This window comes from Phaethon aethereus (assembly GCF_964289735.1).
Source record: "Phaethon aethereus genome assembly, chromosome: 14".
Taxonomy (NCBI): Eukaryota; Metazoa; Chordata; class Aves; order Phaethontiformes; family Phaethontidae; genus Phaethon; species Phaethon aethereus.
This window is the reverse complement of record NC_138590.1, coordinates 20,530,907-20,674,725: the sequence shown is the minus strand read 5'-3', so window position 1 is coordinate 20,674,725 and position 143,819 is coordinate 20,530,907. Positions and strand designations below refer to the sequence as shown.

Below are 143,819 nucleotides of genomic sequence, written 5' to 3'. Positions count from 1 at the left end.
AGGTCTCCCAGAAGCCACATCCCTGCTCGGCCTCACTGCAGAAATGGCAGCGGCAGGACCGGCTCGTGTTCGGCGTTTTGCGAAAGCGCTGTGTGTGCTGGTTCCTCCTGTTGTAACCCCCTCCGCCGCGTGCGTGCCTGCCTCTCCCCGGCTGCAGCGGATTTACACGTTAGTTGTTTGACTTAAAGTGTGTCTTGCTTGAGCACCCGGTCATATGTTGTGCAGGTCAGAGCCCTGCTTTGAGCTCGGCCTAAGAGGTAAAAAGCTGTAATAAAAAAATTCAGTGTTAGTAGGCTTTTTCACTTCCCGCTGTTGGTACAGACAAGACCTGAATGGTGCCAGCAGGAGCGTTGGGCAGGGGATGAAGGAGAGATAAAATTTATTTTTTTATCCTTTTCTTTCTGTTCTCCTTCAACGAGAACAACCAGTTGTAAATACTTGGGATGTAGGCTTCAGTAACTGAAAGGATAATTTGGCACAGGAAATATCCAAAAACAATGTCTCATGTTAATCAAAAACCTGTGATAAAAGAACAGAACAGTCTGTTACTCATAATGAGTCCTATCTTGAACTACGGAGGCTAACAGTATCCCAAACAGCAATTCTAGCTCCGGAACAGTGAGCCGTCACAACACGCAGCACAGCAGGAGACAGAATTGCTCACTGGCTGCCAGCCCTGTCCCTGCCGCTGCGTCTCCTCCACGCGTGTCGCACCTCTGCTAACGGGCGCCGGCGCCTCCGGTACCGGCCGTCTGTGTCAACCAACCTGCACTGTGCCTTTGCCTGGGGCAGAGGGGGACGCCATCCCAGGCAGGGCTGCAACGGCAACGTCCTTCTCCTCTGGGAATGGCAGGCAGCGGGGACTCCAAGGAAAAGCCGTTAAAGGTATTTCCCTTCTGGATTTGTAACGCTCACCCAGGAATGCAAGCTTCAGTGTTCCTGGTATCAGCTTATTAACAGAAAGAAGAAACCGATGATCAAGGGTCTCACAGTGGAAGAAATGTGACGCACAGAACACAATCTTCAAAAACATCTTTCTCCCTTACACTTGAAAATGACAGTCTCTGCTTTTGAGTTCTTGGATGAAGAAACAAGAAGCAGCATTTGTGTGATGACTGAATGTCCTGGTTTCGTCTGGGATGGAGTTAATTTTCTTTCTAGCAGCTGGTATAGTGCTGTGATTTGGATTTAGTATGATAAGAATATTGATAACTCACTGATGTTTTAGCTGTTGCTAAGTAGTGCTTACACTAGTCAAGGACTTTCCAGCTCCTCACACCTTGCCAGCGAGAAGCTGGGAGGGGGCACAGCCAGGGCAGCTGACCCCAGCTGGCCACAGAGCTGTCCCATGCCACGGGACGTCATGCTCAGGACACAGACTGGGGGGAGCTGGCGGGGGGACCGCAGCCTGGGGAGTGGCTGGGCATCGGTCGGCGGGTGGAGAGCACTTGTGCTGTGCATCACTTGTTTTAATAACCTATATTATTACTATTACTGTTACTGTTATTCCCTTCCTTTTCTGGCCTATCAAGCTGTCTTTACCTCAACCCACAATTCTTCCTTTTTCTTCTGATTTCTCTCCCCATCTCACTGAGGGGGACAGTGAGTGAACGGCTGTGTGTCGTGTTTAGCTGCCTGCTGGGTTAAACCACCACCACACTGAGAGATTTCTCTACAATGTACAAATGCAAATTCATTGCAAACATAATGCAACAACAAAGAATGCAAATGTACAGACACGGGTAAATGGCAAATAAATTCAGCGAAGAGAAACACCGTGTATTTAGTGGAAAATGACACAGTAAGGTGTCTCTGCACACTTCGCATGAGAACCACAGTAATTCATTTCAGAACTGGTTCGCTACGATATTTTGATAACAGTGCTACTTCGTGTGGTAACAGTGGAATTCGTTCTGAAAGCCTGCTCCATCCCCACAGAAAATACGGGCATGCAGGAGAGCAGCGGTGGCCACAGATGACGAGAGAGGGTACCCTGGCTTGGAAATGCTGGGAAAGATGCAGCGCACTGGTCTAGGTTGATGGTTTAAAGTACGACTTGACGTCATGGATCTGGAGATCTGCAACCGGCTCCATCTCGCTGGAGATGTCCTGGAACAGGACATGGAGCCTTCCCCTCTCCCCCGTTGTATTTAGAAGGTGAGTACTGAGCTGCCTCAGATCACGCATGGGAGACCAAAAAGGAGGGGGGGGTGTTAAGGTTTACTGTGTTTATATTGGTGGAGCATTTTAAAACCACCGTAGGTACTCCAAGGTCAGAGTCAGTTCGTTTCAAATCATGCACTGCGAATACACGGTATGGAACATCGCACCAGAGCACGAGTGATGTATCAGTACATGCTCCGTGAACGTCCTGAGCCAGACCACAGTGCGCTGCGCTGGGGCTTTGGGAGGTCCTCTCAACACGTCTCAGTGATGCCAGGGTTGGAAAGGTGTGGTGGGGTTGTTTTTTTCTTTAAATCAGTACAGAAACTGCTGTTGTACCATTGTGATGTCAAAAATTGTCAGTTGGAGGTTTGAGGAGGTTGTTTTTTCTCTGCCCCTTTTAACCTTCTCGGATTTTGCAAATTAAAAGAATTTTTCTTAACAGATTCTATTTTTACTTCAAATAAATAGGTTTATGCTAGGGAAAACTTTTCAAGTGGCTCCGAAAGTGAGCAGTAAGTCAATGGCAGCTTCAGAACAAGTTAGTGATGCTGAGAAACTGAAATGAAGTTATGGAATGGCGGGAAAGTTTTCAGAATGACACACAAGTGGAAACCACACCGTTTCAGTTCAGCTCTCTGCATACTGGTCTTTGAGGAGCTGATCCTTCCTCGACTGGCTCAGAGAATCGACAAACCTCCATGAGAAGGCAGCTATACGTTGTACTTGGAGACTACCCAATTCAGTAGCTATTTAAGCACACTCCAGATTTTCCAGAACCAGATAAAATCCCACTGATGGCATGTCTCCATGCCCAATAGGAAACATTTGCGTACCTGCCTGGTTTTAGCTAGAAGTAAACCCCTCCTTTTGCTTATTCATGAGTAATATAATTACGTAAAAAAAGAGCATGTAGAAACCAGCTTTTAGTGCTCGGAGAGCCAGCTTCCAGCTCCAAGAAAACTAAATATTTGGGGCTGAAGAGGAGATACGCTGTTGGTGATCAGGAGTAAATGAAGCATTAAGAAGGAACCAGCTGTTCGCCGAGCAGGACTGCAGCATCCACGAGGAGCGAAGGTGCACCCGAGGCAGCAGAAGCTTTTCTGTTCCTTCTTTTCTTTTTTTGGTTCTATGTTGCAGCACTCGTAGGCAAATGAGAGGGGAGAAATGACAAAAGGATTTGTGCCTCAGTTCTGATGGCTGTAGTATTACGTGTAGGTTTCCTGGTGGAGAAAGCACTGCAGTGTGTTTTAGGTATTTTTAGGGTAAAAGGACCATTGAGCAAAGATTAATCATTCTGGAGCACTAACACTGCGTGAAAAGGCATCATTATATTTGGCAAGTGCTGCTTTCTGTTAGCAGCAACCTGTTATTTAACTTTAGTTATTTATTTTTGTTAAATGAGGGGTACATTTCCATGCGATACATTTTTAAAGTGTTAACCCGAGGAATGGGATGTATTTGAGGGGACGCAGGGGCATTTACTGTTTTACCTGTTTTGCCTGTCTCTTTAATATGTGCCGCTCATCACTCCTTTTTCATACCAGAGCTTCTTTGGAGTGGCTGACACCCTGTATTTGTAGGTCAGGCAGCAACAGAAGCACGGTTTCCTTTAAGTACCTCACTTAGGAGCAGGATGTGGAAACGATCCAATTAATCATCTATGATTTCTTGCAAGCACATTAGAATGAGATCACAGTCTTCATGCAAAGGAAATCTTTTCCATGGCCATGCTTAATTTTGTTGAATAGTCTCAGTGCTGTCACACCCTGACTCCCCTGCACCTGGTGGTTCATCCTCAGGCCCCTCTTTTCCCTAGTCCCTTCACCCTATAAATCCTCCTTCCTTATGCTAGCCCTGAAATGTCATCTTCCGCACTGGCTCAACGTGTCTCTTTTGTGATTAATCATCTGCCTCGTGCCTGAGCTCTGAGCCCACTTAAAAAGCCTCAGCAGCCTGGGACTTCCTACAGGGCTTTCCATTTCCTTTTCTTATTTACTGTAGAAAATTGCTGATGGAAGAAAAAAAGAAGTTCCTCTTTTGCTCATGGAGAATAAATCAGAAACTGAGTACAGCTTCAAGGAATACCTGAGGTCCACCTAAACAGGCTAAAACAGGAAGGTAGAAACAAAAAGGGGAGGATGAGAGTGAGAACATCTGGATTTTGGTCCCAAGATATCTGTGTAATAGACTGAAGTACTGAAATACCTAACCCACCGTGTTCTTATGCACCCCGGTGCATGTGGGCCCTTGCTGAAAAAGAGGGCTGGAGAAAGGGGAGAGAGGATAAGCAGGCATTATATAGAATATTAATTAATGTCAAGTTATCATTCAGAAACCTGTTTCCTACAGTATATTCTTCCGTCTCTCCCTGACAGCTTATTCTGAAACGCTCACACTGGCACCTCATTATAAAGCTCCAGCATCTTCACGATGAAATAGGGTTCAGCAAGTACAGGTTTCTTCTGGAGTCAAGGGATGCTGGAGCAAGTTTCCATTCTGCTCAGCCTGTCGCTGTGACCTTGGGAAGCCTCTTCGGGTGCCTCTGTTCTTCGCCTGTGAGAGCCCAGTACCACCTCACTTCCTTCTGCTGTGGGTGCAAAAGCGCTCGGGAGGTGCAGGTGCTCATAGGGGATACAGTACGATAAACTGTATGAAAGTTTCCTGCACTGAAATACTTGGAGGTGACTTAAAAAGCAAATACATAGCATTTTTATGGTTGGATGTGCTTATCACTGTATCACAGCAGTATCTCATGACGTCAGTAACAGTTACAAAAGCACTTTGAGCTTATTTGACAGTAAATGTTTTGTGGCTATTCCTTATTTCTTCCCCTCATATTTTAAACTCCCGAGCTGTGTCATCACTATTTATCAGCATCCGTGCTCCAGCGCGGTGCGCAGAGCCGTGCCAGGTAAGAGGGACAAGACAGTGCCCAGGGAGCGCGGCTCCAGGCACGCGGGGCCGGACGCTGCGCTGGGCAGCTCGGGCAGTCCCAGCCGATTTCGCATTCTGGGGCAGAATTCAATTTGGACACCCTGTCTGACGGAAGGTTTCAAGATCGGGTGAAATATAGCAGCTCGCTTTCAAGCATAGTAAATTTTCAGGTGGGCAGAACTGAGTGGGTTGCCCTTTACCCAAAAATGTAATTTCTCTATTACAGAAGAATAGCATTTGTAAAGAGCTTTAACCTGGGTAGCCTCTGCGTGCAGTCCGTGACCGGTGACAAAGCAGGGTCTCATGGGGTATGAAGGCAGCAATAAATTCTATATTGACACTGAACAAAATTTAATACCTGCTGCATTTTCCTCTATATGGGAGGGTACTTACTGCAAGCTAATATACTGAATAATTCAAGTAGCCGATGGCACTTCTAGATACAGGCGTATGTACTTCAGACCTGCATCCCTTCCCGAGATCCCCCTCCTCAGTTCTGGTACCCACCGAACCCTTCTTCTCCTCTTTGTGAGGATGTGCTGCTCACCTGTTAAATTGTGAAGCTTTACCTTCCTCAGCCTGTGATTAGATTACCTTTGCTTTCACCCCAGAGTGCCAATTAGGAAAGAACCCCACGCAATCCTGCAAAAGAGCATGAGAGTAAACATGGGAGACTTGTCATGAACTGCTCCCTTGCTGTGTCGCCGTGCGCACGGGGCATGGCTGCTCCTGCCAGTGGCAAATAATCGAGACAGGTGCTGGGTGAATATTTATAAGCCCTTGCTAAAAACCTTGCTAAAACACCTCACGAGAAACGCTGCACGAGGAGCACTTGCTGTGAGCTGGCTCTCAAGTGCCCTCCGTTCTCCCGTGCTTCTTGCGCACATTCCGCACATTGCAGTGGAGTTTCGTATTATTCAGAACTTGCTTTTTATATCTCAAAATGTCTGAAGAGAGACATCGATGTCCCTTTTCTCCCCAGATCTGGCCAGGAAGCACCGCTCTCTAAAAAGGAGCCTCTGCTCACACAAGCTTAAAAATAATAATCAATACTCAATAATCAATAATGAATTTAGCAGGACTAAAACAACTGGCAGGCAGCTCGGAGGATGCCGTGCCTCCAGCGCAGGCTGGAGTCTGCGGGATTCGGCGCTGCCGGCTCTGCCGGCACCGGGAGGGAGGAAATGGCATTGCCCCCGCGTATTTCTGCCATTCTCGGGGTTTTTGTGAGTGACGTCGGCAGGGAGCATTTCTAACTGAAAACCCTCCACCAGAGTCTCAGCCTTTGCACAGCCAGCAGCTCCCTGCTCCAGCTTGATATTCTGCTGGTGTAGCAGTCTGTAAGTACTCGCCAGTTCTTTTCAGCATGTCATTACTGGGCTATTAGCTGCCTGTGAACTGTGTAATTGAGACAGAGGGGATTATGTGTACACACGAGATGCTGCCTCATGTCCTCGCCTTCCCCCGGAACTGCTGGCACGTGTCCCCTGGTGGTGGCCATGGCCATGGCCGCCTCGTCCCATGGCATCGCTTGTTCGTTGCCGCTGGCATCACGCGGTACTATTTCTGCAGATGGGTTGAATGGGCATAAGGACAGAAGAATAATGAAAGGTGAACATTGTAATGACTTTTCACATGAATTCGTACCAAATTTTGTGAGGAATGATGGATAACTTTATGAATAGGTTGCCATAAACCAGATACTCATTTAGTAGGAAGCAGTAGAGCCAGGTGAGCCTTAATTCCATGACTCTTTTCCACTGAAATGTCAATGATCCAAGTATTTTTATTGCTTTTTTCTGTTGGCAGTCTCAGAAGCCAAAAGGAGCCACTGTGAAGTCTCAACTGACCTCTCGAGAGCACAGGGAAAAAATACTTCCCATCCAAATGGGTGTGTATCGAACGACGTGCTGTGGAACTACGCAGGGAACTATGGGGTCTGATTGGAGGTGACCGGCCATCTTGAAGCACCAGGTGACACTATGGAATGTAAACACATATCGTTTTTTTATTAACAGTTTCAGTGAAAAAAATGGAATAAGCATGTGAAGCCTGGGGACAGATGGACAGGAATTTCAACAAGCATCCACGGCAGAGGCTCAAAGAGTAGCACAGATGTATGACAGTGTCTTTCCTTGGACATATTTTAAGACCTTTTCCAATTTACTATTTTGTGACAGTAGGATTCAAGGTCTAAACACAGGTGTGGCTGCAGTTTACCACATGCAATGATGCCTTCTGGTCAGCCATGTACCAGAAAATAGGGGAAAAATAACAGTGTTTGCAGAGCAGTGGTTTCCAAATGGTTGCTTAGGCATTTAATTTAATTAGGTCATAAAATTACAGAACCATTAAGGTTGGAAAGGACCTCTAAGATCATCGAGTCCAACCATCAACGTGCCCACTAAGCCATGTCCTGATGTCCCACGTCCACGCGTTTTTTGAACACTTCCAGGGATGGCGACTCCACCACCTCCCTGGGCAGCATGTGCCAACACTTGACCACTCTCAGTAAAGAAATTTTTCCTAATACCCAATCTAAACCTCCCCTGGCGCAACTTGAGGCCATTTCCTCTCGTCCTATCGCTGGTTACGTGGGAGAAGAGACCAACCCCCACCTCACCACAACCCTCTTTCAGGTAGTTGTAGAGAGCGATAAGGTCTCCCCTCAGCCTCCTCTTCTCCAGACTAAATTACAGCAGGGAATGGCATGCCAAGATGCCTAGGAAGAACAGCTCAAAACTTTATGAAAACAGGAAAAATCTATTTCAGTAGTAGTATTTTTTTCCTGGATATGTTTAATAATTTTCTTTGAAACATTAGCAATAAAATTAAAATATTCCCATGGAGGAACACAAAGCATTTCACCGGATGATCAGGTGGGCAAAAAACATTTATTTGTTTTTGGTGGCTTACTCAGATTCTGGTCCCCTGTTCCGTTCCTTCCACCACTTACTGGTGACTCCGTAAAAGCCTCCGGGATCCTGCCCGCAGCAGCAGCCTCTTCTTGGCGGGACAAGACCACCCGGCTCCTCCTCTTCTCTGCAGGGCCCCCTCGTTGCGCTGACCGGGGCGGCAGTCCCCGCCGCCCGTGAAGGGCGAGGCTTCCCACGGCAGCCTTCTGCTTAAGGACGTCACTCAGACTCGTAGAAAGGAGAAACTGGTGCTGGTGGTGGGATCTCACTGGTTGTACTTCGCAGGCAAGGCACCATTTGGACAAAGGGGAACATGTTCACGGGTACGCTCAGAGCAGTGCATGTGAGTGAATATAGGCGTGAATTTAGCCAAACTGGGTCTAAACCCTATTTTGAGTCTCCTAAATGAAGGTAAATTGAACCAAGGTCCCTTTGATTCTGAAACCATTTTAGAGATTTAATGATTCAGCTAATTGTTTTGCCTGATGATAATGCATAATTCATTGTGAATTGAAACTCCACAGATTTCAGGTATTTTTTGGTGTCACACTGTGGTTTAGTTCTTTGTATGGAGGGAATTACCACATGGATGTAGGTTGGTAGAGAGCCAGAGGGAAATCAACCTGCTGGAGGATTTGCAACAGACCTGGAGTCAAAAGACGCTTCAGATCTGTATTGATTCAATATCTTTTTATTGCTCTGAACTATGGAGAATACTGAAGGGGATTGACAGCTGGAGGGATCTCACATACGCCGTCAGTCGCGCCTGCTGAGGGTGAGGTGGGTCAGGTCGCTCCCGCACACAGACCATGGGGGTCTCCGCCACTGGGGAGACGAGACCCACGCTGTCGGTGGTGGGGGCCCTGGCACGTCCACGGGGAGCCGGTGGCACGTCCTCCCCACTGCACCGCGCAGCTTGCTCGGCTGTCGGCACGGCTGAACCTGCCGCCGGGAAGGGAGCTGCTGCTGCCCAGCCACCCCTGCTTAGCAACAGGACTAAGGCAAAGGCACGTGCTATTAAATAGCTCACTTTATTATCCTCAAATCCATCATATTTGGAAACACCTGTTCTCTGCCCACTTTTTTTTTTTTTTTTTAAATCCTGGGGAGTTATTTGCGTATCATAGAGCAGCGCTGTGCGTAAGGGAGCATGGACTGAGTCTGCACTTGGTTTGCTCTTCTAGGCTTTTGCCTCGTTCTTCTCCACCTGGTACCGTACGCGGTTACTGGCTCAGATCAGATACGCCAGAACAGTCTTTGGGGTGCAAGTGCACTTTTATTTTCTCCCACGGATGCCTACTGGCAGCTGTAGTAAGAGAGATTTCTCCCCACATAAAACCAAAGTCGAGGTGAGGAGATTTGTTCTCCCAGTGCAGCGATAAACCACGAGAAACCGAGCTCCATCTGCCAGACCCGGCCAGGCAGATCTCTGCAAGCTTTCACGTACGCAGCAGAGAGCAGCAGCACTGCTGCACTATGTGGGCAGGAATGAGCCAGGGAGACATTTTCCAGCATGGGGAGAACAATTCTCCTCCTTTCTCAGGCAGTTTTTTAAGCATTAGCAACCATGGTAACTGGAATAGCAACATAACCAGTGCGCCATGCATTCAGCTTGACACAATTGTCTTTGCAGAGCCGTCATGTTAAAAATAAACATGCATCAGATTCCTCAGCCGCCTCGCTCTGCGCCGTGCGGGAGACCTGCGGATAATTTGCTGCAGTTTGGACAAGTGCGTCGCATGCCGAGGCCTGTGCCATCGGTTGGTGTCGATGACATCTGTGCCCATCGCCATCATTTTTCCTTGAGCTGCACCTGAAGAAGAAGAGGAAGACCTCAGTGGGGCCCCCTTGTCCACTAGTGTGGATGCTGTGCAAAAGAGGGAGAGGGCTCCGGGGCGGACAGGCCCTTCCCCAGTGAGGAGACAGCAGCATCCGCGGGGTGAGGAGGGCAGAGAAGCCTCCGGGTGCCCCGGGGCGGGTGAGGAGCCCTGTGTCTGCGTGGGCGTCTGCCTTCACGACTGTTCTGTGGCAGCACCAGCTTGGCTGAAGTTAACCCCAGTGTAAGGAGGGTTGTGGGCATGGTTTCACCCATTTTAGCGCTGAGATGGAAGAATGTGGGGGAAAATCATTATCAAATTGGTCGTGTTTGAAATCAGTCGTTCATAACTGGCTGGTGTATTTCAAACTGCGTTCACACTCAGTGTTGGGCATGCAATATAAGCCCGATGTGCTTTTCTCGTTTGTAACTTTGTGATGAATTCCTCCTCCAGCTTCAGCAGATGAGTAGGATTGAAAAGAGCCACGTCAAATACTCCTGCAGTTTTGTTTGCAAGTGGATTGCTCAGCACGTTGGACTACTGTGCTTTGTCAGGAATAGGTCACTGATAAATTCACAGTGGCAAGTATTTCAGAACACAAAATAACTGAACTCAAATTGCTATTAAGGTGCTACGGTCTTATTTCCAAACCCATAGAAGTTCCCTGCATTTGCACCGAAGTGCGTGAGGACATCCCGACTAACTGCAGAGGGATAGAAGGAAGAGTACCTTGTGTGCCATATCGCTTCTGATCAGAGTAGCAATTAAATCATCAAACAAAAGCATGTGGAAAGAAGGAAGAAAGTTCAGGTATAGGACGTATAAAAATTATCTTTTTCCCCCTTGTCCTTTTTAGTAAACATTGTGGAAATCAAGGGAAAGGCATAGGCTGCAGGCTCTCAAGCACTAAAGATTTTTGCAAGAGCCATTTCCGCAAATGTCTTGCGTTCCGTATATAGACCTTGAGTCTATGCTTTTAATGGCCTGACAAATGTACAATAACCCCAGATGACTGTTGCTGCATTGCTTGGCTATACAGATAAGAGGAATGCTTTCTTTTGATTGAGATCTTAAATCAATTGTTCCTTTACCCAGTGTCTAGTGGTTATTATCCAAGGAGCAGATAAAGTTCAGATGGTAAATTGTTAATATTTTGAGAAAAATGTCTGTTGTGTCCTGCTTAAAGTTTCCCATCTAGATGAAATACATTCTCCTATAATATTTAAGATTGTGTGTAATCCATCAGAGTACATATTTGATCAGCGGCCGTATTCGCTTGCTCTGTCAGCGCACCGTCAGGTTTAGTTCTGTAAAATCTGCCTGCAGCCTGCACTCAGCAGCGGTCGGGAGCGCAGCCTCGCTCCCCATGGCTCCCCTGGCTGGGCTGGTGCTCCTCCCGGCGAGGGATGAGCGGCTGGAACGCTGGGAAAGACCCTGTCCAGCTGTTTGGGAACGCAGCAAGCCACGCCGCAGCAGATCGCCATGCCCTGCGCCAAAGCGTCAGGGACCGTCGCTGATACATCCCTGCTGTTTCCCATCGGTGGCTGACGGAGGTGGCGGAGAGCGGGAGCGGGGGGTAAGCCTCCAGGCAGGAAGGCTGTGGGATGGAGCAGCGGGGCGTCCTGCCAAGGCCGTGCCTACCCAGGGCTTGTGTCAGGAGAGAGCATCCCGAGCCGTGCCACATCACCAGTAAATGCCGATGTTCGGCAGCATGGCGTACATCAGGCAGACGGACAGACAGTATAATCCCGTGCATTCGGTCATGTGCGTTTCCTACAGCGTCTCCTCCAGCGTTTCGCACTTCGCAGTGTTGTACAGTCTGTGACGGCTGCTGGACCGCTGGACCGTTTGCTCTTGAGCCACCAGCACTTTGACAGTGGAGTCCTTAAAATGCTTTCTGGGATTATGCATTGCCTTTTCAAGTCCCGTGAGTACAGTAAAAAATGAAAACCATTTCAATTTTCTTCCTTTATATCTTTGTATCTATGTTACCAAAGATACCAAATTTCCTCTCAGGCGCTCAGAATACATACTCTCACATCTGCTTCCTAAATGAGCAACAACTGTAATTCTTCATCTATTCATCTCTGACTTAGTTTGGATCATTATATTTCATACCGATTTGCTATTGAATTTTCACTTTGTGTCACTGAGAGAAATAGTTCTGTTATTTTCTAATGGTGACTCATGTTGCACCTTATGAACTTTAACTAGTCTCAGGGTCATTCTCACTGACAAATTGCTGTAGGCTGCTCAAGGAATTATTCGTCCTTGGGAAGATGTATATCCTTTATGGAAGGTATCCTAAGAATAAAACAATCTCACTATTAAAATGTCTGCTCTATCACTAGAAGATTAAATGCTTATCCTTTTGAACAGTTCATGCTAGTCCTTGAGAAGCAGAGATCTAGCAAAAGTACTAAAATCTATTCCATGAAAGGCTAGCTGTTAGAGAAGGTATATAATTAATATGAACGTGTATAACTAATTCTGATACATTTCTATTTTAATTTCATTTTTGTGTTTTAGTTCTGACAGTGATCACCAAGGAAACTAGAAAACGCTGGTGGCCCTCCACATCTCCAGCGAAGTTGAGTGAGACACTAATGGTCTAGGGCAGCATGCTTCACTTGGGTCAAGAACAAGAAGCATCAAGTGGTCCCAGGTAATGGCTCTCCTACTTGTCTCTCTCTTGGGTTTAAAGCCATCTTGTGCCCCCACTGTGATCTCTGACAACTGCTGTTGAAAGGTGGCCTCTCCCACAACTGCCCTGGGGCTGAAGGAGGCAGACTAGAAACCTCAGTGTCTTTTCTTGGCCAAGAGAGAGGCACAGGTACAGACAGTATCAAGCAAACAGGAGTCTGGGCCGGCCGGTATCTTTGGGTGCTGCCACAGCAAATGTGTACAGAAGTTGACAGCTAAACTCTGTTGATTTATTTGTGCTCCTACATGCTAAGTTTGAGCCCGTACAGGTACGGCTGTGTGTCCTCTGTTTTGGTCAACAGCTAGAGCAAAGGGGACACCCTGAATCTGAAAGGTGTCTGCTAAGATAAGAGTTCAATGAACTAAAGCAAACCCTAGTCCTGTCAAAATCAATAGGAAAACTGAAGGAAAGCTCACGAACCAGGATTTGACCTCAAATTTGGTAAGGAAGCAACGAAGGGTGAAGAAACTCTGCCTTAGCAGACCCAGTTACTACAGCCACAGAGCCCAACACCATAGCGAACTCAGACCCATGTCCCCCCACACACTCCTGGTGGTTCGGATTCAAGGACCTGACATAAAAGACAAACCCGGTTTCCACATTGCCCTCTCAAAGCCGTTTTATGTCCTGTCTCCTTAACCCAGAATTTGTGGCAGTGTCAGCTGCTGCTGTTGTGACAGATGCTGGAAGAGGCTGGCAATATTTTTGGTGCTAAAAACAGTACTTCTTTGTTGACAAACTGTTAAAAAAAAGATTTACAGTTACGGGGCTGTTTCCCCTCAGGGTCATCTTCTAGAGGGAATAACTTTGGTTCTGTCAGTGAAGGACGTGCCGGGGCACAGCACCAGGGCACACGCAGACATCAGGGCCCTCGGGCAAGGACAGTGTCCCACACGCTCACACCAGTAATTCAGAGTAGCTGCTTGTCCAGATACGAATATCTGTTCACGCCGGGTTCCTTTTCAGTTTTCCTGCACTAATGAGACTCGGCTCTAAGGCTGGCTCTCGCCGAGAGGCAAGTAGTGGCCACAAGCAGGTCCCGGGAAGGCAGAGCAGGAGGGAGCCCCGACCGGCATGGGGGAGCACGGCCCAGCTCGTCCTCCTCCTCCAAGCCGGTGGGGTGAGGCAGCTAGAAACGCCTTCTCCATCAGCCCCGGTGGGTGCCGGCGCTCTGGAGAGACGTGAACGGGACGGGCCAGCGGCTTGTTTCCGCGGGCTTGGTGCCCGGCGCGCAGGCTGGAGGAGCGGTGCGGCGGACGCCCCGCTGCTCCGGGCGCAGAGGGGACGGGCGCGGGCCGACGCTGCAACTCCCCCTCCTGACAGCCCTGGTCCTCGTAGAACAAGTGCTCTGCTCTGGGCAGGGCTCAAACGCACAGGTAAACGCAAAGGATCTTGAGCGTATCCACGCGCTTACATTTTTTTCTGCACTGGCATGGTCACGAACGGTTTCGTTGCCTTCCCTGCAGCTGAAAGACGACAGCCCAGCCCCACCCCAGGACTCATTTTTCCCGCAGAGCTTTGCGGGTGACTCTGCACCCGTAGCTGTGGGCGCCGGTGCCCCCCAGCCTGTGCACGCCCGGGGTCTCCTCATTTGTCTTCCCCAGAAGCAAAGGACGGCTTTTCCCACCGGTCTGGTTGATGTGCTCGTGATGAACGGCATGTGTTTTATGTGTGGCCAGAGTAAACTAGAGTAAAGTTAGTGCCACTTTATGGACATCATGATGATGTCCTATTCCATGCCCCCCTCCTCCAAGCAGACTCTTTTTTCTTTCCTTTTTCTTTTTTTCTTTTTTTTTTTTAATATATCCCTTGGAGAGCTCGTGCCGCAGAGTTTGTGCTTTTCTTCCTTTGGGAATAAATAGATGACAGTTGTCAATCAAGGACATTTCACCAACGTGGAATGCTATTGCTTTTTTTCTTCAAACACACTTTGGGATTTTGAATGGTCTTTTTGACTGTTAGCAGAAATCATGTAGCTGTGCAGCTCCATTAAAGGCTTTGCAAATAATCAACTACAATAAGTGTCTCCTGCCTCTACCGCATTCCTAATTTTTTTTATTGACAGGAATCAATAGCGGCATATATGAGGAAACATAAATATATATCTAGCTAACAAGAGGTAAATGGCTCTTCAGAGCAAGTTGGCCTCACAAATTTCCACTTGTCTCTGCATTTTCTCATTTTTTGGGTAAATATTCAGCTATGCATGTTATCCCTCTCACCTTGAATGTATCTGAAATCTCCAATCTCTCTTCAACGTGTTTTCAGCATTTTGCAATGTCAGATGTTGCTTCCAGCTGTAAGAGAAATTATCTTTTATACTTCTTTAAAGTAAAAGCAATTTAGAGCATTTACATCTGCAGACACAGTAGCTCCTTGTGGAGTCCAACACCCGAGAGGTGCTTGTTTTTATACACTGTTGGACTATATCAAAGGCAGCATTGCAGAGTAGTTAATGATTGCCTTTTCATGTCAGTTTTTAAATTCTTGTGTAGTGTCTTTATTATTCATACCAATCTGTCTTTTAGATCATCTTCCATAGACACTCCAGATTAAATTTTCTTCATTATCATTATAGAACTAGATGAATAAGTGGCACATCTGTTCATGAAGTGGTTTATTATCTGTTCTGATGAGGTTTTGGATGAATAGAAGAATGACTTAAATATGGAGCAGAGAAATGCATACAGGTTTATTCATAATCTTAAATTCATAGCCAGTAGTGCTAACTTGAGGAATCTGATTTTATACAGAAGAGGTAATTATTAATTAATGATCTGGGCCAATTTATCATGAGGGACAACTTAATGAAGGGACAAGACAGAAAACAAACCTGCATGTGAAATAAATAGCACTAATGAAGACCCACGCATTGTTTAACCAGTTCTCGTTCCATCACTGCAAGGAAAACTCCATAAATATTTCATAAACACACCATTCTAGCCATGTAAATCCAAATTGTGCCAATAAATCTATTTATCCAGAAGTTATTTCCTAATTTCTTACAGCTGCGTCATTTACAAGGAGGGCGCGGATCATTTGTCTATCAAAGAGACAAAAAGGCTGAATTTTCCCCACCCGCATGGTAGTGGTGGTTTCCACGAACACTCTCAAGTTGCAAAGCACACACTATCCCGTTCGCCTTCGGGTCTGGTTGTCCCACAGCGGGGCAGAGCCCTGGCAGCCAAGAGCTGCCAGGACGGACACGGCAGCCGAGGTTTTCCAGCTGCAGATCAGGCTCCCCTTTGGAGTGACAATTTTTCTCTTCCACACCTCAAGCACTGCTTGAAGTCCCAAGGAGGGTGCCCTCGTCCCAGCTGGGTGCCAAGGTGGGAAGGGAGCGGAGGGAATACTGGAGTCTTGCGTGAAGCACTCCTGCTCCACTCGGAGTGCTGAGCACTGTTTGATGCCCAAAATGTTTGATGAGGCACTTTATTGTCCCCCTGCAGATGAGGTAAAATGAAGCGTCAGATTCTGATATGATCTTTATATGTTTATTCTGGGGATGTGAAAGGTAAGTGGGTTGCACGTAAAGCACGAGCCAGCGTCAGACAGAAGAGTTGCATCTTCGGACCCAAGTGACAAATCACTGGAGCTGCAGGAGCTGTCACTGTATGCAAGGCTGCCAGGAGCAATCAATGAAATTATATCCTTGTACTACATGGTTGTTCATCCGCTATTATGGAAATAAGGTACTATCAAAACTGTTGAAAAAACTTGAGGATTACAGTATGCACAATTTGGGGATATGACAGCAACATTTAATCATGTTATTCTGACAAGTTCTGTTTAAAAAAAACCCCACAAGCTTCTGCTGTTGTTGCCTGCATATAGCTGAGAGGGTAACAATTAATGTTATTTGTCATCTGTTAATGCAAGAACAAATCTGGAATACTCTATAGTGTCTCAGCTGAAATCCCCAGAGTAGCACAGGTAATATAAAAAAACCGCAAGGATGCTCATTATTAGTATTGCTTCTACCAAGTGAAAGTGCCCATCAGATGAGTAAATCTCCTGGATTTCGGTGGAAGATGTACGTGAAAGAAAAGCGTGGCAGACAAGGAGTGCAGCACGGCGCGCAGCGCTGGGCTGCAGCCCCGGCGGCACGGCACCGGCTCCGCTCGGGCTCTGGAGTTCTCAACGCAGAAAAAAAATGTTCAGCTAATCCCACACGATTGTCTTTTGCTGTCTAGAGCTAAGTGGAAATATTTAACTTCCCTCTGAAAATACATAAGGAAAGTTAATTTAGTATATCATTTAAAGAACAGATTATTTTACACTCAAAATTCTCTGCAATTAATAAGGCATTAAGAGCTTATTTTGGGTTTGAGCTCAGATCTGGGAGAGAAGCAGCATTCCCAGCCTCCAGACTCCGTCCTAGGAAATCTCTCAATTACAACATATTAGTATTTTTAGTAAATAATATTAATTGAATAAGTACATTTTCAAAAATAAGGCAGAAAAACCATTTTGCCCCAAAACTGTACTCACATCGCACTGTTGCCTACATTTTTTTTCAGACACTCCGCTTTTCTTACTTATTTCCCAGCTTTCACAAGTCAAAGGGTCTTTACTATGGCTTTCATGAAGAGGTATGATTTAAACCTAAATTGCCGTTGTAGGAATTTTACATAGTTTTAAAAGAAGTTTCATACATAGCAGCTTTAGAGCACCGTTTTTGGGATCCGTCATACCGGCAGACACCGTACTGAACATTTTTGTCTACTTCTGAAGATAGTATCAATCACCCCCGTTCTTGACAAGCCCTAAGGAGAAAAACATTTATCAGTATCTATTAGAACAGTCTAAAAAAAATTCTAGAAATGTCATTTTATGGAGAGAGTAAGATCTGGTTGGAAAATAGCAGAAGCTCAATGCTCTCCCTCAAAACGTCTGTGCTGCCTCCTTAGATAGTTGCTGTCATCGCAGCATCCACACGCCTCGTTCTCCTTTTAGGGGATCCTTTTTATGTATCTTCGCGTCGGTCCCCCGGGGGAAGCTTCCGAAACGGGAGAGCAGGAGAGCAGCCGCTGTCCCGCGGGCAGAAAACCTGCGTGAACGGTTGAGCCTACAATCTGCTGTGGGCTCCTGCCCCGAAGGCCCACAGCCAAGCGCCACGCGGGGCCGACGCGGGGATGTGAGGGGCCGCGGCCACGCCGCACCCCGCGGGCACGCCGCACCCCGCGGGCGGGCAGGCGGCTGTTCCTCCGAATCTGCCTTTATTTCCCCGGGGCGCTTCGTGGCCGTGGCCCTCGCCGCCCGTCGCGGGAGCCGCTCCGCGTCCGGGAGTTCTCCTGGCAGCAAAGCGCCCGGGCCCGCGGGCGGCGTGCGGGTCCCACGGGGCGCGCGGCGCGGCCCCACGCAGCTGGACGCGGGGGGTCCTGGTGCGGCGTCGGGGCCCGCGCGCCGGCCGGAGGCCCTGCGTTCCGCCGTGGTGCCGCGGCATGCGGGGCCGCGCCGCGGCTTTTACGCCCCGGCGCAGGACGGCGGAGGCCAGCGACGGGCGATGGTTTCCTGCCGCGGCTCCTCCGCGGCCGGGGCGGCGCGGAGCCCTGCAGCTCCGCGCCCGTCGCGCTGCGTCCCGCTGCCGCAGCACCAGGCGGCAGGCGAGGGGGCTGCTGCCCGGGCGCGGGGGGTCCTTCCCTTTGAAGCGAGCGCAGGTACGGCACTTCTCGCCGGCAGACGCGGCCCAAGAACTGTCCAGAACTTTATATGCTTAAATTTGACACCACATACATTTAGCTATAGTAGTAAAATCAGTGGGACCATTAAAGTAGATTATGCACTAATAATTATGCAAATATTCCTTCAGTGAAACTATAAAAATCTCATGAAGATTTAGCACATGGCCGTTACAAGGAGAGAAATATGTGGAAAATGAAGATCATTCACTTTAAGGAGGTAGGGGAATTTTTTTGCTATCATTTAAAGACACGATTTAGGATGACTTTGCAGGTTTAACCTGGAGGAGCCGATTAGTTGTAACTGCTAAAATACAACTGCAGGATGAAAATTTGGTCTGCCTGGAGAAATGATCGCTGGAAAACAGAGCTCACCTGTTTTGGCCTTTTAGAAAGAACTTAAATACAGTACTAGGGCGTTTACAAAAAGCAGAATAAGATGTGTATTCCTAGCGGGTAGCTCTGAAGGGAATATCCAGTTTCCTGTTTCAGGGCATGGATTAGTGGTTGGGAGGGATTACCAAGGGTTTGACTGCTCTCCCGCCCCCACGCCCCTGATTTCGGCTCTGGCTGGAGGAGCAGGAGACTCGCTGTGGCTCTGGGTGCAGAGCAAAGCAAGTAACTTGCTGCCCCACAAGCTGCAGCAGCTTGATATTTCACTACAGTTGATGATATGAAATAATAGAATATTTGACAAAGAGACCGCCCAAAGGAGCAAATTCAGTTTCATTTACTGAAGCTGGGCTCAGCATCCAGGTCCTGATATAACACTTCATACTTAATTAACTTTAAACATACAGGAACCCCTGGAAGTGCAGGTGCCATAGTGACAGGCCAGTCTTCAAGGATGATGGCTCCATCCCGATGGAAAAAACCCCTTTCTTGGTTTTTTTGTTATGCTTAAGTATCAGCTTGTGTGTGTTGAAGTCAGAAACCTAAAGTGCCTCTTACTATTTGGTCCTGGTGTGGCACCCAGTACCGACCCAGCTTCTGCCTGCCCACCTCAGTGCCCGAGTAGGGAGCCTGCAACGCTTCCAGAAAGGGAGCCCGGCGTGGGACGAGCAAAATCCTTCTCCAGGATGCTTTGGCTGGCCAACATCAGCCAAAGGGGATCAACAGGAGAGGCGAGGATGCTACAGATGTGGCTGAATGCATCACTAAAAGTTTACAGCAGATGAAAAGCTGTCACCCTTCTGCGCGTCAGGTCTCTGTAGTACGGGGGACGCAGCCGCAGTAACGCTTACCTGGTACACCAGGGAGGAGGAAACGTTCTCGCTCGTGTCTCGTTTGCCGGGGAGGCATATTGTAGAACTGCAGTTAAACTGCCAGGTTTTAGTTCTGCGTTGTTAGCTGAATTTATTTCTCATACGTAGCGCGGGAAAAATAAACACGCTTGTGAGTTAGAGCCAAGTACTAACCCTGCGGCGCGGCGCGGCGCGGCACAGGGCGTGCCGACCAGCCAGAGGCAGTAGCAGAGGTAAGGAGTCGAAGAACGTTTTCTGTTTGGTGCGGCTTGCCCTAGACATAAAGGGAGGTATTAGATATGACACGAAGACGTGAGTGATTAAAAGTATATGAAATTATGAGGGAAAATCTTTGGTCTTTTGTGTTGGCTAAAAGCTGCAAAAATGCATGAAGAGGCTGGTGAAGACTGGAGTGATTTCTGTAGATCATTAGGTCAATATGATCTGTGTATGTTAATTAGGTCAATATGATTTGTGGGCAGCTTAAAGAGCTAAATTGTGAGGTGGTGACAAAGGTGGCAGTAGCTCTGTGTGGGATCATTCGGGTGAGAAGAACAGCCCTAAGCAGGTTACAAAGCTGCAGGGAAAAGCGGAGGTCTTGGGGCAGAGGGAAAAGGATGGCTGAAGGTATCTGGACTTCTGCATTTTAGGGGGCTAAATCTTGTTGCCGCTGTAGTCAGGGACAGTTTTTCCCTTAAATAACACTGCCAGGAAAGAAGAGAGGGTTGTTGGTTTGGGGTTTGGGTTGGGCTTTTTATTGTTGGTTTGGATTTTTTTTATTTGTGGTTTTGTTTCCTTCTTACAGCTACGGACACCCGTGACAATTCGAGGATAACCTCGCGGGGTTACGGGACCCGCTGTGTGAGGCTTAACCCCACAGCAGCGGCAGAAGGACACCACGTCTCTCCTGCAAGAGCTGCCAGCGCTCGGGAGACGCAGGCAGGGCTCTGGTTATGCGAGTGGATTTATTTCGGTCCCTGTTCTCGGCGCCGGGGGCTGCTCCCCGGCCCTCCTCTCCGTTGCTGCTTCAGCCCGAGCACCGCGGCGCCGGCGGAGGGGGCACGCGGGCGGCGAAGCCGCTGTGGTCGGCACGTGCTGGCACGGGGCGAGTTCCCCGCACGCTGAAACTTGTGCCAGTGGAGAGACCGCACGCCCAAGTGCAGCGCCGGGAGCAGCGCCGGGAGCCAGCGCCGGCTTCGCGCGGCTGGAGGCGGCTGGTCCTGCGGCATGGGCCGTCGCGGCGGCCTCGGGAGACCCGCAGCCCGCCCTGCCCTCGCCCGCGGCCCAGGTGAGGGCTCACGGCCAGTCGCCCGGGTTAAGAGGATGGGTGGACGCATCCAGGCCAATTGAGGGATTATTAGAGATGAGACGTATCTTTAATGCTTCTGTTACTGCGTGTGTGGGCGTTGTCCTTCACCGCCGCCCGTCGCGGGCGGTACGTCATGGCGTAACCGTGTGAGTTGGCAGCCCGGCAGCCCGAGCGCATCAGCTGTTGGCGCTCGCGCTGTCGTTACTACAAAGCTGCAGCCTTGCTGCATCCTCCGTACTCGTTATGGCTTTGCCTAAAGCCGTGCTGTTTCAGGCCACGCTCTCTTCGGCTCTCACGGGTTTAGACCGGGCTAATTCATTAACGCAAAAGGCCGGGGAGAGCGCTGGTGGCGACAGGCAAAAACACGCGTCTCGCGCACGGCACGGGGTTATCCCCGCCACACGACGCGGGTTGCCTGAGCACTTTTTACACCTCTTTCACCGTCAGGATCACAACATAAGTAAAATTCTGCCCTTGTTCACAGTACTCGCAATAAGACAGAGGCGTCTTCTGGCAAAGGAAAGAAGGAGGTCAGATGTAACGGTCCTAAATGTATAATTATAAATAGATCAAGACCACTTCTTTCAGGCTAATAGTGAAAATAAACGCTCACAGCTGCATGAGTAGCACCATCTATTTTAGCACTGATAATATCACTAACTGCACACTATTCACAATACATTATGTTAAAATTACACATATTAGATGTCTTTATTGGATTTAAAAAATAATTAGAGTAGCTTAATAACAACTTCGAGTAACACAGACAAGATCATAGAGAAAGCAGGAATTAGGTTTTCCGTGTGTGCCTACGAGGGCCTGCACCCTTTCAGATGTCCTGGAAAGGGACTGTGCCATAGCAGGCTGCTAATTTAACTTGGGGTTAACATCTGTGGCTGAATACAAAAGAAGAAAACCGCAGATTTCTCTTCGGAGGAACAGCCAAGGTCAAGGCGCACAGTCCGTTACACACCCGGAGCCCTTTATCCGTCACTGCTCGTCTGTTGTTGGAGCTTGTCTTCATTTTATATCAGCTCATAAAGAGGGAATAAGGGCTGGGGGGGCAACGTTAATGACGATGCTTGGGGCAGAGGAACTGCAGTATCGCCGGTTCTGCAGAGGGGTTACGGTGCACAGCTACCCCCGAGGGGTACCGAGGGGGCCGGCGGGGGAGCACAGCCGGGGGGACGGAGGCTCCCGCCGGAGGAGCCGGCGTTCGCCTCTCGTCGTGACGGTCCTGCTGCCCTGGGCGGGCTCAGACCTGCCGGGTCACGTCTCAGCACAAGGCCGTGGGTAGCCCGTGCTGCGACCTCTTACCGGTGAGGTCCCGGGCGACGGAGCGAATGCAGAAATAGCCCATCGCGGTGTGTTCAGCAGCTCAGCAAATCCGTAAGCTCAAATATGGGAGCACAGGGAAATGTGCTAAATAATTTTTGACAGTCCAGTACTGCCTCAGGCTCGAAGACCTCTGTCAATACTTCCCAGGCGTCCAAGGGGTTAAACCCCAAGCCGAGTTTCTTCCCGCGTCTTTCTGCTGCCCAGCTCTGTTTCACGGGTACGTGGTCGTGCGCAGGAACCACAGGTTTTGGCTTCCCGGTTCCACCAGCACCAAATCTTGAAATCGGGGAATGTTTTTTTCAGTAAAGACTAAATAAAATCTGATAAAGGGTTTTAGATTTGGCAGCCTGGTGCAGCACAGGCACAGCTGACTGGGAATTCCATAAGATGGGATGGTTTTAGGACCTCTTGGCTAGTGTTTGCCATGATCTCTGGGGCAAAATAATCCTAATAGCTGTGCCTCACTTTCCCCTCCCATAAAACGGGCATAATAATACAAACACATCCGGAAAGATGCAAAACTTATGCCACAGAGAGAATGTTTATAGTATTAATGTTTTTGGTGATTTTTAACGAGTCTCTGATTAAACCATTTTTCTCAAGCCTTTCACTGGACGGCAGCTGATATACATGCAGTTAAATTGCTTCAAGTTTTGTTTGTCTTGCTGTGCTTTAAAAATCCTGAGCATTTCGGGATAATGTGTCAGGCAGTAGCGGTATTTTTGTCATCGCAGCCCTGCTTCGTGACTCAGTATTGCACCAGCAGCCCCGCGGCAGAGCAGGGTGCGTTCGCAGCTGGCGAGGAGCGCGCGGCCCCTCTTCCCACTACGCTTAGTGGACGTTTTCTCGTCGATTTAAACGGGTGGAGGAGCAGGTTCTTGCGGTAACGCCACCGACCGCTTAGCAGTTCAGCTGCCTGTGCTGCGCCACGGCGGGGAGCTCGCAGGGCGCGGTTCGTAATTTAATTATTACGTTCCAGATGGAGAAGGAAAACCGACGTTCGTGTTTGCAGACAGCCCCGAGCTGAAGAGCGCCGAGATGGAGTCACCGGGGCTCTCACTGGCACGCCGCACCCTCGCCAGCGATAGGAAAGGGCCAAGGACCTTATTGGTCTTATATAGGACCAAGGACCTTATATAGGCCAAGGACCTATATTCCTTCAGATAAGCAGACCCCTGCTCGGGGTGCCCAGCGCGGCGCACCCGAAGCCAGAGGGGACCCGAGCTCCGGGAGGGCTCCATCGGGGCGGACGCAAACCCCTCGGAGCCGTGTCGCTCCGGGGACGTGCGGCCGCTGCGCTCGGCGGGGTGTTCCCTGAGACGGCTCCGTTTCAGAGGGACGCGCGCGTCGTACTCCTCGGCTGCCCGAGGCAACGCGCGAGAAATAAATACTGGAGATCGTGCCGGCGTCAGTGCTCGTTAACTGTGTGGGTCAGAGGATATGAGGTGCACTGTGTCAGTACTTTCCTTCAGATAAAAAAATCCTTAAAAAAAGAAAACCCCTTACTCTGACTCTGTTGTGCCTTTGCCTTCCAGCCACAACGTGCGGGGGTGCTCAGAGGCTTCCCGATGCCCACCCGCCGGGCTGCGGACAGGGCTGCTTCAGGCTTACCGGTGCCTCCAAACACATCATTTCCCGACAAAGACAGTGCGGGAACGATTGTTTCTACTCTGAGTGTATCTTCTCCCGCTGAGAAGAAAGCGCACGTTGGACACAACGCCGCAAGGGTCTCCTGGAGTCGCCCTCTCGAGAGCGGTTTGCAAAAGCCGGGCATCCAGCCGCCCTCTTGGCCCCTGGCTACGTGAGTTTTGTCCCTCCCTTTGGAGGACCGTGGCTTCGGTGTTTGACGACGTGGAGCAAATTCGGCACGGATTCCAGGGTTAACTCTGTGCCAAGCAATTCATGGGAGCCGGTCACAAGATTAATAGTTTTGGTAAAGGTCTTGCCCCTTGGACGCCGCTCGGACCAAGGGGAAGCCCCTCTCCTCTTACGCTGCTCTCCACGACTCTTCCACAGCCCTGTCGCTGGCTCCTCCAGCTGAAGGGCCACCCTCATCTCCCACTTTTCATCATTTCTGTTCCCTCTTTGCTCCCCGTCTTGTAATCCTCCACCTCGCCTCTCCCTGAGTGAACCTGCCTGTCCTCTGGCGAGCTCTCCCCCTCTGACACAATAAGCCAGGTTGGAAGATGCCTCCAGAGGTCATCTGCTCCAGCCTCCCGCTCGCGGCAGACGAATTTCCCCTCCGGTTTCGCACCCGCCTCCACAAACATCTGCGCTGCCGCTTCGTCCTTCTACTCTCAGCTGTACAGATATTGCTATCGGAGACCGGGCGGCAGCAGGAGGGCTATTTTGTTTAAGACACGCAGTGCTCGCTCTCAGGTTGGGAACGGACTTGACTGAAATTACACTTAGGCCCTTCCTCCCCTAATTTTGAGGGACCAAACTGCAAATTCCAGCTATTTTTTTCCTTTGTTAAAACTCTGCTAAGCGGATGGGGTCTTGCCCTCTCGTATTGTTGTGATTAAACAGGGAATGGGTGGATGAAGTATGTAGCATAATGCTTACTTATGCCCAAAATCTACCAGAGTTTTCTGGTTTTCCATTAACCTTTAATGGCTTATGTGTAAGCATATCTAGGCAAAGTAGAGTGGCCAAGAAGTGAGACTCTTTGAAGACAAGATTTATATTTTAGGGATTGTTCTTACTTTCAGCCCTGAATCGATTCATCCTACCACGTTTCTTTACAAGAGGTGTTCTGCTTTCAATATTTAACATTAATTGCTTGCAGAGTGTGCAAAAGGTGCTGATCAGAAACAAGCAGAGCTCAGGCGTCCACACTTCAACCCATCGGTCTGTCGGCTCTGGGGTCGGGGACCCCCAGCCAGGGGAAGGTGCCCTCAGCCCGGCGCTGGTGCTGCTGCAGGACTGCACCCCTGCCCCCCGCCTTCATCCGCTGCTTTTAAAAAGCGTCTGAGGTGGCTTTGAGATCTAGAGGCTGGTTTGGTTTTTAATCACTATCCTTGAACCCAACCTCTATGCCTCCCCAAATTTAGAAATACTTCTGTTCGGATTTACATTTCTAACCTACACTTTTCATTTTTTTTATTCTTATGTGACAGAAAACTCTAGTTTTTCTTGAAGTTCATTTTCTGCATCATATTTTTGATCCAGGAGTGGCATATAGACCGATCACTGCAGAGATGATGTGCTGTCAGGAATAAAAAGGAAGTATCTCCGTGCCCTCACTGGGCAAAGAGCCTCCTCTGTCCCGCAGCTCCCGGCACCGGTGGTGGAACAGGGACCAGGGAAGAAACACCCGGATGATCACAAGACATCGTCATGGCTTCGGTACAGAATTCCTTATTTGTCCCGCAGGCTTGTGGCTGGCGAGGTCAGAAGTGTGTATTCAGCTGCTTAACAGTGTATGTTCAACAAATACCTTAGAAAAGACTCCCTCCCAAAATTTTGATCTAAAGGTCTGACTGACGGTTGTGCTCACCAGCCCAGCACTGGTTCCAGCACCGTCAGCCGCACCATGAGGATTAACCACCATGAGGTGGGACCAACAGCCGAGGACGGGGTCTCCTGTGGCCCGTCCCCCCCAAGTCCTTGGGGGTGTGAAGCCGGGGCGCAGAGGGCTGTGCAGCTCCTCGTGGGAGGGTAGTGTCCCCTTTCCATGGGCAAGGGCACGCGAGTGGCTTGATCCGGGTCACACATAGAATGCCAAATGCCTTTTTTGTCTTTGGTTGATTTTTATTTATCAATAAAACAATACTACAAAACATGGGAAACATCTGCATCAAATACAGATCTGCTGTTACTTTGCCAGTTTTTAACCTGCTGTATTTACAGAGTTCTCCCCTACAGACTTTTCGACAGCAGGAGCCCGAGGGGTGGTCGCTGCCAGCGGGACGACGGGGCAGGACCAGCTCCTCAGTGCTCCGCAGCAGCAACAGGAGAGCGAAGTCGAGCCAGAAGCGAGTATCTGTTGCTTTCTGCTCCCGCATGAGACAGTCTCGTTGTCTCAGCTCCCTGCAGCAGGTTTCCTCTTTGCCCTGCCCTCGGTACAGCGGGGAGAGGCCGTTGCGGCAGGCTGGAGGGTGCGCGGGTCTGCGTCCCGAACGCCGCAGTCCCACCCGAGCCCTGCCTGACAGCGGGAAGGATCTTCCTTCTCCACCGGGTACCACCGAGCAAGCTGCTGAGCCCCTCATTTGCTCTGGTTTTGGGGCACAGTAATCATTTATTCCCGTTTCTGCCAAGGCCGTGGATGGCTTGCGCGGTCACGCCTCACCCTGCCTGAACGCCGCACCTTGCGGGAACCGCTCAGATGGGCGAGCGGGAAAGGCGACGCAGGTGCTAACCTGCGGCCGTCGCGCCCCAGACCCCCTCCTCAGCACACCGCGTGCCCGGACGGCGTGTCACTTTGGGGGCTGCCCCGGGGAGAGGTGCCCTCCCCTCTGACAAGCGAGAGTTAGCACGTTCTTCCCTCCGCCACGTCCCGGTGCGGCCGACAGCAACAGCCTTTCCAGGCACACAGCGAGCCCAGAGCCCGCCGGCTGCCGCCTACTCCGGCCACGGGCTACGACGGCTGTAACCCAGTCGGTGAGAAAAAGAAATACACGTGTGTATATGTATTTCTATATTTAAGCTCCTTTAATTATATAGTTGTAAGGCAGGTTAAAATTATTTTCTGGTATCACCTGGTATCAAAGGGAATCTCTCCTACTTTCCACGCACATCATACAGTGCTGCGTAGGGGAGGTAATTAAATCCTCAGTAATTATCACGCGGGTATCCTACCCTGAACATCCACTGCTCTTCCACACCCTCCCTGACGTGAAAAGAAGACGAGACCATACTCAGAAGTGCCAGAACAGCAAAACTCAGCGTCCTGCCCTGGAAGACGTGCGGGAAGCTGCAGAGCCGAGCCCTGCTCAGGACGGGGCTGGGACCCGCCGGGTGAGGACCTGCCGCCACACCAGCGACCTCAGCTGCTCCCGTGCAGAAGGGACAATCCTTCCCGTGGGAGCATCGAGGGAGATGGAGCGTGAGAACAAGCCCCAGACGGGGGAGGGTGCTGGGAGCCGGAGTCGGACCAATGCCTCCGAACACTGCCGCTGCCTCCCGACCGCTGGAATTTCTCTTCACCTCAGCAGTCAGTAAAGACGAACAAGCTGTTGCTTCCTGTCTCCACTTGCAAGGGAAGGAGGACTACAGTCCCTCCACAGCAGTTCAGCTTTTCTTAAGATGTGTTCCCAGGGAGCCGGCCGGAGCCTTGCGGACCGGCCCCGGGCCGCGCGGCGCGGTGCGTGCTCGCGCCGAGGACTGTCCACGGCAGCTCGCACCCGAGACCCCGCGGTCATGGCACCTCAGAAACGCGGCATGTTCGTAGCGCCCAGCTTCCCAAGAACTGCCCCCAGCGTTGCCTAAGACATAATAAAGTATTGTCATAATTAAAGAAAGTTGAAAGGAGGGCAAGCACAGGCACAGTGCAGCTGCTCTGCTTGTGGTCTCCTGAGCCACCAAAGGAAAGCAAATCATTTTTACAAAACAAACTTTGATCTCAAATTGATTTTTTTCATTTTGTCTCTACTTGTCTGCCCAGGCGATGGAAATATTCCAGGACACTTAGCTACAGCTCCCAAGCACTCGGGAGGTCTTAAAGGACTATGTTCCTGGGACAAATGGGCACGCTCATCCTCGGGGGTCTCAGACGAGCGCGCTGCCGCCTGCGAGCCGTCGCCGTGTGTGCGCGTCCCCCGGGCCCCACTGGAACCCCAGGGCATGGCGTAAATCGACACATGCCAGCACGTAGAGCTACCTCACCAGAGCGTGCTGTCTGGAAAAAGCCGCAGTCCGTTACAAAGGCATAGAGGTGTTGGAAGGAGCGGCAGCTCGCTCGCAGCGAGCCCACCCGCCTGCCGGCATCGCTGCCGTGGAGCGAAAGTGCGTGGCCAGGATGGGGGAACAGGCTGTCAACAGGACCATGGAAGTGAGATTATTGAGGAATGCACAGCGAGTCTGGGAAACAGGCCTGGATGGAAAAAAAATAAAATGTGGAACGGGGACGTGCTGAAACATGCAAAAATGGCTGGAAGGGCGACGCGAGCCGGGCCGTCCCGCGCCGTGACTACAGCAGTGCCAAGCGCCGGCGACCCCCCACGCAGCCGTGCAGAAGGGAAGGCGTTATGGCAAGACCCAAATTCTGAGGCTGTCACCCCCAGAACAGCGCCAGCGGCCCCCTCCCACCCCCGCAGCCCTTCGCTCGCTCCGTCTGCGCCGCAGCTACCGGGGGAACGTGCAGCCTCCCCGGCCGGGCACCGGTGCCCGGAAAGGCCACAGCCGGCTGCCTCTCCGTGTCCAGGAAGGATACCCTGCCCGTCGCTCCGGCTCCTTCTCCTCCTGCCATGCCCCGCGTTGCCTCGGCCGTCCCTCGGCCGTAAGCAAGCCGCCCCTGGCCAAGGCATCCTCCAAACGACAGAGGATGAAAGTATTTCCAAGTATTCTGGGAAATACTCTGGCAGGTGACCCCTGCTGCCATGACGGCTTTCCCAGAAGTATTGCTGCCGGTGACAGTGCTTTCAAATCACGGCGTCGGGAAACCTCTGTTCGGGACAGAAGGATCTCACCCTGCGGCCACCGGGCTGTTATTATCAGCCCAACCCAGAAATAAATGAGGAAAAAACCCCACCGCCTTCAAGGGCGAATAATCCCCCGCCTGCAGGGAAGCGTTAACGTGAACCGATGCTAAATCACAGCGGGCGAGAAAGCATGTATGTATCCAGCTATATATTTCTGTGTGTGTATGTATATATATGGCAGTTGAAGGATACCAACTTATTTATTCTCGTCTGTGCTCTTACAGTGTGTATGCGCCGATTTACCTGAACGGCAAGACACAAATTAGCTGCAGTTTTCAGCTGCCCGGTGCCACGACGCTGGTAGCTCTACTTTTCACCATATAGTAAGTGTAACACCTAACCCGCGCACGGAGGCGATGACCGTGGAGTGGCTCTCTTCAGTTACCGTCATCTCAAGCAAAGGGCCATCTCTTCCGCTAGCAGTGACGCCGGAGCAGGAGGCGACAGCGGCACTTGCATTTACCACCTCCGAGCCTCTGTAAATTGGCATTTTTTTAGCAGTTGGGCCACAGCTACCTGGCAGGTGCCATTGCGTGAATGACTCCACGCAGGTCACAGCGAGGACTTTTTTGGTTTTTTCCAAGATGTCTCTCTTTCTTTCATGGTGTTATTTGTACCAGGGAAATACAGCAGGCTAAAAGCTACATGATTTTTTTTTTACATACCACAGTAGAAACAATTACCGAGTTATATTTGTCAGAGTCACAGTAGTTTATGCATATTTGCTATTCACAGACTGCAGAATATTGCCAATAACCTCACTGGTGGGGACTGACAACACGGAGATACATGCATTCATGTGAGACCATTATCAATGATGTCTATACTGTATTAAGCACATTCATTTTTTTAAACACTTTCCAGTAAAATCGATTCTTTTAAATTTGTAGTTAAAACTTTTTTTTTTCCACAGTTACGCACAAAATAACCTGTAAACAATTTGACATTACACTTATGTACAAGTGAACCACATTGGAAAGTAGAGAGGTAATTCGGTGGGTGCCACTTAATCTACATCAATGTGCAACAGACTGACTCAGCCTCAGCGAAGTCATTAATGCTTGTATGAGGTCCGAAAACGCAACGTGAGCAAGGCCCCAAACAGATCACCAAACCACCAACCCCCTCTAAATCCTGTGTTGGCCGGGAAAATATTGCACTCGCAGCACGCGCTCCTCTAACGCGGGTATGTCTGCATCCACCGCAACGCCCGGGTTGGATCGCACCCCCCACCCCGCGCCCCGGGCCGGGGTGCCGCGGCCGCAGGAGACGCGCGAAAGGACGTCAGGGAGGACACCCCCCGCCACTGAAGTCCAACGATTCCCGTTCAGCCAGCCGGGCCCTGCCATCCTGCTCCTTCAGCGTGGTAAGTTTTGTCTGTTCAATTCTGAATTCTCCTTTTTCGTGTTCGCTTTATCATTGCTATAGTTTAAAATCTGTAATATCATACCTATAAACTGATTTTTTAGATAAGTGATATCGATGCCAAGAAAAATAAAGAATGTCTTTTTATAATATAAATAATTCAAAAGTGCTTTCTTGTTCTTTTACTATTAATCTACAAAACCCCGTTGGGGCATAAACTATCCACAAGACTGGACAATTATTCTGTACCATGATATACATGGGGCCTTATGCATAAAGTACTCTGGAAGTCAAGTCCACGTGCGTACGCGCAACGGTGGAAAGGGCTTCAGGGCAGGGTAAGTTTTCTCCAGCCTTTCGAGGGCCAGGAGAGCAGTGCGAGATACAGCCGAAGGTCTCGGTTACGTGACGGTCATTGCCAATAAAGATCAACCTTGTTTTATCCTTCAGCCCACAGCTTTGCAAATAAAACTGACAAATGGACTCACAAAACTAGAATTAAAAACCCAAAACATGTTCTCCAGAGTGCTGTGAAGCCTCTATACGGTGCATGCAGGTGATTTAGGGAAAAAATAAAACAATTTGGTCCCAATGGTTCTACGTAAACTCACAGGTTCTCCCTCCCCCTGACACTTTGAGTCCTGCTCAGGTGTCTGTCTCCAGGCGTTCGGGCCCCTCGGAGAACCGCTGTTTCTGACCGCGAAGGACGTGCCCAGGCGCAGGTGGCCAAGTCCAGCCGGGACGCGCGCGGCTGCGACGGGAGCCGAGCTGAGCCCAGGCGCCAGCTGTGCTCGCGGCCAGGACGGTGCGCGGGGCACCCAGCGGCTGCGTCACCCGCCCACAGGGCACCCGTCGTGCGGCGCACTGGTGAGGGCTGTGTACGCCTGCCGCACTCCTCCAGCCCGGCGCCCGCGGCAAAGCTTGAGCAGGACGACCAAACAGACCGTGATAAGTAGCGACTGCATTGGAATGCATCAGGCATTCCAATCAAAACATCATCAAATGCATCAAGCATTGGCACGGGCTGCCCAGGGAGGTGGTGGAGTCACCGTCTCTGGAAGTGTTCAAAAACGTGTGGATGTGGCGCTTCAGGACATGGTTTAGGGGGCATGGTGCTGTTGGGTTAACGGTTGGACTTGATGATCTTGAAGGTCCTTTCCAACCTTAGTGGTTCTGCGATTCTGTGACTGGCTGTGCAAGACCATCGCCGAGCGACCAGACCCATTCGCCACACACAGAAGCGATGAATGTTGCCAGCAATGTAAGTGGATGTGATTTTATGACAGCTTAATGGCTTTCTCTCATCCTCACCGACGCAGGTGCCCATTTTGCTTGAGAAAAGGTGTTTTAGTAGAGTCTCAGTCCTACTGAACTCAATGGAAGTTTTCCAATTAGTTTCAAGAGAACTGGTATTTGGTCTTCGTTATGCGTGGAAAGTAGCTCAAAGCCCAGTTTGCTCCCTGGATACTTTAGAAAGAATGAAGTACTCTGTTAACTGAGTTTCATTTGGTTTGCTACCAGTAACTGACCAAAAACGTCCTAGGGGTAGACACGGGTTCTTTCACTGAAACAAAGCAGAACTGAGCTCAAAACCCAGCTACCTTTTAGACGATTTTGCTATTCCAATTTCATTTTCCTCCACTGCTTTGCATCCATCTCCCTTCTTTCCATCATTGCCCCATTCCAGTAGGTGAGCAGAGGGGGGCTGCAGCCCACCACCCCTGCCCGGCCCCAGGGAAAAGCCAGGAGGGAGGGAGGTGCTGAGCACCAACCGTGTTTCCCTACTTCTGCCGAGCTGACTGTTTTGGCTTGAGGAACCGTTTTGACACCCACCTGTTGCAGGAATTTCTCCTGCACCTTCTAACAGTGAGAGGTGCCGTGTCCCGCAGCCGGGGGAGAACAACCCTGCCAGAAAGGCGTAAGTATATGCCTTTCATCCCAAGGTGCAAGTATGTATCTAGCTAGCTATATGTATGTATAGGTACTTGTATATAAGTATACATGTATATATACGTGTGCATGACATTATTTTTGGAAAGAGGTCTTCCAGAGTTAATCCATCACCCTCCTGGGGTAACAGACGTCTCAGTGCATTTTCGGGGAGGACACTACCAGCAGGAGAAGGTTTGGCTGCTCTTTCCCAACCCGCTGCCACTCACACGTGAACAATGGGGCCGTCGTGGAGCCACATTTTTAATTGCCCCAGTGCCTGTCCCTACCGGGCCACGGTCTCTCCAGACCACCGCACGGTGCCCCATCCTCTGTGCCCCCAGCCCCGGCGGCAGAGCCAGCTGCGGGGCTCCCGCCGGCAGCGTTCGGTGCCCGGTGGTGGCCCTGTGGCCACCTCAGGGTGGCAGAACAAGGTGCCCGAAGCGCGGCTCTTTGGTGGGGTGCGGTTCTCCCCGTGGGGTATCGGCGGTCCAGGGAACGGCAGGGAGGCGAGGGACAGCAGGGGACCTCTGAGCAGCAGTGACGGGCGCTGCGCAGCACCCGGCGTTTAGAAGGAGGGGGCGGATGGCTCCCCACCATAGCCCAGGGGCTCCTCTTCAACTGGCCACTGCACCCAGAGCCTGCCAGTCGGTCCTAGCTGCACAAGCCTCGAAGCACAGCCCCCAGCCCCCTTTTATACCAAACCACCCCGTAAAACAACCGCAACGCGAAGCTGGACCAGAACTGGATCCCTGCCATAACGCAGCAGAAAGCGTTAGGAACACACAGGCACACGAGTGCGCACCCACGCGCCTGGGCACCCACGCGCCTGGGCACCCACGCGCCTGGGCACCTGCCTCCTCCGCCCCGTCCCAAACAGCACTAAGCGTTGTGTTTCCTCGCAGGTTTGGCCTGCCTGTGATTACTGAAGTTTAAGACCTTTATTTCCGTAGCACTGGAGAGTAATAACCGTTTCATCTAAAACTGAAGACATGAAGGCCACATCGATCAAGCCCGTTCAGGCGCATTTCATTTGGTCTAATTTTCCTACAGTTATTAATCATCGTGCAATCCTGAACATCAGTCTGGGCACACGCGCATGCGCGCACGCACACACACGGCGCCCGTTCTTCCACTCCGTCACACATATTTTATAGCCCAAATATTTGTGATATTAAAAAGAGACAGGGAATGATCTGGAGTGGCGGAAAGGACAAGGTTTTAGCTGCAGTCTTCTGCCAAGGAAGAGGGGTGATCCATCCTGAGCTGCGTACTCAGCGGGAAATCCCGCGGGAGAGCCCTATTCGCTCCCCCGTTTTGCTTGCCTGGTGCCGGAGCAGGGGGAGAGATGCAGGAAATGTTGAGCAGGAAAAGAAAGATGTTATAAACTAACCAACAAACAACTAGGATGTGGATCTTGTGCAACACGTTGATTCCCATGTAAAAACGTGCCTTTTGAGCAGGTAAGTGGAGGGCTGCGCAACTGCCACGCCTGACCTTGAGGGTCTTAAACCCTGAATGGGTGCTAGAGCCTGACCCCAAGAAGTGCTGGGTTTTCCCACTGAGCCCAGCACTTCCCCTGTCAGACCCTCTCTTTCACAGCCCTCCCTCTGCGTGAGCAATACCGCATGTTCACTGCACGCTTCTCGCGCAAAACCTCGGCAGAGGTGATGCCAAGCGCCGCATCCAAGACCCTTCTCCAAAGAGTGGAAGGTGTATTGCTGGGTGGGTCCTTCCCCTCCGTACAGCCAGCTCACGCTGTGGATCACTCCGGACCAGTATTGCTTCCTTTTTTGCTGGTAAAATTTGCACCCTCACCATTAAACACCTGCGTAATGTCTGGCCCACGTGCTCGTGCAGACCTTACGGTTCTTCTGGCAAACAAAACCGCCACGGCCAGGTGTGTGGGCGCAGCGGAGCCCGGCAAGCACAACGATGCCGCCTCCTGGGACCGCATGAAGACCAAGAGGAATAATCTGTGCATACTTGACATCATGTCCCACAGCAGTCTCTGAAATTTAAGAGGGGGAAGCCCTGGAACCTGCAGGACACCAAGTCAGTCAGAATCAAAGTGCTTTGTATTATCAGCACTATCACTTCCCATATTTTTTGTATTATATATATATTAAAAAAAAAAAAAAAATCCTCTTGAAACGCCCACGGCTGGAACGGCGCTGCTCCCTGCCTCTAGCAACCGAGCCCTGCCGATCAAGCACTAAACACGGCTTGTTAAGCGGGTAATTTCTTACATTTGCTGCTGTGCCGGACGGGACGCAGCGCCCGCTCGCCCCGCCAGCTTCGGCCACTTCAGGCGCACGGCCCGGCCAGCCCGCGAGCTCAGCCACCCGCGCCGGCGCGGCCGCTCCGCCTGCGCCGCACTCGAGCCCGGGAGAATGCCTACAGCTTTCCAACTGGGATCATCGCACGTTTGACCCACTGGCACCGGAGAGCCTTCAGAAACACCACAAGAGGCGTGGGGAGGACACAGGGAACAAGACCATCAAAAACATATGGAATATTTTGCTGACGGCAACAAAGACCCACACACCGTTCCCTGGTCTCCGCGGAAGTGCATTTACAGTGTCTCAGAGAAGGGGGAAAAAGAGAGAGAGGGGGAGCAGGAGAGAGACAGGGAGGTGGGGTTTCTACTGTTCAACCCTCATAGACCTGAAGAAGAAACGGAACATCCACAGACTGCTAAAAAATGCTCTTTTCTGAGAAAGTGCAGTTATAAGGAGAGAGCCAGAAAATCTTTAAGCAATATATATTGATATATATACACATATATATATACACAGAGATATATATACACACACATATATATATATGCACATATATATATATACACATGCTTAAGGTAAACTGTCACAGCTTGTTTCTTTGAGCTGTGTCACCCCTCCGACCAAACGCACTACAAGGAGAACGCAGAAGGCATGCAGTCCACAGACACCCGGACACCGCCTGCTCACGTGCCGTGTTCCCGCCGGCATCAGCAGCACCCGCACGTGAGCATCTCCCGTTGTCGGTACGGTTGTGCCCTTAAGGTATTCAGCTTGTGTAAGACTCAGAGTTTACAAATAAAAGCATTTGTCATTGTGCTTCCACAACTGGAAAAATATCGTTACCCTATGACTATAAATGTTAAGGAGAAATAGGCAAGTTAGGCAGTATTATAGAGATGGATTTTTTTTTTTTTGGTGACCTAACAATTATTATTGGGAATTATTTTCGTATCACTTAGAATCTTGCTCTAACGATAATAAAGTCGTGTGCTTTCCCCACCCCGAGCCTATAGGTGGTACTTGCGCAGCAGTTCGGATTGCCAGGGATGTTTCCTTTCTGGAAACCTGTCTGGGATTTTGATTTTGAGGAAATCCTGGATACATTTTTCTAGCTCCTCCTCAATGGAGAGCTTCTCCTTCACCGCTTTTTTCTTGCTGGAGTTGGACTCCCGGGAGCCGGAGGTGAGAGTCCGGAGCAGGTCACTCTTCCTCCGGATCTCGGACTGCTGCAGCAGCTGCACCGGCCCCTTCTTGGCCGGCCGGTCCAGAGTCTGTATGTTGGGCTGGCGGGTGACAGGGCCGCAGATGACGGTCTCCTGGGGGGAGCTGGCCTCCGACTGGCTGTCGCAGCTCGACGTTGACAGCTCGTTGCACGACGTGCCGCTCTCTCCCTCCTTGTCGCCTTTGCCGTTCTTGCAGCAGCAGTCGCAGTGGGACGAGGACCACCTGGAGGGCTCACCTGCAAGAGGAACAGAGAGCACCCCGGGGTTACCGACAGCTCCGACCCCCCGCCCGCACCCAGAAACAGGCTGCTCCCGCTCCGCCGGGCTCGCTGCTGCCAGCCGAGACCCGAGCAGGGAGGGACGCAGCCGGCCGGCACGGCAGGAAACCTCCGGGGGAGCTTTCCCGAAAGTCACCACAGACCGTCGGCAAAACCTCCGCCCGGTCTCAGGTGGGAGCTGATGTCCATTAGCACTGGAGCTCCTTCACCCGCTCCGCCTGCACGCGTTGCTCAGGGTCCCTGAGGCATCCAGTGCATGTCGGAAGGTTTTCTCAGATCCTCAGTGACAAACAGGCACATAAGGATCCTGTAAGGTGTTCAACCCGAGTGAGAAACCACTGCATTGCTTTTCAGGCTTGTAATGATTTGCTGCTAATGATGTGGTCTACCCACCAACCCAAGGCCAAACCCAGAGCAGATGGCACAGGGCTTTTTCTCCCTTAAGAGAAAATCCTGATGAAGCCCACAGAAATTTTGCCCGAAAAGACAGAGAGAAAACAGAATAAGGGCTCCAGATTTTGTCATTCCCGATCCATTCCTCCAAGTTTTACCTGTATGTGGGGTTCCTTTGAAGCCAATAAACTCATAGGTGTGAACAGAGGTTACAGGGCCAAGGGCAAGGTTACTAGATCAAAACAAAGGAATGATGAATTTTCGGCTGCCGGAGGAAGGCAGCGCCCAGGAGGCAGGACACGGCAAAGCTTGCTGCCCCTTCCCATCCCGGCTACCGACTCCGCAAAACGCGACGGGTCCAACAACTTGTGTTGGCACTGATCTTCCCCGGGTTCGCATTCAATAAAGACAAGTCTGGACAGGAGGGAATAAAACTTGCTAGCCTAGGAAGGGGCTGTCTGTGCTGGTGGGCAAAGAAGTGCGGCTGTACCCAAGGTGGCTGCAGGGACCAGCAGGTCTCAGCTGGGAATGCCAGGCTGCCTAAGTCCCGTCGAACGCTCCTAGCCTCATCGGTTTTCTGCCTTTAAAAGGACAGTTATCAAATACGCTGTGAAATTCAACCTATCTCGGTTTTTCCCCGTTTGCCATGTTCAGGTTAAAACCAAAGACCAGGGATGATCTTTGCCCAATTGCACACAACTGCAGAGTTCAACCCCTCATTAGCGACCGCACATAATGAACCAGTGCAGGCAAACGCCCTGCCACGGGCTCTGCCCCAGGACAGACCAGCATAAGCAACGTGGCGGGCGCTGGCAGCTCTCCCGTACGGCCCGGGGAAATTCTGGCCCCGCAGCAGGCGAAGGCATCACCGCCGCTCCACGGAGACGTCGCGGCTGCTCCGTGGCATCCCCCTGCAGCCCCAGGGCAAGCTGGCTCACAGCAAGCACCCCGTGGCGAGCAACACGCCGGTGCCAGGCTCGGGGCCACCCCACGAGAGGGTTTGTCAGCAGACAGGCTGTACAGGGTCGCTCCCTCCGTCCCTCCCCGCACGACGCGCACTGCCACGCGGCGTGGTCCCATCCGAGGGAGCGGCACTGCTGGGGTCATGGCTGGCACTCTGCAGCGTGAGGCGCGGCGGCAAATTAAACGTCGGAATGAGATGGCAGAGGAACGTGTACAAAAAGCAAAACACGCAGATTCTGGGTACAGGCAGCTCGCACCGGTCTTTTGCCAGATCTTACAGGTAAGATCCCGGCGGTCACAAAGAAATTCAGTGTTACGGGTTTCGGTCTAGTCCCCAGCGCGCGGCGAGCAGCATCCTGGGGAGCCAGCATCCCTGCGTGACGCCACCACGGAACGCGCAGACACGCGGCCTTGGAAATCAGACGTATTCCCAACGGCATGAAGCAAAACAAAATAAAACACTATGTTCCTCATGCCTAAACAAAATGTTCAAACGATACTGCTCCCATTGCTCAGAACAATGTTCGTTATTCTAAGTCTGTAATCATCATGGTCTTTACACTTTCATTGGATTAAATGTAAATATTTGTTATTTTTTAAAGCAAGAAGTCAAAACAGTCATGACAATTCAGGTGACCGTTGGCTACTTACGTCAATGAGCATCTCTCCTGTAACAAAAAGGATATACACAGCCCGCTGTAAAGTGCAGAACTGAGTATCGGAGATGCCTGGCTTCCCCGGCCGCCGGGGAACAGTATTTGGGAAATTGTCTTTGCTGTTACTGACAGCGAGAGCACCCCTGGTTTCTCCGGACACCTTTTCTTCCCCGAGGCTCACTAGCACAGCCAGCTTTGGCCGCGAGTCGGTGCGGCCGGCGCCACCAGGCTCCCTCCTGGGGGCATCACACCGCCGGCGTCGCCCCTGCCCAGCCGGAGCCTGACCCCGGCGGACAGCTCGCGTCGCTGCTGCGGTGGCCTCCGCCTGCACGAGGGCTTGGTCGTGCAGAAAACAGGCTTTTGGTCAGCACCGTCCTTCATTTGCGTAACCCGTCGGTGCTGGGAACCCCGGAGAGCACTGAATTAACTTCCTGCTCCACGTAGCCCATGGCTTGTTTTTTTTTCTTTTTTCAGCTGGAGACCTGCCCAAACGCAATAATCCATGACGAAGGGGAAGAGCCGGCATTGATAACAACTGTTCCCTGACCAAGCCGCTGCAATAATCATGAATTTAAATGTCACTTGGAAGCCTCCATCTTCCCACTAAAATGTAATTATCATTTCCAGCTCACGCAGATTGGCACCACTATGCAGATGGAGAAAAGCATCATTCAGCTTAGCATCTTCGGAGCCGCAGTACGGCCCCTGGCCTCACCCGCGCGAAGGGACCGGGGGCCCCGGGGCCGGTGTCGCAGCCCGGCGCTCGTGGCATTTCTTACAGCGGTGCGAGGGGCAGGAGAAGGGAACGGGGAGGGGAACAGTCGGGTCAGGGCTGCAGCGCTGGCCCCGCGGGCTTTGCGGTGGCGATGGACAACACGTGCTGCTGGGATCGCAGCGGCGCCGGCAGCTGCCGCTCGGCTGCCAGGAGGGCGGCGGGGGGGGCGAGGCCGATGGGGAATCTCTTCCTCACACCAGGGTCTAAGGCAACCATTTGCTGCCACCACTCCAGAAACAGGTCCCCATCAAAAAAATGGGGCAAAAAAAGAAAAAGAAAAAAAAATGTCGTTGCCAATTTCAAACGCCCGAGCCCTGGGAGCAGATCCTGGCGGTCGGAGCTCACGGCAGCAAAAGGTTAAAAAACTGCACCGCTGATAGTCACTGCCCTGCTCCCCCGTTTCTCCATCTTTTTTGCAACCGTGAATACAATGCATAAAATTTACAGAAACAGGTGGAAAACCCAAAAGCCAGGAAACCCCTCCTCATCTCTTCCATCCTCTTCCTTGTCAATGATGAAGGAGTCTTTCAGTCTGTGAGTTCTGTGGCTAAATTCAATTTACAGACTCGCTTCAAGAACTGTTCTGTATCTTGTCTGAAAAAAGTCAATAATGGCTAAACTGAACTTTTTTATGATTTCCTCAGCTTTGACAAAAGCATTATGTACCGAGCCTTTGCAAAACCCTGATCACACGTGCTTCTGCACGACACGTCCACGAGCTGTATGGATTTGCAGCTGACATTACAGCTCGCTGCGGGTTCTCCTGCTCCGGAGCCTCTGCCCTTCCCAAACACAGAACCAGTTATTCCAGCAAGCGACCACCAGCACTTGAAAAGTCGAAGTTAATTCGGTGGAAGGGAAGCGTCGAGGCCGTTTCTGGCCAGGCCTCCAGAACCACGGAGGTGCTGGGAGGGGAGCGCGTCCCCGTCAGGGCTCTCCCGGCCGGCGGGGGGGCAGCCCCGATCTCCTTTTCGGTGTCTGCTCTGCACTCGCCTGTAATTACTTGTTCTCTTCTCGCCTGCAAAATCAGTCATTTTGCCCCTGCTGCTCGTGGACGGCCGTGAATCCTAGCGGAGGAAACAAACACATCTGACGGGCACCGGGGCTGCCACCGGCTCTCTGGCCACGTGCTCTCCCTCCGCTGGGCACCGGCTCCGTCCCCGCCACGGCCCCGGAGGACAGCGGTGCCGAGCTGCCGGCGGGCAGCGCGGGGGATGCTCGCCCGCTCCCACGCCGGGACGATGCCCTCCTGCTGCCTTCGCCGCTTCCCACCCCGCGCCGAACCGCGTCAAGTCTGGAAAACGGTGAAAAACGAGGCAAGAGGGAAAAGGTCGCTGCTTGAAACCCCAAGCGAAGGGCTGCGCTCGCCCGGGCAAGGAACAAAGCTCCAGCGCGCGCCCGAAGCGCCCAGAGAGCCGGGCACCGAACACCAGAGCACTGCGGCGGCGCCGGGCACCGCTGCGGTCACCCGAGGACACCTCGCAAGCCTGAGCTACTGCTCGGCGCACGCTTGGGTGGCAGCACCTCTCCCAGCTGCGCCTTGGAGCCGGGGGAAGAAGAAGGGGTCCAGCCCCCCGTGCCCCACCGGAGGACCCGGGCCCGGCTCGGGCCCGGCTGCGCGGGCAGGGGCACCCACCGGCTGCCACCAGGCACATCCAGAGCATATACTTCATTACCACAAAACAAGCCCTTTATAAGTTAATTAAGACCTAATAGATGCTAATTTCACTTAATGAATATTCACCAACGATGGACATACCGCGGGTGAGCCGGGAGGCAGAAATTCATCTATTCATGAGGCAGAACAGCAAAAGCCAGGCAAGCCCTGGGTGCTGGAAGCAGCCGCAGGGTCTGGAGAGGCTCCCCGGGCCCAGACCCCCCACCAGCACCAGTGCGCGGCGAGCCAGGCCGCGGGGCTCGGCAGGCGCGCCGGTGCCCAGCGGCGGGTGCTCTGGGCACGCAGACGCGGGTGCGGGCAGAGATCTCCGACCACCCCGGGAAAAGGCGGGAGCCCAGCTGAGCCGCGGCTGCCGGGAGAGCTGAGGCCAGCGAGCTCCTTCGTGCGAGCGGAGCAACCGCTCCACTCCGCCGAAAAAGAAGGGCCGAAGGCGAGCAGATTTCTTTTTGATAAATATCTTTTTGACACCTTTAAATGGTGGGGAAGTCTGTACGCACAGTTAAGCGCGCTCTCCAAAACCATCCGGGCAGCCTGGCTCCCAGCCTTCCTAAGAGCCCTTGCCGGGCCCAGCCCAGCGCCACGCGGCCAGGACCCCAGCGAGCATCGCCGGACTTTTACTTTGAGCTACAAAGTGAGCTCAAGTTTTATGCTGGAAAGACCTAGATATAATCATTACAAGAACAACACATCACGCCAGCCGGAGCAGTGCATTAAAAAAATCTAAAGAGAGAGGGAAAGCTATGGAGAAACTGGAATTGCCCTTTAGCATTTAATGAAGTAGGGGGAAAAAACCCATTTTCATTGGGCTATCTTCATATACCAGAGGAAGCAAAAAAAGAAAGGTTCCAGTATTAAGCAATAAAACATGAAAATACATCTGTGCCAACCAGGATCAAAGTAATCGCCATGCTAGGAAAACGGTACTGTGAAATTACCTGACCTCGAGTCGAGCAGGCGGAGCTCCGCTTTGTGCGGGTGCACGACGAAAAGCGCGGGCAGAGCTGTCTAATTTACGGCTTCCCACGCTCCCTTTGCCTAATTTTGACCCAGCCAGGCACGGGCCGTGGCAGGCTCCGTTCCCGGCGCGCTTCGACGAACAACTCCAGGTGTCGGCACAGCGAAGGGGCTCCGTCCCCTCCTCGGGGGCCAGAGCATGCCAGCGGGTGCCAGAGGCAGACTTGCCAAAACACACTGAAAAGCCTAAATCTAAAGCCGAACTCACCAGCTACGTGAACTTCCTGAAGGATACACTCACTCTGCCCGAGAGGTCCAGAGACTATGGGGTAAGGGAATGCAACAGCAAAATCCTAACAAGGAAAGGAAGTTGGAGATTCTAGACACATCGTACAAGGCCACTTTAAGTGACTAAATGACCCTCTGCATTACATCAATTAGTTGACATCAAAGCGAAGGAGAACGGTCGGTCGGTCTGACAGAGAGATGCGGACCAGACTCGGGGATTACAGGTAATTGCAGGCACGGTTGCAGCGCAGCTTATTACAAATAAAAGCCTCACCACCATCATTAGGAAGGAGGAAGCCCGTCGGGCACGGGGGAGGTGGGTAGCAGGTTTCAGAGCGGCGCTACCGCCAGCACGGCACGCTCGGTCCCGAGCTCTTCAAAGCTAAGAAGGAACCGACACGCGCCAGCAGGCGAGCCGGGCCGGTCGCCGCATGGCCAGGTCACTGGGCGCAGAGGGATCTAAACCAGCTCAGGATTTAGAGTAAAAATTTTCACTGCTCTTTGCCTGAGACTGACTTTTTTTTCCCCTGGCAATGTTAAACCAAAACGCCTCAGCCACCCCCCACCAAAGGAAAGTAATCCATTGTTTGGCTATTTAAAAAGTGACTTTTAAAAGATGTTTTGGAGCATGGAAGGGGGGATGGGAGGCAAAGGGCTACCGCTTCAAGGCTGTGCCATGTAAACCCCGCCGTATCTGGGCATAGTTAGAAGCTGCTGACAAACCTCAGGTTGCATCAGAAAAAGATTCTGCATTACACCGTAACGAAAGGAGCGGAGCGGAGCAGCTCACGCCTTCCACGCGCACGCATTACACGTTATCTTGCTGGACACGAGGAGTTTTCAACAGCAAGAACTGTGCGGGGTCAAGGCGACCGCCGGCAAAAGCAGCGTTCAGACTGCAAACCCTCCCGCTGAGCTCAGCCTGGGCGCGGGCAGCATCGGCCCCGGCTTTGGGCTCGGCACTGCATCGGCTTCCCTAGACTGGGAGCACGGTCCTTGACAGCCGTGCGTGTTGCGGAGCGACCACACGTAAAAGGGGATCCGTAAAGCACTGCTGAAACAATGCAGATCGCTGCTAACTAAAAGCAATGGCTGCAAACTGAACTAAAATCAATCAAAAAATAAGAACTATCACAGCCATTAAGAAGAAGAGCTAAGGCACGTCATTCACGCCCGTGCCAGGACACCACTGGTGCTCTTCAAGAGTTTTTCCCAGCATTTTCCAGATGGCTTTTAAAGGCCATTTCACCCAACTATTCACTTCTTGGAGTGCAATCTGGGGGGAGAAGTTATTAACTCTCAGCCTAGAGCCCTCACGCCAACACCCTGGCAAGGCTGCTGCCGGCTACGCCGGCGCCGGCAGCACCTGGTCCGGGCCGGGCCGTGGCAGCAGGACATCCCTCCCACGCAGCAGGAACGCGTGCTGCAAGCGCCGGCGAGGATGCACAGCCCCCTGCGGCGGCACCGCGCTCCCTCCTGCTCCGGACCAGGACTGCGCTAACCGCCGCGTGACGCGGAGGCGGGTACGGTGTCCGATGCAGGAGCACCTCCGAGTCAGAGAACGGTTAGCGCTCTTACTAAATCCCACATCGAAAGCAAAAACACGCGTACCTGGAAGGCCAGGAGAGGAAACCCTACGAGCTGGGCCACTCCCTTGTACTGCGATTCAGAAGCCTTTGTATTCGGGGAAAACTGCCGCCAGGGGCAACTTACTCTTTTGGGCCCCATTTCCTCATGCAATACCGGTTTTGCTGGAGTCCCAGGGATAGTCTAAGTGCCACGGGTGGGGGATGCCGTAGGGCCCAGGTCCGGCTCAGCACAGAGCCTTCGGTCACCGTGGGAAGCCATCAGCTTTCGGTGCGCAGGGGACGTGCATCTCGTGGGGATGTGCGCAGTTCCCGGCAGTGTAAACCTGCCCGCTTGCACTGCTGTGTGGGGCTGGGCCTCCTCCTCCCGGTTTTGGGTGCTGTCAGGACGACAGACGGGGACGATCGATAGGAAAAAAAGAAGTGTTTCTTTGCATTTTGCAGCAAGAGGAAAGCATCTGCAGCAGCATCAGGACCCACTGCCGAGCAAGGATGGGTGCTGAGCCCTGAGACCGGCCACCGTCCCGGCGGCAAACCGAAAGTCGTGCCGGTTTAACCACAGAATTCATTAATTAATGCCTAAATGCTTTGAGATTCTTAGATAAAAGGGGCTAATTAATTCTGGCCTGGCTTTCCTGCTTTTCTCCCTGATCTCAGCACATTTCTCTCCCAGTGCCCTAATTATAATTATTATTATTGGAAGCTTATGAAGAAGCAGTAAAGCCTCTGATGTATAATTGACACACAAACCATCAGCCATCCAGTTTTTCTCTTCTCCTCTCCCTCTTTCACAACAAACGCGCTGCAAGCAGCAAAGAGGAACCCCCCTGATGAGGGACGGCTGGTGTGCAGGAAACTAGGCAGCGAGGAGTAACGATATAAACGAAATTAGCACAGGACCTTCAAACCACAATCAACGATGAGTTTTTGTTGCGGGAAGCAGCAGATCGACCCCAGCCCCAGCCGTCATCGAGCCCGTCTCAGATACGGGGGTGTCTGAATTTCGTAGTGCGAAGCCCGGGACAAACAGCCCGACGGAGACAGACCCCGGAGCCGCTGCCCCTGCGGCCCCCCCAGCCAGCGGCGCTGCCCTGATCGCGGGGGCTTGCAGAAGCACCTCGAGGCGTCTAAGCCTGCCCCGAGCTCCACTGCTGCAGCAGGCGGGGACCTCTGCCCCTCCTCGGCTTCTAGGAGCTTCGAGAAGTAGGCGTTTGCACTAGTTCACCCAGAAAACGGCTAACGGAGAATGCGATGCTATTCCAGTTTAAATGCTCTCCCTAAGTAACTTCCAACCCAGTGCTGCTGCACCATGGGGCTGCGTCCGCGTCTGGGACCGGCACCAGCTTCAGCCCCTGCCTGGCCCAGGTCTAATCCCTCTGACAGACGATCCAGTGGCTGCCCTGGACAGAGCCCAGCCCCTGCTCGCCGAGCCCGCCTGGAGACACAGGGGGGGCATCATCAACTGTGCGAGACCCCCGGCAGACCCTGGGAGAAAGGGGTCAGCGCTGCTTCGGCCATTTTTCACTGATAAATGCTCTTGTCTTGAAATTGATGTATTCTAAAAGAGCACGGTGATTCTGAGGACATTTGCAGTGGGAAAGTACTCGGCTAGATCACGTCAACACCTCCTTTCGACATCTGTATTATAATATTCATTTTAGTATCAAACTACATATATTTAATTTTCTGTTAAAATGTTTCAAAATTATAAAAAAATGCAGGGTTGTGATATTTCAGAATGAATGTTACAAATTGCTATTCTACAAAAAAATCTCAAAAATTTGATCTTTTTTCCTACTGAATTTGGAATGAAAGTACATGTTGGTGGGTGAGAACATGCAATGGGATGGAGACTGCTTTCTCAAGTAGCTCAGGCCTTACAGGCAGAAAAGCTCATTGTTCTCAGAATTATATTCCTTTTATTCAGCTTCCACAGTTTTCACACCACTTTTTCCTGAGGTTGGCCGGGGGGGGATGTTTGGTGGTTGTTTTTTTTTTCGTGGGGGAGTGGGTTTTTGGTGGGTGATTGGTTTTTTTTCAGGGGAAGAGGGGTGGTTAAGCCTGTCTCACAAAATAAGGAATGGCAGGTTTGTTGCTACAGGTACGGAGACGGCGATGAATTCGTAATCGAGAGGCACGAGGGGGCTTCCTTGCTCAGAAGCAGAGAGCTTGCCAGCAGCGCCCGAGCCACGGCCGCGGCGCCGGGCTGAGCTGCCGCCCTGGTGCGCGGACGGGCATCACCAGCCGCGGCAGCGCCGCTCGGGGCGGCGAACGGACCCGAGGTTACGCACCGTCGGCTCTTTGAGGCGGGCAGAGACGTTTTCAGCATCCGGACGTTCATCACCTTCACGTGCGTGGGCTGTACCAGCCTTTCCGGCTGCGACCACCCTAAGTGGAGCCATTTTCCTATCCTACTGTTCTCAGTCCAGTCTTGTCCACTTACGCTGTCCTTCCACATTTATTCTCCTTACTGCTTCTTCTGCTTTAGGGTTTTGTTGTTGGTTTCGGTTTTACAGATGCCTATTTCACATTGCTTTTCTTCCTCCTTGTCCCCATGCCCTCGGGCTCTCAGCCACTCCCGGCTTTTGCTGGCTTCGCCACTCTCGCCTCTTCTGCCGGGGCTAATTGCAGCAGCCGATCCCCGTTTCAGCGGTAATTAACAGCGCCCGGGCAGCCAGGCCCATCGGCAGGTGGGAACAGGGTAGCCCCCGCCCCGAGCCAGGCAGCCTCCAGTGCCGGCCCCGGCCGGCTCCCCATCACCTCCACCCCACGGGGGTCCCTTCACCGGAGCGCCTGGGGGGCCAGTGCCCTCACCTCCGTGCTCACCTTTGCTTCCAACCTTGGGAAGCAAGTAATTCTCCTTTCAATGCCAAAAAAATGAAGTGTTGAAGCTTTTGAAAACATCACACATGATTCATATAGTAAATAAAAAGTTGATTGCCTCCAGGTCCGAAGATAAGGTAATGCTGGTACAGTGACAATTTGATTTAGATCACTCGTTCATGCATGCGCAACGCCGCAAACAGGTTTTGCATCCATGCATGAATTAAGGGTGTTGTGATTGATGAGAGACCAAGGTCTAATTGGTGTTTTAATAAATACATTCTGACTTGGTAATCGAGATAGATTTATCAGCAGAAAATGCCCCTGTCTAAGTAAAATTACCAAGGTAAAGCTTAGGAGCAATGACAAATGCCATGCGGGTAATTGGCTGTGGGATCAGTGCTGGCAGCAGGACGGACGTGCGGTAGATTTATTTGCATTTAGGATCAAGTATCTTGAGTAAAATTTCAGCAAGCAAACAAAACCAGGGAAGGACTTGACAGTAATGTTACTGGTTTGAACTCTCCCATATGCTCAAAGACAGCAGCGAAGGGGGAGGCAGGGAACCGGCGGAGGTAAGGGCAGCGGCCAGGCACAGTTAGTAAGCTAATGCAGTTTTTTACCCTTCTGGGAGTAGCTGCTGACACCCAGGTGCTGCCGTGGCCAGGGCTTGAGCTGCTCTCTGCAGGTACCTGGTTCCTTCCTAGTCTATTTTACTAATTTAAAATTCCTATTTTAATGTTTTTTCCATTAACATTTTCTGAACTTGCCAACCCAGTGTAAAAACCAGAAATGTTTGCCCATGGTCTCTCTGACTGGGGAGGTCTAGAGTTGTGCAAGAGAATTTCAGTCTGTAGCCAGCACATCCACTTTTGTCAGGAGTCTTCCAGTACTTCGTCATTTTATCAGCACTCATGAGGTCTTTCCTAAAACAGTTATTCTGGAAATTAACTTCTGTCAGAGTTTCAAATTTTTTTGAAATTTAAAAATAAGTTCCCCGAATGGTGGAGAAAATATGAGACCTGGTGTTAAAATACCAGAAGGCATATTAAATGAACCAAAATATTCATATACAGACCATTCTCAAAGTAACATGTGATGAAGTTAAAATTCTGAGTGGAAAGAGAAGCACGAACCGCGAGCAGCAGTACGATAAGGAAAAGAAAGCATTTAGAGAATTGGTCAACCGCGGTCACTGACATTGTCAGACCATTCTGAAAGTTGTGGTGTACCCCAATTTGTACAGACTCCTCCTTGCATTTCATAACAAGGGCCTTTTTATCAGAGGAAAACCGCTTCTGTGGTCAATTTATTCTTTTGGGCATCCCTTTGCTGTGCAATAAATATTTTTTAGTCTACCTGGAGTCCCCCGCGCTGGCTTGCCCACCGACACAGGCTGTACCTGGGCTACTAAGCCCTTGTCTAAACCAGCAAATAGGTCCTGGGGGGACTCTCCAGCTTCAGGCGTCTCCCACCTCTGCAAGCAGACGGCGACGGCAGCCGCCCGCCCCAGCCGCAGGACCAGCCTGGCCTTCCTGCTGCATCGGCATCCTTCCCGGGGGATGTGGTGGCCGCACCGCTCTGCAGCCTCCAATCGGCAAAACACGAGGTGAAGACTCAGCTCCGAGAGGGGCTCCGTGCCGTCTTCTTGGCAGGCTCTGACGAAGCCCGTGCAGCTTCTAAACGGAGGTCAGAGGATGGCAGGTCGGAGGGTGGCAGAAGACCCTGCGCTTCAGTACGCGTGACCCTTGAGCGAGTGATTTCCCTGTTCAGGAAATCTTCTGTCTCTTACTATGAAGATGTGTGTGATACCTCAGCAAATGTCTCCATCATTAATTCGGTTCATCTGTCAACTTTTAATTGTTTCTGACTATGGTCTCTTCGAATCAATCCTGTTTTTAAACCTCTTTATCAGCCTAACCACAGCTGTCTGCTTAACCAAATCCTCCTCTACTAGCACCTTATCATTCAGGCTTGCACAACCCAGATTTATCTGCCTTTCTATCTTCTAGTTCCCATCCGCTAAGTAAAACCTTTGGCCAGACCAAAACAAGAGCACCACTGAGCAATACTCCTTCTTCTCACCTGTATTTCTCGTTGACAGTTTAGCAAGCATTTAGCCTGAAGAAGAAAAATAAAACAAATAGCCTAGTTTGTAGGAAGAGCCGAAGAGGTCTGACTGTTCAGCATTTCCAATATAAGGAGAAGTAATTCATGGAGGAATTCAGTGCTGCTGGCTTCCTTGCTTTGTACTCCCCTTTCCAAATGCTGTGATTAGAAACAATATTTGGCCATCAGGACCGTGGCATTTAAGTACATCTTCCTCTGGGAAAATTACATTGATATGAAAAACTGGTGCAGAAGTTGTCTTCCGCCAGCAGTGTTTGGTCTTTCTGTCCTTCTGTCAAACATCTCTAGGTCGCTTAAGTTCGGTGCATGAAGAATTAATAGCTGCCACTACCAGCATCTTCCTCCTCCTTCTAGTCCAGCCTTGCCTGCTTGAATTTAAGACTTTTCTGTATCTTAATTTGATTTATTATTGCTTTATTAATACCTTATCTTAATATAATCTTTCCTTTTACCTTCTGCTACTTTACATTTACGCTCAAAAACTTGAAAGTGAAGCTTGACTGAATTAAGTCCGCCTGGGCTAAAGAGCAATGGCTTTCCTTGTCTTCTGTGAAAAACCCCCTGGAGTTAACGACGGCGCGAGCCGAGACCTACACCGCCGTTCTGTTAGCAAAGGATGTGAAACCCCCTGGTAGGACACTAATTCGAGCAGCCAGAAACCAGGGAAGTAATGCAGGTGGACCGTGGGTTGAACCCCCCCAGTTGTTTTGTGCTGATGTATTCCTGATGTTTATTAAGAAAGAAATTCCAATCATCCATTAATTAAAACACAGGTAAAACCAAATTAGTCTGAATAATCAGAAAACACATCCCCTTCCAGTGCCCTAATTTTAGAATTACCTGCATAAGCATTACTGCAGACTCCTCAGCAGCTAAAGCAAAAAAATTCAGAATTAGATGAGTGTCAACAAAGCATTAACAACGTCGGGGCGGCTTCCCCAGCGCGGCTACGCCACCCTCGGCAGCGAGCCGGGACGGGAGCTCGCCCCAACGCTTCGTCTTCGTGACTGCACACAGTGCTGGTCTGGTATGAAAGACCTTGAAACACATAGATATAGATATACATTTGCATACATATATGTAAAAAACACAGATGCGATTCAAACTCGAGCCCTGTTTTGGACACTTGTTTTAATTAGCAAAGTCAAAGTGTGCATTACTCCTTCTCAAAGATGTATATTAGAAATTGCCGACAGATGGTTATGGTAATATGGGAGCCACAATCTTTGAATTTTTGAAAATTAGAACTCATGAACTCAGGAATGCTCTGGAGATATGAAGATATCATGTCAGCCTATGTTGTTCCAATTAATTGCAATCAATTGCTAATTGAGAGCTATTTTAAGACTTGTCATTACTCTGAACATAATGTAGAATAATTTGTGTGTTCTCTTTACCCCAACCACAAATGGCATTGGTGCAAAGAAATCTCAGGAAACAGAGTCAAAAAGAGTAACAGGAGCTGGATTCCTGATTTCCTTCTGCCTCTTTGGCAGGTAGATTAAAATCAGGAGCTGTAGATTTTAAAAAAGTAAGAGACAAGGCCTGAGACAAGGAATCTCAGTCACTTGTCGGGGCTCCATCTCTAAGACTTTCCAAAATGACAGCTCTGATATTACCGAATAAATGCATTTGCTTACTCCTTGGATTTCCAGGCAGCACAAATGTCTCATCTGTTGAAACTAATGTCTTCAAAGAACACTGCATCTCAAATCCAAGCAAGAACGGAGAAACGGTGCAAAAGGCAGAAGGCATAGCATGGGAGCGGGCTGTCCACAGAGATGTCACAGACTCTGGAGAGGAACTGGAAAATCTGATTTTACAGGCAGGAAAAAAGCAAGCTTACAACATATCTATATTAATGCGTTTGCAATGGCACCACCTGCGCAGGACCTGGCAGCCTCCAGAGCTGCGGACCCGAAGGCCGTGTCTGCCCCGGCGCAAGGCGGGGAGGACGGCGCCTGGCAGCAGGGACGCAGGCAGCGGCGGAGACGCGCCCCTCACCCCGGAGAGGCACAGGCGTCCTCCCCTCGCCCGCGCCCGGCACAGGAAAGGCTCGTTTCTGGGCGACTGCCATAGGCAACAAACGTGTTATTAACCGACTGGTGATTTCCAAACATGAAGATGAAGCAAAGCGTGGGGGCTGAGAGGCGGCCTGGCAGTGGGAGAGGTGCACCCGCCAGCGCACGGTGCTCCCGAGCTGAAACCGAGAGGCACAAAGGAGCGAGCTCCCGCAGCCCCGTCCAAAGCCGCCACCGTGGAAGCTACACTCGGGCTTCGTACGGCGTTTCTCACAAACAAGTGCTTATACTCACGGGGAATGGAAGCGCCGTTTGGAATTGGTTTGCTGGGCAGCACAGCGGTTTGGTTTGTGTCTTTAGCTTGTCTGGCTTTACAACAAAGGCCCCCAAATCCTGGCAGAGTTATTTTGACATAAAAATCAAATGACCTAAATAACTCTACAGCGTTCAGCAACAGGCTGGATGCTTACTGCAGAAGCTGGTGGAGCAGGCAAATCCAGCAGGGATATAACCAAGCGTGCTCAAAGACAGCAAGTCTGTCATTCAACATCTACATTCAGACACGCACCAGCTTGACAAGCTATTTCATGATGTCAAGTAGAAAAATCCCCAGGCAAAGAGATAACTAATTCTTAAATGAGGAGTTTCTGCTAACAGTGCTGGTTTCAACCAACCAGTAAGATACCTTGTTTAATCCATCTACAGTTCTGCCCTCTTTTTACTTCATTTGACTGTGCTTATAGTCAAGAGCAAACACAGATCTCCTTTTTAAAAGATGCGAGTTAAACCTTTTTCACCTGATTGTTTAATCACATACCCTCTTCCCTTTTATTTTCCACCTGGTCCCTACATATAAGTATATACTATACATAAATATATATCTCCTTGGATCCTGTCAGTGGCTTCTGAGGACAATTACACTTGCCACCACATGGATAAATTCACCCCCTTTCACCTCTCGTTTGCTGTGCTCTTCCAGTCTCTCGGTTGCTCCAGTTTCTTCCCTCTCAGCTTTTACTCCTGGTATCAAGTGATTTGCTATTCTTGGAGCATCCTCCCATTGCCTCTTTGTCTCCACTCCAGTGTTGTTCCCAAGACACCCTTCCCATCAACTGTTTATGGGGGCTGCTCGGTCAGGTCTCCCCTGGACTCTGCAGTCCAGTTTTCCTTTCCTTAGGGTTACCGACTTCTCGTCTCTTTTCGTTACTAGCTCTTTTCCTTCGCTTTACAGATATGCAGCATGGGGGTTTACGATGCTATAAATTAATAATTAAGCTGTAATAATAGGCAGTGACCTGTTACAACTCACAGCTGAAATGACTCAGTTGGAAAAGGGGAGGGGGAGATTCTCTGAATTTAAAAACAAGGTTACTAAAGGTTAGTTAATACAGCCTTGCTGCTCGTCCTTGACGAGCTGGGCTGGCTGAGCAGCCTCCTGCGGAGCAGGGGGTCAGCCGCTGGCTCCCGCCGCCTCCCCAGAGCTGCAGACGGCTGCAGTGCGCCCATCCCCCGGGAAGGGGCTCCAGGGTCCCCCCGTTCCTGGTACACCCGCCCAGCGTGCCAGCAAAACCCGCCCGCGTTGGATGCTGAGCGAAGGCCAGGAGGTGGAGGAAAGCCGCTCTCAACGCTCGCTCCCGCAGGCCTTCCAGCGGTACCGGTGTGCCTGGAGGGCAGTCGCTGCAGGCCAGGCTGAAGCCGGCGGCCGGGCACCGCCGAGCACCACCCGCGCGGGGAGCCGAGACGGCCGCAGGAGCCGCAGAGCGGCCGACCTACAGGGAGCTTGTTAGCGGCATTTCCTTTCTGCCTAGCTTAGCCCCGTTGGCCAGCGTTCCCCCGAGCCTGGACGGCACTGGCAGAGCTGCGAGGAACAGCTGCTTTCTGGCTGGCGAACAGTGCCGTGATGGATGTCGTTATTACGGAGTGAGATGAACCATGGCTTGTGCACCTGGACCAGGGTACGGGACCCGCTAAGCAGCCAGAAATTATTCTCCTACTGAGAGACCCAACTGAAAAAGTTGCTTATTGAAAGCAATTACTTTGGAAATCACTTTCTTCTTCCCTGCTTAAAGCCATTACTAATCTCCTAATTGCCATGATACGGTTTTCTTCTTATCCTGGACTTGTTTTCAACACTCTAGCGTCCTTCACTTACTGTTCAGCGTGGCACAAGATGGCCACGCGTACCCCGTGCAGGGACACCAGCTGCACAGCCAAAGAGGCTACGCGACGGGCGGCTCTCGCCCACTGACACAAAGCACCATTCCTCGGTCGCAGGCATGTGTCCCCGAGAGACGTCGCAAATTACTTCCCTAGTTAACAGGAATTAATGTCGCAACATTAGCGCAGTTGACTGCAGCACCTGGCCAGCGGTGTTTGCAGCGCGTTCCCTGCTCATTTATTGCTTAGGAACACGGAAAAGTCTTTGTGGTATTTCACTCTGACAAGGGCCACTAATAAATAACTCGCGTTCTTTGCTGTAGCAGCGCATTTTCAATAGCATTTTCAAGCCTCATTTTTCATAAGCGGCTTCTTAAAACAACATTGTGTGGTGCTGGCACTCCAGGCGATGGGCCACGGTGGGTCCCAGCCTGGGAGCCGTGCACAGGGAGTGCCGTGGGTGCCAGTGGCTCATGGCCCACCCCAAGCCTGTCCTGCTGCTCAGCCTCGCGCTGCCCGGCGCCGCCGGATCCTGCTCCCCGCCAGCGCCGTTCAGCTGCACTGAGGTGAACGCTGCGGCTACAAAGAACATCAGCAGGTGAGGGGCTGCCAGACGAGGGAGCTGCCCTGCGGGGCTGCTGTTCGTTAATTATTTAGAGCACGACAAGGCAGCTGCTGCCAGAACAAAGGAGGGAAGCCCGAGCCCGCAGCCAGGGGCACGGACGGTACCGGAGCTCTGCATCGGGGCTGCTGCATTTCTGGGAGCACCAGATATCCCTTTCCGTAGGGGCAGATGCCTGGTTTTATGAGCTATTTAAGACACTCTCTCTGGAAGTTTTAATATTTTTTTTTCCTGTCTGAACCTCATAAAATAAGCCGCCTGCTCTATAGAGATAAATTTGGTATATGTGAGAGAAACATTCCCAGCCACTGTGGGCTTTGCCTTAAATCCCGTATCTTGCTGTTTAATGTTGCTGTGGCTTAGCTTGGTTTATTTTCTATCCTCTAAGTGGTGAGTTGAACTTTAAGAAATGAATGGTTTGGTTTATCAGCTTTAGCATCTAAACCAAAGCACTTTTGCATCAAATAAATGCCTGCAGTGGAAGACCCTCCAGATACTGCTTTAAAAAATCCAGCAGTTTATTCCAAATATTTTTAGCACCAGCTTCAAGACCAATTAAGTTACCCATGCCTGGGCAATCCTAAATGCTCTGAGATCACAAGCGTTCTTTTTCCGCGAAGCAGAGTGCCTCGAGGGGGGTGAGGAGGGTGCTGAGCCGCGGCAGCAGCCTGGCAGGGGCAGCAAACACCGCAGCTAGGCTTGTCTCCCATTGCAGGGCAGGTCTTTATGTAGGTCACGCTGAAGCTCTCTAGCACAGCGTTAGCATGAATGAAATACCCGACTATTTCTATTTTTGCAGTGTATAAAAAATAAATGTAGAAAGCGACCAAAGCTTAACCTGCCCCATCACTTCTGACTGCAAGGGAGGCACGGTGCAGAAGGGGACGCAGCCTTCAGACAAGTCATTCCAGAAGATGAATCAGTAACATTTGTGAACCTGCTCCGTAGGAGTAAATCCGAGTGAAATCTGGAGTGAGTGACATTTAGAGATGGGAAACTAAACAAAACAGAGCATGCATCCCTAGGTGACAGAGGGGATGCGCTGGAACACACCGAACCAGAGAAATCTCTTACTGGGAAGTGCGGGGGAGAGGCAGGCAGGGACATGGCATCCTTCGATGTCCACAGCCGCGGGAGCCACCCGCCAAATCCTGAGGCAGTGACACCACTTGGTACTAAATACCGGCACCTGCACACATGTCCTACAGAGGGGTTTTTCTATCAGGTTCTGTAGGGTTTTTCCCTAATGGGTCCAGAGGGTAATGTGGTTTTTTTGAGGTAGGCACACTGGGTTGGATCAGATAGGGAGAACTAAACTGGTTTTGGTTAACTAATATACAGCTCTGTCTTGCATTTATAGAAGAAGAAAATTTTTTTTTTCTGTCGAATCTAGCAGATTATTAGATGTTCTCTTCCGTATATTCCTACACGAGGATGCAAAAAGTCTTTAGAGATGTTAGTGGTTCCTATTAAACTCCATAGGGCTTTAGTGTCATTTACAGAGACTCTACTGGTATCAGCTTTATTAAATTCCATATAACTTCCCCATAAGAATGCAGAAAATTCAACAATTATGAGTCCAGTACCTCTGTGGATGAAAAACATATTCACAGGAAATCTCTGAGCATTAGAGATGTCTTCAAAATAATAATAACGGAAGGATTCTTCTACACACTGTAATGTGGAAATGCGTCAAGTATGGAAAAATTGGACTAACTGTCCTTTGACCTAGAAGAAATGTTGAAAATTTAAGTAAGCTCTCAGCTATGTAAAGACCTGATCCTAATCCCTCTGGAAATAACGTGAGCATTTCTACTGACTGAAAAAGTCTTCAAAAGAGCAGACTAGTTGCAGCTGTAGCATAGCGGTGTACTTTTGTACTCTTTACCTTATAAACACTTTATTTCTTTAGAAATCACTACAGCTCACAACTATCCAAAAGCTAGTAAGGCAGATTGTGAAGGCAGGCTGAGTCTAAAGAAATCTTCAGAGGGGAAAAAAAAAAAAATATATATATACACAGAGTTAATTTCAGGATCGGTAAGTCAGGCTTCCCAGGCTGGTTTAGTAATTACTCCTCAACATAGTACCTAATTAGGCTGGCGATGGAGCAGGAGCAGGTCACGGGTAGTAGCAACCTGGCTCTGGGTAAGTAAGCAGTCTGTTTGCACGCCGTGACCTGCAGATGTTGCAGAGGAAACCTTCACCTGCAGGAAGGCAGACATGGACAGGAACATGCAGCAGTCAGGGTCACCACCATCGCGTCAGAGTGCTGGGAGGGAGGTGTCAGAGAAGCCCTGGGAGAGCAGCCGGTGTTGCCTCCATCTGCTTGAAGTGGTGGAGCCGAGGAGTAACTGAATATACAGTTTGTGATTTCTCAATTTCTGTTATTTGTTGTAGGTTTGATCAGAAGTGCTTGTAAGGCGTTTGTGGTGCAGCGGAATGCAGTGCTTCCAGCAGCCGTCAGAAATCGGCAATCACAGACGCCTCTTCCGCACGGTCCGTGAAACACAGCCCTCGACACAGTGGCAGCTGAGGCAGACCCAGTCCAGCCCAGCTGGTCCTGGATCTGAGCGGGGACCCAGACTGGTCCCACCCACATGCCGACAGGACGCGACTCACTGGGAAAAACGGGATCTGCAGTAGACCTCAGGGAAACCTTCCCGCAAAAGGAGAAACAGCCACAGCTTCTGCAGGTCCTCAGACTCATGCTTCTGATCTGTAATGACATATGGGGTCTCTCCTTCACCGTGGTCTTCCACAATTGCTTCCCTTAGTAATTTTTTCCCAGGAGAAAAGGGAATTTACCAAACTAGATCCAAGATCCTACAAAAGTCTCAAAAACATTTTTCCTCAGCTGCCTGTGGGTCCCATTTTCTTTTGCTCTCAGTGATCGCTGGGACCCCTTCCATATTGCTCTGCACCAGCCTCCCCACCTGCCAAACGAACGCCGCCTCCTCCACCTCCCGGTACATCTGTTTCCTCCTGTGATGTCTACACAGGCAGTAATACTTATGGGTTGGTTTTCTAATGAAATCCATGGACCTCATATTTTGAAAAGCAGCTGTTTAGAAGATGGAAAACAGAGGCAGGTGGGGATCTGGGATGCAAAAATCAGGCTGAATTGTAGACAGGTTGCCTTGATTCTATCCTGTAGCATCCTAGCATAGGATCTCATACGCTTTCCAGCAAAAGGAAGGTAACTGATAGAAATACGTTTCTTTAAACAAAAGATCTTCTTTTGTTGAAAAACTTTGCATTGATTTTTTTATTGCATTTCAAAGAAAAAAATTATTATAAAATCAAATTTGGAGGAAAAAAATGTTTGTCCTGTCTTAATTTTGCATCTAATATAGAAGCTGCCACTCATGGAAAAATTAAGAAACAGTGATTTGCATTCTGATCTACAGTGATATTTCTCCCAGCTATTTCCACAAACAGAAACAGATAGAAGGAGAACCGTGCTTTCTACGAAGTTGAAAATTCTCTCTGGTTTTGTAGACAACGCTGGTAATAAGAACAGTCATTGAACAGGAAGGCATTAGTCACTCCTCCCATCGCGCCTCCACCGGCTGCGCCGTGCTCTGCCGCTCGCTGGGAGCGTCTGCTTTCTGGCGCGCGCAGCCCCGAGAGCCAAGCCAGGAGCCTCTGGACACAAGCTGGAGATGCAGCGGGGCGGCTTCCTGCCGCGCGGGTGTCCTGGGAGCTGGAGCCAGGCTGGCTCCGTGCACTCCGCAGACCTGGCGCGCCGCGGGCGCGGGCTGGGGGGACGCGTGACGAGGCCCAGCGGCAATGGGCACGCAAACGCCCTGTTCCTTCCGGCAGCTCCCAGAGCGGCCCTTGGAGGTGCCACCCCGCTCGCACAGTCATTAGCTGCTCCTCTTCGCTCTCGAGATCACTCCTGCTCACAGAACGGTGTCGTCTATCTCAGTCTACATCGTGGGCAACCGACCCCGAGGAGTGCGGGCGTAACGTCCCCTGCAGACACCTGCCTTTTGAAAACTGCGCTAAGGAAGGTGCCCGCTGGGGGCTGGAATTCACGCCATGTCACCGATCAGGTCAGGGCCGACAGTGGCTGGAGGGAGGGTAGCGCCGGCAGCTGTCACCGAGAAATGGGGCGCGGCATGTTTTGCCTGCCGGGGGAATTTCCGTGTTCCCGGGTTTCCCAGGCGCGAGGCGCTTTCCCGTAACCTCCAGCTCCAGGCCCGCATCTGCTGCCCTGGGAGCGGATCCTGCACGGTGGGGCGTTGGGCTGGTGACAAACCAGTGCCGCCAGCAGGACCCTGGTGCTGGTGGGGACAGGTCCTGGCTGAGGGATCACCATGCCCATGTATATAAAGGCTTTCTGAAACATTAAAACGCAGCTGAAGTGCTGAACGGGCAACACAATTATTTCAGCAGTTTCAACACAATTACACACTGCCTTAGGGCTGCCACAACAGGTGAGCTATTTCAGTTGGAGTTCCAGCAAACACCTTGCAAAGTTTCCTAAACATTTTGTATTGGAAGAAAACACACTTTCCCACATGTGCCTGAAAGGTTCAGAACAAAACAGGCACGTTATAGGTGGTTTTACATTTTTTGTTTTCCACATTTTTACTTATGACACTGAAAATCATTTCACCCATTGTTAGTGCCTGGAAATGTCATTTATTGACTCGTGCAGGGCACTTCTACTTTTTTTTGCTATAGGTGCAATAGCATTAATTTGACAAATAGGCTGGGAATAAATGCCATCCGGAGTTTCACCTGCGGCTTGCGACAGCAAGCAGAAAGCACCTACAAAACTCCACCTTGACTAAAGCTGTTCCTTCAGTTGTTGTCCTTTGGTTCAGATGAAAAGTAGTTTAGCAGACAGGATGATGGAGAAATCAACCGCGTGCTCTCCTGGCCGGTCCCCTTGGAAGCGATTTGCACTTGCACGCTGCCCGTCGGGGTTTGCACGGGGTGAGGGAGGCCCTGGCCCCCCGGGGCTGAGGAAACCTCCCTGCAGACGGCCCTGTCGCTGCCGAAGGGGAAAGACTGAGTGTTTGGAAGTAAGAAATACTCTGGAGGTATAATGCCTAAGGATGCATTTTTTCTTTCCAGAATGAGGATGAGTCCTTTGTGTTGTACACTGCAGTTGTTCAATACTGGGAAGAAACGTGACCCTCCAGCCAGCTCTCCCCACAGCCGGAGGTGTGCTCGCTTTCTGAGGTGGCAATAAAAAAGGGAAACGAGAGGTGTAAATCCCGTCCCTGCCCCAGGAGCTGCCGTGGGCTGAGGAAGGGCCGTTCGCCAGCCTGGGGGCCACGGCTCGCAGCCCCGGGCCCCAAGACGGGGGAGCCATGCTCGTGGCTGATGGCCCCGCAGCCGGCTGGGGACGTGCTCCCAGAAACACAACATCCCAAGCCCCTCCTGGCCCTGCGCTGGCCTGGGACCAAGCTGGGACTTCACCAAATGTTGCTCTTTTTTTTGCCACATTTACACCTCCCATCAATTCTGCTTTGGCGCAGGAGTTTATATTTTAGCTCCCGGCTGCACACGCAGGCCCCATGACATGGCCGCTGGAGATGGCGGACGCCGCTGCAGCACGAGCAGCAGCTATGGCCGATGGCTCCGGGGCCCCGGCGCTGCCAGCTTTGCTCTGACGTCTTTCACACTTTCGAGACAGAAAAGCAGCGTAACTGGGAGGGGAGGCGCTGGCAAAGGCGCGGGGCGTGCAGGCAGCGTGGGGCCCTCGCCCCGACGTTCGGCCCTCTCCGGCTCCAGCCCAACAGACACACGCCTGCAAAGGCGTTCTCCCACATAAAATTAAATTTAGAAGTGATGACAAAATGCGGTTTCACAGGTGGCATCAAATAATGCCCAAGGAATAAGAGGACCTCGAAAAGGCCTTTCTCGCTACCATCGGCGAGGCCATCGCATAGGAAAACAGGCCACGCTGGAAGGCAGACGCACCAGCCCAGCTCCGCAAGGGAAGACTCCCGGCCTCCACCTGCCCGGGAAGCTTCACACTGAAGCCGTGTGGGCAACTACATAGCAAACATCTCCCGAGAAAACAGCGCAGTTTTAGCAAAGCAGAGTGTTCAGCTGCTCTAATCATAGTAATTACTTGAGACATTTCCTTCCTCCCTTCCCTCCTGCACCCTCTTGGGCCCTTTTGCCTTCAAATCAGCTACAGAAACAAAGTAATTTGGCCAAGTAAGAAGATTATTAACCCACGATGCAGCTCAGCAGCAGAAGAAAACACACACCACCACAAAGGTCCATCCACCCCGGTGTCCTGACAGACAGACGGACCCAAAGATGGCAGAGGGGCTTTCTCCGGCAGGGAGAGACTCAGTGTGGTGGGAGGAGGAGGAGGAGCAGGGCCTCATCCTGCACGTGAAGGGCTGCAGGACCCAGCTCAGCCTCAGACCCACTTGCCAAGGTGGCCAGTGCCCCACTCCACCTCACGCTGTTGGGATGACTGGCCGCATCCCAGCAATGGCAGGGAGCCTTGTGCTGGCACAGACCCCTCTCCTTCCCCCAGTCTATTCTCTCCTCTTTGCACCAGACCTCAGCAGCCCACGGTTTAAAAAAGTCTCCCTCAGTGCTTGTAACTGAATTCCCAAATATTAGAAAGTCGTTTGGAGGTAGTTTTTGGGAGTAATTTTCTTTCACATCAGTCACTGATGCTAACACAGGGACGGGCTGCTCCTGTCTTGCCTATTGCTTTATTTCAGCTTTATCTGGTGAAAACCAAACGCTGCAACCTAGTCATATTGTTCAGGAAAGATAAATTACATTCTGAACACATGCATGACCTGCTGTTCAAGAGGCTTGTTTCAGTGTTTTATGGTCTTTGTTTATTGACCAGCCAGGAGATGCAGACCTGGCGCGGGAACTATCGGAGGTGGGCTGGCGTGACGGCAGTACTGGCTCAGCCACGGGAAGGGTCGCTCGCCGGTGGGCTCCCTCCGCAGCAGCGGGTGTGCAGGGTCTGGCTCCCCCATGCATCGCAGCGGCCGCATTTCAGCACCGCTGCTCAGCCAAAAGTAGGATTACAAACTGGATTCACTGCTTGCTTAAGTGGTGCAGACAAGAAGAAATACGAACGTGAAATTGAAGAAAAAGGCCCAAACTATAATTTAAAGAGTCTAAATGTTTCAGCTTGAACTCCACCCCCTGTAAGAAAATCCACTCCTTACACCATTCTCGTATTCCTTCTGAGGTGCTCGGGGCCAAGTCACCGCTGTGGGAGCCTGCTCCACCCTCACGTGTCTCCCGTGGCTTTGCCCCCTTGTAAAGCTGCTGCCGGGCAGGTGTGGGCCTGGCCAAAGGCATCTCCTGCTTCCTGCAGGGAGCTGATGTTCCCGACAGCTTTGCTCTGCAGCCATGAGAAGAAACTGTAAACCCAGGGAGTAATTTCCAAAGAGAGCTGTTAGACCTGAGCTGATGCGGAATAATGCCCCCGCACCGCGCCGCGCGCACAGCTCGCCCCGGCCGAGAGCCTTGGGCAGCGCTTGCTGGGGTCCCAGTGCAGCCGGAGAGGCACGCGGTGGTCCCAGAATGGGGGTAACGGGAGCAGCCCTGTGCGGGGAGCCTGGACTTTGACCCGTCGAGGGGTGCGGGTGCAGTGGGCATGGCCGCTCCCTTCGCAGAAAGGAGGGAGGAGCTCAGCAGCTTTCAGCCGGGAGGAAGCACACCATTTACACCCGGACTGGCGCAGGCTCCCTGGGGGTGGGACGCTTGCAGCTGGCTGCACAGGTTAGGGGGTTCATGCACTCTCTGGGGGTTAATACTGCATTTCACACTCTTGAAGTTCAACCTATTGCCTTCAAAAAATAGAACAAACTCGTATTCAACATGGGAGATTAATCTCTAACACAAAATATTTAATTAATACTGTGAAATTTCATTTCATGGGTACTTGCATTTGTGCTATGATAAGCATTAGTTGAAGATCAGTGTATCACCAAATACTGCGTAAGACAAAGGAATCATTCGTCTCTCTTGCAGTCAAGCGTAACAAATAACCAAGTAGTATTTTAGCATAGCTCTAACGTTTGCTGTATTAGTCCTTTACATGAATAATTTACAGCTAAAGGTCTGTCTCATTGCCATCACCAAATCAAAAGCCATTTGCACTAGTTATGATATCACAATGACATCTTGGCTGAAACAGTTTTCACTTTGCCAGCTTATATATTTCATTGAATTTAATGGATTTCTCTTACATATTAAGTGAAAATAAAATTAAAACAAACATTACCTGTATCCAGGAAAGGTGCACAAATTTTGTTATAGTTATTCAGCCTTAGTAAGGAGGGGCTTCAGTGCAAAGGGACCGAGCTTCCTTACCCTGTACAGTTTAGCTGCAACGTGAAGGGACAGAGGCAGCAGACTCGGACACGGCATCCCCCAGGGCAGAGCCCGGCAGCAAAGATTTCCCCATACCAGCCCTGGCCTGGAGGCAGCCAAAAGCAGTGACGTGCACGGCCAGGACGTGCTCTGCTCCTCCGCCGGTACCCAGCCCTTTGGACCAGCAGAGAGGGCAGATAAAGCATCAAGACCTCATCCACGTCCTGCCAAGTCCTGTCCAACCACTGGCCCTCTGCGCGGGAACCCCAGTAAGTGGTGTGAGCAGGGGTCTTTCTCGCAGCACCGTCCGTAATAGCACGCACTCGTCAGGACGCCAGGGAGTGCGTTCCCAGGGAATGACCGCATCTCCAGCACTGCTCAGGTCAGTCCTCTTTGGTCTCTTGCCTTACAGTATTAACCAGGCCCTTCTGAAAAGGTCCTGCCGAGCTCAGAGATTCAGGACAGAGCTGTGTTACCAGTCTCCAAGCACTGCTTTGAAAAACTGCAAGCCAGAAGGCGGCACTCCATCTTTGGAACGAAGCACGGTTGTGGGGTAATGTTTGACTTGTCTGAGGTTATTCTACAAAATGGGTATTTGGTCCTTAACAAGGGGTGGAACGGGCTGTGAGGAGCACAGGCTAATGACGTGCCAAGCCTAAAAACCACTCCAGATTTTACTCATTTTTAAGACATGGTCTGATGGCCAGTGGATGAGCTGACCTGAGGCACCTCGCCACTGCGAGAGCAGCCCTGGGGCTACGGCATCCTCCCAGCACAGCCGCTGGGGCTGGGGTCACCCCGTGGGAGCAGTGGGTTGCCAGTGGGACTGGGAGGAGGCGCTGGCAGGGAGGACCTTGGGACGCTGCCGGCCCATGGGATGGGGCAGAGAGCTGCTCTACCGCGGCATGTGCTGCCTCTGCCAAACCCCCACTTGCTGCAGGGAGTTTGTCATTTGGAAAGCTTCGCAAATCCAAAACCAGTGAAGTCAGATTCTCATTTACACATTAAGCCTTTTTATACCACTTTTACTGCATACGAGGGCCATAAACTAAGCAGCAATGTAATTTACTTATGCTTCAAGGTCCCTTTGCAGACCCAAAAGGATTTATGGGGCCTTGGTGCACATGATCGACAGGTCCTTAATATTTAACAGCTGGAAAAATATTGCACAAACGCTATGTGTATCACTAAGTATCACTAAGTCAGTTTTGGCCTACAAACATATTAAGATAACTCTGCATACATTGCAACTGGTCAAATATTAATCATTGAATAATTTATCCTGTTAATTTATTTTGTTTTAAAAAATCATTCAGCAGATATATTTGTCCACTCTAGCGCAAATACATATTTATGATATGGTTATTGGTCTAATGTTTTCTGGTATCCTCCTTTCGGGATATACATAAGAGTCAAATCCATCTCTAGGAAAAGAAAGGAGGAAGGCCCAGCAAAAGTTTTATATTCAGGGCTACGCTTAGCAAAATGCTGCTGCCTGCATCCAGGGAGCTCTGGAAATAAGCAATTGCAGCCTCTTTAAAAATTGATGGCTTCACTGGAACTGTTATGAAAGCACTGGAGAGAATGCTGGAGCTGATGCAAAAACCCCAACACGTGAAGCAGAGTCCGCAGGAATCCCGGCACGGCTGCGCAGTACGTGCTGCCGCCAGCGCCAGCTCCCCCGGCGCACCCAGGGCCCTCCTGCTCTGTGCCTTCGGAGAGCCCTTGCCTCCCCCCACCCCTGCACCGGCATATGCGGAAAAAACAGGGAACAGATTCACGTGAAAGTATTTGTCTCCCAGCATCTTCAGCCTCGGCACGAGAAGGACAGGGATCTGGTGGCACAAAGCACGCCTGGCATAGGAAGAAGGTCCCTAGCAGCGCTGCCCCAGCCTTGGCAGAGCCCGCAGCCTTTCCACACAACCGCTCCGACACACTGCCCAGCATTTCTCCTCCGCACACAGCGTGGGGCTCACGGCTCCCTTCGGCCAGCACAGCGACTACAAGCTCAGCACGCAGCCAGCTCCGGCACCAGGGAGGTCCTCAGCCTTGCTGCTTGATGTGGGGCCATGCCAGGTCTCACCCGAAGACATTCAGCCGACAGCACGTTCACACCTTGCAGCCAGGCAACTCCCCGGGGCTTTAGGGGAGCACTGCTCACACCAGGAATGACTGCTCGCTTCCCCTGGGCCTCGCTCAGAAGCCCCCTGCTTAAAACATTTTGATGGTGGATTGAAGGGAAAGCCGTGTGATTTAGCCAGTCATTAAAAACCTGGGAAGAGCAAAGTCAGCGCGGAGTCTGTGCTGGATGGCGAGTCTACAAGAGCCCGCGGCACGTCTGCATGTCACGTAGACAAGCCCAGAGGGACCAGTGTTCAGCCTTTTGCTGGAAACAGCCTGTGCAGGCAGCTAAAAGCAGATAACATCCTTATGCCTACCGTGACAGATGTGTGCTGCCACATGAGTCCGAGAGCACCTGGGTACCTTCTAGGGAAAGAAAATTCATATGGAAAGCAAGCCCTCAGCTTAGGCTGGACTTCCTCCTCCTTGAATCCCAGCATTAGCCCACTGCCTTACAGTTATTAACTGTGTAGTCATGCTTGACAATTGTATGATATACACAAAAGAGGATTAGAAGGCCGCAACACGACTGACATTGCCTGATTAACCTTAATTCAACCAAAGGAGTTGAATTCAGATCATCAGAAGCACCATGCTAACAAATGAGAGATTAATTAAAGACTCTAGGTTGTGCACTATGACCCGGTGTTGTGGGGGCAGGTCAGCTCATCCAGCAGAAGGAATGGCCGAAGAGCTTGGCCGGCAGGACGGGCAGGTTCGTTATTCTGCCTGTTCTCCGCCACCGAGAAGCACCAGCATCATCGGAAACACCGTAATTCACATCCCGTGTGCTGGGTCTAGCATAGATGTTTAATGACCCTAAAAGGGGTCCCTGTACAACCACAGTATGTCCACTAACAAATTTGCAATGTGATTATATCACTTCAGTAGTAGCTGAGGACTGGTATTTCTAGTGCCTACCTGGCTGGCTCCTTGCATCATGGCCGCAGCTGCCTGCCCAGCTATGGATTATGCAGGAGACACTCTGTCAAATACATCAAACGGGAAAAGCAAGACTGATGCCTTGAAACAGGATTGCCACAGCAACGCCTGCTTCCCCTTCAACCCATGCTTCCAGACTGAAAGTCAAGGGCAAATCAAGCAGCCATCAAAACGCATAAGCACATCCGAGCTACGTGCCTAGTACTGCCACTCCGGATCGATCTCCTGAAAACCCCGTTTGAGTCCTGACATCTTCTCTACGTACAATCATGTTTTGAGGCATTCATTGCCAAGGGGCAACTTTTAAACAAATCAGAACAATATGATTATTGAATTAAAAGCCACCAGGCTCAGTTGTTTTAGCTGACCTGATCTCTCCAGGGACACGGCAGCCTGCAGTATGGTGTACCAATTTCTTTGGGGCCCGACGTTTTGTCCCCCCTCCCGTCCGTGCTGCTGCCCGGCACTGCCCATGGCACTGGGCGAGGAGGGCACCTGCACGTCACGCTGGGTCCCCAGGGGCCCGCGGGCTGAAGGCTGCCCCCGAGCCCCAGCATGTCCCCGATTTGCAGCCGCCAATAGCACCGCTCAGGGCGAGCGGGTACCTGCTGTGCACTTCATCGGCATTCAAACTAAATGAAAACCGTCACCAGCTGCCTCCCCTTGCTCCCACAGCACCGAAAAGCTCACAGTAGTATTTATTTTACTTATTTTGATTTCTTCATTACGAGTTCGTTGGCAACATTGAAATTTTCACTTGGAGCAAGACTTTTCTCTCTCAGTTTCACACTATAATGATCAAACGTGTTTCCAAAATCACCCCAATGACTCTTCAGAAGACAAGTGAATCGCCTAGGCAATGTCATTCCGCAGGAATGGGAGATTTCAGCCACGATCACGCCAGAGTGGTCAAAGAAGAGGTCCCTCATCACAGTAAAAAAAATACCCTGGAAGCAGGTCCCAACTTCCCACTAGCAGTCTGTGCTGCTTTGAAATTTAAATCAGTTGCGATTTGAGCCAGGAGCATCAGCCCATCTCCAGGAGCAGCTACTGAGAACTGCCTGGTGCTTCTGCAGGCGCCGCACGCAGCTCGGGCAAGACCATGCTCAGCCCCCCTCCGAAACGTCCAGAAAGCAGGAGATAGATTTCGAGCTACCAAGAGAGAAGTTTAGCTTTCTAGTCAACTGTGAGAGATCCTCCAGCTCCCATCACAGCAATGAGCCTGACATTCTTGTAGGAAATATAAACTTAATTCCAAAACATCTGGGAAATTCCACTAAGTGATTTACCATGCAACTGATGAAACTGCAATTTAACTTCAAAGCCCTAAACAGCATTAAGGAAAGCCTCATGTGCTCAAATTAACAGTAAAATATTTGACACTGAAAATTACTGTAAGAGCAAATAGCGTTGTTCCCCAATTAGCCTAACGCAATAGATCACTGTACAGGCAAGCATCCCCGCAGGCATGTATCCAGGTTAGCGCACACGGCCTGGGAGCGCAGACAGCGGAGCGCTGCCCCCCCAGTAAGGGGGGCCCAGAGGAACCGACTCTGTCCCGCCCCAGCCCAGCCAGCTCCCACCTTTTATCCTCGGAGCAAAGATCTAAATATAGCAAAACATCGCCTGGCAGGCTGCAGCCTTGCCACCTTCCGTACTGCACTTCTGCGGCACCACAGGCAGCAGGAGGATGCCGCAGGAATTAAGGCTGCAGAAAGAAACCCCCTCCTGTCGGAGCTGATCCGTGCTGCTGCCCGCGCCCACCCGAGCGACCCCTCCTGCACGCGGGGAGCGGAGGGGCGGGAGCGGACGCGTCCGTGCTCCGCCAGTACGTGCCTAATCAGCTTACAACTGTCTCTTCCAATGACTGGTGAATAAGGCCCCTGTTGATCTAATTAAAAGGGCTGTGGGCAGCTTCCAGGCTACAGCTCAGGAGCCCCGTTGGCTCCGTGCGGGCAGGCGCGGGCAGCGGGTAGAGCTGGCCCCCGAGGCCGAGCCTGCGCATCCGTCGCAGCCAGGGACTCCGGAGAGAGCGCGGCCCTGCAGGCGCCGGGGGCTTCGAAGAGCGCACCCCGACGAAGGGCAGAGCTGTGCGCGAGGGCCGCGGCAGCCCGCGAGCTGACTCTTCCTGCAGGAGCGGCCTTACCCGACCGCCTTGGCCCTGACCTCGGCTGTGACTGTGACCAGCAGAGGAGACACCAGCGTTTCTTCACGTTATCCCCAGATAATGCCTGGGGCTGCTCTGGTTTAGGCCACCTGGAGCAACGCTCAGCAGAGCAGAGCAGCGGCTGCGAGCGACGGCAGCGCGCAGAGCGGGCAGCGAGCAGGGACCCGCGCTGCTGGCCCATCCCAGCGCTCCCAGCCCGTGCTGCAGGTGCACCAGCTCTGCCGCAGCACTTCACAGCTGATGCCACCCTGCGCGTCAGCCGGTCCCTGTCCGAGAAGGAACGCAGAATGGGTGAAGAACACCAGTGCCTGGAAATGTTTAGTTTCAAAAAGGGAGGAATGGAGGGGGGAAGGAAGAAGAAATACGTCGGTAGATGGTATTTACTTATCTTCTGAAAGGAGACAGACTTCCCGGGACTGAATAGCTCAATTAGGCGCTTGCTGGAATGACAGATTTACTGCTTTCTCAACAAGTACATTTCAAACTGGGAGTCAAACTAGGATGAGAGAATTAACAGAGAGATAAGGAGAGCCTCAGATAACCCAGGAGAGGATCTGCCTCCCTGCACGGAAACCAGGAGCTGCTACAGAGCCGGGTCAGGCAATTTGTTTTGCAGCTTTGTCCCTTGGAGGGAAGGATCACCCCAAGGGGCCGATGCTGCTCCACAGCCTCCGCTCAGCTGGCGAAGCCCGAAGGCCACAAAGGCCCCAACAAGCCAGCCCAACCCCAAGCAGGCTGGGGGATCCACCACAAAGGAGTTTCAGCCAAGGTTTGCACTATCGGGTCAAACACTCATCTCCATCTCCAGCTGCTCTTGTGGAGACGGTTTTTCCTAAAAATAATTATAAGGCAATTACTTGTTGGTTTTCTTTTAATTGGTTGCTATTTTCACTCAGAGCCTGTTAACGGGGCTGTAATTAAGCGCACGGTGCTGTGAACATGCCAAACTGCCGTGACAAACGATGCGCTTGAGTCCTCGTTCCTCCAGTTACGCAAGGGGCAGAGCAAAGTCCTGTGAAGGCTCCGCAGCTATATCTTACTAAATACTCCAGTAGTTATTTAAACCTCAAAATTTAGGTGCAAGGCCGTCAATTTAATGCTGGGCCTTTGGGGGTCATAGAAAGTGCTAGATTACGTGCCCTTCCAGGAGCCGTAAGAAGTGTATTTTTTGTTACGGGTACTCCACTGAACAACAACCTCCAGCTCCATTGAGGAGATTTTTGATTAAACTAGACAGAGGATCGCCTACATTAGTTAAGGTAAAACTGTTTCCAGCCACGCTGCCTGGCAAGCATTTTTTATTTCAGCAAACCAGCAGCAATGGCAGGAATTCAAGATTTGCAGGTGCCCAGATAGAAGCTCAAATCCTCCTATTACTAAACCTCCATGCAATTATGGCAGACAAATTGCTATCCCTTCCTCATTCCCCAGACTTAGAAAGGATTCATGTTTGTTCCATTTCAGGCAGATTTTGAAAGGCACAAAAGACTGTTGTGTGTCAAACTCCCAGTGATAATCAATGGCATTTGGGTCCTTATCAATCATTACATCTCCAAAAAACTTCACCTTTGTGATTAACATATTGTTTCTTTGGCTCTCTTCTTGATTAAGAAGAATCACGGAGAAACAATTATGCATCCTATCATTACTTTCTAAGGGAGCTCCACACTTACATATTTTAATTAACATCTTTGTTCATTTCAGAGAAACTTTGGTTTTAAGTCTACTTTTTGGCAATCAGATTGCATCCATAGCATGGTTTGAGAGCTTTCCTCCCACAGCCTGAGAAAAAGCGCAAGTGATAAAGAAATTATTCATGAAAACTTTTTTCTTTTTCAAATTAAAATTTTGAATTTAACCCAAGACAAACAACAACTTGTTTCTCACACCCTTGCTTGTTGAAGACTCCTCTTTTGCGACACAACAAATTTACATTTGCAGTTTTTGGTGAGGTCACCACAACAACTCTCAGAAGTCATTCTTCAAAAACATCTTGAGTAAAACCACAGACCTACCACCGCCATCACCACTACACCACAGAGCATGCTTGAAGCTGGGTTTCAGTTATGTGGCACATGGCTCAAAGTAGATCCCCGAGGATCCCACGGCAGAAGTCTGGGACCTGGTATGGGCCTTGGCCAAAGGTTGTGTTGCATTCACCCAGCCGCAGGCAGGTTTCTCAGCCTGGGGTGTAAAGCTGAGTGTGGCCAGGATCTGTGTGATGCCACAGCTCCTGTGTCTGCAAGGGCCACCCTCTTTTTCCCCCATTTGGACCATTCCTTCTCCTTTTCATCCTTTCTCTTCATCTCTCCTTTCCACAGTTGGCTCTTCTTCTTCAGCCTCTTCCTTTTGCCTTCTGATGGGAAAACAGGGGCGATGCTGCCAGGAGCTCTGCCCGCAGCCGGCCACGCGCTCTCGGGTGCTGACCCGGGGCTGGCAGGCAGGTACTGGCCGCCACAGCTAACGCTGAGCACGGAATCCTCCTCCGAACCACATTATACAGCTCATCTGTATTGCAACTTGCTGTCATAAATTTTCTGCTCGTTCAATATACTGATTGTACCAGGAGTACCACGAAAGGAACAACTGCACAAAGCCTATCGAGTACCAGAGCGTGAATCAGAAATAGGAGTTTTCCCTGCAATTAGAAACAAAACGGTGCTACAACTTGCCTTGCAAGAGGGTCATGCATTCAGAAGCAAGGCAAGAAGGGAATAATTTTATTTTTAAAATAGGGGAACATTTCTACGGGGAAATATAAAATGCTTACTGTTTTGAAATGTCATTTTTTTGCCAAGTCTTCCTATGTGAAGAAAATATTGTTAGACTTATCTCTGCTCAGTCTCCTTGTTGCACTAGCAAAAGTGACCCAGCACCCATTGTCAAATTCCAAACTGAGGGTTGTCAGTCCTTGGATTTAGGATCCAATTTTTCCTGCTGGAAAGTACGAGTCATAAAACTTGCATTTTGGGTATCCCCAAGATTCAGAGAGAGGTTTTTATTCTAAATGAGAAATAAGCCAAGCAACCGCTGCAGCTACAAGCAACTTCCAATATAAGCACCCATTTTACCATCAGCCTGCAGGCATTTTCCCCTAACCACACGCCTTTGCCTTGGCCAGCATGGCCAGCAGCCGAGGGCAGGGCCACCCCACCTCTCCAGGGCCTGCTGCTGCTCCTCTTCCTCTCGGCGCGGCAGGGTGGCTGGGGCAGAGGTGCCCGTGCACACACCCGGCGCTCCCTGGGTGCCGGGGTTGCTCCCTGCGGTGACAGCTGCACCCGGCGGCATCCGTATAAACACCGTACGTGGCACCCAGAGCCACAGCCAGCCTGCCAACAGCAATTAATTGCTTTGATCTGTGCTCTGGTGATATCCAGGGAGCATAATTATATCCTTGCTTTAAAAAGAGTGAAGAAGAAAAAAAGGCTTTATTTTGATGTTTTAGTGTTTGCTTCTCAGCAATATGTGCTTAAAGGGAACTACGATAATTTGGCTTTCCAATGCCTGCTTTCTACATCTGAAAAAACCAGGAATAGCTGCTGTGCATTTGCATCTCAATTTTAGCTCAAGCAACTTGACAAGGATTCAGCTAAATGAATCAGCACGGTTTGCAAAGAAAGCAGCTGAAATAAATAAAACCTCCAGGGATGCTGACAAAAAGAGGCATTAAAATCAGGATCTGCTCTTTCACAGGGAAGGAAATCCAGCACTTGGAGCATGATCTAAAGTTCACTGAAGTCCTTCCATCACCTCCAGCCGGCTTTGGATGGCACCCAAAAGGTCCAGCGAGCAATCGCAGCCTCCTGCGGCTGAAGCCTGCTGGGACCGAGTTCACACCGAGATCCGAGACCTGCCGCGGAGAAGGTAAGGAGGAGAGCATGAGTCCTGCCCCATGGCTTGGGGCAAAGGGGTGAAAGAGTGGGAGAGCAGAGTCCAGCTGCCAGGGTGCAGCATCTCCGCCTCCCACCACCGCTCCGGGTGGGCGCATGGCTGCGGGTACCACTGGTGGGCGTCTAGGGAGCAGCTAAGCTCCCACCCAGCCCCGACGTTTTACTGGGAGCAGTTCTTTCCAAGTTTCATCTGAGAGCGTGAAAGATGCCTTCGTTTTCAATTCACTGAAGAAAAAGTGAAAAATATTGGCCAGCTGCACTTTTTATGCGGAAGTTATGAGCACTGATCTTTTGAGAGCTGAAAAATATGTACCACTTTTGCATAACAGTTAACTTTTATGCTTTTCAAGAGGGCTGTTCTCTTTACTGCCTCCTCACTCTGGGCCAAATTCTCTCCTGGTCTCAACCACCGGACCTCCGCTGCCTCCAGCCACTCTCTGTTACAGTAATTTCCCCAAACTGAGGCTTTTACCCTTTGTTTTAACCCTGCCTTTGTCTGAAGGTCACACGGGCTCAGAGGGAGATGTTTCAAAAGCATTGAGGACTGGGCTGACTCTAATCCGTGGCTTCAAGGGAAGCAGAGGGAGTTAATGCAGCATGCTTTCAAACCCTTCCCGAGTCCGTATTATCTTAAAGTGCAGCGTGCTGGAGAGGCTAAAAACAGAGGTGGGGCTGATCCGGCTGCCGCTGTGGGAGCTGAACAGACCAGTTTAATTAGTAAGACTGAGCTGAGATAGAAGGCTTTCATCTTTTGCTACGGCAAAGAGGACACAGAAGAGGCAAATGATTTAAGAGGTGCCCATTGCCCTGGGCCAGCTTTCACTGGGTACCGATCCCTTTTGTTGCTCAGCTCATTTTGGTCTGGTGAATTCGGTCGCTCACAATGGCTTGCTTATTTTATTTGAAAGAGTAGGAAGAAAAACTACTCCTGTGTACAAGTCTGCGGTCAGGTTTGATCAGACAGAGCTCCCAAACCCTCTACTGCTTTTTTGATCAAAGCTGCCCGAAGTTGCCATCTCAGAGACAGCATGGCCAGCAAGGCAGTAAGTGACAGCCGTGGTCAGCTGAAGGCTCAGCGGGAAAAGTCGTCACCACAGGTTTTATTCCAGGACAGAACAGCAACAGGCATCACTTTAAAAGTCTCCATTTACCAACTGTATATCTAGGTCACGTATGGTATTACTCCAGCACAGAGCATCTGTATAACCCACTGAAACCGCGCTCGCTGTCCGAGGTGGTATTTACGGGTTCAGGCCCGTATTTTCATTTTACAAAGTACATGTGCTCATGTATGCACTCGGCGCTTTCAGCTCTTGGCTGCAAAGCCTGAGCACTCTTTACAGGGCCGTCATCAGCACGGCGCTCTGAAGCACCCACAAGGAAGGAAGAGTACGCTACCGCTGTACGAGTAGCCCGCCCCGCTGCCCCTCTGGCGGGAGCGCGGTGTACGTCGCAGTGCTGGCGTGGCTTATGGGACTGTTGGCCCACGTCACCCGGCGGGAGTAGGGAGATGTCACAGCAGAATTTCCCCTACAGACCGTTGCAGGCGTGCGTAAAGCTTTCATGGCGAACCCCCCATAGTCGGAACAACTTAATCAACTTTACACTGTTGTACAACATAAACCCGGCGCACATTTCAGGAAGCTGACTGGTAAGGCTGTCATGTTTGCAGCTAATCCAGGCCATGCGGCAGCTGTGTATCAGCATCACCCAAAATTCACCTTCCTGCAGGTGCAAGGTGACACCCAGTTTTGCAGCAGGCTGGTAACTCAGTTCAGTCCTAATGAACTTCAGCCTTCAATGACGTCCGTCCAGCCGACTAAAACAAACAGCCAAGAGGCTGGGGTCAAGCCAAGCTGCCCAGTGCCATCGTCCCCTGTCACAACAAACACCTTCGTGTCTGCTGCAAATAGCACAAGCCTGATCTTACTGCACCGCTTGGTGTCCTAGCCTCATTAGTATGATCTAAGCAAAAATGTTGCCTTTTTTTGAACAGAAGGATAAAACAATCCAAGTAATTCGTTTTACTATGAAAAGCTTCACACAGGAAAAAAAAAACAACCTGTTTTTACTTGGAACCATCTTAGGACAGTTGTTTCTCCAGAGCAAGGTGAGGCAAATGACACAAGAAGCTATAAATTAATCTCTTCTGAGAGCACCTGTACGGCCATTTTTATCTGAGACATGAGGAAGGAAAGACCTCAGACAGACAGTGTTTTCAGTGAAATATCTCAAATGTACTTTGAGCCATAAGTCAGTACACAAGCTCCCCTCTAGCAACAGATTGCTTTCTAATTCACAGAATGCAAATGCAGATGCTGTTCTTGGCACTTAACCAAACTATTGCACAACACATTTGTTTCTAGAGTAGCAGTATTTAATACAGTAGCAATAAAAGAGAAAATAATACCTGGCATCCACCTGTATTTGCCTGGTTTTGTTATTTCTGCATATGATACTCTGAAGGCCTAAACTGAAGACAAAACCCACCCCTGCAGAGATTTCAGGCTGCCTATCCTGGCAGACAATTAATAGGGAGGAAATTTAACAAATACTTCTGTGATGTTCGAGCCTTCCAGCAGTACCGGCATCTTAGGGGTCATTTTGTATAATAAGTTTACTAAATATAAATGCTGCCCGGCTCCTGCGACTCTGCTAGGGCACAACATGGTTAAATTAACAAAAAAAAGTTTCTTCCACTTCAAAACGTTTTGGCTCCCGATCAACAGGAAGACAGTTGACCTGCATTAACACACAGAGCCCGATCTCCGTGGCTCAGGCTGATGTACGTTGCAAGCAGGCGTTTCGACCAGCGGGGCTGACTGTTGCACCCTCCACTCCGCGGCAAGCGCCGTGCCCAGGAACGGCCGGGGGAGACCCTGGGCGGTGGCAGGGAGCCCTCCCATCCCTGCTTTCTGCGAACCCGGAATGTTTATTGCTGCCAAATGAAGAGATGTAGAAGAAAAAAATATCAAAACATCCACATCTTTCCTTTTCCGGAATGACTCCAACAAAACCAGAACGTGCTTGAAAACAAGAGACCATAAGTGGGGGTCAGTATCTTGGCTCTCAACAAGGAAGGGGAGACGCTGCCATTTTTCCTGACGTTTTCTCCTTCTGCTCCCAGCCGGTTCCCTCAGCGGGGCTCGCCGTGCCTCTCCGGAGGCTGGGAGCACTCGAAAGCTGCCCGGGGCAGCCCGGCCCCCGCTGCGCTCCCCCCGCGGCAACCCAGCGGGCACGGGGAAAGCATCTCCTTCCCAAGGCAGAAACCCCTGCCTCTGGGCAGCCGACTCTTTCCAAGGATAAAAACTACAGTTCCTTCCATTTCAACCCAGTGACGTGTATCAGGGTTTAAACACAAGGGTCACCTGAAGCTGCCTGTCAGACTCCCCCCCCCGAAACCGGCCCATTTCTCCCCCACAGGTATCAGCCCATGGTCTCCCTCAGTAGAAACCTTCCCTGTAACATGATTTTGAAAGCCTAGGGATTACTGACTTGCCATCACCTCACACAAATTACATCTTATCAAGGAAGCACTGAAGTACATAATACAATTACTCACAGAACAATTTGCTGGTGCTGGAGAAGGTATTTTACATATGCTACTGAATTTACGGTTTAAGACAAAATACTGTCAGCTATCTGATACGCTTCCCTCCTTTGGATTTCTTCTTCCATCCTCCTACTTCTTTTAGCCCCCGAGGCACACGCTAACGTATAGCTGGAACTAATGACGGGCTAAGTAGCTCCTAGAGAGACGAAGGTCCAAAGAGGAGCCCCGGCAGCGATCGCAGCCACACCGCCCGCCAAAACCCGCTCCGGCTTCCCCAGTACGCGCAGGAGACGGTACAGCGTGATCCATGCGCGGGATTTCACTGTCCCTCCCACCTCTAAGCAACCCAGAGCAGTAATACATACTAATATATATAACATATATAATGCAGTAATATAACAGTCATATCATATACAATAATATATAATTATAATTGTGTATAATATTATTTATAATATATTATACCATTTATCTGTTATAATATACATGATCATATTAAATGTGTGCATATACATACATTAAAAAGCCTTGCTTTTTCATAGGTATTCATTTAGAGGTTTTGCTTTGAGGACAACTTTTGGGCAAGGCCTGGATCCTGGTTTACCGATTTGATGTCAGGTGAGGTGGGTGCTGCTACAGAGCACAACAGCCACTCTCCTTGCACGTGCCGGATGCCCGCAGCAGGCACACTGTGCTGTTACGCAGTGAAGAAAAGAAATCAACCTTATTCTCAGCTACTGGAAACCTTGGTAGAGTCATGGTCCCAACACAGCTCCTCCTCCACAGACGAAGAGGGAATGGTGACCACGCTCACAGGAGCAAGAATGCATGAGCTCTCCAATATTGAAGGGGAAAACGTTCCAGTTTTCACAAGAATAAAGCCCAGAATAGACCCCAAAACCTGTATTTCGCACAATCCTATCGGCACCAAGGATGCAGCCAACGGGGCTCAGAATTAATTTAACAAGGACCTTGCTCCCCATCTCACCTTCTGGGAGGTAAGGCAGGCACGAGCCCCGCGGGACTCGGGGGTACAGACCTGCCGGGGCGATTTGGGTCAGGCAGAGCACATGGGAGGCTGCAAATGCAGGCAGAGGTCTGCAGCTACCCGGGTGGTACCTGGGCTCTTACCTTCCCTTTACCAAAAAGGCCAATACAGCAGTGTGAAAGATAACAGAGGAGTGCACGGGGACATCCTCACAACGGCACCAGCAGAAACACAAGGTTCTTCCAAGCCATTTACATGATACGATGTGTATTCTATGCATACTTTAAATACACATACATATACAGACACATAAATACACATCTGCAGAACATGCCTATACTCTGCGTTGCTTACAAACGAAGACCATTGGGAGCTCGTGCTCACCAAACCAACCTGACCGTCTGAATCTTTGAGGTCCGTTTCATAACCAGGACCCTGGGAACTGAACCCACCTCATCTCTGGTGACAGAATGACCCTGGCTCCCCGGCCTGACGACGTGCTGGCTGCCATACGCTGCTCAGCGTAATCGCTGTGCGGTTCAGGACAGGCAACCTCACCTGCTACACCTTATCTGCTGGTTAATTATAAACACCATTTCTAGATTTTTATCTATTTATCCAGATTTATATACATACAATAACCTTATTTACCTAGAAAGGATGTTGTATAGACTAGTAAGCAAATATTTGATGAGTCTTATCTGAACCTTAAATGTTATTACTAATAAAAATGTCAGCTTGAAAATCAATTAAGTCCCATGGAACTAGATTCTCAGCAGAGATGAATCGGTTTATTTCTGCAGAAGTCAATGAAGTTAAACTAATTTACATAGCTGCTAATGCCATACAGATTTCTGAACAGTAATAAATAGTCTGTTCTTTCCTTTATTTAAAAAAAAAAGCATTACTTGTTTAAAAAGAAAAATGCCTTGCTGTAATAGCTACTGAGCTTTTTGCTTAAATGAGATGCTGCTTTTTTTTTTTTTAAATGAAAAAGCCAAAACGGTTTTCTGAATTCTTTGCCCTATATAGTATCAACTACACTTGACACAACCGTAATGAAATCAATGACAAAAGGCAAAACTGCATCCCATTTTGGCCTCCGATTGATTTTCCTTTGTTCTCAGAAATTCCCATTTACAACGTTTTGTTAATTCGAAGATGTAACTTTTAAGTAATCATTTATTTCTGCTGCACGGGGAGGGGCATCCTGCCCGACATCCCGTCGCGGCAGGAGGAAAGGCAAGCTGTGCTGCAGGCACCGCGTGTGGGGTGGCCCGGGGGGCTGCAGGCAGCCAGGGGCTCGGTTGTCGTCTTGGGAAGCTGTTCACAGGACAACATGAAGATTCGCTTTTTGCCAAGCAGTCCCTCTTCTGACTAGCTTGTGGACTCCGAGATGGGAGCCTGGACTCAAGGAGTCTCTTCTGCAAGGACCATGCTGGGTGAGCCAGTGCAGCCAAGGAAGACGGCCGGGCTCTGACCAAGACTACCTCATGTCACTAACAAAATACAACTAAACCTCCCAAATTTTGTGGCCCTGTGAGGTTTACCACACAAGTACTTCATGCCCATTTTACTAGGCTGAATTACAAACACTGACAGCGTGACTTAAGAGGATGAACGCTAAATGCTACACCACTCATGGCAAACCAGCGCACGCCCTGACAGAAGACAGTAATTTAAGAGGAACAGCAGAGCCCAGGCAGAAAAGTTCGCTGCTGTGCGAGACCGCTGTTGCTTGCCCTTCCTGGTGGCCATGGTTTATTTCTTGATGCCCACGACCCGGGTGGTCCCAGGCTGGTCAGAGCCCCCAGTTTGGCTGTGAACCTTGGACAGAGCAGAACCTAACGCTGCCGAACAGCAACACCCGCTCGTCCTTGCGGGGCACAAAACCAACCCCAGCAGCGTTACACCGAACTCTACGGTGTATTAGCCCGATGCTGCATTTCCTGAAAACATATTTCCTCTCCGTTTTCAGTATTTTGTAGAAATGTCCATGTACTGCACCATAAATGTTTAATTACTGGTGGCTAATGAAAGCACTGAAGTTAATAAACATCTCAAGGTAGCGCACACAAATATAGCAAGGAACATTTTCACATGTAAGTGGAAAAAATAAGACAGCGCATACTCTGGGTAAAACGTTTAATGCCTGCTTGACGGAATTCATTCAGGTGAATTAAATCCTTCTCAAACAATTACTTGTTTCCTATTTGTTATAAAACACACCACAAAGCATCTTCCTCCACCACTATGTATTCAGCAATTATACATACATTCTGATAATTGTTTTGTCTCATACGTCAGATTTTGTTTTGTCTTTCTAAACTCTTGCAAAATACAGGAGAGAGAGTATGTTTCCTCATGTATCTTTCAGAAGCCGAGATACTGATCTTGTTTTGAAAGAAAAAGAGTGCAAGTACAAAATTTTAGGCTCAGTGACAGACCATAGCATTTTTCCAAGGAAAGCTGCCCGGTCCCCATGGGGCTGGCGGCTGCCAGGCATTGCTGCGGCCAAGAGCAGGCACCCGCTGTAGATATGACATTTTATGGTTCATGCATTTGTGAAACTTGATAAACAAGGGATTTAGATGTATAAAACGAGCACGTAAAATTCCATGTTTCAGCGTATGTATGAGTCTCTTCCCAGAAATTATTCCCTGCGAATAGCCAAGTCCAGCATTACCTACGGGAAGAGGAGACTCACATCAGCCTCCAAAGCCGCCGCAGCCCCAGGTGAGGTGCCCTTAGGGCTTTGGCCCCAGAAGTCCCTGCGTTTCTCCCCATTGTTAACAGAACTATTTCTCTTCCTCTAAAATGTCAAAATGGCATTTTCTCTAAAATTTAGATTTATCCCAACAATTATGGAAATTCAGTTACATGTTTGCTTACTAGAAGATCCAAGAAGAAACTAAACACAAGCAAGAGTGACACTGACTTACCTAGTTTTTTAATCCGAACTTAGAGAAATTCAGAAATTTGGTTATAAACATAAAATGTAGAAAACTAATTAGGCTGTGCAACTTTTCTTCACTCCTTTTGACAGCAAAGCAGCCATTAGAAAACCTGGGGCAAGATATTATCATGAGAGCAACCTCATGACGTTTATCAGGACAAATCTAATTCTCTCATCAGGAATCTGGTTCTGAAGATCACCAGAACGGCACAGGAACGGAAGCACAAACTGCCAAGGGCCTGGCCGCGTGGGTGGGATTTCCCCCCGGCAACACCGCTCCGCCACGCAGGGCTGCTTGCTGCGCAACAGTCTTCATGGCCCATGGACGTCGGCGCTCCTCGGATAAAGCCCGGGCTGAAGACAGAGCCAAGGCCACCCTCGCTGTGCTACAGCAGAGCAGGCAGGCTGACTGAAACACAGCGATTTAGGGAAACACGGTGGCAGGGCCGGGAGGGAGCCGCAGGCCTCCCCTGCCGCGTCCATCCTGCACCCGCCTCGAGGGGCCGTGAAAGGCTCCTTACCGTGTTTTTATAACGGACGCAGGAAACCGGATTTTTTGTTTCAGTTAGGATGTTCAGAATAGGTCTAATTGCGGGAAAGAGTAATTAGGCATTTGCAGCGAAGTTTGAGAGGCGAGTGGAGATGAGGATTTTATCACATTCATCACACCTATACATTACCTCCACTTGGGCAATGGAGCTTTAAACCGAGTTTAAGCTCTTCAGTGGGCTACAGTACAAGTTAATCACGGCTCCTAAGATGAGGTGCTACATATTAGTCGTGATCTTTAAACTACTATCATAATATGAAACAATTATCGACACGCAGAGTGCCAGAATAATTAGCACATTACTAATAAAACAGGGTCATCAAGTCAGAGATACAAGATAATTAAATTACATAACCATACAGTTGAAAAGGCACAGAAAATATACAGAAAAGTAGTTAAAGCCAAGAAATTATTAGGCTGACGGGGACTACGATGACGTAATCGCAGTAAAACAAAGCAAATGTCACCGCTCGCCCTCAGAGGCAGCGGGAGAGTCGGGGTCTGTAGCGGGACCCTGCGCTAGGAAAGAAGTGGCCTGCGACCGCCATTATCCGCGCCAGCACTCCCTGCTCCTCTGCGCGCCCGTCGCGCAGCAAGTGCGCACGGAACACGAATCGCTGAGGAAACGCGTAACTACCAGCTTCTAAGCAAATTCCCTGAACATGCAATTATTTCACCCCGAAACGCTCCTGAGCGATCAAAGACAAGATGGAGAACAAAGCAGTCAGCGAAAACTGTGTAATCAAATAATTATTTATGCTGAAGCTGGCATTCAGAAAAACAGATGTATGCAGGGCTGGATGGGCAGGGTGGTAACTCCAGCGTTACAGCGACCAGCAGACGCACCAGCCCGGCGACCGCGACGCACCCGGCGTCGCTCATTCCTGCTTTTACACGTCCTCGTCCACGCAGGCTCGCGCCCACATCCCGTTCGTTTTGCTCGTCAGGGAGCAGCGAAGCGGGAGCCGGGCTGGTGTCCGGTGCCTGCTGAGAATCCAATTCAGGCCCCAAGCTTTGCTCCCTTCTGCGACGGACAAAAAGCACAGGCCGGGCTAAGCAGCACCTCCACAGCCCGCGCGGCTACGCCGCCCGGGGACGGTGCCGAAGTCAGGAGGCACCGAGAGGCTGGTACCGGGTGCCCCGTCCTGGGAGCCGCCTCCCAGCCCAGCCCGCAGCCGGAGCCCAAGTGCCCCATTCAGACCCCTCCAAAATCAGCGTGTCCCCGCTGACTGGAGCGAGTGGTGAATTCAGACCCCAAAACTGCGCCCCAGCTGACTCGAAGCATCCAAAAGGATGACTATTTACTGACGTGCATTCAAACACAAAAACTAAACCCAGAACCCCGCTGTTCCAGCTCTCCAGGGAGAGCAGGGGTTCAGCCCGGCCATGCCGGCTCTCCTTGAAACAAAAAAAAAAAGGGAGAAGAATTTGCCAGGTTTGCATCTGCTGAGTGCCTGCATCTCCCGCCCCTTACACCGGTTGTCGCACTGCCTTCTCCTGCCACCTCACCAAGCAAGCGCCTGCAGAGAACGAACAATTTCGAAGCGATTCAGAGGCTCATCGCCACGTCGCTGGTCAGCACGCCAGGAGCGGTTCTCAGCACCAGCTCCCCTTCCCAGCTCCTTAGCTCCTGGTTCTCGGCGTTCAAGTATTTGTAAATGGATCACCTTGGTTTCCCTCCAGAAAGAACTTGGAGTAAAAGCGAACCCTGAGCTTGGCGGCCCCGGGCGATGCTGATGTGGAGCCTCTCTGCAGCGGAGCAGACGGCTGGCGGCAGCGTCTGATCGCCCAGATATAACCGAAATGCAGCTTTTAAAGCACTTCTGATTTTACCTGTGCGAGTACAAACCTGTACCAACGCTTGCATGGACACAAGTGAGCACCTCTCTGCAGTAAGCCGGGTGGGTGGGTGAAAGCAGTAAATGAAAGCAGACCACAACCACCATATCCAGCTCTTCCTAAAAAGCTGCTTTTGTCTGATTTTGTAAGCTCGTAGAGCCACTTGTGCATCTCCTTCTTCCCCCGGCTTCCCAATGCACCCTCCAGACAAGCTCCTGCTCACTAATGCTCTCGGTAGCACGGGCCAGCCGTGGGCGCAGTTTGTCATCCCCCAGCTGCTCCAGCCCCACTCTCGTGTTCTTTTTTGCAGCAAAAAGGGGGATAAAATGGAGCCAGTGGATGCAGATCGGGCAAGGGGTGGTGCCGACCACTGCCACAGCATGAAATGTGCTGGGAGAATCGCAAAGCCGATTTTTTACCAGCAAAAGCACTTGGAAATCCAGGGAGGAACTGAGGGTGTGTTAGTGGAGCAGAGACGGCTCCGGGGAGACTTTGTGGTCTTATGGGAGACCTTATGGGAGACCTCACAGCCGCCTTCCAGCACCCGAAGGGGGCCACAAGAAAGCTGGAGAGGGGCTTTTTAGGAGGGTGTGTAGTTGTAGGACAAGGGGTGACGGCTTTAAACTGAAAAAGGGTAAATTTAGGTTAGATGCAGGGAGGAAATTCTCCACTCTGAGGGCGGTGAGGCCCTGGCACAGGCTGCCCAGAGCTGCTGTGGCTGCCCCGTCCCTGGGGGCGTCCAAGGCCGGGCCGGCCGGGGCCCTGAGCAGCCTGGTCTGGTGGAGGGTGTCCCTGCCCCTGGCAGCGGGTGGGACTGGGTGGTCTTTACGGGCCCTTCCGACCCAACCCGTGCTGTGATTCTGTGATTACTGGTGAAGATCACCAGCTTGCAGGGGATCTGCTGCCTCTAAAGGACAGGGCTGGAAAAAAGGAGCAATTGCATTTGGACTGTGGAGTTCCCTGCTGCCCCCCAGGTCCTCCATCCTTTCTTCTTTCCCTAAAACCAGCTTTTTTTCCCTGTGAGCAGGAAGGTATTAGCACCCATAAAAAAGGAAACACTAGAAGGCCAGTGGAAATTGGGAGATACACAACTGCAGACATGCTGGAAATGCCTTCCTGTGCAGAACTGCAGCGTTCAAAGCATCGAGTTCAGGAGTCAGAAAATCACAGGCTGAAAAATGATCTCAGGGAGGTGACTTTATGGAGGGAAGGCAGCCAGAAAAGATGCAAGATGGGGCTTCTGGCATAGTGGATGTTACAAGTGCAGGAATAGCAGCATAATAATGCAGCCTCGTCCCACAGCAAAGGACATCAAGCAGATGAGCCGAGAATCCCGTTACATGCATATACCTACATTATCCCGGGATGAATTACACTTGACAAGAGCATTTCTACATCTCTTTGGCTTCTTTCAGCCCTCACACATACATCCCGGCATTACCATAACCTACAATGCTTCCCACGGGCAATATATTACATACATCATTCATGCTTATCATGTACCTCACGCCAATTTCCACAAGCAAGAACAAGAATGAAATCACCCAATTTAAACAGAAAATAAGTTTAAGAAAATCCATTCTCATTTTTAGGGCTAGATCATCGTTGCTACGAGAACAGAGGGTTCGTGCGTGTAATTACGGCAGCCATAAGCACAAGCGCAATAACTGCGCGTTGTGACGAGCTCGTCTGCCCAGTGGGGTATCTCCGGGCTCGTCAGCGGGGCGGTCGGGCCGCCGAGGACCACTGGTGCACGCAGGGCCCCACAGCGACCGTGCGAACACGCCAGGCACGTGCGCGAGTGTGTACTACGCTGGGCACAACACCCGCGTTCGGGTCGGGGCTGGCTTTCAGCTGCCCAGGTCCGCACACGAAGCCACTTCCCTGGACGGCATCGGTGCAACTTCTCCAGGGTCTGCTTCTAGATCTGGAAGTGCAACGGCTGCCGCCTGCCAGCTCAGCCCCACTTAAAGCCCAGGGCTCTCCGCGGGGCCCGGCACCACAGCCTCCCCCAGGCTCCCCCAGGACTAGTGTTTGCGCCGGTGCAGACGCGGGGCGGAGAGACTCGGCTCTCTTGTTCCACAGACGCTCCGTTCCACTCCTAATTTTACGCTACCACTGCTGTCCTGTTTCGGAGGAGTTTCTTCATTTAGAGATGAATTATACAGTTACTAAAATTATTAATTATTCAGTTTTAAATCTTATGACTAATCCAGGGCTAGAAAATGACCGGCATTGGCAGAGGAGAGTAGAGGACAGCACGCACTTCCCAGCTGCTTGCACCACAGCAAGAAGCTCCATTTGACGCTACTGAAGCAACAGCTTTGCGGGGCCAAGGGAAAAGGCAGTGCCCACGTAGAGAAACTGGAGTTGGCGGCAGATACCAAACGGGTATTTCTGTGTGTGGATCTGCAACAATGCCATGGTATCAGGTCTGTCTTTTACGAAGCCGTTTCCAGAGCAAACGCTGCATCGGGCACAGGGATGCCAGGACGGGCAGCACACCCTGCTCCTACCTGGGCACAACACCCGCGTTCGGGTCGGGGCTGGCTTTCAGCTGCCCAGGTCCGCACACGAAGCCACTTCCCTGGACGGCATCGGTGCAACTTCTCCAGGGTCTGCTTCTAGATCTGGAAGTGCAACGGCTGCCGCCTGCAGCAGTTTAAGGTACTGAAAAACACGAGCAGAGGAGAGAACTGAAGGGCTGGATGGCACGCGTGCAGGAAGTGGGCTGAAAATTTAAGAGGCATTATTACAAGTCTGTTGACATCCTCAAAGTCTTTTTAAGCGCAAGGTCTCCTGCGCTGCTTGTGGCCTTTCTAAAATAACAGCTAACAGGCATTGATTTTCTTTTAGATCCATTTGTCCTGAATACTTGCTTAGGTTATAAATGCAAATAAAAACAGAAATGAAAGGGGAAAAAAAAATAGTTCCCCGGCTGTTAAACAGAGGATGTGTTCACCTTGATTGTGTTGACCTGGACTTGTCTGACACGCCATTTCTGAGCTGAGGCATAACATAACGTCCCCAGTCTCTCCGTGGGGACACGAGGCCAGGGACCAGGTCCCAGGGCTGCCCCAGCCCAGGCAAGACAAGGCACAGGCGCTCCTGTCCCCACCACGGAGCCCAAGCCCCGGGGACAGCGCACGCTAACCCATCGCAGCCAGCACACTGCAAGCGCATCTGGCAAAGCGACTTCCCCGGGACCGCGCATGCGCTCCCGCGGCGTTACAGAAGGGGCGACGGGCACCGCCGAGGCGGCTCACGCTACCGAACATTAAACACAGGCTGTTTATACCGAACAAAGCCAGAGAAGAGCTCAGCCCTACGGCAGCTCGGGGAAAGTCCAGTCACAGAAAGTATGAGGCGTTATTAAAACTTTTCTAGAACAATTCCCACTACCTGTTTTCTGCAGTCAAAAATCAGATTGCCGGGACACATTTCATGGATATACATTGCGTGTTTCCCACCAGCCTTTATTGCATGGAAAACCCTTCACGTGGAGGGAGAGACAGTAACACGTCGGGACCCCCAGAGCTACCGGGAAAGTGTCAGCGACAGTGGCTGTGCCTGGCCTCTCCGCAGAGGGATCCCCACCGGAGCCTGCACCCGTCCTGCCTTGCTGGGGACCCACTGTCCCCTCCTGTGCTGTCCCTACAGGGGACGGTGCTTGAGGAAGCACAAGGGCTGAAAAATAAAGACATAAAGCCCGGTAGCCAACAAAGCGCGCGTGCATCAGCTCACGGGCTCGACGTCCCTTACTGCTGTCAGAGGAGACGATGCTGGTAGCTGCTACAAACAGGAGATCGCCCCATACAGGAAGGACAACCCCGCTTTCACACTTGCTTTCCCAACAGGCGAGGGGGAGCGGCAAGAAATTAAAAGCCGGTGACTGACGTTGCAGGTCTTGTTATAGGCGTGCAGCAGCGGGAGCTCAGGCAAAGGGAAGACACACGAATGCTGTAATTGGAAGGTGCCAGGGAGTTGTCAGTGCCATCAGCAGAAAGGCAATTGCTGTTTAAAAATTAATCTTTTTTTCGTTACCTTATTGTTATTCCCTTTTTCATGTCAGAATGAGCAAAACAGAAGATTACTGAGCAATGTTCACCCACAAGGGAAAACGCCGTTTAAAATGCAAATGAGCGCATGGCTCACAGCGCTTGCTCTTGGCTCATCCCGGCAGCACAATCCGGTGGCCAGACTGCATTCCTTCGCCTGAAGTCCTGTGCCACCTCTCTCATTTTTATCATTTCCCAACACAGCTCCACTTCTCCATTGCCACCAGAGTGGGGACCCACAAGCCCAGTACTGAGGGAACAATATCCCCGTCACCCCACGCACCTTTCGACTGCTTCTCCAAGGTCACTGAAAGCACTGCTTACAGATCTTGTCTCAACTGCAAGGTGCCCCTTCTGTCACTTCCACCCCAAACTATCAGTCTCAGTCCTGGCCACCACACTCTGCTGGAGCCTCTCCTGACCCGCCGGTGCCCACAGGAGAGGACGCGTGCCTGCCAGCCCTCTGAATCAGGGGTTCAGATAGCTCCTCTCCTCTCCCCTGAACTCCACATACTTACCCCAGATACCTCCTGCAGCCCCTCATTTGGAGAACCCTCTTCAACACCGTCGTTAGTTTTCTGTGCGGTTCTTGGCAAACTGCCTCGTTTGTCTTTGCTTCTCATTTGTTCCTGCTAATTTCATCCACCAACACATCTTTGATTAACAGGTCTGTGTTGATGATCCACAGATGCACCTTTCGCCTCCAGACTCCTCTCCTTCAGTTCAAACCCCAGTTTCAGCCTCCCGCCCAGCCCTGGGGACGTCTGTCTTTCAGGTCTAGTGAACACCAAAGAGGTCATTCTCTCTCGCCGCATTCGTCGCATTCACCATGCACTTTTCTCCATCACTGTGGTCAACATCTTGATCATAGGAGTAGCTCAGCCTCACAGCCGGCGATCATCCTCAGCTTGGGTCTCCCTGGGCCCCCATGTCCTGGCTGAATCCACACCTTGCCAGTTCTTTACCCCGACCACTAAAGATGCAATCTCTTGCCTGTTTTCATGGAAACAAAATCCTCATCTCCATAACTGCAAAACTCTTTGGCTGTTCTACCTTCCTGCTGTCCACACGCTACCAGAAGATCGTGGGAAAGGTCATACCCACTTCAGCTGTGTCGCCCTGCAAAGCCCGTCTCTGCCTCCTCTTCCTCACAACCGCAAGCTGCTGCTCTATCTCCCTCCCCTCGCCCGAAACGGGGTTCATGGTTGTCTTCCCAGAGACCCTCGCAGGAAGGGTGACCCCTCCAAGGCTGCCAGGGAACAGCCTCTCACACTGAGACCTAAAAGCGGGGACCTGGCTTGGAAAGGAGCCCCAGAGCCCACGTTTATCTCTGCAGAGACCTGGCCTGCCAACCCTCAGCAGCTTTGCTCTGGGGGCCGTCAGCCAAGTTACCGGATAACTCCGGTTGTCACTACTCATGGGAAGCAGAGAGAATCGCAGGCTCCAGGACAACTCACTTAAGACTCATCAAAAATTGTGTGTGTGTGTAGGGTGGGGCTGCTTTTACATTTATCCCGTGCAAGAAAAAGGAAAATGAAGCTTTGGCGTTGTTGGCTAAGCATGCATTCAGAGACCAGCACCCAAAGAAAAAAAAAGGACGTTCTTCACGCAGCAGAGATGGCTGACAGAATGAGAAGTGACGTCAAAAAACATGGGAGATTACGAGCTGCGCTGGATGGCTAAAGAGACCGGGAAGGAGAAGGAAGGAAAACTGAGAATGGCAAAAGGGACTCATGAATGATGTCCGTTTCTTGCAAAAGTTTAAAAAATAATAATTAAAAAGATCTCTTCCAACACTGCCTGTTTTTGGACTCCGTGATGTGAACAGGCTCATAAACATGCCAGATGCCTTTTTCTCTGCTGTGCCCGCTCCTGAGGGAGCTGCAGCCCCGGGGGAACAGCACTGCCGGGAGTAGATGACGGGAGAACACGCCGGTGCCAGCGTTCACCTCTTCCCAAGATGGGAACAGTCACGGATGTTTTGTTTGTTAGGGTGCGAAAACCGTTAATGATGTGTTGATGAACACGAAGTTCATTTTCCAATACATTTCCTACAAACTGTTTCTTTAGGAATTTTCCTCAGAGCCCAGAAAGCAGCTTTAAAGAGCTGCTGTTAAAGAGCAAGGGCTGCTCGGGGTCGTTGCAGGGAATGCGTTTGGGCAGCATTTCCCAAGACAGGTCAAGGGGGCTGGATGATTTCTGTTAAGAGAAATGTCTTTCCTACCCTGGCAAGGAGGGGGGGAACACGGGGCAGACTGAATGGGTCACTGCCGGCTTGTTGCTGGGCTTCCCCCCCCCAAAACCTCACATAAAGCCCAAGGGCAGCGGTTTCCTACGCCGGGTCGCGCAGACAGCGCAAGTTCAATAGCAAAATGGAAATACCCTCCACCGCAGCACAGGAGGAAGCCAGAGCAAGTCAGCTGGGAGGGGGGAGCAGACGTGTGCGGCGGTGACTTTGGAACCAAAAAGCTTGTGGGAGAAGGAAGACGAGGCCAGTGGCTGTACGACGTGGTGTCCCAGGACAGCCGCCTCTGCTCGGCTCTCAGGGGCCTTTCAGGGCAGTAGAGCTCACCGTCTTGAATTTCGGTTTTCCCCTATATATGCAAAAAACCCAGAAGCCACCCGCACCAAAGGCATTAAACCGACCTAGAAACCAAAAGGCCGCAAAAAGCGGCCGGCGGGCTGCGCTCCGGTGCGCGCAGCGGGGCGAAGGGGCTGCCTCGGCCAGGTGAGCGCCGGCGACCTCGCTGCCTCCCGGGAAGGGACGAGCACCAACAGCCCCCGGCACCGCCGCGGCCCTGGCCGGGAAGAGCCGAGCCACCGGCTGACGCTCACCGCGCTTGTCTCCGCAGCGAGCGAGCGTGACTGGAGCAAACGTAATGACAAATGCTTGAGCAGCACTTAAAAAGGAGCGTAAGAAATGGAGTCCGAGAGGATGAGAAATTGAATTTTAAGCCCACAAAGCAGCGCTCGACCGTACCCGTGAAGGAGCCCTCCTTGGATTGCAGAGGTCTGCCCGTCCCGCCCCGACACACAGACTGTGGTGGTGGGCGCAGGCGGCTGGCGATGCTCAAGGGGAGGGTGCTGAGCCGTTTCGACGCCAGCACCCCAAACGTGACTGTTTCCAGGAGTTTACATGAATCCCCAGTACCACCAACTGACATTTCCAGTATTGGTACTGGGATATACATACATACAGACTATGAGGGTCTGAGCAGGGAGAAGAACAACGTTAAGCAACGCACGCCCGGTGTAGAGCAGACGGTTTCCACACAGATCTGAGCACCCACGGCAGACAGGGACTTTGCATTTCCGTCCCTTCTGAGTGAGAAAGCACCGACTTAGCGACAAAACCCATGGACAAATAGCTCAAGAATAATGCTGTTTTCCAATGTAATTTGTACTATATGCTGCAGCTAACATGTATTATGTTGAGGGATTGCTGATTCCCTGATTTTCCAGGCTTCTTAAGCCCATAATAAAGAGCACATGTCATGGATTTCATCGCCCGCAGTCAGTGGCAGAAGCTATTTTTCCTCGCTGGCTAAGAAGGTAAAAAACACAGTTATGCACTTCTCAGTATATGTCACTGGAAAATACAGACCTTTGCTGTAAATGAAGGAGCAGTACATCAGTTCAGAGCCTAGCAGCACGAAAAAAATGGCTCAATCTGTCAAGCTGTAAGAGGAGGTTAGTGGTGCCGGGCTCCTCGGCCCAGCTGCGGAGGAAGGGAGGGGCCCATCCCCATCACCCCCAAATCTCCCGCCGGGGGAGATGCTCCATCCTCCCGGCAGGGTGGAAGGCGAGCGGATGGGTACCTGCCTCCGGCACACCAGAGCCACAGCAGCAGGAGCGGGGACAGACCCGGCTCGCGCTTCTCCTGCCGTCGGCACTGATGCCAGGTGACTCCAAGGCAGACACCAAACGTCACCGCTGCGGACCGCTGCCACTCGCCTCCCGCCGCCCTGCGTGCGCCAGAGGAGCCCCTGCAGACCTGCTGCCCCCTCCCCTTCAGCGATGCTGGGCTCAGCCCGCACCCAAAGAGAGTGTGTTACCTCGGTTTCACCTGCGAGAAACTCCGGATTTCTCTTTATACGCTGTAACTTTTTTCCCCTTTTCCTGAGGCTCCCACCCACTTACAGATAAAATTCCTTGTCTGTCATTTATGGTTTATAATCTGATTTTCAATTTTCCCCAACACAGAAATATTTGCAAAAATGGGTGGGGCAGAGACAAGTAACCCATGAATATCGTGAGCTGAAATGCTTCCCTTTCTTTCTCTTTTTCAAATACTCGTAGATACCAGCTACAGCACATTTTGTCCTTGTGTATCACTCCAAATTACTTGGGCATGACATTTATTTTCATGCAATACAAACAGTATATGGAGGAGGGAGGAACAACCAGATTCTTTTGTACTTTGGATTCAATTTTGTTTAGGTGATTATCTGTCCAACACCACTATCCCTTTTTTTTTTAAAATAATCATACTTAAAACATGGAAAAAAAAATGAAACACTTTTTTCTTTAAAATTAAAATTCACTGATGATACACACTCAGCAGTAAACAGCTTGGTTTTGCTCATCGTCATCAAGAAGCAGTTGAGTGACAGAGTCAAGTTAAAAAGCCCTGATTAGCACATGAAATAACATAAAAGATCCAAACAAAAGCTGAGATTCAGATCCATCAAACACAAACACCCCAAATAAATAACACCTTGGTGTCGGCAAAGCTCGTCTGCGGGACATCCAACTCATGAGAAAAATGAATCCCTCTTTTCTTTTGGAGAAACCTCAGATGTTAGCTATGCATCAGCCATTAAAAAAAACTGATGTGACCAACTATGGCAGGAGCAATCCCGCACCATCCTCTCTCCCTTCAGCCTGTCTAGAGCTGAATAACGCACGTAATTCCAACTCCTTGTGAATAAACAGCTCAAGTGCCAACACGCTTCTGTTTCTTTCAACGACGCACAGGACCCTTCATGTGCCATGACCGGTGCTGATGAACATGAGTGCATCTCTGGGACGTCCACGTTCACCAAATCCACCCTAGGAGCTGGCTAATCTTTAATCTCCTTTTGGCACCCAAGTCTTGTGCGTCTGCTGCGGCAGCACGCTGCCTCCAGCCCAGGCGCTGATGGACGCCACGTGAGAAGTCACAGCATCCAAGTTACGGACCGCTCCCGGTGCGGGCGTGCAGGCAGCCAAGCCAGGCACGGTGACCGCCCCGGGGTGACTAACAACGCAGAGTTCTGGGCAAGCCAAGAGCGATGAGCTCATAAGCCAAAGGTCGGACCTGCCACAGCTGGGGTTTGTCAGACGCTGCTCCACGAGGAGCGACGTAAGCATTTCAATCTACGCCTTCATCCCGACTCCTCTCGTGGCATAACCGCTACGCTCTTCCTTCCACCGAGCGCTCGTTTCGGCAAGGCCGGAGAGACCTGTGTGCCACCAGCCGGCGCAGAGCCCATCGGCGGGCGGGCGGGCGGCGCGCGCAGGCCTCCCGCCGCAGCAAGCAACAGGGCACACGAGGGCAAGGGCGAAACACCCCCGGGGTTATCCAGCCCCGGGCTCTGGCAAACACGTGCCGCCTTTCGGAAGCCTAGCCGGGGCAGTCTGCCTGCCGACATCAGACCAAGACGACTGCCTCAGTACCGCCCCGGCTGGCTGCGAGCAGGGCGGGTGGCGCGCGGGCCGCTCCCCGGGGTGCTCTGATGCGCTGCAGAGGCTCAGTGTCCCGCGGGGCACGGCCCCGCGCCCCAGGACTTCACCCCACTGCGCCGGCGGCGCGAAGGCGCAGCTGAAGCGAGTCGGCGCACGCACGGCAGCAGCGCCAGAGGGACACGGCGCAGCAAGGGACCCTCTGCTCTGCAGCCGGGCGGGCTCTGCCCCGCAGCGTCTTCCGGCCGCGCAGCCAGCGCTCTGCTGAGCCTGCCCGCCAGGCAGCGGTTTTCCCAAATACGTTGGTCCCAAATCCCTGGCATACCTCAATATCATTAACGTCCTCCAAATGATGTTGTCAGCTGGGAATAAGACGGTTTTGTTTGACAGTGTGGCATCTTATTTTTAGGAGAGTCTGAGGACTGAAAGAAACCAGGAGAGAAAAAGCAGCATTTTTCTTCGTGTAGAAGCCAGCACTTTGCAATCAGGCACCGACTCCGCCTGACTCACGCCGTTTGGGAAGGCACGCACGCTCCCCCGCTCCCCGCTCCTTCACAGGGAAAGCAAAGCCCCGGGGGAAGCAGCTAAATAAATTCAGAGAGGGGTGTAAAAGCACCTTTTGCTCCCCTCAAGTCTTTCTGAAGGAACTTCATAAGCACAGCAGAGGGAAAAAAAAAAGGGGAAAAAACCCGACCTCACTCAGTTTCTCAGTTTTAAGGATATTTAAAGCCTGTTGTTCCTAGTGGATCATCATACTTTAAAATAAACCAGATGAGATGCGTTCAGCAGAGCTGAGTCCCATAACACCAAGAGCTTTTAGAGCTGGCCTCAGAGCACACCCATTAAAACTGCATCCAATAATCATCATCAGTTTGGTTGGGGGTAGAGCTCTAACCTCAGACTGCATAATCCGGGGGAAAATTCAAAAATCTAGCTGCAGCTTCTTACTTGTTAAGGGTATTTTAACAGTCTGTTGTACTACCTCGCATGCTCCCGCTTGCATTTCCTGGATCTTGATGAGCCTGAATCTGCACGGGCAGAGCTCAGCTGCTTTGCCCCTTGCTCCTCACGTGCGTATTGTTATGTTGATGACATCCAAACTGGACAAAAAGAGGACTTGATGCCATCAGGGACACTTTATTATAAATTCCAGCTGGGCTTTTTCATTCCACTAGTCCAGGCCCATGTCAGGAGCTTTTGCCTCACCAATGACAAGTCTGACCCCGCGGCGTCCCCACGGTGGGACAGGAGAGCCCCGTGGCGCTGGGACGCGGCACGCGGCACACGGCACAGCACCGCACGAGCTCCCCCGGCGGCCAGCCCACCCCATGCAGAGCTGCCCCCCGCACGCGGCTGAAATGGCCCCGGTTTTATGGAGATGTACAACGTGGTCCTCTTTTAATTTCAGCACGCGGATCAAATAATTGTTTGGATTTTAATATTGAGTCTACATTTCAGTGATTTGCATTTAAATGTGTTGTCAGAGAACTTCCAGAAATCTTTAATAAGAAGACCAATTTGCATTTTAATGTGCACTTAAAGAATTCCAAGAAATCTTCTCATGTGAATCGTGTCTGGAAGTCTTCAAAAAACATGTGGACGTGGCACTTCATCCTGAAATGGTTTAGTGAGCACGGTGGTGTTGGGCTGGTGGTTGGACTTGATGATCTTAAAGGTCTTTTCCAACCTTAATGATTCTGTCATTCTGTGTTACCTGAGCCATGTTCACATATGGGGGGGAATGAGAGCTGACGAATTGCTAAGTACAATTCTAACAAAACTACTTTTTTGAGACGGCCCAGCCTTGTTGGACCTTGTTTTGGGGAAAAAAAATCTTCCTGAAGATGTGGTTTACAGGGAAAGCTGAGGCAGCTGGGAGGGCGGTGGTGAGACCCGGGCTGGTGCAGGGAAGGCTGAGGAGCCACTGGGGGCTCAGCCCTTACGGAGACCAAGAGTGCTGAGGCGCAGCCTGAGCCCGGCGGGCCAAGACCCACGGGGGGACTGTGAGCTCTGAAGGGCTGGAGCCCACAGCTCGCTGTAGCTTCCGAAGCAATTCGGCTGGGTAACGTCTCGCTTGAGCCACCCTGCAAGTTAAGGAACCAGCAGCTTGTCTTCTACGTCAAAAGTGAAGAGAGACAAAAGAGAGAGAATTTCTTTCCTGTTCTCAGTAAAATGAGTGTTTTAACCTCCTCATGGCTCTCCCTGTCTCTTCAGAGCACGCTGCAGTGTCTACGCTGTTCCGCTACATTTATGCCTTGGGGTTGCAGGGAAACCCTCCTCCCCCCATCAATTGGTGCCACCTATATCCATCAGACTATTGGCAAAAGGAAGCAGAGAGGCTGGGTAGAATTTCCGAGAAGGAGAAATAGCGTAAGTCTTCACAAAAGCTAAAAATAAAGACAAGCTAAGACGAAAAAAAGGAAGAGGAAAAGCCCTCGCAAAGGCCAGCTCCCCGAAGAGAAGCACCCACCGAGGCGCAGCCCAGAAGCCTCCTCCCCACCACCGCAGCCCTCGCGCCCAGCCGAGCCCTCCACCGCCAGGGACAGAGCCGACAGGGCCCACGGCCCGCCGGGGGCTTGGGGGAGGCTGGGGGGCTTGGGGGACCAGCTGGTGGCTGCCCAGATGGTTTTACATCCCCAGCCGACTTTTCCATAAATCAGCAGAATACTAGCGCATGTCTTTGTTATGTTAATCATTACTGGCAGCATGGTTTTCAGCACTCGGGCAAGAATCTGTGCTTCTGATTGTCAGCTTCCTCCCGTGCTCATTCCGAAGCAGAGCAGAACTCTAAGCTGATGCGAAAACAAGTTCTTTTTTCCAACTGTAATAGCAGCAAAGAAATGGCTCTTTTAGCTTGGGCGTTCTTATGAAAGATTTGTACATGCCTGCGGATTATCTTAACAGAAAATGAGTTTTCTACACTGCTTAACTTTTTATGTTCTCACTTAAGCACCAAATGTATTCAATATGCAGAGTTAACTCAGCTGATCATATAGTTAAATCACGCATAGAAGTTTAAGTTTTATGAAGTTATCTTATGTGTTTCCAGATTATGAGAGCAGATAGAAGATCCAGTCTCTACAAAAAAATTACTCATTAGGCTGACCTCTAAAGTAAACCAGTCCAAAAACTCGTGCATAAGTACTCGGAGCGACTGAGAAGCCCACGTTCCAAGTATGGTGCCAGGCTTGCCCGCAGCCCTCGCGCGCCCCAGCACCCGCCTGGCCAGCACCCGCTTGGCCAGCACCCACCTGGCAGCACCCACCTGGCCAGCACCCACCTGGCAGCACCCACCTCACCACCTCTGCCCTCGGGCGCTTCCCCGGCCCCAGCCCTGCGGCAAATGCGCTTGGACTCCCAACCTCACCTGTGCCAAACTGGAGAAGCTGGGCTACAAGTGGTAGCAGGGGCTGCTTCCAACAAACCGGTGAAGCCAGGCTCATCACTAGCGAGGAGTGGAGGAACTCGGAGACTATCGTAAGATTAAAATCAGCTCTTTCAGGCCCCAGAAGTTACCTGTGGCTAAGGCAATGCCAGCGGAATGCAGAACACTGTCCCGCTGGTAAATAAATGCAAGACTGAGGCATTTATCAAAAGCAAATGACTTTAGGAAATGAAGACCGTTATTTTTAGAAGATGAATCATTCAGACGACTCAGGTTGTTTCCTCATCTCCTCGGTGGTGCTGGCACGCGTGAGGGGCTGCTGCTCCGTCACTCGCCTGTTGCACTGCGAATGCGGCGAGGGCGAACTCGTTCCGAGCCCAGAGGGTAACTAGAGAGCTCAGACCCAGCCTCCTCTGCCCTCCCCTCCCAGGCTGAACTTTGCTAAAATACAGAACATTCCTACCCTGTGCACAACAGAGAGCTGTCGTTTAAGTATACACGCGCATTTACGTGCTGCTCTCAAAGCGCGTGCTCTCCCAGCAGAGCTTGCAGCTCGCAGCTTTGCAAACCTGCCGATATTTTGCAGTGCAATCGTTTAAAAAATTGCAGTTCAAAAACTGCAATTAGCCAAGTGGAGACGTATGCAAGGAGACAGTATAATAATTAGTGAAAGCAGACTGGATACTTCAGAGTTTAAATTATCTAACACATAATTGGTACATAAGTGAGAATATCTGTTTGTTTACTCTATATGGGGTCACCTACTGCTTCCACTGAACAAAGCTGTCATTGATTTTAAATGGAATAGGCTTCTGCTGCTTAAGCCAATTATTTTCTCACCAGAGATCAGAGCATCAATAAAAATGAACAAATAAGCCCATTTTTGATCAGCTGAAATACTGGTTGTGTGGGATTTTTATCATATTCTTTATTGCAATAAACATAAACAGAGTATCACATATGCATCAATGCTGCCAACTCCCGTAATTTTTCTGCGCTTTTGGTGGCAGCTGATGTTCACCCTCATCACCTGGGGTTCTCCTGGCCCGGGGGGAAGCCGGCTTGCTTTTGTGCAAGTACAGGCATTGACCCTGGCCTCGCAGGACCCCTCTGTAAGCTTACGTCTGGGGGCTGGGTTGCGAGGCGGGGCTTTTGAATCGCGCCAAAGACAACGCAGCTGCTCCACAAGCCACTGGGTTTTCCAAGCCCGGGCTCCTGCTTTTCTCCCGGTTTGCCCAGGTGAATCAGCCGGTGGGAGAAGGCTGCTACGCCAGCGATGGGGGCACGCTGCTCGCCACGGCCAGTGAATCCAGCAGGGTATCAGGTAAAAGTGGTCCTTTTGCGTCAATTTAAAGATCGGCTAATCCATATCACGTTTCCCATTTCGGGAGCCAGCAATGCATTCTTAGGGGAAGCACACTGGATGGTCTTCAATGCCCGATAATAAGATGTTGAGGAGAAAACACGGTGACAAGACAGGTTTTGTATTGTCCCGTATTTAAACAACAGTTCCAAGCACAGGGAAACCTTTCCGTGTTGTAGAAGTAGCCCTGTATTTCTGCTGAATTTGGGTCAAATACACGTGTTATTTGGCACGTTGCTATCAGGGAGTGCAATACACGCCAAATAAAACTTCAGCTACGAAGGCTGAAAATAATTTAAAAGTCTCGCTGAAATCATTGTAACGATGCCGGTGAACGGGCACAGCAATCCTTCTGATCCCACAGTCACAAAGAGGTTTATGCGTTTTCACCCCGGACCTCATGGTTAGGACGTCAGCTCTACGGGCTGACGAGCAAGGGCTCGTCAGATGGGTTTGGTCTCCTCTGGGGACGTATGGGATGAGTCCCTGGCCTGCAGAAGCGGATTGTTTTAGATGAGATTATATCCAGGTGGACGTGTTCAGAACAGCTGAGTAAAAATGTGACTCCTGTACATCCAAACAGCTTTTGGCAAACTGTGTCTTTACGAATTTATCAAACCTGATCTGTCTTTCCGGAGTGGCTCCGTCCCTGCATGCCAAGTTAGCGCAGAAGATGATGGAACGTATTATGACAGGCAAAAATACGGACGAGCACTTCACCATACACACAAGCATCCCCGGGTCTGCACTTTCAGATAGGAGTACAAGGTTAGAAATGCAGAGTCTGTTACGGTCCCTAGGCTCCGGCTTGCCTCCCCTCGGTTCTGGAAACCACACGAACCAGCTCCCACCCGGCCCTGCCAGGGGAAAAGGAGGGAACGGCACGGAAATGCACGGCAGAGGTCGGGGTACCCCCCCTCAGCACAGACCCTGGTCCCACGGAGAGGGCACGGCAGGAACAGCCTTTCCTGAAAGGCTCTTGAAATAAATACCCCTGACTGAGGTCACGCATGTTTATGCGTTTGGACTTGCATCATTGGGGTCCGAAAACTGGTAACCATGCTCCAGCCGTGAGCAGTGTTTGCATAAGTAGTAAGCAGAAACAACCAAATATCTAATAACCTTACGCAAAGCCCTTTTAAAGGAAATATGATTTTCCCTAACGAAATATTCTTTAAGGTTTAACTTAATCTGTTCTCTTCAGTTATTTTATCCCTTGGGAATAAGCACATTAAAACAATGACGATGTGTACAAGCAAGAAAAGGCATTACAATGCCATTATCAATACAAACCAATTTAAAATGCTTCCAATATTTAGAGAAGAGCTACAGCATGATTGCAAACAAAATCTCTGATCACTTTTTCAAACAAAGTTTAATCTCTCTTATAGCCATGGCTCTGTAAAAGCTGCATCTGCAAACAAAAAATACAGTGTGTAACTGAAGTTGTCACTACAGCTGAGCAAACAGATTCTAGCTAATATTTTACTTATTAAATTTCACTTCTTTCTTTTTGGAATATGTGCAAAATCAGGTCACAGAACTTGCAAACATCTTCACCAGGGGTATTCTTTTCTGGGTTTCTCCATGCAGTGCATAAAGCGCAAGAAGTTAATATTTCAGAGCTCTCTAATCCCCTAGTTCAGAAGCAGCAACACAAACTTTCAAATATTTATGCTTGCGAGGGAGAAGGTGGCAGCCTGGATCAGTGCACCGTGCCTTTCCGCTGTCACCACCTCGCTCCCCATCAGGTAACCGGAGAGAAAAAATACGCTAACACACGGAGGCAGCCGCTCTCGTACGCAGCGTCGTAACGTCTCTCCACGAGATACTGGCTGCCCATCCCCACTCACCCCGTCCCCATTCGTACTCAAGCAGCGGAGCAGCGGAGAGGCCGAAGCGAGCCCCTCGACGGCGCTGTGCCGGGCAGCCTGCCCTTCCCGGGTACTCCGAGGAAAACCAAATTAGCTACACCACCTCTGGCTACGGCACAGGCTTCTCGGTCAATGTCATCTTACCCAGGATAATTATGGAAAATACTAATTATCAGAAATAGGTGGGAGGGCAATTTTTTCACGCTCCAGGGGATCCCAAAAGCCCTTTCGGCGTCAGCGCGGCTGCCCCAGCAAGAGGGGACGCGGCAGCCCGGCGGGGACGAGACATCTCGCAGCCTCTGGGGACGTGCTGCAGCAGCACCCTGGCCTGCAGCCCCCCAGCCGCAGCCCCCAGCCCCGCCGCCTCCAGAGCCCTTCGCACCCTCCACCGGTTTCCCAGGAAGCAGAAAGAAAAGCAACTGAGGGCCCTGAGCAGGGACGTGGGGAGATGTGGTCCCTGGGTGCCGGGTCCCAGCCGCGGGAAAGTGCCTCCATCCCGTTAGCGCGGCGCTCCCAGACCCGCTGCGTTTTAAGGATGGGAACGGGGTCTTCTAAATCACTGTGAGCTTTAACGAGCAGCAGGGAGATTTGCACATTTGCATGCGAGAGGAGTGAGTAACGGCAGCAGGCAGGAGGGAGGAATAAATGAACCTGACCATCCCTACGCCCGCAACTGGCGTCTTTGCCCCTGCGCCATATGTTTGCATCGTCTTTCGTGGAAACTTTCCCTGCAGCCAGTGTTGCCAGGATGTACATGTGAAATGCATCAAGGACAGGCGACAGACTAAGATTAATTTTTGCTGGTCCAGTCACTTGATCACAGTCAGACCTCAGAAATACGTTCCCTTGTTAGGAGTAAGCTGGGTAGACACTTACTCAGTAATTTAACCCTTGGGAAATGTTGTTTTCCCCAATCTAAAGATCTCAAATACCTCCAGCTTGTCCCAAGTGCAGGAGGCACTGGGACTCTCCTGCTTTCTGGCTTGGGCTCCGTGTTAAACACCAACACAACGGCACAAGCTTCCCTGCGACCAGCCGCACACAGCGAACACCCCGCCGAGAAGGAAGATCGACAACGCGCCTCAAACCTCGCCGCGCCGAGAAGACACTACCAACTGCAGCGGCCAGCAGACACGAAGCCAGAGCAGAACCAGGGCTGGCACACAAGAGACTTGCCTGAAACACGTGCTCCGAAGCCTTTCCCCCGAGTATGTGACATGGGGCAGGAGAAACAGTACAGAAAACGCACGCAGGTGCTTTATGCAAAACGGTATCTTTCCATGAAAATTAGCACTATGTAGTAGGTGTAAAATATTCAGGGGGGACACTAATTATTTGTAGCAGTAGATTGTATTTGTTTCTATAAATGATTAAACAAACTTACAAATTACAACAAAAATACAACCCCGTGTTTCATGACAGGATTAGAGTAAGCATCAGATCCTTACTGGTGTAAAAGTGGGGTCAACCTGGGTTTATTCCAGCGCAGAAAAGACCGGACACCTGCCGCAGCATCCTCAGTCGCGCTGGGTGTACGTGGCACGTTCAGCACTCCCCGCTGGTGCGCGCCCGGCCTCGGCATTCAGAGCCGCCGGAGGTTTCGGGGTAGCTGCCGTCCCAGGCGTGGGACCCGCTCGCCCCGGGGACGGGCGCTTCCCACCCAGCACCGGCACCTCTGCAGAGCCGCGGTCCGCACCCCTCTCGGGCAAGTCCTCCGGGGCAGGAAACAGTAAATATTCAGAGAGAGGGGCTGTAGGCAGAAATTGGGCTGTTTTCAACCTAAAGTTACAAGGAAAAGAGATTCTGAGAAGGCTTGCACGTAGGACAAGAGGAAACAGGCTCAAGTTGCGCCAGGCGAGGCTTAGATTGGATAGTAGGAAAAATTTCTTCATCGAAAGGGTTGTCAGGCATTGGGACAGGCTGCCCATGGTCGAGTCACCATCCCTGGAGGTGTTCAAAAAACGTGCAGACGTGGCACTTCAGGAGATGGTTTGGTGGGCACGGTGGTGTTGGGTTGACGGTCGGACTTGATGATCTTAAAGGTCTTTTCCAACCTTAATGATTCTGTGATTCTGTGTTGGGTTGACGGTTGGACTTGATAATCTTAGAGGTCTTTTGCAATCTTTATGATTCTGTGATTCTAAAGGTCTTTTCCAACCTAAATGATTCTATGAGTCTATGATTCTGTGTGTGCAGACACACACATAAATGCATGCATGCACACACAGGGAAAGAAAAAATTACAAATAGAGCAATAATAACAATAGTCAAAAACTAATTTGTTCTTAACCTGTTCAAAATAAAAATAACTAGTGTACAAGTTCAGTCCTTGGACCATCTGCACCTCATAAGCATAAGTTAAAAACCTGACACCATCTGTTCAGTTGGAATTTTAATACTGTACCAATATGCCAAATCACAATTATGCTAGCAAGGACAGCAGCCTCCTCATTTACCAAACAACTTGCTGCCGTGCTTTAATGAGACGGGGAACGAAAAGCAGCCAGCTTGGAGCCAAACGAATCCGGGTGCTTGCTGCTGACCCTGGGGTGGGGGAAGGAGGCCCAGGCCGTCAGTGGCGCTCCAGGAGCCCTAACGTAAAAAGGCGATTTGGGTAGGACATCTGAAAACTGAAAAATAAGCAGAAAAAATCCTCCGGATTCCCACGGAAGGCATTCCGCTCTCAGCGGCGGCAGCGCGTTTGCCATCCCGCAGAACCGGCAGCCCCAGCGAGGCCCGTCTGGCAGAGAGAGACCCACCACCGCCGGGAGGAGGTTTCAGCCCCCGGCACTGCCCCGGCGCCCTTTGCCGGGCCACGGCGGCAGCTGCGACGCTCTGGTCCTTCTCACCTCCGGAGGTGCCAGCCGCGGCCACCTCCGTGGCCTCTGCTTGCCTCCGTGATGGGCCAGAGAGGAGACGCCGAGATCCCAGCAGGACCCAGAGGGGTTGGCACTGTGAATTCAGGGACGAGCTTGGATCCCATGGCAAAAAAATGGCTGTGAAGCGTCTAAAAAAACCTACCTTGCTAAATTAGCCTAGCAAGATTTACACCACTTCTTAACTCATTATTACTAGAGAGGCTGTTGAAAGCATTTGCATATTTTTATTGGTCCTACTGGGAAAAAATCCATTTTAAATGGAAATTAATATAATATCTGCCAAGCCTTCCTCGATGATTTTTTATATTTTTTTCGCTTAGCAATATTGTAGAGTTACAAACCATACCTCATGTCCTGTGCTTGTTAGGATCAATTTCTTCAAGAAAGAAAAACAGAAATACGTTCCCTTACCACTGGAGGTTATAAAGTGAGTGAAACTGAGGGAGGGGAGGAAGGCAAAACACTGCCAAGTGAGTAAATCTTAAAGACGTAGCACATATCCATTTTTTCCTGATCAATGGAACTACGTAGGCGTGTTCACGAAATTTAATTAAGTTCTGTTCCCCAAGAAATCTATGTGCAATATTTCTCTGCAATTACCTATTTACTATCTGCCATGTAGCTTTTAGCTTTCATCCAGAAAATGACTGGTTTCCGCTGCATTTTCATTAGCGGGCGCACAGGAGAGGCTGCTTCCCAAGCGGTTTGTGGGAAGGTTCGCCCTCCTTCGCCGTCTGCATGCGACTGCTGCCCCGCAAAGACGCACTTCAAGTGCGGTGCCATTTGCAGCAAAAGATGGAAAAGAAGTGTACAAATGAAAGAAACGCGGTTCCGCTGCCAGCAGCTACGGACGCCGTGGGAGCCGCGGCTCTTGCCCACTTGCACCCAGACTCGATCTGACCCGGGTCTGTTGTCGCTGGACTGCGAATACGCGAGCTCAAAGCTCTGTGCTACGGCGGCGAATCCGCTCGGGCACGGCGGCAGCGCAGCGGCGTGCAGCGGCCGGTCAGCGGGGTGGGGAGCCGGCCCACGCCAGGGAACGGCGCAGCCGCAGGCAGCGGCTCTGAACCCCTTGGCTCGTCTGCCGAAAGCAAGGAGACTGCGGAGACGCCCAGGAGAGGGAGACGAACCGGCCACCGTGCCCACGTGAAGCGCCCGGGCGGCGAGCGTGCCGCCCGCCCCGCACCAGCGCGACCGCAAACACGCGCTGCTGCTGCAGAAGGAAGGGTGCAAATATTTAAGAGTTTCGCATGGATCGCCTTCTCCAGTCTTCCGAGCTTTGGCACAGGAAAGGGTATTCTGACTTCTTAAACCCAGAGAATCTTCATAACGTGAACACTGATGCTTCAAGTCAAGTACTTTGACGATTTAAAAGTGGAAATAAGTTAGAGCAGGGTTTGATTCTCCCCATGAATGACCTCCAATAGATCTGCCAGTCTCCACGTGACGCAGACTACCATGAGCTGCCTAATCCCCTCCCTGGGAAATGGCGTTTTATCTTTGTAACGGGAGGTAGACTCGTTTGTATTCATTGCTCGTCCTGCAAGCAAAAAAAATAACCCCAAACCAACACACACATACAAAACAGAAAAAAAACTAGTTGTGACAATCGTTTCTATTTTAAGTCCGAATAACGTGACGATACTGTCCTTCCGGGAGGGTGGTTATTTTATTTATTTATTTCCATCATGAAGGACAACAAGACCAGTGCACAGAAAAAATATTTTTGCTACTAATTGTTCACCCTTACGATAGATAACATGTGACAACTGGACTTCTGGAATCGGAAGCATCTTTGCCCGGGTTGGAAGAGGGGAACTGGCCTCAGCAAACCCGCCAGCGCTGCAGCGGAGCAGCCCGGTGAACCAGCGGGGAGGGACCTGGTGTTGCCCCAGCGGTGCGGATGTCACTGGGTTGTGGAAATTCTTCCCACAGACCAAACTTAAACCAACTTTTCAATCTCTCTGCAAGAAATGGTATCTTTTGACTTCTGCCTTCAGCCACCGGATTCTTTAAAGCAACAGATTCTTTAATCAAATCTTTACTGGTGAAAGCATTTTTATCAGCATACTTATTTAAATATTCTTTGTCTACTTAAAGCAAGGCAGACCAGCTTTCTATCTGCAGACCCTGGATTGAAGGAAGGGAATGATTTATTCCACACGTAATGTAGGTAAGTGCATTGACTTGAGAGAATAGAGGGTTTGTTCTCTTGAATGGTCACAAATGAACGAAATCAAGAACACCTAAGAACTACTCTCCCCCCAGCTAGGAAACACATGCTTTTGCATCTTGGTAATTGTGGCTTCACCAGGGAAAGCTAAGACACCCTTGGTCTGCACATGGTTTAGGTTAAACAACATCCAAGGGAATGAAAATTTATTTGAGCCATGGGTACAAAATCTCTCTAATGACAAGTCTTGTGGTTTAAGAGCTGATGGCAGGATTGAGAGAAAGTCATTCTATCCAAATCTGGCAGGAATGAAAGAGGCAAATCAGACAGAAAAAAACCCTCAGGTTATAGCATGTCACGATCAACTAATGAGACAAAAGGAGGCCAACTTTCAAGAAATTGTCAGCAACCTGTTTCCAATAGTGACCTCTCCAGAAAACACAGCTGTACTTAAATAAAGTACATTAAATCTATTTGCTATGTTAAACAATGAGGTATCTTCCACAGCAAACCTTTCTAATTAGCCAAACCACATGGGAGCGTACACTTTTGTCAGGGTAAGAAGCAAAACGGGATAATGCACGGCAGAAATGCTTGGCCAGACCTCCAGTGAAGCATCTCAGTTTTTTCAGAAGCCCCAGTCTTCTGCTCTGATGCCTGACCTACGCCGATTTGCCGTATGACACTGCACTAAGGCAGCGACACTGCAAGAGAAAAGCCTGTTCAAATTTCATATGAAAGCTTCCGTTATCAATACAGGTGTTATATTTAGTTTAACTGATGATCAGTAATCACATTTTCATAGGAGTACGCAAATAGTAAATTTGCAAAAAGCCACCTTCACTTCCCAGTCTCGGGATTAGCCTCTGCAATCCCTCAGTTCCTCTGTGGAACAAAACGTTGGACTCTCCCACACTACCAGTGAAAACTCTGAGCTGAGAAAATTCAGTAAAATTCCCTTTGTAGGAGCCCAAATGAACATTTTTTCCAAGCACTCTGATGGCATGCTTTTTGCTCACTCAAGCTTTGCTCTGAGTTTTTGTCTTTGAGAGTATTTAAAGTGCAAAATTCAGTCAAACTCAGCATGTTCCACTGGGTTCTATTTCAGCCTGATTTAATTCTGGTGTAAAAATATACTCTGATTCAGTTTGATGGAAATTCAACCTGAAGCCTTGAAATAAATCTCCACCAAAACACGCGGAGTGAGAATTTTTTCTTTAAATTTGGCTTTCAGGTCCCGGCCAAAGACTAACGCCCAAAGAGCAGCGCTGGATCTCCATTCCCACCGGCAGTCGGAGCTCAGAGGTGAGAGCGTCCCTCGCGCTGCTCCTCCCTCTAACGTCACCCTGTTCTTCTAGAAGCACGCGCCAAAACTCGGGGAAATTAAAGGTTTGGGGATGTTGTAGTCTTTTTCCAACAAACTCCAGAGCCCTGTGTCTGGAGCACAGCTATAGAGATTTTCATGTGCAGACTTCCAGGAGTTTGTTTTCAAGGTTTTCAGGACGGGCTGCAAACCAGGATGGCCAGGGCTCTCTTCACCGTATTTTCAGCAGAGGAATTTTTTTCCCTGCCTTAGCAACTAATCAATGAGCTCCTACAAATTGCTAATCGCTTTGTTAGTAGATCCAGAAGCAGCATTGGAAAATTTTTTACACCAGCGATTTATGAAGGAGGTCCCTAAGGCCATCGGCTATTGCAGCTGCAGCGTGCTCGCAGCGGCGCTGGGCTTACGGACGGAAAGGCACGGTACCTGGCGGACAGCCACCGCCAAGTCGTCAGCAGGGTCACGCTCTAAGGGAACAGGTCATATTTATGGGTATTTCAACGACGCTTACACCCAGCTATTGAAACGTGGACAGTGTTCTCACAAAGCTAGACTTCTCGCTTTCTGTAAAATGTTATTAGAAAACTAATATAACAAGCTAATTTGGGAAAACGAAGGGGAACCTCCTACGCAGTACTCTGATGCCCAGTGTACTGCTGCTTAGTCTCTATTTTATTTACCCAGCTCCCACCAGCAGAGATAAAACCAAGGGACATTCCTTCCAGAAGAGAAGTCCAGACTTCCTAGGAAGGCCGTACTAAGGGCACAGAAATAACCACCAGGCTCCGACGCCAGCCCGGGGAAAGGAGATGTCCTCTCACGCACTAAGCTTTTATGTTCCATGTTCATATTCAGACCTGAATCTTTACAGACCTAAGAGGCATCGCAGGTGTCCAGCACTTCCCAAATCACCAAAGTAACACGCTCCCTCCCATCAGCAGAGTCGAAGCTCGAGTTCCACTGTTCCTCAAGCACTTGGGTCAACATCGGGAGGTGTAATAGCGGCAGCCATGTTTTAGGGTATTCCAGTATCAACTCGAGCGCGTCCTCTGAAAGCAGCAGGGTGAAATCGCTCAGGCAGGATTCTTTGGACTGGCCAACTCACTCGCCATTACGCTTTAGTGACGATTGAAGCAACTCAGGTATAACTCACTTCAGTCTATTTTCTTCCTTTACAAAAAATACTGTTTTGAGCAAGTTTCATAAAACGTTGCTCTTGCCTTTTGCAAAGATGTAATTTATATTTTGCTGCTTCTCTCCATATTTACTGCATGTTAGCCTTGAACTTGAAAAGCTGAAAAAAAGGCGAAGAAACTGAGAAAATGTTGTGGTTACAAATTTAAACAAATCCAGGATGGCTGGAAAAAAAAACAACAACCTGCTGCAAGGACGCGTTTGTCTGTGTATACAATATGTTGCTGATATTCATTGAATGGCAAATATCTGTGTTATGTTTTCTTATTTACACTCCTTTGCTCTTTCAGTTTTTGTTTTCAGAAGAACCACAACTACATTTCAGCAAATTTTAAAAAAGGCCAGACCTCATCAGACTGAATAAAGCTGCAGAAAAGCAGCTGCTGGGAGCCATTCCACGCCCCTCCGCAGAGAGCAGCCCGGGGACGCTGGGCCACTTCCACCCGCGATTCTGCGTCCCAGGGCAGCAGACGGGGCTTTCCCCGTTTCCACACCTCCCCAGGACACCAGTGGGGGAATATCTCACGGGCACACATCTACTTTTATTACAGCAAAACCCTCCTCTGACCAGGCAGCCTACCAGAACGGTGCTGTGGGACCTCGTGCGCGCCCTTCCTGGAAAACGTCCAGCTCAAGACTGGTTTAAAATACGTTGATTTTTTTTTTCCCCCCTAAACGCCAGCCCTCCCTGGTTAACGCTTCAGTCACGACCGTCCCTCCCTGGATCCCAGAGCAAGAGCAGCAGCGGTGCACGCGTCACGGGCGCGGTTCTGCTCCGGCCCGTACCTGTTGCCCCTGCGGCAGCGCAGGTGGTGGCCGGGCACCGCGAGGACGCGGAGCCGCCCGTGCCCGCGGCCAGGCCCCCGCTTCACCGCACCCCGCGCGAGCGTTTCCATCGCCTCCCCGATGCCGGCACCGCAGGCAGCCCTCCTGACAGCTTGGAAAGAGCAGGAAGGCGCAAACACCCGATCAAAACCCACTCAACGACCTCTTGGGGCAGTGCTGGCTTTATCCCCTGAACCCACAAACCCCGTTCCACCGCAGAGGCCTCCGCAGTCGCGGGACAGAGGGGCAAGGACCTTCCTCGGCAGGAAGCCCATCGGGCAACTGCGCAGGCGTTGTGACCGAGGGAGGACTCGCATCGCCGAGGGGTGTTTTGGAGCAGCACGGTAACGGCTCCGTACAACCGCACTAAACACCAACATTCAAGCCAGTGAAGATCATATCCAAAGGGCTATGAAATAACCAACCATGCCGTGAGTACTGGGTAGAGACAAGGGCCAGGTCCCAAAAGCCATCCTTGCCGGTTCCTGAACGTCACATTGTTAGAATGAACTCAGAGTCCTATATCCAACCAACTTTTTTACCAAGTCTTGCTTCGGTTATCCATTGAGCTGGAGATTCTTAGACTAATCTAACAATCAGATTTGACACTTCTGGTTTCCAAGAAATAATAGCATTTTTCATCTATGGAGTAACTCTGATCAAAAACTCTGCAGGCTTTTCAGTCTGCCATGACAAACTGGGAAAAAATCAACTGTCACTCCCGTCTGGCCAAAACCGCTAGGAGCAAGGTCCTTCTGACATGAATATGCTAGCAGGCGTGGCCGATCACAGCCCCCCTCCAGATGAGCATCCTCGTGAGAGAGCATTTCGTTTGGCAAGATGGACCAGATTCACTGATGATGACAATAATTACCTGGAAACAGAAACATCTCCTGTCAACAGGAGAGGAAGCTTGCATTGTTCATTGGATTAGACTTTATTTTATTACCTTTTTTGGGTCGTTTTGATCTTCACTGATTTAAAACCAGACAGAACCAACTACTAGAACCTATGGCAGTATCAGTTTAGAGAGAGGGGAAAATAGGTGATACTCCTCTGCCACTTCCAACCCATTTGACAGCACAGCTGCAGGTGTCACCGTGCAAGAGCATTCAGCTGTGTTAGTCAAATTTCTACCACGCAATCCATTTATGAGTCAGTGATACGCACATCAGTATGGGAGCTTTTGGCTCTGTTCACACATACAAAGTGACGGGCTACAGCTAGCTGCATGAATCCCCAGTGGATCATCTTGTATAAAGGACAGCAGGATTATCCTACAGATACACGTCCAACGAACGCCATCAGAGCGCGTTTGCAGAGGGTGTTGCTTGGCATTTCTCTTCCCTCCCGCACTGCCCCACACCAGAAGATTCATCTGTTTATACCAGGATAATCTCAAACCTACTTCACAAACATCTCTGCACATCAGCCTCCTACCAGCAAGCGAAAAGCAGACCCAGCCAGCATCTTCTTGAAAGGGTGGGGTGAGACGGCCAACAACTGCCCCTAGCACAGTGGAGGCAGCACGTGTCCTTCAGGAGCAAGAGCCTTGTTAATGAATTTTTGGCTTTCAGGAACATCTCACAGCTTCCTTTGAACATCTGCAGGTGCTTGAGCTGCTCCACATGTGCAGATGTGAAGTGGCCAGTGCAAGGCCGTTGTCCTGATTTTCTCATGCTTGCTCAGACTGCAAAACACAGCCTTAGGAAGGGCAGGGGCAGTCGTCTGTCTAAAGCCCCATATTCTTTTCCACTAGTGAACCTGAAGGAGCATTTGTCAACCCCTCTCCACCTGCTTGTTGCAGGAAAACATTTGGGTTAAACCGAGGGCTTGATGTATCTAACAAATTCTCCCTCGTCGTGTCTTGGTGTAGTTGTCGGTACCCCCATCTTTCCCCTAGTTCTTTCTCTCCAGATTGTGTGTGAATTTTCTCTCCTTTTCCTCCATCTGTACTTCTTCTATATTTGTTCCTAATTGCCCAGTAGCTCTCCTCGCCCCGCTCCTTAGAGCTCCAGCTGAGCAGAGGGCAACCCATTCGTTGTGGTGCCAACCCTGCTCCTTATTGCTGCCACCCATGGCCGTGCAGGGAGCCACGACGGTAAAAGCAAGGGGTTGGGCGTGACACATTAGGGTCAAGATCTCCCCTCTGTACTGTGAACTGTTCTGAGAACCTACTGCAGTCTCTGCCACCGACAAGCAGCGAGAGAAGGGACGTGACATCGGGGCTTTCGGGGGCAACAGCAATATGCAGACAGGGGCTGCCATGCAGCTTCTCCCCATCGCACCCCGCTGCCACGTCGCTCGGTCCCCAGCTGCCCTGCAGACACGCGCACACAGCCCCCCGTGTTGCTGACCTGCGTCTGAAGCTCAAGCCTTCTCCGTTTCCAACCTGTCATTTTGCTCTTCCGGGAAGCACAACATCCACGTGCAGGACTCTCACCCACAGCCCTGGCAATGCTGCACGTTTGGAACCAGGCAGAAGGAGCTGGTTTGTAGGTTATGGGAGGTGGTGAAAAAGAGCGTGCCGCTGCCGCTGCGAAGTCAGGAACGGGGCCAGGCTGCAAAGGCTGAGCCAGCCCATATGCTGTAACACCCCCCGCCCCCGCCACAACATTTACCAGATGTTCAAGTGCACATTTTTGATTCATGCCATCGTAAAGGTTGAAAACATTTAAAAATTAAGATCCAAGCACAGGCTATCACCCTCTTCAAAAATGAGAGTGTTTGGAGATGAGGTTTTACTTCACCATCATCAAAACAACAACAGGAGAAAAAAAAACCAACACAAAATCATTTAAGTCAAAAATCCAACCTTAGCCTCTATATAAATTAAGTAAACTTCTTTGACCTAAGAGAAACCAAAGAGAAAGAAAAAGCATGAGCAGAACCTCACATCCTTAACTCATACTCCACGCGTGAGCCGCAGCCAGGCCATGACTCCCGCCCGCCCTCCACGCAGACACTGCGTTCCACAGAACCGCTTAATTACAGCTCTAATGTACCAACACAGTCCGTCTCCAAACCCTCCTTTGCATCGGCCGACGTGAAACTGGAGCGGAGCCCAGCTGCCCTCCGAGGATTGCACCGTCATCCCCAGTGCTGGCGTTGCCGCCCGTCTCGCCACCCGCCCAGCAGAACAGCAGCAGGTTTGCTGCACCGGACGCCTTCTGCATGCCCTGCATCTTGGGAGACCCTCCTCCACAGAGAACATGAGTCTCCCATTAGCCTTAATAGCACCTGAATTTGAACAAGGGGAGAAAACATCACACAATATAACTCGTGCAATTTTGTTAACAGCACGCGCTGTGCCCATGTGAGTAGCTGCACAGTTTACACCCCCTTCAGTCCATCTGATCTACTTCCAAAAGGATTTGCAAATGAAGAAGGTTCTTTATCTTCATGCCAACCACAGGCATTTACCTTCTGAGTAGTATTTGGAGCAGACAATGTGTCTGGTGTATCAAAAAAATGTTCCTCCCTCTATTCCTCCTCCTTTGGAAACAATCATCCTGTCCCCCCTCTGAAGAGCCCCTCAGAGCTACTGACCGGCTCTGCAAAGACCACCTCTGCATCTGCCTAACCAGTTGTATTGGACACCTCCCATGTTTAGGCCCATTAACCTGATCACAACAGCTTGATGAGTTAATGCTTATGTAGACACAGTTGGCAGTTTGTAATTAAATAATTATGGCTAAGCAGCTGCAGAGAAGTTGTAACGTTCTGCTAGAAAGCCAGATGTCAATTTTATTGGTCCTCAAAGTTCCAAATGAAATGACTTCGGGAGACTTGGAAAGGGATTTCTTTGGCTCCAGGAGAATCCCGTAGACCAGATCTCGTGCCTGCTCTCGGGTCGGCTGACTGCAGCCAGACCCTAGGCGCGCGGCTGGAGAACCTCTGCAGCCCACCAGCAGCCCCATCGCAGCAGCAGCAAATGGCACAGAGCCTAACAGACCCATCTGGATCGAGATAAATGAGAGTTATTTGGCACCACGGTCATTGCTTTAGCTTTTACATAGGGAAGGACCCTTTGAAAAATCCATCTCTGAACTGTATCAGTGTCAAAAATCCACAAAATTGGTAAGAGCCAACTGATATGAGTTGAACTGGATGAGTCTTTCCAGGAACTTTAACTGGATTGGGCTTTCCCTGCATTGGTGAGAGAACATTTTTGTGACTTTCACTCTCCAAAATTTGTAAGGTACCTGTCATTTCAGTACCTAGCCCTAGCTGTAGTGTTGTGGAAGCAACGAGCAATCCTTGAAGGTTAAAATTTGAGTAATATGAAAATCAGGAGTCTGTGTTTGTTAATTCGTGCAACACCTACCTGCATCCTCTCTTCAATTAGCAAACCGTTGTGCCTATAAAGAACTTGTCTTTTCTCCCAATTTTAAACATAAATGCAAACACAATTTGTTCTAATCCATTCCTTTAACTACATTAATTGCTCTCCTATAACTTGCACAAGACACTATGATTTCAAACACCAGAAGCCTAATAATAGAAATCATCCATCCCCCTTGGCATATAAGCTGATCAATGACCTTAGAACAGTTTTGCTAAGAAATCCAGCTAGAAAACTAATTTTAAGTAAATTTGTGCATGTCAAAAATACAGATGGCTTTTCAGGATGGTAACTTAAGCATCATTACATAAGGAGATTAGGGCTGCCTGTTGAGCCGAGGCGGAAGAGTAGATGGTGCTGAATCCAGTTATTACACACAAACTACTCACTTCCCAATACATCTTTCACCTAAAACTTTTCTCAGCTCTCCACGTTACCAAGCCTGCTAACAGTAAGCACCGCGTACAGCGCAGCAGGTCTGCGGGCAAAGTGTTACCCTTCTCTAAACCCCTCATCCAAAGCAGCAGCAAGCTAAAGCCCGTTTCTACAAATGGACCGGGAAAATGTTCCAACCTTCACCCTGTTGAAATGAAAATGGAGGAAAACAGCCTCATGAACCTCTCAAATATTCAAGCACAGCAGTGGCGGAATGATTTTCTGATACAGAATTATAGAATCAAAATTACCCTCATGTTACCATTGGTAACGGTGCCTCTACCTGAACATCAACTTAGAAAGTTAATGAGCCTGCTGGAGCCATCAGCGAAAATTACCACAACAGTATGGGATCTGATGTGATTGCAGTAAGCAGGCCAGACACTTCTCATTACAAGGATAGTGTGTTTTTCAGAGGCATGTTGCATAACGAGGCACAGCAACTCTCTCCGCTCTGAGCCCTCACTGCGCAGCACATCAGCGGCTCCGAGAAGGGCCCCTGTTGAAAAGCAGCCAGGGGGACAGGATTTTGTTTTCCCTTCCCTGTGTGTGCTGACAGATGGCTTGGCGCACTGTGTTTGACTATTATCAAGCAGCTATTACCTTTGTAAATTGAATCCCATTTGCAGATTTTCTGTAATTAAATCTGCGGTGTGTTTGCAAGGCTGTATTGCATCCCGCACATACCGGGGAAGCGTGCAAGGCAGTCGGATGGCTGATTTACGCATCCGGAGACAGCAGCATCCTTCAGCCACGGGGATGCTTCTGGGGTGCTTCTGGCAGTCTGTGCTGCCACCTAGCCAAGACCAAGCCGCCGAGTTCAGCCTTGCTTTACATTTCGAAAGCTTAAGCTGAAGCGTATCCCCCCAGACCTAAATAGAGGCTCAGTCCGCAGCAGACACAAGGAAATTTTCGTGCTTTGAGAACCATACAGTTGGCAGAAGAGCGCAGCTTAAAACAGATAGCTATGTTTCCCTCAGAAATGTCTTGTACTTACGGTAGAAGACATATTCGGTGTAGCTGGACCAGACCTTGTCATCTGCGTACTGGTTGACAAAGGAAGCCGTCACCGAGGAGTTACAGGCCACCATGTGGAATCCACACTCGGACAACATGTCGAAAGCCCTCTCCAAGTGCTTGAACTTGAGATAAAACCTGGAGGTGTACCTTTCTGGAGCCCTGTCTGGGTCTCTGCTTTCATTCAAACTTTCTCCAAAGACCTCTTTGACCAGAGCAATCCTTCCACAAACCAAAATCCTTGGGACCCTCCTGAATTTGGCATCTGCTTGGCTCTCCCTGCCAATAGTACATGACCCCCGATACCCGATGGTAATGAACCCCCACTTCCGATCAGGTGGCAAGAGTGAGGAGGGTGGGCATATTCTTGTGTCACTGCCTTGGGAGACCTCTTCATAGTCACTGTGGCAATAATCATCAGGGCTTTGCTTGTTGTCGTCGGGCGTCAGGAGTTTGACCAAGTCCGGGAGCTGGAAGTACTCAGCCTCCCTCTTAAGCCTTCCCTTCTCTGGGAAGTGGTCAGGCAGAACCACTTGCTTGTCCCTGAGATAGTCCAGAATATAGCGGAAAAGGAAGCCATCTCTGTCGATGAAGAATCTTCCCTTGGAGTCCTTGGCCAGATCGTTGGCTGTGTCTCTCTTTGGGGTGAACATTTTCCACAGCAGGGACTGAGGGGTGCCAACCAAGGTGGAATGGCGAGTGAAGTAAACCTGGCCACCCACATTTAGCTCCACTACCTCCGGGAAGGAGTGCAGCCCAGTCCCCTGCTCTCGAGGAGGAAGGTAAGTCCTGCAGTTGCCACTTAGAGCCATTGTACTTTAAAACAGAAATCAGCAGCACGAAGCAGCAGGATTATCAATCAATCACATCCAAGCATAGAATAAGGCTCCCAACATTAAGGAGAAACAGTGGGGAAAGGGGAAGTGGGAAAAGAAAAATAGCCAAAAGATTTGTTTAAAAAAGAATCTGAATTGTCCATGAGTGACAGTGTGGCAGAAGTGGCTTATACCCTAAGCCATAGAGGCTGGGGAGCAATCACTTCATGAAATGCAATCGCATCTTTAGATCTTCCAACAAAGCCATCAGAATCAAGGTCAAGCCAAACCTATGGTCATTCGCAGGTCTGTCGAAAGGGAAAGCAAAATGAGACACAGATTATTCTTTCAAGCATCACAGAAGCTGCAACAGAGAAAAGCCTATCAGTTCAGAAACCTGGGCTAGATCCCCTGCTAAATAGGTCTATTTTTTTTGCAAGTTCTACGCTGCTTTTTCACAAGTACTGATCACTGAAAGCCCTACAGATGACTCCACCGTTTAAAATAAATACGTACTTCATCTTTAAAGAAATATCTGCTTTAGACATGCACATGAGGGAACAAGAACAGCGAGTCTTACCTTGGTGACAATTAACGCATGGCTCTTGTAAAGGAAAGCAAAATTTCCGGACACTCGGAACACACATGCAGCCACACAGAGCGCAGCTAGCGGGAAATCCGAGCCCAGCCAGGGACAGCGCCGGCGGGAAGTGCTCTCGGCAACACCCGTGCCGAGCCCCGGAGTTAAACCGACTCGCAGGGAAGTTAACCGTGGCGGGCGCCGAGGGAAACTGAGATACAAAGCGCGAAGGGGGAGGAGGAAAAATTCGGGCACAACCGCCCGAATAAACCCGAGCGGGCTCCGTGAGAGCAGGGCAGGGCAGCGCGGGGGGCGATGACTTGCAGAAACCCCGCAGCCTGCGCTAAGCGCGGGAGGGCTCCGGCGACTCCCGGGGCGGCAGCGCGGCCGGCGGCGCGACCATCTCCCCGCCGGGGCCGGGGCCGCCCCGCTCCGCCCCGCCGGGCCGGGGGGCCGCTCCCGCGCCCCTGCGCCACGCTGCGCGGCTCTGCTCAGCGGCGCGGGGACGGGAGCGCGGAGGGCGATGCCGATTGCATCATCTTAAAGGAGTCGGGCCGGGGTGGGCGCCCGCGCCCCGGGCCGGGAGCGGGCCGGGGCCGGGCGGCGCTGCAGCCCGCTCCGCTCGAGTTCGGGGAAAGTTCCTCCCCGCTCCCCTCCTGCCGTCCCCCTGCAGCCGGAGCGCCCGCCCGCTGCCCGAACGTGCCTTTCCCGGCGCCGCGCAGGCACGGCGGCGGTTTCAGCCGGCGACGCGGGCGGGCAGGGTGGGAGCGCCCGGCGGGTGCGGGCTCCCGGCACGGCCGCCCGCGGCCTGCAGGCAGGAGCGCGACTTTGTCAGGCTGCCGGCACTCCGCATCTCCCCGGCAGCCGCGCGGGAAGGGCAGCGGCCAGCCCCGAGGAGCCCCGCCACCACCGGGCGGGAGGGGGTGGCACCCCGGCGGCGGCTGGCCGTGCCAGCGGCGGCCCCGCACCGGCCGGATTTGGCGGGGCTGCAGCGGGGGCAGCGGCGGCCGCGGCGCCGTGCCCGCCCCGCGCGGCCCTGGGCGCGCCGGCACCGCCACCCCGCGGCCGCGGCGGCCATGGCGGCCATGGCGGCGGCCCCCAGCGGCCGCTCGGCCCGGGCCGGGCCCCGCGGGGCGTGAGGCGCAAGGCGCGGGCTAAAGCAGCACGGCACGAAACGTCGGCAGAGGGCAAGGCGTGAAGCTGCGTGGTAATGCCGGCCACGATCGGCACCCACCAGCGATTTCCTGTACGGCCGCGCCGCGGTAGCGGGGGAGTCCGGCTTTGGGTCTAGCGCATAAGATCGGGGCAAGAATAGGTTACTGAGTGCTAAACGCATGGCAAAATAAAGCCTTTTACTCAAACTTCGACCAAAACCTGGAGGGGAAGCTTCAGAGTGAAATCTTCGTGTGAGGAAGTTACCATCTGCAGGGTTTTTTTGTTGTTGACTGCCCTGAAGTTGCAGATACTTCAACAGGATTCTTCTGAAAACATGGCCATAATTTAAAAAAAGCCCGCAGTTAACACAACATGCTAATGTAAAATATACAATTTTAAAGGCTAAGGCAGAAAATCAGTAACTTGTATACTTGCAGATTTTTCAAATTCAAACCTGAGAACCTTGACCAGTTAATCAAACCCTTGATTTCTACTTTAATCAATGCATTAAGTCTGAAGCAACTGCTGGGCTCCGGAGCCAAGGTTCTGTCTCTTACCTCTGGATCTGGTTTCTGGTTTTCAAACCAGCAGAATCCAGCACCACTGCAGAGGCTGCTTGTCGTACCTCAGAAAAAGACAGTCTTGTGCATCTTTGCTCGCAGTTCCGGTAGACCAGCTGAAGAAGTACTTGTCAAGTGCTCCATAACCCTTACAAGGAGGATTTAAAGGTGTGATGTGAGAACATGTTAACTTAGATGTCTTCATTACTTTTTTAGGCATCTGGCACACTCAGTGCATACAGGCTTTAACATCTACGTGACCGGTCAGATGAAATGATGGCTTCCTTTGGGATTTAAGCTCATTAGTGCTGCCCCTGTTCAAAGCAAGGAGTATTGCATCAGCTTTTTTGAATACTTCAGTTACTAATGTTAGTTAACATGCTGCAATAATATTTAAATCAATTTTCATAAAGCCAGTGATGTCATATATGCAGGGCTTGAAGAATCAGTTCACTCTGCCCAGTAAAAATTGATCTTGTTCAAATAAGCACCAAAGCCATTTGTGATCACAAAGTATAATTAAGATCCAAAACAGCAAGGCAGTGGGATAAAGATCACCTGGGTATGAGTTTTGGGGGCCAAGTGGAGACAACACAGTAAGTTTGATGTGCAGGTGCTTAGGAAATGGTGTGGTGATAAGAGAGTCTTACAACAACTTGTGATTCCTGACAAGCCTCTGTGAAGCCTTCTGACATGGATAACATGTGATTAGCGAATACAGAGATATTCAAGCTCAAAGTCTTTTTGAAAAATTTATAATCAGAATTGCCCTTTGAAAAGAACAAAAACATTAGAATTTTCATCACAACAGCTTTAGAAATGTATCTGCACTTTTCAAATAATAAATGAAAGAAAATCAACTCCTGCTTTTATTTCTTTACACAGGATGTTCCAATCACTTTACTGTAACATCATATAATTTCCTTTGATGAAATTACTTCAGTAATAAAAGCATCACATAATGCTTCCCAGCTAAGTACACGCCATTGGCCAAGTCCATCAAATGCAGCCTGAGAAGAGTGAAACTTGAAAATCTGGGCCAAATGCACTGGTGACCTAAATGTAAAATATGTGTCAGGACCACGCTAAAGTTCTTACCCATTCAGCTGCAAAACCAACGCAGCTTCTTTGAAGAGCAGCTACAGTTCTCTGATGAAAAAGAAAAGCAGCATCTATCAAACGGAGGAGGATGAAGTATGTTCCACTTTTAACAGATGCCTACGTAACCTTCAATATAGCTAGGGGAAAATTTAGCCTGAGCTTTAAGCGTATGTTCCAAAAGTCACAGCAGAGCTATGCTTAAACCCGATATACTAATGATGTGACATCATTCACAGGTGTGAGGTCATTCCTTATGACAAAGTGCTAGAGTAGCATTCGTGCTTTCAGGAAATCATGGGACAACCGACTTCAATCAAATTTTGTGGCTGCTAAAAAAAGGTGCCTTAAAACAAGCAGCAATGAATGTTAGCAAGAAAGGGTAGTATTCGGCTAGGTCCGTAGTAGCAATGGTACATATACATAACACCTTGCATCTCACAGTGTGAATGCACGAGCTATAAATAGGAATCAAGTCACCCACGCATTAAGGAGAAATGTCGAAGCTGTTTATCAGTATTTGGCAACACCATGCAGAACTTCAGGGCACTCGGAGAAGTAGCAGTAATTTCCAGCAGAAATGGAAGGAATAATTCTGGGAAGAAAAAAATCTTAAGTTAGATTTTGGGCAGAAGATTTCAGCTAAAAAGCCACTTGGGAACTTTCATCACTGCAGGTGCTTTTTACACACAATAGTTAAAATAAAAAGGGAAGAAAGAAAACAGTACTTGCAGTTCTAGGCTTATGCTTTGATTCAGAAATGGCTTCAAGGTGCCACCTAAGGATCCGTCAGCCACATATCCTGTAACAGTCAGTGCTCCTCAGCAGCCTCATATCTAAATACTGACCCAATGCAACATTTCACCAGGGCAAAACTCCTTCAAGCCAGAGAGGAGAGTGCAGTTTCTGAGAAGAATTTCTGAGTGCAGTTTCTCTTTGCATGGCAAAGAGAAAAAGAAATGTCTACCCCCTCCCCCGAAAATGCATTGGGCCCAATTCTGGCTTATTGTCAGAGCAAGGGACAGTGGTTTCACTGAGAACCAGACACCATGTCCTGTAAGCAGATGCTAGCGTTTCCCAACAAGACTTCCAATCCAATCTCCATCCATAGCAAAGAACAGTAACAGAGCCCTGGCAGGAATAAATTCCAGGGTCTTGCAGAGCTACAAACCTTTCACCCAGCTGCTTTTCTAAAAGGTGTCTATCATTCCTAGAGTAGAGTGGTCTTCACATCACGCAGGTAGCTCTAGAAACTGAGCTCCCAAGAAGTGAGCCAGGCAAGAAAAAGCATGATACTGAGCTAAAATAACATTACCCACTGATCCAGCAGTGTGAATTAAATACAGTGAAAATCTCATCTGCTGAAATCCATCAGTATGTGTGAATAAGAAGCCCTAACAAATCTTTCACTTCGAAGAAAAAGCATTAAGAAACACTAAATGGCAGAATCTCTGTAAGAAAAGGATCTGCTAGCAAAAGAGCGTCAGTACCATAAAGTAGCATTTATTAACAAGTACATAGCAAAGCATTATACAGATTTGCCCTTGATCTTTTATTCATAACTCAAGTGCATAATGTATTTTCATCAAAAAAAGGCAAAGGGGAAGACTACCTTTCACAGCTGCTCAGCATCCAAGCATGAGCATGGTGCAAGGCAGACAATTCAAATAGAAGACATGCGACATTTTTTTTCCATCACGTAACATACAGAGCGTGGGCACAGCTTCTGCAAATAAAGCTGTATGCTCCTTATGTCAGACACCGAATCCAAAGCAAATTCATTGCACCAGGTTTTCAAAAACTGACAGTAAGGGGGAATCATATTCCACTAATTTAGATAACAATCGTTGTACATCAGATAACATTTTGGCCAAGAATTGCTATATGCAACGCTGACAAATCCTTTAGCATTTCATGGACACTGTTCAACAAAGCAATCTGCTATACAAACAATCCTGGGGGTCCCTGACACTTCAGTAGACCCAGCACGTACAGGCGGACAGAGACCTCATGTACACTCACATCAGCATGCGAGGATTAAATGAAAATCGTTGTTTTCAGTCACCCATCTGTAAGGGACTTCCTTGCTCCCTTATGAATTCTGCCATAGCAAAGCCTACAGCAGGAGACTTCTTCCTCCCCTCCTTTTTCCCTTCCTCCAACAAGGAGGAATATCAATAAAGATAATACTTCTATTCTCAGTCTGGTTCAAATTACCCCATTATTAACACTGGTGTAATTATAGTGCCTATTTTAATGTTACAGCTAAAACAAAGCTTGGTCCTCGATGAGAAGCATTATTATGACATCAGCACTGTGTAACCCATGTACAAATTCTACGAGTGTCTTTTCCCATCTTGGAGCCATTTCAAGGCCTCTTGCAAAACCAGATCCCCTATCCAGGTAACACAGGTGCAGCTGGCGATGGCACCTCCGGAAAGGGACGGCATTTGCCAGGGAGCGTTCGGTGCCTGACTAGGTTGTACCTCCAGGCATGGTGGGACAGGCTGTTCATAACCGTCCCCATTCCAAGTCATACAGGAATGAAGCAGTTGTGCAGCTGCAACGCCTTGCCTTGCCCCCACCGGCCTGTGTCAGACTGCACCCTGCTACAGCCGAGTGTGAATCTGTCCTGCAAAGCTGGGACAGTCGATACCCTAAAGCACTGTTGAGACGCCTAGTGCAGAGAGCGCTAATTAATGAAAGCTCAACCTAAGCTGTGAGTAAATTCTAATAATCTAAGTAAATCCAAATAGATTTCTAGCCAAAGGGCATTTCACCAGCAGGTCACAACTGAACAACCCACTGCCTGGGATTTGGGTCTCATTTCACTGTCTAGTGAACTGCAGCGAAGTCACACAGCTCAGCAAAGCGGCACAGATGTAGCCTGCACTCTCCACAGGTCTTCCATGAAAGCCAAGGTCTTCTCAGTCTTCAAGCACTGATTTACCTGAAGTATAAATATGCAAGAAGCAGCTTATACCCCAGTTACTGATTTCTGTATTATCTCTGGCTGTAATTCCTCCACCATTATTTCGTTCAGTTCTACAAACAGGCCTATTTTCTGGGAGGCTGTTCTGAGGAGATACTGTGTACACTGCACCACAAGATATGTTTCACAGGAGAGGCTTGTAGCGGGACTATAATTTAAATACAGTAATCTCACTAGAAGAAGATTACATACATGAGAGTTTGTAACAAAATAACTGTAATCATGTCCTGAGCCAAAATAATTTAAAAAACAAAGGGAAATGTACACATCCTTCAAAACAGAAACACACTTGCAGAAGCATGTGTGCCCAAGCAGCCAAGTGCTGGGTTCCAGCATGCATATAAGAAATTAGGCTACATGAAGCATGGATTGCAACTGTTTATGTGTGTGCAGCTAACACATTTCTAAACCTCATTACCATGCACCTATTCAGCGACAATAAAGTGGCAATCATGATTCATTTCGTTCTGAAGTTTCAGCTCAACTACCTTAGCCGGGGTTTTTCCTGACTCAGTCCACAACAAAGCCCACCTGAGTCAGCAGTGCATGCTCATGTCTTCCTGTGCTCAACACCAGGACCTTAGCTAGTTAATAAAAACAAATTCTAATTAACAGTCTGAGTACAGCCTTTTCCCCTGGCCTTACATGAAAAAAAGGGAGCAAAATGATGAAACTAGAGGGTTAAACAGTGAGTGACAAAGGACTGTGAAGGAAAGGAGCTTCTGTCTTCACAGTCCCAGTCATGTTTTTCTGAATTCCACAGTATTGCCAGGTCGTGCAGCTTATTTGTGAGGGACAGGCTAACAGCTGGGCTTTAATAAAGACAAGAAGATTCATAGCTCTAGCAAATTTTTTTGTCTAGCCTCAGGATAACATTAAGTTTATTTAATGCAGACATGTGAAAGCATATGAAGGTCTAATATTAAATGACAGCAATTATTTACTTTTCACTCAGTTGCACCATTACCTCCTCCATTTTGTTCAGTACCTGCAGTTTCACATAAACTTTCCCATCCGTGCAGTGAACAGAGCACGTCCTGTTCCCTTTGCGAGATCTAGGCAGGTCATGGAGCAAGGTGCTAAACCTGCAGGCAAAACCACCTCATGTAACTAAGCTGTGGCCTTGAAGGAAAAAACCCCACAAAACCTTAAATGAACATTTTGCAAAATAATGTCCCTAGGGCCAAAGTCTACTTTCTTTCACTGATGTCAACAAGAATTCTGTCTGAATCATGCAAATGGCATTTGGTCCCTACTCTGCTCCACATTGACACAAGGATTCACAATACCATTTTTTTTTTCATGAATAATAGGGAAAAATCCTGGAAAGAAAGAGATTTTTGACAATTAACAAGTTGCTTGGTAATAAATTCCTCTGTGAGCTTAAATGCATTAATACTAAACTCTTACCGAAAACCTTCTGATGTTACCCCTGTACGTAAACTGTAGTGAAACCAAAATTTTGCCTCCAGCTGAAAGCAGATGACGCTGCTGAGCATAAACAAACGCAGGGAACCTGGCAGATGCCATAAGCCCGACAGCCTTTATGCTTTACTTCAGGAAGTTAATCACCTCGAGTATATCGCTCGCCAGGGATGCAGTGCCACGTGTCCCAACGGCCTGAGCAGTCCAGTCCTATGAAGATGTCGTGGCCTGGGAGGATGGTGCGGGGGGGACCAGCCCCGAGACCCAGCCCGGGCACAAGGCCGCAGCACGGGTGGGCATCGCTGCTGGGCTCCTGAGCTACTCGTACCCGTTAAATTCAGCCTCTCTCCTTGCTCCCCCGTAGCTTGAGTCCTGGTTAAGGACTAACTGCAAAAGCAGCAGTGACAGAGACTGGATGACCACGCAACCGCAACCGCCATCACCAGAGCCCTACCTTTGTCCATTTCTGTGCCTCCTGAGGAAGAGGTCAGCTTCTCTGTAATGTTTTTTACACCATTGCATCTGCTCTGCACAACCACAGCAAGATTTGCCTTCTGGATTTCTGCAGACTTTTCAGGCAGTGATATTGATGGAAAGATTTACAGCCGTAATTAATTTTTTTACATGTCATTGGTGGCTGCACGAGGAGGGAAGAGTAAAAATAAATAAGTTAGTGGTTACACAGTGCATCACAGCTTCACTTCACAATACATCATCATTACTCTTCCCATTTCACAGCTGGGGTATCTGACTCTCAGCACGTAAGATCAGGTAAAGCAGTAAAAGGAGTTACTGACTAGTAATGCCAAGTGAAATACTGACAGAACTTTATTCTTCGCATGTATTTAAAAGACACTGTTTTGCTTTTCTGCAGATTTTAGGAAAAAAAATCCGGGAGGCAGAAGCCATGAGGCTTCGAAGCCTCAGTTCTAACAGGAAGATTGACAACGCAGGGAAAAACGCCAGCTCCCTCCTCGCGCGGGGCTGCACGAGGGCCAGGCCTCCCACAGCCCTGAGGGGGTGACCGAGCCCTCCCGCAGGACGAGTCCGAAGCCACCAAACCCCGCCACCAGCAGCAGCAACGCAATACGCGCAACGACCCCCAACCACAGCCGCCATCCCGCACTCCACCGCCATCTTGCCACGGCCCCGCGCCCCGTCCCCTTGGCAACGCGACGGTGCGCGTGCGCGACAGGCGCGGAGGCGCCACGCAGGCAAGGGGAGGTGCTGGAAACGGCGCATGCCCGGTGGAGGCACCCCGCCGAGCGCGCCGTGCGCACGCGCGGCCGCGGTGACCCCGGAAGTGCTCGGGCCGCTGGGTGACACGTCGCAGGGGCCGCGGTGGCGGTTGTGGGGTTGTGCCCAGAGGGGCTGCAGGTGGGTCTGTGTCGCGGGGCCGCCCGCCGTTTCCCCTGGCCCGCACTCCCGTGGCTTCTCTGCAGGGAGAGGAGGGGCTGGGGCACCGGGGGCTGGAGCGGCAGCTAAGGCGCTGGGACGGCGCACGGCGCGGCTGTGGTCGGCCTGAGTGAGGGCGGTGGGGAGGGCCATCCCGAAACGGTCCGCAGGTCCTTTCGGGGGCTCACGGCGGCCCTGAGGGAGGGCTCACGGGGCAGGGCGTACGCGGGTACGTCTCCCTGAAGTGCTCCCTTTCGGGCTGGGTTTGGAGACCCGAGCAAACCTCGCTGTTCTCTTACAGATAACTTGCGATGTCTGGGTTTGACAGCTTCAACACAGACTTCTTCCAGACGAGTTACAGTATTGATGACCAGGCACAGTCCTATGATTACAGTGGGAGACCGTACAGCAAGTAACTTGTGCATGCCTTTTGAACTTGTGTAACGAGAGTCTTGTGCAAAGCCATTCAGTCACACTTCTTTAGTGTCCAGGCCCTAGTTAAGATACTTCTGGGATAGTCTGTTTTTTCAGAAAAGGATTGGCATTTCCACCAGCTGTTGTTCCCTGTAATTTAATTCTTCTTGCTCTATTTCATGAAGTGCATAACTTACAGCCTATAAATGGAGATACAAAGCCATTGTATGTTGCATACTCTGCCTTCTACGTTTTAAAGCAAACATTAGAAAATGGAAGGAAAAGTTATATGAGCAGTCTTAATTGTATGAATAATCTTCACATCTTTGGTAAAATAAATACCATTGTTCTCTAAGTCCATCTCTAGTCACTCACTCGGGGAGTAAAAATTAGTTACAGCGTCACATAAATGAGCCTGCAACATCAGTGGTGATTCCTAGGCTTTAGAAGGCAAGTGTGGCAGACGTTTCTAGGATGGGGAGCTCTTAGGAGTCCTTTGTGAATGTCCAGTCTCAGCTGAGGGCTTTGGTCGGTTATGTGACATGTGTGATCCCTGCCATAGATGAGGCAGGTTGATGCCTGTTTGTGTCCTCAAAAGGATTACAGTATCAGGATTACATGAAGCTGAACTCTACTAACACAAGGCAAGAAAGGAGAATGAGTTCTGGCTTTTTCTTTATATTCATATTTACATAGTTCAATATTTTGGATGTGTTTACTGAAATCTTTAGTCAGACTTGGAAACAGTTAATGGCAAGAATAACTTACAAATTTGTTTAGGAACAGAGATAGCTTTGATTAGGCTTTTTTTTAAAGGTAGCAACGTATATTTTTATACATATAAAACCTATAATAGAAAGTATTCCAAAGACTGTATAAATTGATTTGTTAGTAAATAATTGAGAATATATGAAATAGAAACTGAAAAATTGCCCATTTCTTCCCCTGCATCCTGTCTTGTAAGTAGATGTCATAATGTGTTTAATGTCTGTATCATAATTCCTCATATGACATAATGCTACCTGATACTCGTAGTACTGAAGTGAAGGGGAAAACAGCTTTTTATTTTTTTTAATAAGCTCATTTTTTAAATGTAGAGGGTAACAAAAGTGATAGTATGATCAACTTTGTTTTTTAATGGTGAGTTTGCAAATAAACATTCTAAATAGCAAATTAATGCTGGCGTCAAGCGAGATGTCAGTAGTAATTAGTGGACAATATTTGAATAAGTTTGAGATGTAAAATTTTCCTACTCTTACAGGTCTACAGCCTGTCACAGTAATTCAGTCGATAGATAATGCTCATTCAGTCAATAGATAATGCTCATTTCTCCAGGCCTCTGACTAAAACCAAAAAGCAACACTAGCATATATAGCAAAAATTAGCTTGTTTAGCTTAACAGTATTGTTATAAGGGTTTGAACTGATGAATGTGGCTGTATGCCTAAAAGGCCTGGATATGAGTAGGGGATCATCTAATGCGACTTTCTAAAAAAGAAGAAAAAATGATTGTTTGCTGCCACTTATTAACTGAAAATAAGCTTTGCTTTTGCAAGGTGTTTAAAGTAGATTTCTGTATTTGTCCATAATGCAATGTCAATCTTTGCAGGCAGTATGGAGGCTATGAATACTCTCAACAAAGTGGATTCATCCCTCCCGACATGATGCAGCAGCAGCAGCCTTACACAGGGCAGATTTACCAGCCAACACAGACATACACTCCAACTTCAGCACAGTCTTTTTATGGAAGTAATTTTGAGGATGAGCCTCCTCTATTAGAAGGTATAACTTATGCTTTATGGCCAAAATCCAAAACTCTTCCCAGCTGAGGGATAAGTTGAGTAGTAGGGTGTGTATTCCAGACTTCTGAAAGCATGCAGTTGATTTGAAATTCTCATTAATTTTTTTTATTTAACTGTATTTTGGTATATGAAATACATGTTCTTGTGTGAACTTATGCAGTTTTAGAATTGTGCTTTATTACTTCATGCCAGCTGCTCTGTGGAAGACATAATCAATTAAATGGATAACCTGACTTCATACAGCTCCTGTGACAAAACATTTAACATTTCTGTTTTTGCAAATAATACTTATAATTGCCCACTTTTTGTAAAATACATCGATGCAGGTAGTTTCAGTTGATTCTTTGGTTAGAACTGAAATCCTTCCTTGCTAAAGAGAAATTCTAAAACTGCAGAAATGCCCATGCAGAATACAGCCCGTGCAGAATGCCAGAATGGATATGTAGTTAGTGTCTGGATTGATGGTTTCAATTTCCAGCTTATATCCATCATTGTTCAGTACCAAACAACTGAAAAAACCCTTACTATTACTGGTTAGAGAGATGGGTATTCATAATACCTATCACCTATACCTCTTCGTGATACCTTCCACCACCCTGCTGTGCTTTTTTTTTGTATTCTTCAAAAAAATCTTTTGTTTACATAGATGCTTCCCAGAGCCTGAGGTTGCCAAATAGTAACTGCATTCATAACTAGGTTTTGATGCACAACTGAGGTCAAACTGTTTGGATGGCGACTTGAGATTCTATCTAGCTGGAGGGAGCTGTGAAACTCCTTGTCATGAAACACTGAGTATTAAAAAGGGTGGATGGGTTTTTTAGTGGGCTCAATGGCTGCTTTATGGAAGAGAAATCCACTGAGGGCAATTAGCTACAGAGGAGCTACTTAGAATTAGAAATCCTTAAGCCACCTGTCTTTGGAGACTTGGGGAATCTGTGTGTTCTGTGCTTATACTCTTTCGTACATACCAGCTTGTGGTCACTTACAGGGACAGGGTACTGGGCTAAGTGAACTTTTGGGCTGACCTAGAACACTGCACTTAGGCTCTTACTTGGTCCTTTAGAAACCACCTTGTCACTTCCAACCGTTTGAGACCTGGAATCTCTGGAGGCAGCACACTCAGCAGCTTGCGGAAAGATGGAATGGCTCAATTCTCTGGTCCCCACAGGATGGTATCTGGAGGAGATTTAAAAGTGGAGAGGCAGGGAAAAATAAGACTGAAGCAAATAGAGGCGACAGGAAGGGAAAAAAATGAAATAGATGCATAATTCTTTTCATGTAACTTGTAGAATTGGGGATCAATTTTGACCACATCTGGCAGAAGACACTAACAGTGCTACACCCATTAAAAGTGGCAGATGGCAGCATCATGAATGAGACTGATTTGGCTGGACCAATGGTCTTCTGTCTAGCTTTTGGAGCCACATTGTTACTGGTAAGCTATTGATTGCAAAATATTACTGTTTGTGCATTAATATTCTTGGAAACAATGGGGAAAAAAGTCAAGTTACCTGTAGGATTATTGGAAGTTACTTGGCATGGAGGCCAAAAAACACATCATGACCAAGAATTTGTAGGTATATGAAAGAGGAGCTGGGGCTTCACACGCTGCTGACTGCAGTTAATGAGTTCACTATCGCTTTACTTCAGTGGACTTTGAATCCAAGTTTTTGTGCTTGTTTTTTGCGTGGCAATTATTTCAGTGTAGTTCATATTTCTTTTCATACTTTGCTTTTGAGGAATATAGCGCCCTTTTGCCGCAGGGATGTGTGTGACACGTTCTCGGATTTTTACCTGTTTGTTTGTTTTTTTTATAGATGGACATGTTTTACTTTCAGAATCATACCTTATCTTTTTGTAGCGACTCTGTTATCTCCTGTCTTATCAGGAGTCAGAACAATGGACACATTAAATATTTGAATATTTATTTCCTTTCTTAACTTAGGAGTTTATTTTTAAACTCTTACGGTGTTTAATATTTGAGTCTATTTTTCCATTTTGTTTTATTTTATTTCTTTGCGCCATACTTTTTATTAATTGTTCTTTACTGACATTCAAGAGGCATGGAAACTCAAAATTCATGTGTAAAAAGTGGTTTCATAAGTACCGAAAGTCACGCCTAATGTATCTGCATGAAGAGTCAGTCTGGTAAAACAGTTCTAAAGTAAACTTGCTTTCAAATTGTTTATGCTTCTTAATAGGTTAGCAGCTGTTGAAGCCTGGTGGTTTTTTTAGTTGAGCTTAATTGAAGTAAGATTGTGCTTTAAGGTTTCAAAAGTGTCCAATACGAAATGACAAAATAGCAGCAAACAGTCTTCCTTGTCATTGAAAGCTTCAATATTTTTAATCGTGGTTTTTTTCCTCTGAATGTCTTCAGGCACTGCATTTAATTTTTGCCTAAAATTTCACATTGCTATGACACTTAGAACACAGTGTTTTGGTACCAAAGGGACTTTAAGCCTACTTTTATAGGTAACCCTTATTTATGGAAACTAGGTCAGTAGAATTAATGGACATGTTTATAATAGATACATTTGAATGTTCTTTTCCTAAGGATTTATTACTTTCCCCTGTGTGCTTTTTTTCTTAAAATGTAGTGAAAGAAAACAAGCTTAGCCTAGCAAAAAGATTAAAGCAGATATGATTGTTTTCTGTAGCGCTTGAGGAAGAAGAGAGCTGGATTATAAGTAAACTTTGCTTGGAAGTTAGTAGTGGGAGACAGACCTCGAAGCTAAACACCATCATAGCTTTAGCAACTTCGAGTTCCTGCAGGGCTGGGCACCATTGCATTGTGCACGTTTTGATAGATGCATCAATCTTGTTGGAAAAACAGATGGTGACATAGGATACATACGTTTTGAAATAATGCATGTATGCTTTCTGTATGCTTGTTAGTAAGCAAAACTCCAAATTTGACTTTTTAAAATCTGGGTGAGTTAATTCTGCCATTCATACGCAGTGCTTTACAGCTCAGCTTCAACTGTTTCTGGGAATTTCTTATAATTTACATTGTGCTATAACTTTGTGGAGCCTATCGTAAACTCAAGGACTTCAGCTCTGGATTTGTCAAGAAATTCCTGACTTCCAATTTTTTGGTCTTTATCCGCTAGTTCTGTGAAGATTATTGTTGCAAGTAATCAATTGGTGTAAGAAGTTAGTTGATTAAACCCCAAAGAATTCATAAGCTTTTGCAGCCCAGATCAATATAATAACAATTTGATCAAAATCTGTTCATCAAGATACATAAAGTTGGGATAAATGTTCCTCTTGGGTGCCTACAATATACAGGTGTTCTGGAATTCAGCTTGTGGGAAAATACTGCCTGTTGAATGTGAATATAGGAATTGGGGGTGGGGGACGACAGAGAAAATGAAGATACTTTAAACATTCTTTCCTTTTCCCTTTGTTTGTGTGAGACATTCGTTGTTCAGGTAACTAACAGGCATTACTCTGCTTGACTTTCAGGCTGGTAAAATTCAGTTTGGTTATGTGTATGGAATAAGTGCAATCGGATGTTTAGGGATGTTTTGTCTCCTGAACTTAATGAGCATGACGGGTGTCTCGTTTGGCTGCGTTGCTAGTGTCCTTGGATACTGTCTTCTTCCTATGATCCTACTTTCCACTTTTGCAATTGTATTTTCATTGCAGTAAGTACATAAACTTTATAATTTAGTAATAGATTCCTATCCTATGAGATGGTGAAGGAAGTTATTAAAGGAATTTTCATATTCAGTTATGAAGCTGCATATAATTTGAGTATGGCTGGAGTTTGTAGTAAGTGAAAACACAAATGTCAACAGTCTTCAGGTATTTACCAGATTAAAGATAGGTGAATACTGGTTTTATCCATATGTCAGTTAACAACTTTTAAATACGTAGACTCAAATAACAATATCAAGTTTGTTTTCATTCAGCTTTGAATCTGACAAATCTCAGGACCTGTAAAGTCTAAAAGTACTTATAATTTAAGATGCAAATTTGAATTTGACAAAGAGAAGAAAAATTGCTGTGATTCCTCATAGCTGTATGAAATTAGAGACTGAACAGAAAGAACTTGCTACAATTGCTTTACTGCTTTTACATTTCATATGCACAAAGTTAATTTGGGGGTTTTTTTTATGCTGTCATAATAGAATAGTATCGTTCTGAAGTCTTTACTGGCATTATTTAATTTAAAAAGTCAGAGATAAAAGCTAGAATTCATCTTAGAATCTTTAAAAGGTGTTAGAAGGAGTCCACTTAAGTATATACACACAAGTCTTGTATGAATCCTCTTTATTTCTGTCTTTACAGGGGAATGATGGGGATTATTCTCACGGCTGGAATCATTGGCTGGTGCAGCTTTTCTGCTTCCAAAATCTTTATTTCTGCCTTAGCAATGGAAGGACAACAACTTCTAGTAGCATACCCCTGTGCTTTATTGTATGGAGTCTTTGCTCTCATTTCTGTGTTTTGAATAGACTGTCCAAACTGTTGGACTCCAGTGGGCCAAAACGAAAACATCAACTTGGAACATTTGGTTGGACCAGAAACAGCTGCAAACAACTGTATAGTGTTGCTATCACAAAACTTAGACCTGTTTTGAATCATCTGGAACAATGAAAACAAATGTCTCGTGTTCACTTTTTTAGGACTTTGAATATTTTCAATTGACCTGAGGTGTCTATAGCTTTAATAAGTGTTCATGCTTATCAAGTTAATGTAATTTCTTTCCCATTCCTGTATCTTTAGAAAAGTAACTTTTGGTTGTTTATTTGAAGGTTGGAGTTTTTGCTTGGTTTTTGTGTTTTGCGTTATATTTTTTTAGGGAAGGGAGAAGGATTGCGGTTATAAATTGATAGGGTTTTTTATCAGCAAAAGTTAACTGCAGATGCTGTAGATTTGGGGTACTCTTTGAATAAATCTGCAGTAATAAAGAACCTATTTCCTGTCCCCTCTTACCACAAGCAAAATGCACAAATGAACACAAGCAATTCGAGTGTTTTCTGTGTTATAACAAATACACTCTTAAGGTCTTTTGGTCTCATTCATTTATTCATTTGATGTGATAGTATTTCAGGATTTAAGATACTTATATTACGAATTAGAAAACAGCTGCTTTAAAGTTAAAGGGATCTGTAATTCTGTGACACTTGAAATATGAATACATTTGGATGTCTAAGTAGCTGTATGTTAACTTGGATTTCTGAAGATGACTTCAACTAGAGTTTCTTTTCTTAATGGTGCACATACTAGTAGATGAAGAGTAATCTCTTGCAGTACTTCCAAGAAAAACACCATTTTGAAAATGTTATGCTTGTCAGTATTGTAGTTACTGTAAAATAATTTAAGGCATATTGATTAAATTTTCCGTAAATTTTGAAAAAGTTGTTTGATTTTTTTAATATTTCTTTTTAATGGAATTCAGTTACTCAAATAGAAGCTTTAATACTAAAGCAAAATCATACTTACAACTGTATTTGGTTAGTGGATTTGATACTTGCTTCAGTTGCAAATACTTAATCTTCCATGAGAAGTATAATCTAGTTTGTGATGTTAGTCACTTACAAGAAGTCTTACAAGCATAAGAAGTGGGAAAGCAGAAATGGTTGTTCTTCACATAAACACCATCTAATTCTTAAAATAAGCAAGAGAAAGATACAGACATATTTTAACTCATACTGGGGAGGTGAGGTTGCTTACGTAGATAGTAGTTCCCTGCCCCTGCCTTGAAGATGAAAAAGCTCTAACAAAGTGCTAATTTAAAACTACCATTTCTTCAGCAATTTAATCCAAGGGATATCGTTTTGTTGAATTTACCACAGGTGTTACTCTGATGTTCATCTGTCATGTCCATGGAATGATCTATGTGTAGACTTCAGGAGTTGAATCACTGGTCAGATGTGTTACATTAACACCTTCTGGTAAGACTCAATGTACCTTCAAAGGAAAGCTTTTGTCTTACTGATACATGAATGAATAATTTCAAAGGCTCTACTCTTCCCTCAGTTCTGCACAGTCTCCTAAAAATACCTTCCTAGTGCCACTAGAAGCTACTGACAAGGTCCTTCTTAGCCAGAGCCAGCTTTTGCTTGTGTCTCTGGGAGTTGTGGGGAGTGTCATGATTGTAAAGCCTTTGAGAACCAAACTGATGCACAAAACCGTTCTGACTTGTGGTATGTGCTGTAACTGTCTGTTACAATGAATTGTAAAACTCACACACACAAACAATTCCAGTTTCCTTTCCGAAGCGAATTCAAGAGCCCGGATAATTTTCTGCTTTGATACGTTATTACAAATAATCATCCTAAATAAAAGTGGTGAGTTGATTTTATTTAGCAAAATGTTTTGCTCTGTATTTCGTAGTCCTGATTTCTTTGGATTAGTGGGCCACATCTGCCCTGGTGCACAAAGTTCCTACTCCTTTTAATGAAGAACATTACCTGCTGATGGAGCATAGTGTCCTGTATTTGTGCAAATAAAGTACAGTGGTTACCTTTACTAATGAGGCCTAATTAAATACAGAATTATTCTAGTAAGTATAAAAGCTCGCATACTTTCTTGAGCACATCAGGTTCTAATACTCAAATACTGTATTTTTGTGAAGCAGGTTAATTAAGCTTACCTTGCACATGCAAATATGGTTCATTTCTTAAATCCTGCACTGACTGTAGATAGCTTCCAGGTGATTACTTGTGTGTTAAACTGTTACAAAGAACCTTTTCTCTCACCATAGCATGAGCTAACTAAGTGTGCAGGGAAAACATTAAAATTAGCTTGTCTCAGTATAGCACTGGTAATACAACTGCTGGGTTTGGAAAGACTGTAGGAAAAGGTATTTATTTAGATATACACGCTCACAAAGTCCTCACTCTGGCTGTATAGGATACTGCATGTTTTACTTGGCAGTGAGTTTTGACCAGTTAGTTTCAGGAGCATTTTGTGTTCTTCGCTCACATTGTGGAGAATTTAGCAGTGAATTTCTAACTGGACTCTTGGGGGCAGGAGAGAAGTAGATGGGAGTAGGTCAAACACTTTAATTCATAGAAGATTTTATAAAAACACAATATTATGTCTAGACTGGTAGCCTTAAATATCCCAAATCTCTAGTACATGGTTTAATGTGATTCCACTGACTGTGTTTGTTGCCTTTCCAAAATCAATTCCATTGATTTTCTGTAATAATGTTTTGTCCTAGATTTTCAATTTTAGTTACTTTTCAGACAATTTAATCTTGCCATCACATAGAATGACAAGATTGTATGCTGTAATTTTTTACTCCCACATTTGCCTTTCATATTTAGTAGGATTTTTTTTTTCTTTTTACTTTCTAAATCTGAACTCCCCCCCCCCCCGTCTGTTAAGATCAGTATTCTCATCTAGTTTTCAGGTGAAATAATAACAGTACTTTCTTCCATCCTGCATTGTCTCTTGACATTTTCATGTTACTCAGCTTAAAGCATTCAAATATGAATGCTGGTGTTGCTTTTTTAAAACCAATTTTGTTATCACACCCAGTCTTGAAATTACCTCCTATTCTGCAAAAGTTAAATTAAGAGTTACCTTTCCCAGTTTGTCTAGTTTTGTCCCGGTTTGTTGATGATTTGACAGTGACTTTGTTTTTCAGGTCACTTGTTTTGCCATGAGACAGATGCTGACTGCAGTTCAGTTTGTTTCTATAGCAAATATTTCTGTAAGTATCAAGAAATTACATGGCACGTCCTTTTTTAAAAAGCGTGTTTTTTCTGTGCTGTTAAGCCTTCCGTCTGTGCGCTTGTGTTGGCATCTGGTCTGGAGGGGCTATTACTTGTTCAGTGATGGATGAATACCTCCAGAAGCCCCAGAGAGCAGGGACTGACTTGGTATGTTGTGTGAAGCCAGATGTTCTTCCCTCCGCGTGGCTGGGAAGGAGCATCCTGGATTTGTATGGGGAGCACCAGCGTCGTTCGCGCTTTGCATTGCCTCCTCTCCAGAACACTTACCTGATTTCCATGGAGGTGAGCGGTCCAGACTGGGTTACCGTAGAGGCCGTTTGTTTGGGTCTGTAATAAGAAGCGGGAATACCCTTGGGCTTGTCTCCAGGTATTGGCACCTGGATGTTCTCACTGGATCATCGGTGCACGAAGGAACTGGGGCTCTCGCTCCTCCAGGACTGGCAGTTGCAGCTGGCACACACTTCGTGGTGCGAAGCTGGGCTGGGTCACAGCCCAGAGCTGTCAGCGGGAGGGAGTCACTCGCTAATGCGCTATCAGTGCGTTAGTTCCTGTCGATACCATTGTTCAAAAGTTTGTTAATGGTTTTTAGGAAATACATTAGCTAAAAGAGCAGCCAGCTCTGTGGGATATAACACGTTATGCCACAGCAGCAGGGTTTGCAAAAGAGAGAGCATCTTTTCATTATGCCGGTTGATTTTTCTGGACAAGCTTCCCGTCCCTGTGTCTGCTGTTAATATTATATGCTGCATCTTTAACCAAAAATGGAGGAATGGAGTAACTGGGGCTTGCTGTTTCCTGCTTGTCCACTGGGTGGGCCTGCAACATACCTGATGTGCTACAACATACCTGATGTACTAGGGTCCATCTGCTGTGCTGCAAGGCAGGACTCGGGGTGGCACAGCTCGGCATCAGGAAGCCTTTCCCCTCCTTGCTGGTCTCCTGCAACATCAACAGCAATTGCATTCCCAGGTAGTCAAACCGCTAATGTCATCGAGCTGGGTTTCTGTTTCGTGTGATGGGGAAGGGATTCACTTCGGTCATGGCCTCTCAAATTCGCAGAGATGCTGTGTGTGCTGGGTAGCCCTCCTGGCAACGGGAAACCTTTGCTGCATCTCTTCTTTGCATAAAGCTGTAATATTTCTGACTAGCTTTTTTTTTTTTTTTTTTTTTACATCACCAGGAAGTCTCTTTGTTTTCTGTATGCAGTTCAAAAGCACATAAAATTATTTTTCTCTGGGTAATTCACTGCCTTTCCAACTGTTGGGTGATACAAGACAGGCAAGCTCTTCTCTAGTGTGGATCCCATTGCATTGTAGCACTGTCTCACTAACTTTTGTCCGTGTAAGCTGACAAATCCTTCCTTTGCTATACTTTTTAAATTTAGTTAACTGGTATCCCTCTCAGAACAAAAACAATTTATTTGCACAAACTATGGGAATAGAAGAGTTTTTAAAATATTTTTTGATGTTCAGGAGTTGCAAGCCCTGATACCTCAAGAGGAGCTCAGATTATTTATTATGGTTATCCTGGAGCGTCCTGGGAGATGGGGACATTCTGTTGTCCTGTTCTGTAAATGAGGAATGGAGTAAGGAGATGTATGTAATTCATGTAAGTCCTGCTGCATTTGATCATCTTTACCCCAACAAAACATAATGGGGTAGTTCTCCAGGGACAACTTCTCAGTCCAGCTCCCTGGGACACTGTTTAAAAGTGGGAGGAGGTTTTGTAATTGGAAAGTCTGTCGGTTGTGTTTGCCAGCTTTGTGTTTTCCTAATCAAAGCCAGCAGGCCATTAGCCAAACAGCAGTCCACGCTTCGGGAAGGACTGCAAGCACTGTGCTCTTAAGGGCATTTTTCTCCCTCCAATTATTTCCTTGCTTTATTGCAGGAAGTACTGATATTAGAAAAGCGAGGATTCTCTGGCCCTCATCAGGAATGGTGAAGTGGAAGATTGTCTAAAATTGGACACTAGTTCTGGAATAAGCCTCTTGCAAAAATTGTACCGTAATTACGTGTCTTTAGGAGGAAGGGTGTTGCTCTGGCTCTGTTTCTTACCACTAAACTCCACAGCATCATTCTTTGAATCACAATGCTCTTACCATATACATTTCTGTTAATTTTTCCCAACATTCTTGCTTTTCTGCTGCTAGCTTAGGAAAATCTCGTCTTGTTGGATACCTACCTTACCTACTGATCTACCAGACCTGTTTGCTTTTCAGTCATGGAATTTGCATCTGCTTTCGTGCTAGAGCTGAAGCCAAATGTAAGAAGAATTCTGTGCTTCTGTCGGAAAGACAACCCCAATTCCCACGAGCCGTCTCTGCTGCACATGGCCACTGCAATGACATGAAGTGATCATCAGTCTTTGAACCAGACCCTGCCAAAGCCCAATGTTACCTGTGTTTTCTCAAGTCTGGAGAATAATGATTTACTGCTAAAGAGGAGTCAGGAAAATTCCCTCTCTCCAGTCTGCCTGTTCCCCTGCACGAAGTGGTAGGTAGCTCCTGAGGCACAGGGTGTGTTTCCCCCTTTGTAAATGTGTGGTTTGCATCTCGTGTTGCTAATGCGTTACAGAGGGATATTTCACCTCTGAGACCTGCCCAGGGTTTCCTCCCGCACAGCTTGTCCACCACTAAGTCTGTCAGAGGGAGGTCACTAGAGACGCACGGTTTAATGGTCCCGCTTAGCACCGGTCCCAGAACTTTTTGGCAGAGTCTTTCCAGGCCCTTTGGCAGCAAGCACCAGCGAAGGCTTATCTTCAGCAGTTTTTATGAATCCAAACGTGAGGCCACTTGGGCCTCAGGGTAAAATCCAGACATTCTTACTTGGGGTGTGATTTATCCCACTCCGGTGGGTGCCAGCTTCTCAGTTCTTTTGCAGGCAGAATTCCCATTTAGCTCAACAGGAGACTTAGCTGAATCAACAAGATGAATATTTGTCCAATAATTATGTCAGGCAAACCTGGATAAATATCCTCATTTACAGAAAAACCTGACAGGCCAAGACACTCGGCTAGTACCTCTACTCCAGTCAACGTCAGACCCAAGCGATGCCCAGCTTCCCAAGCCTGCACTCGGACTAGCCACATCCACAGAGAAAAGAATTTCCATGTTGATAGAACGATGCCAGCTCCTTACCTCAGAAATGTACAGAGTCTGAAAAATATGTTCATAGAGGACTTTTGTTTTAATAAAGTATACAATCTGCAGAAGTGAAAATCCACCTTAAAAACTTGCCGTATTAACTGATTGATGTTCAGTTACCCAAGAAAGTTGACACTTTTATTGTCCTTGTACCATCAAGACAAACACTAAAGACAGGTTATGGAGGATTTTAATGAGTTCAGTGCCTTTTTCTTTCTTTATTTCATCTTCACTTTATTAATATGAGTCAATCTTCTGATTGTTTTAGCGGCTAATTCAAATGTTAATTGTAAATAGAAGATAATCTAGCATCTTGGCAAGGCTCTGCTGATAGGCTGCTTTATTGAATCACAGATGGAAACATTTACATTCAGGATGAATTTCAAATTCCAGTGTTTTGTCCCAATTAAAAATTACTGGCTCGGGCAAGGTTAAGAGATCTAAAGAAGGCAGCGTCTGCACTTAACGAATGCCAACAGCAGATGTCACATCACTTGCCACTCTGCTTTCTTACAGATTGATTTAGCCAAATTCTGCCAAATGCCCATTTGGTTTATTTTAAAAGCCCTGAGCCTGCAAGGTACAGAATTACCTTTAATCATTTTATATGGGATTTGAGAATTTTTAACATTCACCTTGAGGATACAAAGAGTGTTTTTATCTTTTGGAATAGACTGTTCCAGGAAAGTCAGATGGGGTTCTCTGTGCAGCAGATACACCATGAAACCACAGACTTCTGGCTATCTTGTCACCGTCTCATCGCACGCAGTGGAAGATCAGTCTAGTGGCCACGGTCATGGGATTGGATCCAGATTTTCTGAAGTGAGGCCTCAGAACTGATCTCTGAAAATCATAGGGATGCCATGTTTATTACCCTCCCATGAGCACTTAGTTTGGCTCCCCAGGGGCAGCCCCTTCCTCCAGGTCCCCCGTTATGGGGCTGGGGTGGGCACACACAACCAGCAGTGAAGCCCCATGTCTCCACCATGGGAGAGCAGGCAGAACTCAGCACGTGGAGCTGAACGCAGAGCCCTCCGGCGTTACACCAATTTTCTAACGTGCCCATTCCATTAGCACCTATGCTTTGTTCCCTTGGCCACCTCCATGGCTGCCTCTCCAGTGCTCCCCGTGAAGGCTGCCTGTTCCCACATCCTCCTCTGCTCTTGGCTGTAGAAGGCTGGTCTGGATGGGACCCAGAGGAGTCCATCACCTGGTGTAAAGGCAAGATTATCTAATTTCTGACAGATAGGTCTGACCTGTCCTTTAAAACTCCAGCTGGAGGGAAATGGCCCAATCTTCCTTGAACACCTTATCAGTGCTTTGCTAACTTTATGATTAGAAAATGGTCCATGATGTCAGGCTTATTTCTTCCTATTTCTTCTTCCCTTTAATACACTTTATTATTACTATTCTATCCACAAGAGACATGAAAGACAGCTTATTCTGTTCCTTTTGGCAGCAGCCTCTTACATAATGGTAAACTCACTCTAATTTCCCCTGTCATTCTTCTCTTTTCTTGAAAAAAACCTGTTTGACTATCCACTGCGATCCTCAAATCCTCTTCTACAGAAATGCTACTGAGTCCATGGTTACCCATCTTGTTTATAGGCATTGACATTTCCTCTTTAACATAGCATTATGCGCTGTGCTGAATTCCGTCTTAACAGTTCAGATCATTTCCCCAATTTATGAAGATCAGTTTAAACTCTAATCCCATCTCCAAAGTGATTGCAGTGCCTCCCACTTTCTTATCATCTTTAAATTTCATCCCCCGAGTTGATTAAAATAGTCAATAGTGCAGACTGAGGGTGGGGTATATTGCCTGCGTTCAATAGTGAAGCAGTCATCATTTTGCGCTCACATATTTCAACATTTATGGTAAATTTTTCTGAACCGTGTTGCTTGTAAATCACGATATCACATCTCCTGCTTCCTTGTCTTTAATAAGACCAGTTACCTGTGGAAGAAGATAACTAGGTTTTCCTAACCTGCTTTCTCTCTTACAATCCCATATTGGCTGTTTGGTATCACCTCCTTTTCTTCTATGTATTTACAGATTGATTCTTTTAATTATTTTCCAGCCTCTTTATAGGCACTAACATTTGTTCCTCGGGTCCTCCAGTTACAAAGTGCTTTGTCTGTCCCTCTGTAACTACAGCGTTTGTGGCCCCATCCCCGCACTTGCTGCACATGTTCTCAAGATGACTGCAGGTGGCTGAGCAACCGCTCGGCCCGGTTCCCTGAGAATCCGCTAGTATCATTTAATAAGCCTCCATGGACACACAATTTACAGAAATAGTCTTAATCTTTTTAGCGCTTGGTCACAGCTGGTGGTGTGGTGAGCGCTCACATCAAAAGGGCGTGTTGACCTCCTGACCACCACGCAGCCCTTGCTTTCCTTCCCTCTTAGGTAACGGTTACTTGCTTGTGCTTCTTGTTCTACTGTATTCATAGAAACTCATTAGACTTGTTTGCAGCTTTGTTTATCGATCGCTCATTAGTCTTCCTTTTACCTCGTCATAGGCTGCTTATTTTTTCATCATCTTTACTAGCAGAACATGCATCAAATTTTCTTTGAGATGTTTTTTAGAGAAGCTGCTGAAATAATCAGACTACAGTATTACATGAATAGTGCTCCATATTTTAACCTTCTCAGTCTCACCACTGACTATTTGGGGTCTACTTTGGTCTTTAAATACATGCAAAATGGTGGCTTTGGGTGCTTTTGGATTACGCAACACGTGAGAAGAGGGTCCTTATTTCACTTTGAATTGTTGTTTGGAGGAGTATTTGCTCAATCCTCTGCAAATTGGGTTGCTGATTTTAGCAGCCAGCCTTGAGTTACACAGATCTGGGAATTAACTGGCCTGAGTTCAGTTAATCAATTGTAAAATGGGTTTGCTAACTCTGGAGCTGCAGCAATCTGCGGAGGAGTGTGGAGGGTTGGTTTGAAGGCAGACCGAACCGGCAGAAGCAAACCAGAGCGATGTCATTTTTAACACCAGCTAAAGGTAAGCGCTGTGCTATGAGTGGAATCTGCTTCTGCAAGTTATCAATCCGGTGCTTTTCCCGTACAAAATGTGCACTTCAGTAAAACAATTAAATCATTTAATTACATTTTATTTGAATAAAAGCCACAGCAGTTGTATTGTTCTTAAAAGTGAAAGAATGAAAAAGGATCTGTGAATAGAATTTTACGTGGAAAAAAGGGTGCCCTGGGTGTGGGTTTCAGGAGCAATGATTCAATAAGAACATCATCTGCTTGATTAGCTGCGACTGGCTTTAATGTTTTCTCTGGCTATTTTATACTCTCCTCGAATTCTTGTAACTTAAATCCTTTTGTCTAAACTAGATGCATATATCTATCATGTAATAGTAGGTTTGATCTGGATGCTGAGAATTCACAGTTTTGGATGCCAGTAACAGCTTTCTGAGAGACGCAGATGTTTCATGTTAACTTAATTTCAGTATCTTTCAGACCGAATGCATTTATTTATTCACATGTTTACACAACCAAGATAACAATTCTGATGCCAGGGCGTAGTTTATGTCTGTTCATTTATTTAATGTTTAAATAACATTATCTGCTTTAAATATCAAGGTTTGCGTGGGATTTTTAGTTTGTTTTTTTTTTAATTGAACAGGCCTCTCTCATTGCAGTCCTTAATCTCCGGCGATTTCACTGTCATATCTGAATAAAGCATCAGAATTAAACTTTAAATATGCATATTGACAAAAGACAAGAAGATCATAATTACAAATGATTGATTGGTCCAAGCCCACATCATTGGATTAATTCTTCACTCCTTCGCACCACTGTTAATTTGGAATAAATTTGCAGCAATCAAGTGATCTTAACTCGTGTGGTAAGTGTGAAGATCTTAATGTTCTGCCTGAGCTTTAATTGAGCTTAAAAGGCCTAATTCTGCTTCAAATCTATTCTTACTTGTGTTTCAGACCTGGAGTGAATGTAGAGCTTAAATTTGGAAATGATCCTCCTGTCTATATATTAGCTAGCGATAGCTTTCCCACCCAGCCGTTGCTGCCATTAACGGCTGCAGGCTTTTGGGCAGGGCGGGGGACGCGGCGCAGCCACGCTGCTGGGCTGCTCTGGCTGCTGAGGTAGCTCTACAGCGGGTCGCTTGGACGTAGGCACGCCTGGGACGGGATTGTATGTTCCGCACGGTACTCCTGTCACTTCTCGTAAGATCTGTGGCAAATATACAGTCATTTCTTTAGAGAACGCCAAGGGGAAATAAAGCCACAAAAGGTCTCGGAGCTTCAGAGTGAGGTAAAGAGCAGGTCGTAATACATTTAACAAACGATCACAGGACGAGAGAGAGGAAAAATCCATCCCTAGCCGTGAAGTTGTTCGAACGTAAGAGTCAGTAGCACTGTTCAGCTGGGAGTATTTTCTTGGCTTTTCCCTGCATAAACAATCGTCCCGGCGTAGAGAGTGGGCGTGGTGATACGCAGTAAATTCTACCCTGAAAGCCCCTCGCCCGCACTCCCTCCCCTGTGGCGGTACCGAGCCCGGCGTGATGCCAGGCTGGAGCGTGGCCCCGGGCGTGGCGTGCAGGCGGCCGGGGGATGCAGCTGCGGGATGCAGCTGTGGGGATGCTCCTGGGGGTGCTCCCAGGGGATGCAGCTGTGGGGATGCTCCCGGGGGATGTTCCCGGGGGATGCTCCCAGGCAGCGTCTGGCACTGGCAGGGCCACGGCTGGTGGCCAAGCAGCGCAGGGGATGCAGCGGAGCCCGCAGCGAGCCCATGGCCCAGGGGAGCTGTGCGGCTCATGGACCTCCCGTTGGGACACAGTGAGCATTTCCCTCTCTGCCCGAGTATAACGTGGTCTGAGGCAGATTTCTGCCTCCTGCCTGCCAGTATCTGCCTGCATCTGTAAGCAGGATGCAGAGGATAAATGGTCAAAAAAAACCCTAAACAACAAGAACCGCCCCGTGGTTCTTTGTACTTGCTGCACTCAATGTCTTTCAGCTACTTTTACAAGACATCCAAAATTTTACCTTGTAAAAAAGTAGATCAGTTCAGTTAGGAACACGGGACAAAAAGACTAGCAATGCCTTTCTGTTTGCATGCACACAAATGGCAAAACAGCTGATGATTTTTTTGTGGGTTCCTTTTATTTGGGATTGAGAAATGGATGACAAAAGAAGAGGTGGGTCGTCTCCTGGCTTCACAGCTGAATTGAAAGTTTTCCCATAAATTACAAGAAACTTTTCCTACAGGCAGAGCTGCAAGTGACACATCTTAGATTCAAATCTAGATCTAGCATGTTTAGCCAGTTGTCATTTCTTTTTTAGAAATTTTTTCAAGCTAAGGAGAGGAACAGAATGTTAATTTGCCATTAAATCAAACTGGGGTTGTGCACAGATTATCAGTGGCAGATTACAGAAAAGAAGCTGGAGGACAAAATTAGAAAGAGCTGAACGGACAAAGTTGAAAGTTCTTAAACTATGAATTACCAATGAAATCTGACTTGGTGCATGCCTGACGTGCTCAAATACCATCCTTTGTTACCGGCTTTGGCTGCGAATCAGCCCACCCTCCCAGGCCGAACTGGGAGGGCAGTGGTGGGCCTTCGCAGCCCGGCTGGCTCCCGGGCGGACCGGCCTGGACCGCGGCTGGGGGTGCGGGGGCTGCAGCGGCGCAGGAGCCTGCGCTGCCCGGGAGGGTGCGGCCGTGGGGGCTTTCGCCGCTCCCCGCCTCCCTCTCCCGTCTGCTCCCCCGGTGCTCACCGGCAGGCGAAAGGGAGACGTCACGGCCCCTCCGGGTGCCGGGGGACAAGCAGCCCTGGCAGCACCCGCCGGCTCTCGCGGCCTCTGCGCCGCTGCGGACACGGGTCCGGCGCCCTCGGCCGCAGCCGGCGCGCGCCAGCGCTGCGCGTGCTGACGTCCTCCAGGCTGCCTTCGCCCGGCGCGCGCTGCCCGCGGGGGCGGCGGCCGCTGCGCCCCCGCCAGCGCGCCGGGAGCTGTGGGTCCGGCTTCGTGCTGCTGAGGGGGGGAGGAGGAAGAGCTGGCAGGGAGCTACGGGGGTCATTATTTCCGGCTGAATCACAGGAGCAGTGAAAACCGCTATCAGCCTAACTTTTGTAGCTGTTACGTAGTCCTACCAAGTATTCCTCCTTCTTCCCAAATAATAGATGTCATCGAAATAATTTCTCTCCATCAGGAATTATATATGAATGTGGCGAGCATTCATAATCTGTTAAAAACTATCCTGGTTTGAGTAGCGTGAAAATATTCAAATTAGATTATTTCAGATCATGTTTTTAAAGGCAAGGAAGACTTCCTTATTTTGTCATTAAAACATATCCTAGCAATGCTGTACTGTGCCTGCAACTCACAGCTAGAAATATGTGTCAAGTTGATATGAAAAATACTGTTTTTCGATAGTACAATAATTCCGCCGCACAACACCTTATTCTTACCCGGGAGTCCAGCTCTGGGTGACAAAACTAATTTTACCGACCTGGAGAATCTCACCAGCTGAAAGCAGAATTTTAGATACTGGGGATCGCAATGGACTTCGCATACTGGAGGTAAGAAGAAAAGTCTTTAAAATCATATGGCCCCTTCCCTTGCCAGTGCAGAGCTATTCCTTTCTGTGCATAATCCAGGCTACTTTTAAACACGCTGGTGACTTTCCTCCACGTTGCTGAGAGGAGGCAATGCACCCCTAAACAGGGAAGGTATCTTCCTTAAGGTATGATGAGTTCCGCTTTAACCATGGCACTTGAAAGCGTCTTAGATGTACGTTAGAGAAACACAGCAACAGTTTTTGTCTTTCTGCCACGATCTGTAATTAATTGGCTTCACTGATTTGTAGGGATTTTTGCTCCTATTTCTTTCTGGTTATTTTGCCTGTATAAGCGAGCCTGCATGCTCTTTGTGTGTGCAGCATATTTTAGGAGATATGAATGTTTTCATGCTGTAAGTAGTGCTGGAGCAGTCACATCCAGCTCTCCCTGCTTCTACCTCCAGCACATTTGTTTGCTTGTTTTCACTCTGGATTGCTAAACAGAGGATTGAATAACTGCAGAGGCCATTTCTTGTTCCTTCATTATTTTCAAAGCAAATACCGGCAGAATACTAGACCCTGGAGAAAATACAGCTAAGCTAAATTTTGAAATTGTAAAGTGCTGGCAGCAGCTAGATAATGCTCATTAAAAACATCAAGCTGAAGCTCTGAAACCTCTCTTCAGTTTACGCAGTAATTCAGCTGGAAGTATGTTCTACGGGAGTTTTTTCCATGGAAACCTGAAGTGTAATCCCCCAAACAACTCACTCCACTCTAATGTATATGGGCCTGATGTTATGTTAGTCTGGTTGCTATGGTCCTGTTTTCTTCTTCATATAACCTTTGATTAATACACTAATCATCGCAAGGAGTTGGAGGACGGGTATACGAGCACGGCACATGGAGCGCGCGGGGTAGAGATGGGCTTGCTAGATGCAGAAACCCGGCTCGTTTCTTCCAAGAAACTCCGGCAGTATAAACAGCCCTGGGCTGTGCTTATATAGTATCTCAAGCCCCTCCGCACCGCTGCCAAGATGTCTCACTGCAGATTTTTTTCACCCATCATCCCCACCTCATCGCTCGGTGCCGGAGCCTGCTCGCGGCCCGGCGCGTTGCCTGTGATTTACAGCGCATCCAGCTCGCCCGGCTCCAGCCCCTCGCAAACCAGGATTAACGTTGCTCATGGCTTGGCGCAGGTGGCTTGCGCAACACGCACGCGGCAGGCTCGGACCCGGTTCGTGCGATGCAAAAAGCTGATGTCTTTACCCAGCTCGGTCCTTGCAGTTTTGTCGATTATGATCAAGTTTCTTTTCTTTACAACCTGCAGGTAAGCAAGGTGGTGAACCTTCAGATGATGCATCTTGACAAGAACGCTGACTTTCAAGCACAAGAGTAACCCATGAATGCAACACCTGATGAAGTTTAGAAAGCCAACAGAGCTTCAGGGATTATAATCCTGCTCCAGTTTTCTCCTACTATAAAATGCCTTTTCCCTTTTTACCAGCCTCAGTCATTTCAGTTTACAAAGATGTTGTTAATTATTATCATCGCTATATCACAGAGGGAGAAACTGAGACATGGAGAAGGGGAACAATTTGTCTGGAGGACGCTAAGGAGGCAAAGCAGAATGACAGTCGAGGTCCCCAGTTCTGCTGAGGAAACAAAACCAGAACAAAAGTGTATCTCTACCTTTTGCTCATTAATCTGTACATTATCAGCAATTTATCTGAACCAGAAAATTATTTTTAACTGCTGTATTTATATTGCTGTGGTTCTCAGTGCTTCTCACTGTTTTCAGCCGTTATTTCAACTCACCTGCTGTGGGACCTGCCTGATCTGATGGGTACCTGTAATGCAGATGGACAGACACGGGTCATTTGAGGCTTTACAGGCAATGGAAATAAATGGGCTCTATAAGGCACTTTTCTCATCACCATAGTAAGTCAGATGAGTCACTCCCTTTGACCGTAAAGGCAAGCCAGGGCGACTCGGACGCACGCTCGTGCGTCGCCAGCCCCTCCCGAGGCAGGAGGAGGTATGCGAATAGCCGCTTCGCCAGGCGGGCTCGCGTACAGCACGTGGCCAGTTTGCCTCACAGGAGGGCATCTCCTGTGCAAGATGGCATCATCTTCAGCAATACCTGGCAGTCGAGGGCGAGCAGGAGCCTCACACTCCGTGGCAAACTGAAGTTGGGCAGCAACGTGTTGCCCCGGTGCCCATTGCTGAATCCAAGCCGGCTGCCTGAAAATGCACAGTGTCCTACAAATCCGTGCTCGCCGGCCACATGCAGGAGGGTCCTGACAAGGCCACTGGGGTTTCCCTAAACCTCCTGGTGTCAGGTGTGAGCACGGTCAGAGCATCCCTGACCTCGAATCTGTATTTCATGCAGGAGAAGCAGCACCGATAATGAACCTTCTTCCCAAAGTCACTGTTTGGCCTTACTTTCTAGCCAAAACGTCCCGAAAGTTTCAAATACAGGATGAATAAAGGAAGAAAGCAGAGCAAACACAATTTGACCTCCGAACCTGTGGTTCGCAGTGCCAGGGGCACTGCTACCGGCAGCCGGAGGAACAGTCAGGCACTTTCAGAGCAGCCTTGCAGCAATATTCAGACTCGATCGGCATCGCCTGTCAGCAGAACGTGCGTGAGCAAAGTGATGAACCCCCATTTTCCCGCGCCACTAGATGGCAATCTGTGCATACCACTTTTCTTAGCTGCCGTAACGGTCGCTGGCTCCCGGGGTCCGCTCCCGGGGTCCGCTCCCGGGGTCCGCTCCCGGGGCCGCTGGGTGCTCCCGGGAGGCGCCGGCCCGGCCGGCGGGTGCCAGCGCCGCTGCACGGGGCTGGGGCTGAGGGAGCTGGAGCGAGGAACCGCTCCTGCGGGGACTAGTTCTGTTTTCACTTGATTAGGTCCACGTTCAGCTGCATCGCTTCCCTGACGCGCGGCAGGGCCACGCGAACACGGCAGGAGGGGGCAGGAGCCCGGGGGGAAGGTGCCACGACAAGCCAGAGCATCATCTTCAGCAGCACTGGGTGCCGTTGGGGCCCAGCAAATAGATATCCGAAGCAGTGATGCTATTTTAAGGATACTCGCTAATATGTTGGGGCATAAGGAAAGAAATCCTCACTCTGATCTGTGAATTATCAGAAGTTTCCATTTGCTGTATGGCTTAATTTTTTTAAAGAAAACTCCATTCCTCTTCCAAAGGAGGTGGAAGGCATTTATTGCTTCGGTACTCCTTTCCTGTCGAACAAAGCTCGGCCATGTCTCCAGGTGGCACCAGGACCTACAAGAACTCAATGGATCACTTGCATCTGGTGCTCTCGGTCTGAATTCAGATCTTGCAACAAATCTCGTCCCGTTCTGGGAACGCAGTCCTACAGCACACTGGGGTGTTTCGGGTGTTACGCGCACACAGCTTCTCCTCATCCATTGCAACAGGAGCTTAAAATTCTGTGTAACAATAATAAAATA

The 143,819-nt window shown here is 49.2% G+C and overlaps 2 protein-coding genes across 2 annotated transcripts; one reads left to right on the top strand and one right to left on the bottom strand.

The window, feature by feature from the left end:
- Positions 1 to 34,870: 34,870 nt before the first annotated feature.
- KCTD16 (potassium channel tetramerization domain containing 16) lies at positions 34,871 to 111,589 on the bottom strand. The gene is made up of 2 exons (XM_082006069.1): positions 110,720 to 111,589; positions 34,871 to 35,784 (listed from the first exon to the last, which is right to left on the bottom strand). The coding sequence occupies exons 1-2, from the start codon at positions 111,549 to 111,551 to the stop codon at positions 35,333 to 35,335; spliced, it is 1,284 nt and encodes a 427-aa protein (XP_081862195.1). The 5' UTR covers positions 111,552 to 111,589; the 3' UTR covers positions 34,871 to 35,332.
- Positions 111,590 to 121,070: 9,481 nt separating this feature from the next.
- On the top strand, positions 121,071 to 127,430 carry YIPF5 (Yip1 domain family member 5; the record flags this gene model as incomplete). The annotated part of the gene is made up of 5 exons (XM_082006046.1): positions 121,071 to 121,171; positions 122,782 to 122,954; positions 124,264 to 124,409; positions 126,440 to 126,621; positions 127,268 to 127,430. 5 exons carry the CDS (start codon positions 121,071 to 121,073, stop codon positions 127,428 to 127,430), a joined length of 765 nt encoding a protein of 254 aa, XP_081862172.1.
- Positions 127,431 to 143,819: the final 16,389 nt, after the last annotated feature.

Excerpts from the sequence above, each read along its gene's own strand:
- KCTD16 (XM_082006069.1), bottom strand. The coding sequence starts at position 111,551 with ATGGCTCTAAGTGGCAACTGCAGGACTTACCTTCCTCCTCGAGAGCAG. Across the intron at positions 35,785-110,719 it reads CACCGAATATGTCTTCTACC|GTGAGCCCTCCAGGTGGTCC; the intron begins GTAAGTACAAGA and ends TTCCTCTTGCAG.